The sequence below is a fragment of the Bos indicus x Bos taurus genome, chromosome 21, assembly GCF_003369695.1.
Source record: "Bos indicus x Bos taurus breed Angus x Brahman F1 hybrid chromosome 21, Bos_hybrid_MaternalHap_v2.0, whole genome shotgun sequence".
NCBI classification, from domain to species: domain Eukaryota; kingdom Metazoa; phylum Chordata; class Mammalia; order Artiodactyla; family Bovidae; genus Bos; species Bos indicus x Bos taurus.
In genome coordinates this window covers 25,285,365-25,428,783 of record NC_040096.1, presented here as the reverse complement: position 1 = coordinate 25,428,783, position 143,419 = coordinate 25,285,365, and the positions used below count along the sequence as shown (strand labels likewise).

The 143,419-nt window shown below is 49.3% G+C and overlaps 1 protein-coding gene across 8 annotated transcripts; it reads left to right on the top strand.

The window, feature by feature from the left end:
- Positions 1-38,905: 38,905 nt before the first annotated feature.
- Positions 38,906-139,179, top strand: RASGRF1 (Ras protein specific guanine nucleotide releasing factor 1). Of its 8 annotated transcripts, XR_003507411.1 has the most exons (28): positions 38,908-40,067; positions 63,589-63,695; positions 69,177-69,324; positions 74,105-74,197; positions 76,694-76,947; positions 83,063-83,142; positions 86,233-86,426; positions 86,732-86,841; positions 91,797-91,915; positions 93,598-93,758; positions 96,674-96,737; positions 99,092-99,228; positions 99,981-100,063; positions 103,548-103,796; positions 104,852-105,225; positions 106,578-106,703; positions 108,925-109,095; positions 109,563-109,669; positions 110,088-110,200; positions 112,536-112,596; positions 116,415-116,518; positions 117,993-118,077; positions 122,066-122,263; positions 126,250-126,329; positions 128,028-128,296; positions 132,646-132,763; positions 135,230-135,298; positions 138,662-139,179. XR_003507411.1 is itself a non-coding variant. In XM_027521306.1 (27 exons), exons 1-27 carry the CDS (start codon positions 39,792-39,794, stop codon positions 138,752-138,754), a joined length of 3,963 nt encoding a protein of 1,320 aa, XP_027377107.1. In that variant the 5' UTR covers positions 38,909-39,791; the 3' UTR covers positions 138,755-139,179. The 8 variants fall into 8 exon arrangements, 4 of the variants coding, with proteins under 4 accessions (XP_027377109.1, XP_027377107.1, XP_027377110.1 ...); XR_003507414.1 differs by lacking the exon at positions 126,250-126,329 and having other exon boundaries at positions 38,909-40,067; positions 128,028-128,166; positions 138,662-138,685; XR_003507413.1 differs by lacking the exon at positions 138,662-139,179 and having other exon boundaries at positions 38,909-40,067; positions 128,028-128,166.
- The last annotated feature ends 4,240 nt before the right edge of the window (positions 139,180-143,419 follow it).

Here is a 143,419-nt window from a genome sequence, read left to right as displayed (position 1 = left end):
GCCTGTGCTCCACAGCAAGAGAAGCCACCGCAATGAGAAGCCCGAGCACTGCAACCAGAGAGTAGCCCCTGCTCGCCGCAACTAGAGAAAGCCTGTGCGCAGCAATGAAGACCCAGTACAGCCAAAAAAAATTAATTCATTAAAAAAGAAGAAGCTCAGTCTCTAATCAATAGGGCCAGCCACAACCTCTATAGAGGATTACAAGGGCTCCGATGTCTGGCCATGGGGTGAGTTTCTTGGTCTCTCACTATGGGTGCCCCAAATTTTGCACACTGAGAAAATCTCTCCTGTCTATTATTCTTATGACATCAGGGGCTGGAGAGAGATTTCCCTTCTGAAGAATACATAGCCCTAGAAGCCTACTTCCTGGTGAATGACTAAGGGGTCCTAGGAGTTTCCTTTGGGTTTAAGCCATGATAGATCCACTCCACCAGTGTGGGGGTATTAAATCATACAAATGTCTTTAACATTCTGATCTTCTGCCAGAAAAAAATTGTTTCCTGGAGTCTCCTTTGAGCTGGAATTCCCACAATAGAAATCCTGCCAAGCTGTGGTCTTTTAATCTGAATCCCTCTCTTTTCACATCTGCCACTTAAAAATAATCTTTCCAGAAAATCTGGACCGACACAACTTTTGGTAAGTAGATTTTTGTTGCATTCTCATGTTGAATCTGAATTTCTCCTGAAATTTTTAAAGAACAACTTGATTTAAGTATACTTGGAAATAACACAATGAAAACATTTTCTGAGATATCCAAACCTTAATTCCGTCATAATCACATGGAAGCAGAAAAACCCACCCACTCTCCAGAAGTTCAATGGAGAATAAAGATCTACTTTTTGTACAATATAAGATGACTGAGAGGCACAACCATAATTATACTGTCAGCCATTCCTGCCATAATAATTCAAAGTTAGCTGGCACTCCATTTGAAAACCAAATAAAATGTCATCATATTAAACTTTGGGGTACTCTGTAAAAATGGAGTTCAAACTTCACTCATGAGTATAAGAGACCAATTTCCAGGCTTCACTGGTGGCTCAGTGGTAAAGACTGCCATTGCAGGAGACTCGGGTTCCGTCCCTGATCTGGGAAGATCCCACATGCCCTACAGCAACTGAGCCCGTGCACCACAACTACTGAGCCTGTGTTCTAGAGCCCATGTGCTGCAACTACTGAAGCCTGTGCATCCTAGAGCCCATGCTCTGCAACAAGAGAAGTCACTGCAATGAGAAGTCCGTGCATCGCTGCTATAGAGTGCAACTAGAAAAGAGCCTGCACAGCAACAAAGACCCAGCGCAGCCAAAAAATAAATAAAATCTTAAAAAGAGAGAGACCAATTTCCCCACCCACCCTTAATCACATTTGGGTGTCTGTCCAAAACAAACATGTTCATGAGTACCTAAATTAACCATCTTTCTGTTGGGTGGATCTACTCTCATTTGACAGAGTGGTCTGGCAGTTATCTGGTTGTTTTGATCAGCACAGATAGCCATACTGATCAGAGTTCCTGGCTGCAAGCACAGACTGTGTGTAGCTGATGAAACAGCAAAAAAGTTCATCAAAGTGAACAAAGCATTGCTCTCTGCACTGTGGGGAAAGCTGAGCCCAGAGTCAAAGAATCCTAGACCAGGGATGAAAACCACACCACACAACTGTCCTGTTGATGAAGCCTCCCTCATGGCTGCCACCTCCACTGTCCCAGGTGGGCACTCCACTTTGCAGTCGCCCCAGCTCCAAAAGCCAGACAGCAGCACCTGCACCAAAACGGCTTCCACCCAGAGCCTCCTCCTCACCTTCCTCTCTTTTGAATTAAAGCCTCAAGTAGATGAGCCCGATAGGGCTTCCCAGGTGGCACTAGTGGTAAAGAACCCGCCTGCCAATGCAGAAGACACAGGAGACGCAGGTTCAATCCCTGGATTTGGGAAGATCCCCTGTAAAAGGGCATGGCAACCCACTCTGGTATTCTTGCCTGGAGAATCCCATGGACAGAGGAGCCTGGCAGGCTACAGTGAAGCAACGTAGCATGCACACATGCAGATGAGCCTGATTAATATTTATGAGGTCATGTGTGTGTGTCAGACAGCAAGCAAGCCAGGGAAATGAGTTTTCAATGTTCTCCTTTAGGGAAGAAGATGGGACCTGTAAGCCTGGAAATTCTCTGAATGTAGCAAAATGGCTCAGAAGGTTGGAAGCATCCATAGAATCACAGAATATGGTCAATGCCCACTGCTGCTGCTGCTGCTGCTGCTAAGTCGCTTCAGTCGTGTCTGACTCTGTGCGACCCCATAGACGGCAGCCCACCAGGCTCCCCCGTCCCTGGGATTCACCAGGCAAGAACACTGGAGTGGGTTGCCATTTCCTTCTCCAATGCATGAAAGTGAAAATTGAAAGTGAAGTCGCTCAGTCGTGTCCGACCCTCAGCGACCCCATGGACTGCAGCCTACCAGGCTCCTCCATCCATGGGATTTTCCAGGCACGAGTACTAGAGTGGGGTGCCATTGCCTTCTACAATTATCCAAATGCCTTTTTAGCCAAGATAAACACATCTGGAAATTTAAATGGATAGCTGCCAAAATTCTGTATCTATAGAAAGGACTGATGCTGAAGCTGAAGTTTCAATACTTTGGCCACCTAATGCTAACGGTCATGGAAAAGGCCCTGATGCTGGGAAAGACTCAACGCAAAAGGAGTATATGGAGACAGAGGATGAGATGGTTGGGTGGCATCACTGATTCAATGGACATGAACTTGGGCAAACTCTGGGAGATAGTGAGGGACAAGAGGCCTGGCATGCTGCTGTCCATGGGGTCACAAAGAGTTGCATACAACTTAGCAACTGAACAACAACAAGAGCTATAGAGATCAACTCTAAGAGGCCTATAGGGTATCTCATGGATAAAACAAATTGAGACCAAGAAATCACTCTTCCTTCTTCCCCCAAATCTTATTAAGTTGACTGCAAATAAACCACTATTGAATGGACTCCACAATGAACAGGTTTTGTTTAAAAGACAATGAGACATCTCTTCCAGGCAGAGAATTTGAGACATTCTTGGCATTCAGGCCTCCATTTACATTTGGTACACCAGGTTAGTTATTTTTTAATTAATTAATTTGGCTGCATCAGGTCTTGTTGTGGCACACAGAATCTTCACTGTGGTGCACAGAAGTGAATCTTCTCGAGTTGTGGTGCATGGGCTCAGTAGTTAAGGCACGAGGGCTTAGTTGTTCTGCAGCATGTGGGATCTTGGTTCCACTGCCAGGGACCGAACCCATGTCCCCTGCATTGCAAGGCACATTCTTAAGCACTGGACAACCAGGGAAATCCAGATTGGTTATTCTTAATGTGGTTGGTCACCTGACTTTGGATCGACCTCTTCTGGTTAGACGGGGGTCCCTTAAAGGCTGCTTTCTTTGTGCCTTCCCCCACCCCTTATAAATACCAGGAGCTGCAGCTAAATCTCAATTTTGATTCCAGAACTTCACTTAATGAACTGGCTTTTCTTCAGCATATGGACAGGTCTTTCAATGCATTCACCAGGATGGTGGCAGGTGACAGATCAAGACTTCTCTCCTTGGGAGTCACGGTCACAACAGAAGCCACTGTAAGAAGGAACACTGTCTTTTACCCCATCCCACCCCTGACTGCTGGCACCTCCACAGCCCTCCCCTGAAAGTAGATTGTTAGGTTGATAATAGGGAACATCTGTCAATCCTCCTACAGAGACAGTATTCAATATGAAAAAACGATGTGATTTGGAAAAGAGTGGGTCTTCATTTGCATACCATGAGCCCTAAAGGTTCTTCTGGAGCATTCTGATCCAAATTTGATAAGTAGGTTGAGCAAGAACAGACCAGATTCTAATTTCTACCTTGCCCTACCTCAATATCGCAAACACAAGATGAGGATGAACGAAGTTGTACGCTTGATCATGTAGATCGGGCCTGGGCCACACAAATCTACTTGTTTTTCTTTTGCCCTTAAATTACTTTTATTTTTTAAATTAATTCTTTTTGGAGTACACTTGCTTTATTTACACTGTTAGTTCCTGCTGTGCAGCAAAGTGAATCACTTATACATATACATATGTGGTGGTGGTTTAGTTGCTAAGTTGTGTCCAATTCTTGCGACCACATGGACTGTAGCCTGCCAGGGTCTCTGTCCATGGGATTTCCCAGGCAAGAATACTGGAGTGGGTTGCCATTTTCCTTCTTCAGGGAGTCTTCCCAACCCAGGGTTTAAACCTGGGTCTCCTGCATTGCAGGCAGACTCTTTACCACCTGAGCCACCAGGGAAGCCCACCCTAATTTGAAAACACAGTTAACAAAGACAGCAGTCTCCTGTCTTTCCTCTTTTCATCTCCATATTTTTAGCTGATCTGGTGTTTACCTCCATATTACAACGTAATAGATTTTCACCACTATTTCTTGATTGATCCGTTTATTGCATGGTTCAATCTTTGCTATATTAGATGAGGATGTGGCTGTCTGAAACCTCTCCCTTCCCTTCACCTTCCCCCAACATCCTGAGATAATCATCGCACTAGTTCTGTGCGGTCGCACTCAGTTGTGTCCGACTCTTTGTGACCTCATGAACTGCAACCTGCCAGGCTCCTCTGTCTATGAAATTATCCCAGCAAGTATACTGGAGTGGGTTGCCATTTCCGACTCCAACAGCTCCTCTTTTGATTACTTTTGTAAATGTAAGCAACAAATTAATGCTTATTTCCTATTCCATCAAGTCCTTTTCCCTTTCCAAGAGGAGAGGCACAGTAACCCTTGCTTGCCTTCAGCTATTTCCCCCTCCCTCTATATTTCTATTTTCATTTTAATACTGTTTTCTGGAGCATCCAATTTGGAAACAAAAATTAAGTTGTCTTTGCTTGTCTGTAAGATGCAACTAAATACTGACGTTCAGTAAGCAGTGTTTGTATGCTTGTGATTCTGGGACAATCATTCACTGCTGAGTGAGAATTATTGCTCACTCTTTCACATCTATTTGCTTCTCCTGAAGTTTATGTTTATATTATGCTCTATTCTCTATTACCAGTATTTCCATTCCCCCCCCACAAGCTCCATAATATCACCTATTAAGCCACCCTTTTCCCCAGGAACCTCACTCGCAGAACAGTCTGCACACCCACCCCCTGGCTTTCTCTTCACTGCTTTTCTGGGTCGATTTCCTAAGTTTCCTGAACCCCAGGCTTTTGCTTTCTTTGGTTTACTCCACATTCTCAAACAGCTTTCCCCCCAAAAAAGTGGTGTAGAAGGTAACTGTCACGTGAGTGTATGTTCCTCGGTTCTTTGTCTTTTCACAACAAAGATTTGGAGCAACGGACATTAAAGCCCTCGGTGCATCACAGTTCTCGGGTCTTGGACAAACCGTGCTACAGCTCTTAGGCGAATCAGTGTTACAGCTCCATTTTATTTAGAAGATAGCAGGAGAATCCAAGACTCGAAGAGAAGAGAATGGAGGAGCGCGCGGGGGAGGGGGAGAGAGAGAGAGTGAGCGAGAGAGAGAGAAAAAGCGCACACACACGTGAGAAAGAGAGTCCATGAGAAAGTGCTTTGGCTCTTCCTTTTATATGTTTTTCCTCCACCTGGGCCTGCCCTATGCAAATTGGGCTTAGCTAGGAGTGCTGTTTGTTCTGCCTGAAGTCTTCACTCTGGTCCTCGGACCTTCCTTTGACCTTCCTTGTCTTTTAGCCACCGCCATTTTGGACTCCTTTTCCCTATTCTACCTCCCTCACAGTAACAGTTCAGGGTCCCTGATTGTCTGAAAATATCTTCATCCTATATTCTAATTTCAGTTTGGCTGGCTATACAATTTTAGGTTAATTTTTTTTTCCCTCAGCCAAAACAAGAAATCACAGGCTGAATGCAGAAGCTCACATGAGGCTCCAGCTATCTTCTACCAAACTAGTCCTTATAAAGATTTCCCAAAATGTTATTTTTTATGAAAATGTGATTTCTGTTAACATATAATGGGTTTATTATTTTAAATGGATTAATACATTTTTATTGGTGTGTAATTGCTTTACAATATTGTGTTAGTTTCTGCTGTACAACCCAAAGTGAATCAGCTGTATGTATATCTATATCCCCTCCCTCTTGAGCCCCCCTCCCACTTCAGCCCCTATCCCACCCTCTAGATGAAGACAGAGCAGCGAGCTGAGCTCCCTGTGTTACAGTGCAACTCCCCACTAGCTAGCTATTTTATTCACGGTAGTGTACATATGTCAATGCTATGCTCTCAGTTCATCCCGCCCTCTCCTTCCTCCTGTGTCCACACATCCATTCTCTGTATCTGTGTCTCTGTTCCTGCCCTGCAAATACATTCATCAATACCATCTTTCCAGATTCCACATAAATGCATTAATATATGATATTTGTTTTTCTCTTTCTGACTTACTTCACTCTGTGTGACAAACTCTAGGTCCATTCACATCTCTACAAATGTCCTAGTTTCATTCCTTTTTATGGCTGAGTAATATTCCATTGTATATATATGTACAACATCTTCTTTATCCTTAAATGGATTAATACATTTAAAATTTTTAAAATACATTTAAAATAATTTCCCCTCAAAACTTGGAAGGCAGTGTTCCATTTGTCCAGAATCCAGTGCTACAAATGAGAAAGCCACTGTGAGTCTAACTCTTGCTTTTCTTGAGATAACATGCATTATTTCCAGAGGTTTTAAGCTCTTCTTAGTGGCCTGATGTGTCAAGACAGTGTGGCTAGCTAGTGGCCTTTTTCCCTTGTTCTTACCACTCGCTGTTCCCTCCTAATCAAAATATTTGTGCCCTCAGCTCAGGGAAATAATTCTGCATTACTTTTTATTATTTATGTCTCTCTTCTCTGTTCTAGCTTTCCAGAATTTCAGTATTTCAGATAATGACCCTCCTTCAATCGATTCTCTCATCTTTTTTCTATTTGTCTATTTATTCAACTTCCTAAAGTATTTCTTCATATTTATCTTCCATCTCTTCTTTTGAACTTTATTTTGGCAATATCATTCTTAATTTCTAAGTGCTTTCTTTTTCCCTAACCATTACTTTTTCATGGGATCCTGTTCTTGGTTAATGAATATATCTTCTAGAGTCTCTACAGATTCTAATTCCAAGTGTGTGGGTTTGTTTTTTTTTTTTTTTTTTAGGTTCTCTTTTGCCCACCACCCACCCCCCCCCCCACGCCCACACATTAATCTATTTTTTTCCAGCATAATTTTTTCTGTTTATTTGGTCTGTCTCTTTCATGCTGGATGATTTCTTCAAATGCATGATGGCACCTGTTTTTCCTTCATGTGCAATGATGAAACAGTAAGAAAGCTGAGAGAGAGAGAGTTCTCTGTGCATTCTGGTGGCCTTGTTAGCTTAGGGTAACAAGCAGGGAACCAGCTGGTGATCTACAACTGTGACTCCTACATGCCAGATGGGATGTTCTTGGCTAAGGGCCAGTTTCTTTAGAGAGAGTCCTCCAGTGTATTTTCTTTTTTTATGGTAGAAAGTGAGATTTGTTGAGTACACTGCAAGGGAGCAGTGGAAGAGACCAAGAGGGGTTCTGCTGTCAGGGGAGAGAAACTAGGCTTCTTTAATGGCCCATTCTGGTCATGCTTGGGTTAATGTTCCATCCATATGGTGGTTAGGGCTGGGCGTGTTGCTGTTCAATCTTCCGGGAATGCTGACTACTTCTGACTGCTGGTAATTTTCCATTAGGGAAGGGTGTGATTGTCTTATCTTGAAAGGACCTCCCCAGCCTAAGATGGCTGTTCTATTGTTACATTCCACGTTTCTCCCCTGAGAGATCAGCAAAGTGAAACCATCGACATCTCATGAGGACATCACCTTGGGCTCCCTTCTGCTGAGAAAGGGTGGTGTGGGATCCCAGTTTGCTAATCAACAATAGGACTAAGGGAGTGTGTGTGAATAGAAATTTTAGGAGGCCTGGTCAAGAGTATATTGGTTCCAGAGGTTGGAATCTTTGTCATCATTCATAGCTTGATGGAAGAAAGTCAGTTTTGCGGCAATTCATTTAAAGTAGCTGGAGATGTTGGCAGATCTGGGTGGACTGTCCTCAAGGGAGAATGGAAAGGGAAAAGGGATCTCACGGCACTCCTGGAATTAGCCAGGATACATTGCCGCTGCTGACTGCACCAGGCGTGGAAGCGAGCAGCCCCAAGGTTAGGGCCAAAGGACACAGCCACCTGATCAGTCAGGGATGGTCAGTCAGTGTTCAACCAGGTTTCAGATCTGCCAAAAGTCACCTCTGCCAGGGTGTACAATCCCCATCTCCAGCGACCTCAGACCATCGGCAGTGTTGAAGATGAGGAAAGATCATCTCCACAATGCACGTTAGGGCCAGTGAGTTGAGTCCCATCCCAGAGGCCTTCGGGTCCTGCTGAAGAGTAGCCTCAACCAGGGACCTTTAATTGTCCTGAGTCTGCAGGCCAATTGATACCAAAATCTCAGCTTCTTCATGCATCCGTACAGAATCATATCTCAGAGATAGAAATAGAAAAGAATAGCTTTATTACTCTGCCAGACAAAGGGGGACACAGTGGGCTCCTGCCTCAAAACACTATGTGTCCCAACTTGGAGAAGATAGTGAGAAGTTTTATAGTAATTGTCCAAAGAGGGCAAATATTTTTGGCTTGTGGACATTCTTCCGATGGGTTGGTGGTGAGGTAAAAAGGAGTCAGAATCATCAACCTTCAGGTCTGGGGTCTATATGCTTGTGGGCAGCATACCATCACTAATTGTTAACTTCTCCCACCTGGAGGGGTTTCAGTATCTGCAAAACAGCTCAAAGATATTGTTGTGTGTATCCTTTGATGGGAAACGAGGACCTTGCCCCGAGGCTGCACTACTGTTTCTCTTCTCTGTTTGTTTCTCCCTGGTCTTACATCCCCTCCCTTCCCTGATTAACAGCTGCTTGAATCTGCCCCATGGAACTCAGGGAAGGTCGTGGAGGCTGAATGAGGGCTGTTCCCTGTAATCCAAGAAATGGTAGGGGGAGCAGAGAAGGGCTTTGTGCTCTGTATTGGAAGACAGATCAGAAAGGGAAGAGAGAGGCGAGAGATGTGCCACCAAAAATGCCCTGGAATGTGGCAATGGGACTGGCCATGCAAGTGCTAAAAGAATTTGCCGAGTCAGAAGGAAGGGTAGAAAGCAAATGTATCAGATACACTGCAAAAGAGAAGTGGGTGAGACAAAAGAAGGGGTCGGCCCCTCTGGTGTATTTCTTTTCCCTTGAAGGACAGACTCCTGGGTGTGTGTATACAGTCTGGGGGTGGGAAAAGGAGGATCAGTTCCTGTAAACAAAGATGTTCACCCACTGAAGCCTCATCCTCCCCTCCACACCCCTGCTCCTCCTCTGCTCCCCGTGAGCACGACGTTGACACCTCAGCTCTGAAAAGAGATGATACCAGGAGGTGGCACTCTTAACAGCTGACCGTCTTCATGCAGATTGTCTCTGCTCCGTGAAAAATCGAGTCTCTACTTAAAGTAGCTTCTGTTGACGGTATAATGACTTTTATCAAAAGAGAAAAATAGATTCTATTCTGCCCCCTCTCCATCTCATTTTCTTCTCTTTATCCTGTTCCTCCTCCTCCTCGTCCTCCTCCTCATTCCCTCTTTCTTCTCTGAGCCGTAAGCTGGCCAAGAGCAACCGTTGGCACTTGCTTCATTCCCTCTCGGGCCTTCAGAGATTGTTAAAAATAATAAACTCCCAGCTATGCTGAGTGTGGCACTTGTGTGCTCACAATCCATCAGGTGGCATCATTTAACACGGCAACAGCTTCATCATAATTACCAAAACCAAGGATTTTATTATACATCGAGTGTGCTACTGCCATATGGTTCTGAAAGACAAGACGTTTCTCAGAAGAAAGACTAGCTCAGGAAATGTGACTGTTTAAAATTCCCCCACAGTATTATAGCTCTTTGAAGTTCCTTTGCTTCTTAACATGAGCTTCTGGCAACTTACTTCTCCTACTTCAAGATACATTTGGAATGCAATCCTTTATGTTCAGAACATTTCAACCTGCTCTCTCCAGTCTCTGGGCAGGCCTGTGACTTGGGGTCTGGGCCATGATCTGACATTAGTTCATTGCACAACCCAACTTCTGAAATCTCCTTGCCATTCCTTCTCTGCTTTTTGTCTAAATGCCAACATCTCAGGGAAGCTCCTGGTGGATCTCAGACAATAAAGAATCTGCCTGCCATGCAGGAGACCTGGGTTCAATCCCTGAGTCAGGAAGATCCCCTGGAGAAGGGAATAGCTACCCACTCCAGTGTTCTTGCCTGGAGAATCCCATGGACAGAGGAGCCTGGCAGGCTACAGTTGGGTCGCAGAGTCAGACACCACTAAGCAACTAACACTTTTCCTTTCAGGGCAACTCAGTTCTCAATACCTCCCTTAGAAAAGCCTCATTGGCTTAAGTTCCTGGTCCTATGTCACAGGACACCAAGTTTCCCAAAGCTTCAGAAAAGATGCTCCCACCAGGAGACCTCTGGAAAGCTGGCAACTTGAGAAATCTGAAACCCTGAAACCTGAGATTATGTTAGATTCAATTTTGTTCAAAGATTTAATGTAATTCTATTCAGTACTTATAAAAGTTAGAATGGACCAACAGCTCAAAATGCAAAGACTCTAGCTGAAATATGTGAGGGGCTTGGAGCCTAGGCAGGAAGCTTGAGCTCAGGAATACAGAAGTCTCTTTGAAAACTTTGGGCTTCCCAGGTGGCTCCATGGTAAAGAATCCACCTACCAGTACAGGAGACAAAGGAGACACGGGTTCAATCCCTGGGTCTGGAAGATCCCCTGGAAGAGGAAATGGCAACCCACTCCAGTATTCTCACCTGGAGAATCCCACGGACAGAGGAGCCTGGCGGGCTACAGTTCATGGGGTCGCAGAGCTGGACACGACTGAGTGGCTGAGCATACATGCACACTTTGAAAATATTGAGAAGGTAGTGCTAAATGGTGACCAAGGAGACAAGCAAACACATGCACTGGTCTCCCTTGTGAAGAGTCTACCATGTCCCAAGCACTGCTGGGGGTCCAGGAGCAAACAGGAAGATGAAGGTGCTGCTCTTAAGACCTTGTATTCCAATAGCGAGAGGTTAGGAACAGAAAGGAAGGAAAGAAGAGAAGGGAAATATCAGCTGGTGATAAAAGAAGCAGAATGGATTCTTGGGATGTCTGAAAGCTTTCTGCCTGGGCTTATCCCGGGATCTGTCTCAAGCAGTAGGCTGCTGTAGGTAAACTGAACACAGGTTTTCTGAAGTAACCTCTTTAAGGGACTCAGCCACAATACACAGAGATGCAGGTTGGTGCTGCAGAATGCCGCGGGTGTCACAGGCAACAATGTGAACGGCACTCCCTGGAGTTCTGACAGGTACCAAATGTTCCCTAACTCAAGTAATGTGTTGCAGGAATAGCATCTCAGGTCTAGGTGGAGCCAGAAATACTAGTGGATTCTTTGTTTCCCTAAAAAGGTAAAAGAGGGACTTCCATGATGGCCCAGTGGTGAAAAGTCCACCTTTCAATACAGGGGATGTGGGTTCAAACCCTGGTCAGGGAACTAAGATTTCCACATGCCTCAGGGTAACTAAGTCTGCGCTGCGTGGCAAGTATTGAGCCTGTGTGCTCTAGAGCTCATGCTCCGCACAACTAGAGAAGCCTGTGCACCGCAAAGAAGACCCGGTGCAACCAGAATAAAAGTGTGCATCATTTTTCTAAAAAGGCACAAGAAAAGACCCTCCATTATCATTTGGCCCAGAATGCCAGCTTCTCCTGAGGCTGATGTCGGAGGACCACTTCCAGGGTTGGCTCTAAGCAGACGCCTCGTCCTCCCTGGACAGAGTAAATGAAGGGAAAAAGCTGGATACGGTTTCCTCCTCCTTCTATAATTCCCCAGCACCATCCTCCAGAGCTTTTATCAAAACTTCATAATGATATCCTCCATGAGTGTGGTTTTAAAATGTTTGGTTCTGGTGGGCGTTGGGGAAATACAATTAAAAACAAATCTCCTCCCAACCCAGAAAACCTCTCCACCAAGGTAGCAAAGAAAGGAAACAACTTTATTATTGAATAAGCATGAAACCAGAATGTGATGCGCCTCTCAGGCAATCCACTAGGAGATGGCAAAGGCAGAAAGGCATCTCCTGCTTTTATACAGCAGAAAAGATACAACCAATTACATAGATGATCTCAAGGCAAACCATTACTAACCCACAAGTAAAAAGTCTTGGAAGAACGTTGGTCACACATAATTCATCTTAATTTAAGACACATTCCCTTGGTAGTTGGGATAACCACTCGTGTTAGTTAATTGGCTTCATCCAAAGGAAAAATCAACTTCTCATACCTTTAGGACTGGAGGCAGTTTTGCAGCTTAGAGGCTCCTGTCCTCCCAGAGAAACAGGTAGATAAAGGCTCCATCTTTCTCAAGGCTGATGATTCAAAGAGATGATTCCAGGGTCCTTGAGAAAGACACTCCTGGTCATAAAGCTGGCAAGAGGCTTATTTAGCTTTTAAAAAGATTTGGATACATTTCAAAGAGACAGAGGAACAACTGACAATTACATGCTGACGAAGTCAGTGCCCTAAGAAAAGAGAAGGGGGAAGTCTCCTCTTGTTTTCAACAGAAAGGAGTAAGCCTCTTATTTTTCATTTGTATTTGCCTTTACAAGCACAGAAGGAAGCAGCTGGCAAATCTTTGGTTTAAAATGGTTCTTTTATGTCTCCATATGTGGAATCTTAAAAAAAAAAGGTACAAAGGAATTTATCCACAAAATAGAAATAGAGTTATAGATGTAACAAATAAACTTATGGTTATGGAGGGGGCATTAAGGGAGGGAGGATAAACTGGAAGATTGGGATTGACATATACACAGTACTATATATAAAATAGATAACTAATAAGGACTTACAGTATAGCACAGGGAACGCTACTCATCACTCTCCAATGGGATTTCCCTGGCAGAACAGTGGCTAAAACGTCGTCTTCCAATGCAGGGGGTGTGGGTTCGATCCCTGGTCAGGATGCTGAGATCCCACATGCCTCACAGCCAAAAAAAAAACAACAGCATAAAACAGAAGCAATGTTGTACTACATTCAAAAGAAGACTTTTAAAATATGCTTTAAAAAAAGAAAAAATATTCTGTACTGGCCTATATGGAAAAAGAAGCTAAGCAAAGAATGGATATATGTATGTGTGTAACTGATTGACTTGGTTGAAAACCTGAAACTAACATAACATTATAAATCAATTATACCCTGACAACATTTTTCAAATGATTCTTTTAAAACTAAATTATGAAATGCTTCTAAGGGGGGAAAATCTTAATTTCTTAAAGAAAAATCTCAAGGGGAAAGGAAAGCCACACTCTTGGTGGTGTTAAGTCACTTTATGCAGAACGGTTTGCACATTTTTAAGTAACTTCGAAAGTCAGTGATGGCACAACAGCAGTTGCCATGGCAGCAAAAGTTAGTGTTATTCTCATTTACTTGATGATGAATCGTCTGGAGCTGCTTCTCAGTGCAGGAAGCCATGTTCTGTGTGTGGAGTTGTTAGTTTTTGCACCATCTGATGGGCAGGAATAGGCTGAGCGGACAGTATGGAAGTCAGGGTGGAAACTGGAGCAGACATAACATGAGATCTGAGCAGCCCTGAGTCAGAAATGAAAGAGGCCTTGGAAAGCAGAAGGCCTTGGTTTCCGTCTCTCCAACCAGCCCTTGCTAAGGACTGGACTTGGGTTGGGATGGGGAGACTGATGCCTACACAGAAATGTAGTAATTGTGTTAGGGGTACCACTGACTGAAACTGCCCGCCCCAGCCAGGCACCATAGTAACCACTTGCACAAGTTATCTTACAACAGGAGGTCCTGGTAACAAATGGAAGAATTTGGGAAAGACCAAAAGGAGAAAGGAGACACCAGTCCATATGTCCTCCTAGAATCCTCCTCACTGGGAGCCATTTTGGCTGAGCGATGCATGTGCCACCAGGAAGGACCCTGAGTCAGAGTGACTGGCAAGAGACAACCCAGAAACTCACCCCATTACCATAAAACCCAAGACTTTGAGCCACATGGCAGAGCAGTCCTCCTGGGTTCCCTTACCTGCTGCTCTCCACCCGGGCGCCCCTTCCCAGTAAAGTCTCTTGCTTTGTCAACAAGTGTCAGGAATTCCAAGTCCTTGGACAATTCATTTCTGAATGAAAGGCAAGAGCCCACTCTTGGGCCCTGGAAGGGGTCCCCCTTTCTGCAACAATCATTCCAATCCCTCCAATGACTCAGCATTGTGCCCATTTTCCCTGAGGACATGAGGGTTTATGAAGGCAAAAGAGACAGGTCCAAGGTCACAGAGTTGGTAGCTGAGTGAGGAACAGAATCCAGGCTCTTGCTCTCAAAATGGGAGGAGCTGGCATACTGATGTGAGAGGAACTTCAGAGAAGAAACTTGTTTCCCTGGAGGAGGGAGTGGCTGATCTCAAAGTTAGGAGAAAGAATAGAATCAGTATTGTTGGTGATTTTAGGTTCACGCTATCTAGAGAGAGAAAGAGATAGATGAAAAAAAGGGAGAAAGCCAATGGCATGTGTGGGTGCTTCACGAGGATGGGGACTTTGTTGGTTTCATTTACTACTGGTGTTAGAGGAGGGCTGGGCACACAGAAGATCTTCAATAAAAAGTGGCTGAATGAACACTAAAGGAATTCTTGCAACAACTGAAGGCTGAGGAAGAACACGATAGGAGTTTAACCATATGGATTTAGGGTCTCCGTGAAGACTAAAATCTCGCATAATAAGAGCTGTGAAGGACTGCCCAAGATTTATCCAAATAGATCATCTTCATGCAAGCTTTGGGAGGAATCCAAGCTAAGATACTTAAGATACTAAGATACTTCTGATGCATTTATGAAATTAAGCTTACATTATAAGTCACTTTATGTTCCTTCCTTTTATTCATAAGAATCTGATTGATGAATGGTTACAACACCAAAACTCAGTATCTTGGGACTTGCCACGTGCTCCAGTGGCTAAGACTCTGAGCTCCCACCACAGGGGGCCTGGGTTTGATCCCTGGTCAGGGAACTAGATCCCGTGTGCTGCAACTAAGAATTCGCATGCTGCAACTGAAAGATCCCATGTGCCACTAAAACCTGGCACAGCCAAATAAATAAGTTAATTAATATTTAAAACCTCAATATCTTCCCAAACTCCTCCCCAGCCCTGCGGCAAGGTGCTGCCATCCACTTTGAGGCTTTATCATAGTTTACCCTGACCTGCCTCTGCACAGGGATGTTCTCAGTATCGTTACACAGAGCGATGACCCTGAGGCCAGGGAAATTAGTGCTAGTTTGTTGTTGGCAGATAGTTTTCTATGGGACTTTGACATTTCTGGCTGTCTTACAAGCTAAGACCTCTCTGCTTGTTCCAGACGGTTGTTTTTCAATGATGTCTACAAAGTGAACAGCCTTAGAAGATAGAGACTGTGTTTCTGTCTGGAGCAAAGGGCAGGCATGTTTACTGACCATTAAAAGATGCTCAGTTTCCCTAAAGTTCGGGGTTCCTGTCTGTAAATGCGGGTGTTATTTTCTGTCACCTTGAACTTTTTACATCATCCTGTGGAAGCGAAACAAAAAAAAAAAACCCAAAACCAAAGAAACAAAAGCCCCCACTGTCTCTCTTGGCTATTGCTAATACCATGAGTCCCCAAGTCCTTTCTCTGACCCAGGAGATTTGTGTCTTCTGCCACCATCTGTAGAACTCTGATAGGATATCAAAGTAGCTTGCAAGATTTTATTGTGTTCGTGCTTGCTTTAAATGAATACAACAGATTTGATTTATATATATATATATACACACACATACACATATATATTATTCACAGGATATTACTGATTAGGAAATAATTTGTTTTTAAAGTGATTCTTTGTGGGAATAACCTGGTGGTCCAGTGGTTAGGACTCAGCATTTTTCACTGCCCAGGTGAAGGATCAGTCCTTGGTCATGAAACTAAGATTCCACAAGCCATATGGCATGAGCAAAAAAATTTTTAAATAAATAAATAGATTCTTTGTGCTTTCAAAGTCACAATGTTAATGGCTTTTTGAACATTTCCATTATAAAATAGAGATTTTAAGAAATCTAAATTTAGCTTTATAGATGTGTGTGTTTACTGGATTCTTTTTGTACCTAAATTAAAGGCATGTGAACACATACTTCAACTTGTGAATAAAATGCATGGACATTTGTTTTATCGAGTCTTTAGGGGACATGAACAAAGATGTTTAGTATGTGTGTGCACGCTCTTTGCTCAGTCATGTCTGACTCTTTTTGACCCCCAAGGACTGTAGCCTGCCAGGCTCCTCTGTCATGGAGTTTATCAGACAAGAATGTTGGAGTGGGTTGCCATTTCCTTCTTCAGGGAATCTTCCTAACCTAGGGATCCAACCAGCATCTCCTGCATTAACAGGCAGATTCTTTACCTTCTGAGCCACCAGGGAAACCCCAAATGTCTAATACAGTGTTGTTTCAAGTGATCAGGGGTTGGAGAGCATCAAGGCATCCATCCCTGACAGAATTAAAAGGTGGTAGGGGCAAATGAACATCATGGAATGTTCTACAGCAGTTACAATCAAAAGATCAGTGGTTCATATAACTTCACAAATAGATCTTAGAAACATAGTGCCGAGTGAAAATAAGCAAGAAACAATGGGATTTATAACATAACACCAATAACAACACTTAAAAATACATATCTACTGGGACTTCCTTGGTGGTCCAGTGGTTAAGAATCTGGCTTCCAATGCAGGGGATGCAGGTTCAATCCCTGGTTGGGGAACTAAGACTCCATATTCCATGGAGCAACTAGAGAAGCCCTCAAGAGATCTCTCATATTGCAACTAAGACCCAGTGCAGCCAAATACATAAATATTTTAAAAAGTTGTTCTGTATCTGGTTTAAAAAAGCATATCTACCAAACAGTGCACATTTACAGGAACACATACATATAAACCGATACACACTAAATATATTAGAATGATCTCCTGTGGGGAAGAAGGTAATGAGAGTGGAGAACGGGGATAAAAAGGGGGCAAAAGGAAAAAAAGACTATTTTATAATAATTTTCCCATTTCTTTTTCCTTTATGTGTACTTCACATTTAAATTGTGCTTTTCCCCCTTCTAAATCAGGAAAAAAGCTTCCCACCCACACTATTCTAGGGAGAGAGATGAATATTCACCATCTAACTTTTGAAATTGACATTTATTTTGTGATTCAAGAAGAAAAGGTGGTGGGAATAAATAACTGGGGAATTTAATCCATAAAACTGGGAAAACAGGTTTTATTAATAAAATATGAACTGGGTACATTCATCAGTTAGGGGGATTTATTTAGTTGATGATCTTAATTTGGATGGGGAGAGATTTTCATTAGTAACTTTGCTCACTTTTATGGGAATTAAGTTTTTTTTTCCGTGTACTGCGGGTATGCTTTCACCACTGGATGCAAAATCTGTTGCTCAGACATGATATTTGTGTTTGGTGGTGATTTTTGCATGCCAGTAGCAATGGAACCCGAATTTCCCTGGTGGCTCAGACCATAAAGAATCCACTTACAATGCAGGAGACCCGGGTTCAATCCCCAGATTGGGAAGATCCCCTGGAGAAGGGAATGGCAATCCACTCCAGAATTCTTGCCTGGAGAATTCCATGGACAGAGGAGCCTGGCAAGCTACAGTCCATGGGGTCGCTAAGAGTTGGACGTGACTGAGAGACTAACACTTTCGCTTTCACAGCAATGGGACCCATGGAGCAATCCTACAGAACAATGAGCTCTAATACCGTTTTCTGTTTCTCTTGGTATTGGCCCTGCGATTGCAGCAGCCTCTGTTTCTTTCCTGAGCTGGTTCTAAGACAAGATTGTGAGCAGCACCTGGGTTCAGCTGAGCCTCCTGAAGAGGTGAGGCCTCTAGCTCAGATGGGTTTGGGGAAAGATCTTGAGCTGGCCTATGATGCAGGGCTCCCTGTGGTCTCTCTAGGCCAGGCCCTCAGAATTGGGCATTCCATTCTTGCTCTCTGGTGAGAGGTCAATGGTCCAGAGTGAGGCAGGGAATTCACCATGAGACAGGCTGGGACCTGGGACCCTTCACTGCAATGCTTGTAAACACAAAGAAACTATATTGGACTAAAAATAACTGTGTACATGAGCAATTGGGGCAGACTCTGGACCTAAAGATACAAAGAGACCAAAAGACCCAACTGCCACTTTTGAAGCATGTATAAAGTCACTTCAGTTGTGTCCAACTCTTTGGGACACCATGGAATGTAGCCCGCCAGACTCCTCTGTCCATAGGATTCTCCAGGCAAGAATACTGGAGTGGATTGCCATGCCCTCCTCCAGGGGATCTTCGAAACCCAGCGATTGAAGAGCCTGGAGCAAAAGCAGGGTGGGCAAAGCACCTAAGCCACCGCTTTGGCCCAACCCATGGACCCACCCTTACCCTCACCCCATGTAAGGAACATGCTCACCGGCCCCTCAGGGAGCGAGCAAAGGAACCTACTGTTTGTTCTCGCGCTCCTCTGGTGCAACAGGGACCCCAGTAAAGTCTTCTCTCCTGAATCTTTTGTCTGACCTCTATCAATCTCTATTGATTGGGGAAGGCCAAGAACCCTGGTGGGTAATGACCACAGGGCTTGGTGAGACCTTCTGTGGCATCTCTGGGCAGTGCTGCAAGGCCACACCATCAGACCTGCTGCTAGAAGGCCTGGGGGGCCTTTCAGCAGGAGGACGCCCTTCCAGAGGGGATGCACTTACTTCTCAGACAGGCAGTGGTGGCTGCCCTAATGCCCCACTTCCTCCAGCTAGCAGCTGACTATCTCTAGGTAAGCACCCCCTCGACTTACAGAGTCAGTACATTTCAGGAGCTGCAAAGACACATATGGCAAGTGAGTGTGCAAGGTCTGAAGTGCTAGTTCAGTTACCTACTGAGGTGTGACTCCCCAAAACTTAGTGGCTTCAAATGACAACCATATTCATTTGCTTGAGGATCTGAGGGTCAGGAATTCAGACAGAGCACAAGTCCTTCTGCATAGGGACCATCCTGGCATGGGTGACTGGGCTGAATAGGAAGGTCCAAAAAGGCCTCACTCACCCTCCAGGTGGTTTGTCTCCCTCTCCATGTGTTGGTTTCTTCATCTGATCTCTCTCCAGAGGATGGCGTAGACTTCCGTATGGCACTGCAACTGGGTAAGAAAAAGCGGGAGACAAAAGCATTTACTTATCAAGCCTCTGTTTGCATCATGCTTGCTAGTGTCCCATTGGCTAAAGCAAGTCACAGAACCAAGCTCAGAATCGATGTGGGAAGAGACCACACCAGGATATGAATACAGTAAGTCCCCTACATAGGAACCTTCAAGTTGCAGGCTTTCAAGGATGCAAAGGCACCCAGAGAAAGGACAAAGAGAGACAAGAGGAAGAAGTAGCTGAAAAACCGAAGAGATTCACGACACAGGAAATGGCGGGGGGGGGGGGGGGGGGGTTCTTTACTTGAGGAGGCACTGTTAGCTTTTGAGACACAAGACCCAAATGTGGAACAGTACATGAAGGTTGCAGCAGCTGTTCAGAATGCAATCCAGCACTATCATGTCATCTATGATGAGAAAAAAAAAAGAGCTACCACCCAGACATCACTGAATCATTTTTTCAAGAGGGTAGAGAGAATTGTCTCCAATAAGGAACCAGAACCTGTGCCATCAACATCAGGCATGAGTGACACCTCAACTTGTCCTCTGTCTTCTATTGCTGATGATCCTTCAGCTCTACCAACTCCCACCTCCTCCATCAGTAACTCTTCTTGCCTGTTCACTCGATGCCATCCCCTATGTGCCGGCTGTTATACTATGCTACTTTACTTTTCAAGGTTGTACTATAAGATTAAAAATGTTTTCTTTATTTTCTGTGTTTGATTTTTATGTATTATTTATGTGAAAAATGCAAGATCAAACCAGTCAACCCTAAAGAAAATAATCCCTGAATATTCATTGGAAGGACTGATGCTGAAGCTGAAACTCCAATACTTTGCCCGTCTGGTATGAAGAGCCAACTCACTGGAAAAGACCTTGATGCTAGGAAAGATTGAAGGCAAAAGGAGAAGGGAGCAAGAGAGGATGAGATGGTTGGATGGCATCACCAACTCAATGGACCTGAGTTTGAGCAAACTCCTAGAGATACTAGAGGACAGAGGAGCCTGGCATGCTGTAGTCCATGGGGTTGCAAACAGTCAGACATGACTTAGTGACTGAACAATATGTGAAAAATATTATAAACCTATTACAGTACAGTACTATATAGCCAATTGTGTTAGTTGGGCACCCAGATTAACTTTGTTGGACTTAGGAACAAATTGGACTTGTGAACATGCTCTAGGACTGGAAACTCTTTGATATTTAGGGGACTTACTATACTAACAGGCATAGATCTTTGGCAGTCACCAAAGCACCAGTCTACCACAAGTTCTAATTACAGCTCTTACAGCCAGGCAGGACAGCCTACGGGTACAAGGAGAGAGTACTGTTTGTCGTTTTAGAAAAGTCTAGAGTTCTATCAGCTGCTAAAGAGCTCACCCAGGTTGTGGCATGTGGCTCCAGGGTAACCAGCAGTAAGGCCTCTCTAGCCAATAAGAAGCCTCTAGAACTGGCAGTCAATGAAGTTGTCCTGAACAAGCCCCCAAAGGAACTCAATCGCCAGTTCCAGGAGTCTGGGATGGGATCTAGGCAGGAGAGTAGGAAATGGGAGGATGAATATACGAGCTTACTGGCCCCTTCAGGAGAGCGCCACGTGACCTCCCAGAAGTCCCTGGCAAGACTGAGCTCTGGTTGCCACAATGTCATCTGTTCATTTAATAGTTCCCATCTTGTTTTGCTTCTCCACTTATCTATCAGGGCTTCCACCCAAATAAGCCACTGATGCTCCAGTGGGGCCTCAGGATCTGCTTCTTGGGAATTCCACGTTAAGACATTGAAGGTTGTGGACCACTGTGTGATCTCATTTCCAGCTGGAAAAGCCCGCGATGTGATCAGTGAGGTAGAGGTGTGGACTTGGTATCAGCCAGGCATGGGCGTGAGCCCCCGCACCCCTGCTCACCAATTCTGTATAGAGAGCTTTCCTCCTCTAAGATGGCCACCAACAAGGCTTCTCATCACTGTGTCCCCACACCATTCCTCTCATCAACAGATGAAGTCTGTTTCTCCTCTCCTTGATTCTAGGCTGGCCCTATAACTCGCTTTGACCTGGAGGGGGGAAAAAGTGATATTCCAGGACCTCTGAGCCCAGACCTTAAAAAGCCTGTAGCTTCTACTCTTTTGCCCTTTTGGAAGACAGCTGTCATGTAAAAGCCCTGCCATCCCGCTGGAAAAACTGGCGTGGAGAAAGAGGGTCCCAGCCAGTTCCCAGTTATTTCCAGGGGGTGGGTACTGGGAGCTTCTGAGATGTCCAGTTGAAAATGTCAAAAGGACAGTAAGATATAATTAACACTTCTGTACTTCTCTGAAGAAGAACCAGGGCCTTGCCTGGCACTTTGGCTTAAAAGCTGCGTTGTGCCATTGGAAGAGCTCACAATTGTAAACGGGCAAGGCTGTATGCGTGTACGGGTACGCGCGTGTGTGGTGTGTGGGCTGAGTGTTTGAAACAGGCTGTGCAGTTTCCCGTGCCCTCGCGGCCTCCCTCCTACAGACCAGGCCTCAGCCACACCTGCCCCCGCGATGCCCAGACTGCGAAACCATCAAGCCTCCAGCACCGCCAGGACCTCCCTCTGCCAGCAGCTAATGTAACACTTGGGACCAGCGCGGGAAGCCTTTGGAACCATCCCGGTGCTAGCTTCTCCTCTAATGCGACCGCAGCTCTCCTGGAGGATGCCCTTCCCCGAGCCCCATGGAGGGGTCGCTGCTCAACCTTGCATAAACGTCCCCCCACCTCAAGGTCTGGAGCTTGGGTCACTATGCTCTGTGGCTTAGCGTCCTCTGCTTCATCACACCACCGGGCCCAGTACAGACAACCAGAAGTGGTGAAATCTAAGCCAGTCACAGAGTTCCGGGTTTCTTGCTAGTTATTGGTGTAGGAGTGAGCATGTGACTCAATTCTGGCCAATGAGATATGAGGGCAGGTCTGCTCAGGAGGTTCTGGGAAAGGATGCTTTGCTCCTTCTGGAAAGGAGACTCTGAAAGCTTTGGCTTATCTCTACTAATGACGGCTGGTGGGCCTGGCTGATTTGTGGAGCTTCTTGCTGCCAGCATCTTGGAATTATGAGGGTCAACATTGACTAGAGGAAGCTGAGGCAGAGAGATAGGAGGAACCTTGATAATATGATTGTATTATTGAGTCCTATTAACCCGGAAGTGAAAGACCTTACCTGCCTCCTGAGAAACCGATACTCAGGTCAAGAAGCAACACTTAAAACCAGACATGGAACAATGCTAAGTTGCTTCAGTCATGTCCGACTCTTTGCAACCCTATGGACTCGGAGCCCATCAGGCTCCTCTGTCCATGGGATTCTCCAGGCAAGAATACTGGAGTGGGGTGCCATGCCCTTCTCCCAACCCAGGGATGGAACCTGTCTCTTATGTCTCCTGCATTGGCAGGCGAGTTCTTTACCACTGGCGTCACCAATCAGTTCAGTTCAGTTCTGTCACAAGTTGTGTCTGACTCTTTGCAACGCCATGGACTGCAGCATGCCAGGCTTCCCTGTCCATCACCAACTCCCAAAACTTGCTCAAATTCATGTCCATTGAGTCGGTGATGTCATCCAACCATCTTACACTCTGTTGTCACCTTCTCCCACCTTCAATGTTTCCCAGCATCAGGGTCTTTTCCAGTGAGTCAGTTCTTCTCATCAGGTGACCAAAGTATTGGAGTTTCAGCTCCAGCATCTGTCCTTCCAATGAACATTAAGGACTGATTTCCTTTAGGATGGACTGGCTGGATCTCCTTGCAGTCCAAGGGACTCTCAAGAGTCTTCGCCAACACCACAGTTCAAAAGCATGAATTCTTCTGCACTCAGCTATCTTTATAGTTCAACTCTCACATCCATACATGACTACTGGAAAAACCATAGCTTTGACTAGATGGACTTTTGTTGGCAAAGTAATGTCTCTGCTTTTTAATATGCTGTCTAGGTTGATCATAGCTTTTCTTCCAAGTAGTAATTTCATGGCTGCAGTCACCATCTGCAGTGATTTTAGAGCCCAAAAAAATAGTCTCTCACTGTTTCCATTATTTTCCCATCTATTTGCCACAACGGACTGGTTCAAAATTGGGAAAGAAGTACATCAAGGGTGTATATTGTCACCATGCTTATTTAACTTTTGCCAGGAGAAATATTCGGAGAAGGCAATGGCACCCCACTCCAGTACTTTTCCCTGGAAAATCCCATGGGCAGAGGAGGCTGGTAGGCTGCAGTCCATGGGGTCACTGAGTTGGACACGACTGAGCAACTCCACTTTCACTTTTCACTTTCATGCATTGGAGAAGGAAATGGCAACCCACTCCAGTGTTCTTGCCTGGAGAATCCCAGGGATGGGGGAGCCTGGTGGGCTGCCGTCTATGGGGTTGCAAAGAGTCGGACACGACTGAAGTGACTTAGCAGTTAGCAGGAGAAATATTAACAACCTCAGATATGCAGATGATACCACTCTAAGGGCAGAAAGCAAAGAGGAACTAAAGAGCCTTTGATGAGGGTGAAAGAGGAGAGTGAAAAGGCTGGCTTATAACTCAACATTCAAAAAACTAAGACCATGGCATCTAGTCCCATCATGTCATGGCAAATAGATGGGGAAATAGTGGAAATGGTGACAGATTTTCTTTTGTTAGGCTCTTGAATCACCGCAGATGGTGACTGCAACCATAAAATTAAAAAAACACTTTCTCCTTGGAAGGAAAGCTATGACAAACCTAGGCAGCATATTAAATAGCAAAGCCATCACTTTGTCAACAAAAGTATGTATAGCAAAGCTATGGTTTTTCCAGTAGTCATGTATGGATGTGAGAATTGTACCATAAAGGAAGGCTGAGCACCGAAGAATTGATGCTTTTGAACTGTAGTACTGGAGAAGACTCTTGAGAGTCCCTTGGACAGCAAGGAGATCCAATCAGTCAATCCTGAAGGAAATCAACCCTGAATATTCATTGGAAGGACTGATGCTGAAGCTGAAACTCCAATACCTTGGCCACCTGATGCAAGGAACCAACTCACTGCTAAAGACCCTGATACTGGGAAAGATTGAAGGCAGGAGGAGAAGGGGCGACAGAGGATGAGATGGTTGGATGGCATCACCAGCTCAATGGACATGAGTTTGAGCAAGGTCTGGGAGATGGTGAAGGACAAGGAAGCCTGGCGTGCTGCAGTCCATGGGGTTGCAAAGAGTAAGACACGACTTAGCAACTGAGCAATGAAAAACAACATTAACCTGAAAGCTCTTTTACTTCTGGATGTACAATATGAGGGTGTGTTGTTTGTTACTTCTAGTCACCCTAGTGAGGCAGCCCTAGGCTTCTTTCCCACCTCCGGGGGTGGCCTCCCTGGAGGCCTCCCCTGTGAACTCAGCCACCTGTGTCAATCCAGAGGGTCAGAGTTCCCCCTGGGTGTGCTACTGCCAAAATCTGCCTGCCAGGTTGAATACTCACTGCAGAACAGGTGTGGGTTCCGGTTTTGGTGTCACCCCTTCCTCACTGTACTGCCCTGACTTGTCTATCATCATCCTCTCTGAGCTTCAGTTTGTCTGTCTGCAGAATGGGGGCAACACCTCTCCCACAGGGTTGGCGGGAGAATCAAATGCGAGAGGCTTTTTACACGGTCCAGGGTAGGAGGCTGTGCTCCGTTCCTTCCACGGTTCCTTCACCATGATAGCCGCGGGCTCTCTCTCATCATTACAGTCCCTATCTTCCTGGAAGTCCCAGAGCCTGACTGTTTCATTGCACCATGGACACACTGGTGGGCACCAGTGTTTAGAACATGCACCTCTCAGCGCTATGAGATTCCTGCCTAAGCTTGGCTCTCTTGTCCTCTCTGTTCAATTCTGACCTGGCAGACCAGTGAGAGTTATCTGTTTGATCCTGTCGACAACCAAAATAGAAACTCCAATCCAGCTACCCTGGATACAGCTTGTCACTGTCTTTAGAGGACACACATAGTGATGGGCTTGCTTCAAATTCTCTCTAGTAAAGGAAGGAGTCTCGGAAGCTAGATGTTGAGTCACTTCATCCAGGTGTGTGGTGGCAGAAGGATGCATGATGATAAACTGGGGGATGGGTGGAATGCCCCCCTTTGCCATGCAGAAAGCTGTTTGCTAGTCGTACCTGTACTGCACTCCAGTATATTTTGCTCAGATTAATGGGAGCCATCATTTAAGAAAAATATACTCAGGGACTTTCCTGGTGGTCCAGTGCTTGGGAGTCCACCTTCCAGTGCAGGGGACGTGAGTTCAATCCCTGGTCAGGGAACTAAGATCCCACAAGGGGCAGGGCAACTAGGCCCACTCACTGCAACGACTGAGCCCACACGTTCTAGAAGCACCACAACGAAGACCCTTCGTGCTGCAACTAGGACCTGATGCAGCCAAGGAAATAAATATTTTTTTAAAAGTGCTAGGATGGCACATCCAACACTGCCAGTGCTCGAAGCCACTCTGCGAAGCCAAGATTGTTGTGTCCCTTTTATGCATGAGGAAATGGAAGCTGCAGAGAGGGTTAATAGTTTGTCCAAAGGCACTCAGCTGCAGAGTGCCCGCCTCAAGCTCTGCTCACAACACCATACTGTCTCCACCTCAGTCACGGACAGTTCCCATCCCTGCCTCCTGTCCCTGGCCTCCCTGGGTTCTGACAGGCACAGCTGGTTAAAGTGAAATTCACTCAGTCATGTCCAACTCTTTGCGACCCCATGGACTGTAGCCTACCAGGCTCCTCTGTCTATGGAATTCTCCAGGCAAGAATACTGGAGTGTTCTTTCCACTGCTGTTTCTTTTCCAGGGGATCTTCCCAACCAAAAGATCGAACCGGCATCTTCTGCATTGCAGGCAGATTGTTTACTGTCTGAACCACCAGGAAAGCCCAAGAACACTGGAGTGGGTAGCCTATCCCTTCTCCAGGAGATCTTCCTGACCCAGGAATCAAATCGGGGCTCCTGCGTTACAGGCAGATTCTTTACCAGCTGAGCTACCAGGGAAGCCCTGACCCCTTTGAGACTCATCGTTGTTAAACAGACTCAGGGAACAATGTGCCAAGTGTTCCCAGGGGCCCCTGTGTCTGTGCTGACTGAGTCCCCACTTTGATGCCTACTTCTTAGTCTGACATTTGCCCTGCTAAAAAAAAAATCAGAAAGCATCTGGGACATACAAGCAGAGTCTTCCCCAGGCCACCTGTTGATCTCTATCAGCCAGTCACCATCCCTCAAGCCTTCTAACTGGCCTGTGCTTCCAATCATCCTGCCACAAGGATGGTGTCCAGCACTGGGGCATGGGCTACTCCACTGTTGGGACCCTGGAGCTCAGGCAGTCCTTCTGTCTTGTTTAAAGTCCCAGAATTCTGTTACCAGAAGTTCCCTTGAGAGTATCCTGCCTTTACTGATGTTTCTCTGTCGATATCCAGCCTCCAAATATAAAGGCAGGAAGCATTGCTCTGCAAGAAATGATACTCACCTAGATTACTGATGGAAGAATGGTCTTTACCCATCTTGCCCACTCCTACACTGCAGAGAGGAGACCTAGGCCCAGAAAGGAAAGAAGCACAGGGTCTCCTTGACCCAGAGTAAAATCTAGAACCCAAATCAGGTGGCAGCTATCGATTATCAGGACATCTATTTGTGATTAGCAACTGGAATGGTTTACAGAAGCTAATGCTATAAAAATGTGGGGCTAGAGCACTGTGGCCAGACTGGGACTCACCTAGATAGGTTTTTCACCACCTAAAAAAAGTACCCCTTATTCAGGCAGAACTAGCTCCTCGCAAGGCAAAGGCCCAGCAAGCAGACCAAAGACCAGATTTCAGGTCCTGCTTGCCCTTCCAGCTGAGCATATTTGTGCAGTGAAGCACCTGAACAACTGTACATGGCAGTCCTGCACATGGAGCACTGAAGTTATTTGCTCAAGAGTCTGTTTCTTTTACCAGAATGAGGGCTTAAGAGGGGAGTTCTGTTTCATTAATCTTTGTATTTCCCCCCTCTTGGCAAAAAGCCTGGCACAAAGGGGCTCATGGAAGCTTGCTGAATTAATGAATGCATGAAAAAAAAATGAGTGGATAAATAAACAATTCACTCTCCCAACTTCACTACTTCCCTTTTATATATTCACTTAAGCAACCCTCATCTGTATCTTAGTTAACTTTCTATAAGTTTTAATAACATTCTCCATATCAGGGTACCCATGCAACAGGGAAGCACCAACTTCTGCTTCTGTCCTCCTGACAGGAGTGCTGAGGAGATGGTTGGAAGTAACAACAGTTTTCTTATCTCCTTGGAGAAGGATCCAAGCTATTACTGAGATTTTATAGATGAGATCCCCACTGTTCTCCATCAACTCATGTGTTGGAGCTTCTGTCTCCCTGGTTCTGCATTGCTGACTGGCTGAGGTTATTCTGGGCATTTCTTCAAGTGTCACCAGTAACTTAGAACTCACCAGTGACAAGCTGGCAGATTCACTTACAGAATGCAGCTCTTGAAAACGACTAATGATGCTGCGAAGAGACAGGAGGCAGGAGCCAGCAGTATTTGGTCTTCAGTTTAAGGCATAAATATCTGAAAACAAGAAATTCCTTGGAGCCAGCCTCCCAGATGGAACATTTAGTACTTGGGTTACATAAAGAGCCACAGAAGTCGAGAGGTCAGGGCAGAGATGTAGTGAGGTGTGGGTGGTGTGTGTGTCAGGGGGTGGGTGCTGGGTCCCCAGAGGAGTGAACATCGCAGGGGGTGGGGTGGAAGGGGTCGAGGGCATGACCCAGTTGACTGTGAGTGGTGAGTGCTGAACTTCCTTCCATGCACTGTCCTGTAACCCTTCTGAGGTCAGAGCACAGTGCCAGGCACTGCAGGGAGAAGGGGGGAGGGTGGAGGGAACTTTGAATGTGGCAGGATTTCAAAAATGAGCAAATCAGTGGTACTTCATGATACTGCAGGGCTTCCCTGGTGACTCAGAAGGTAAAGAATCCACCTACAATGCAGGTTCGACACCTGGGTTGGGAAGATTCCCTGGAGAAGGGAATGGCAATCCACCCTAGTATTCTTGCCTGGAGAAACCCATGGACAGAGGACCCTGGCCGACCACAGTCCAAAGGGTCGCAGAGTCAGATACAACTAAAGTGACTGAGCACCCTGATACTGCAGATTCATTTGAAAGAGAAAGCCTCATAAAGCAGTATGAGAGGAATCTCCCCTTTCTCCTCTCCCAAGAGCCAGCAGGGCTGTCTTTGAGATCTGCCCTAGGGCAATGGGGAGAGGCTTTTAATTTTTCAAGACTAGGCTCTGGGCATGTACAGATATGAGAGTTGGAGCATAAAGGAGGTTGAGCACCAAAGAATTGATGCTTTCAAATTGTGATGCTAGAGAAGATTCTTGAGAGTCCCTTGGACAGCAGGGAGATCAAACCAGTCAATCCTAAAGGAGATCAATCCTTAATATTCATTGGAAAGACTGATGGCTGAGGCTGAAGCTCTAATACTTTGGCCACCTTATGTGAAGAGCTGACTCATTGGAAAAGACCCTGATGCTGGGAAAGATTGAAGGCAGGAGGAGAAGGGGACAACAGAGGATTAGATGGTTGGATGGCATCACCGACTCAATGCATATGAGTTTCAGCAGACTCTGGGAGATAGTGAAGGACAGGGAAGCCTGGTGTGCTGTTGTCCATGGGGTTTCAAAGAGTCGGACACGACTGAGAGACTGAACAACAACAACATATTTTGTTAGACTTATACCTAAGTGTATGGGCCTCCCTGATGGCTCAGTGGGTAAAGAATCTGTCAGCAACGCAGGAGATGCAGGTTTGACCCCTAGGCCGGGAAGATTCCCCTGGAGCAGGAAATGGCAACCCAATCCAGGATTCTTGCCTGGAAAATCCCATGACAGAGGAGCTTAGCAGGCTTCAGTCTAAAGTGTTGCAAAGAGTCGGACACAACTGAGCACAGAGGGGTGTGTGTCTCTGTGTGTATATATATGTATGTATATATATATATATATATATATACACACACCTAAGTGTGACCTGTCTACTCAACTGGGCTAAGGGATGCTCAGATGGCCTGGGTGTGTCTGTGATGGTGTTTCTGGAAGAAATTAGCATTTGAATCAGTAGACTGAGCAAAGAGCATAGACTGCCCTCAGAAATGCTGATGGGTATCATCCATCTGTGGAGGTCATGAATAGAACAGAAAGGTAGAGGAAAGATGAATTTTCCCTCTGTCTGAGCTTGGACATCTATCTTCTCTGCTCTTGCATATTGGTTCTTAGGCCTTCAGAATCAGACAGGGTCTTACACTGTTGGCTCCATTGGTTCTCAGGGTTTGAATTCAGACTAAATTCTACCACCAGCTTTCTTGGTTCTCCAGACTAATACACTAAGTCTTTCTCTCTCTCTCTCTCTTTTTTTTTCACACTAGTAAATGACACTATTTTTAATCTTGTTTTTCATGTATTTACTGCAGTTTTATAGAAATGTAATTGATTTTTGTATATTGATCTTGTAACCTGTAACCTTGATGTACTCATTTATTAGTTCTAAGATTTTTTTCTCTTTGTAGATTCCTTGGGATAGTCCATGAGACCATCAAGTAATCTGCAAATAGGTATAGTTTTATTTTTACCTTTCTGACCTATATCCATTCTATTTTCTTTTCTTGCCTTTGAGCTATGTAGGACTTCCAGTAGTATGTTGAATTGTTCAAATAAGAATTACTGCCAGTTCTGCCACTTCCCTGGTGGTCCACTGGTTACAACTTCATCTTCCAATGCAGGGGGTGTGGGTTTGATCCCTGGTTGGGGAGCTAAGATCCCACATGCCTCTTGGCCAATATATAAAAATAATAAAGGGTTTCTTCTAGTGATGCAAGGTAGGTTCAATATTTGAAAGTCAATCAACCATATTAACAACCTATCATATCAATAATCTATCATATTAACATGCTAAGGAGAAAAATCATTAAAAATTCATATTTTAATATCAACCAATACACAAAAAGCACTCATTTTAATGTATATTTGCCTTTATGACTCACCCACCTATTGGAGAATGGTCAATAAAGAAACCCAGAGACTTTGATTTTGAGATGTCAGAATCCTTTGACCCACTTAGGTGACCATGGGTAAGGGTATATGCTCTGCTAAAGACAAGATGGGCAGTGGCAAGATCCTTACATTCTGGACATAAGAACCCAGTGCCATTTTGGACTTGAGTCCCAGTGTCCATAAAGCTTGGAGGAAAGTGTTGGTTCCAAGAAGGAGCAGAAAGCTCCCCTCTGCTCCTCAGTGCTCAGAATTGCTGTAATTCAGTCTCCTGCAAGAGAAAGTCCATGCTTTTATTTAGGAAGCCATGTACCAAAATCCACACCAGGAAACATCAATAGAATTGGAAGGGTTTGGACAGTTTGAAGCAAAAGTCTCTTATATCCCACATGGACCTGCGACCGATGAACTAGCTGGTTGAAGACTGAAAGGTCCCAAGTCGTAGGCAAACATCAACCCACCATGGCTAAGAAAAAACCTCTAGCAGATTCAACCTTCTTCCCTGACAGATGGCAGATAGCAACCAGTGACCCAGAAAAAAATATGAATGGCCCCAAAGCTCAGACTTTGTTATGATATGACTCTGGATTCTGCCCTCAGGTTCATGCACAAAATGGCCTTTTGTGTACCTCTGTCATATCTGCCATCCAGGGCAGACAGAGCATCTCCCTGTGAGCCTCAGAAATCCCATCCCAGGGACCAAGAGTGTTTTTTTTTTCACAATACGTCACACCCACTGGATGTGAGGGAGGGACATAGCAGGGTAGCAATCAGCACCTGCCGCAGAAACTCTGTGGAAACCCTGAAGTTGCTGTGTTTGGATGTGACCTGCCACACACTGGCATGTCATTCCAGGCAGTCAGTTCCCCTTTCTGAGCCCTCATTTCTTTACCTGTCGAGTAAGGTTGGCAGGAAGCGGGATCTCCAAGAAAGCCTGCATCTTAAACAAAGGATGGTTCAGCTTTTTTAATACTTATTTCTGATTTTTAAAATTTATTTATTTGGCTGTGCCATATCTTAGTTGAGGCATGCAGGATCTAGTTCTCTAACCAGGAGTTGAACCCAGGCCCCCTGCATTGGGAGCTCAGAGTCTTAGCTGCTGGACCAGGGAAGTCCCCAGGGATGGCTCCAGTTTGAGCCACACATACCACATACAGAAGGCAAAGCCATTCTGTTCACATCCCTGGTACTGAAACAACTCTGGAAATGGAAGACAAATGTCTACTGTGTTCTAGCCATAATCTTTTAGATTCATTTGTGATAGAGCTCAGTCTATACCAACTTAGACTCTGAAGCCGACCTGGGGATTCATTTTCAGCCTCTGGGCCATGAAAAAAGGCTCCTCCTTCTTGCCCGTGTATTCCAGGAATTGTACAAAGTATAAGGTTTGATATATACACTGCTGCTGCTGCTGCTGCTAAGTCGAGTCAGTCGTGTCCGACTCTGTGTGACCTCAGAGACGACAGCCCACCAGGCTCCCCCGTCCCTGGGATTCTCCAGGCAGGAACACTGGAGTGGGTTGCCATTTCCTTCTCCAATGCATGAAAGTGAAAAGTGAAAGTGAAGTCGCTCAGTCGTGTCCGACTCTTAGCGACCCCATGGACTGCAGCCTCCAGTCACCTCCGTCCATGGGATTTTCCAGGCAAGAGCACTACTATGTATAAAACAGATAACTTGGGACTTCCCTGCTGGTCCAGTGGCTAAGACTCTGTGTTGCTAATGCAACACGTTGGTTCAATCCCTGGGTTCAGTCCCTAGTCAAGGAACTAGATCCCACATGCCACAACTAAAAGATCCTGCATGCTGCAACTAAGACTCAGTGCATTCAAAATAAATAAAATATTTTTTAAAAAACAGATGACTAATAAGAGCCTACTGTAGAGCACAGGGGATGCTCAATGCTCTACCCAGTGCACTGGGGTGACCTAAATGGGAAGGAAGTCCAAAAGACAGGGGGTATATGTATATGTACAGCTGATTCACTTTGCTGTGCAGCATAAACTAATGCAACATTGTGAAGCAACTATACTCCAATAAAAATTAATTTTAAAAATATTTCTTAAAAGTGTAAGATTTGGAAGGGTGGAGACATCCTAAAAAGTTATCAGATGATTATCCAATTTGGTCGCCTCAGCTATAATGAGAAATTCCCTCCTTGGTTTTTCTTTCTTTATTTAAGATACAAAAAAGTCTGATGATACTAGATTGATTTTTAGATCCATCTGAATTCCATGTCTTAATATCCTCTCTTATTTTGGACTCTGCACAAAGAGACCCCCCAAAATCTATATGGAACCTTGGGACAACAATTCTTCATCTAATAACTCAGTATAATCTCTCCTCCAGAACATTCTAGAACTGTGCCACACAAATAGATAAACTCTCTAAGTTGCTGAAGATTTGTCTCCTTTTTTAAGTACCACATGGTTTTGACTGAAGCCATCTCTCAAACTTCTTTGCATGTCCCTGTCTTATTTCTTTAGTAGAGTAACTTTTTTATTACAAAAAGTAGAAAATTCAGATTAAAAAAAAAAGAATACTGAAGGAAAATGGAATCAAAATGAGAAGCAGAGCACATATGCCTCTTCCCCTCCCACTCCCCTAAAATGATTCAAAAGATCAGATTAGCTGGGCCTGATTCCAATGAAGGGGGTGGGAAATCTTTGACTTACTGTTCCTATTCCTCCACTGTCCGTGGAATTCTCCAGGCAAGAATGCTGGTGGGTCCACCATTCCCTTCTCCAGGGTATCTTCCTGACCTGGTAGCTCAGACAGTAAAGAAACTGCATGCAATGCAGGAGACTTGGGTTCGATTTTTGGGCTAGGAATATCCCCTGTGGAATATTAGAAGGGAATGGCTACCCACTCCAGTATTCTTGCCTAGAGAATTTCCTGGATAGAGACACTTGGCTGGATACAGTCCATGGGGTCTCAAAGAGTGGGACACGACTGAGCAAACAGCACTTTCACATTACTTTTTCACACTTTCCTATTCCGATATGGTCATGAGTAAATCCTAGCCCTCTGTATGTCACAAAATTTATCGAGTTGCTAGATATTTGTCAAACTCCATACGCTATGAACAAAGCATGTATCTTCTTTCCCAGAAGCCTCAGAACAATCACTAAATTGACCACATGCAGGGCATGATGATGAGGCCAGATTTCAAAATAGTTGGTAAAGCAGTAAGAAACAGAAATCACTGGGGTAAGAACAGACAGGGGAGGGTGGAATGAATTGAGAGGTACCAATGACGCACATACACTACCATGTGTAAAATAGATGGTTAGTGGGAAGCTGCCGTATAGCACGAGGATCTCAGCTCTGTGCTCTGTGATGACCTAGAGGGGTGGGATAGGAGGCAAGGAAAGGATGTCCAAAAAGGAGGGGACATACATACATACAACTGATTCACTTTGCTGTACAGCAGAAACTAATACTATATTGTAAAGCAACTATATCACAATTTAAAAAAAAAACAACAGACAGAACAATAGGACAAAAAGCAGTGTCTTGAAATAGTCCTAAGTATTGCCAAGAATTTGATCCCTGATAAAGACACTACTCCTCATCAGTGGTAGAATTTGGATTATTCAATCAAGGGTATTGGCACAACTTGCCAGCTCTTTGGGAAAAATTAATAATAAGCAAGACCCCAACCTCACTCTTAATGAATTAAAAGCATAAATAGAAAAAGTAAAATTGAAAAAATGAAGGAGAAAATATGGGCACATATGTTTCAATCTTGAAGGAACTGGCACAAGAGGGCAGGAGATCTAAAATAAGAAACCATAAAGAAAAAGATATATTTATCTGCACCCAAGTTTTAAAATTTCTTACAACCCAAATAAAGACATATAAAATATATAGTTGTGAATGCATGCTCAGTCACTTCAGTTGTGTCTGACTCTTTGTGACCCCATGGACTATAACCCCCAGGCTCCTCTGTCCATAGGATTCTCCAGGCAAGAATACTGGAGTGTGTTGCCATGCTCTCCTCCAGGGGATCTTCCAGACTCAGGGATCAAACCCACATCTCCTGCATTGCAGGCAGATTCTTACCACTGAGCTACTGGGGAAATCCCTACAATATATAGATACATAGCATTAAAGACAAGCAACAAACTGTGGAGATTATTTGCAACACAGATTAAAACTGATGGTGAAGGGGTAGGACAGGACTTTGATGGCTGTGGAGAATAAAGCGTCTGGAAAATGCTTTGGAAAAGAGCAAAACAGTCTACAAAGATTTGAGTTTTATGTGTGTTTAGGAAAGGCCAGACAGGATGTAATTTCACATTCAGATTTAATTCTGTTGCTGATCTGCAGCGTTGGGAACATGCATCCTGGAGCATCCAGTGTCACTGGGAGCTGGCTCTATGCGAGAGTCCTACTAGCTTAGAAGAGATGACCTAGCAAAACAATCTGCTGCGCTTTCCTACCCTGGGTCTCAATGAAAACATCGTAGCAAGTTGCCCGATAAAAGACTGCAAGGTTAAAAAGTACATCAACCTCGGTTTCTGCCTTATATCTACCACTGACTAGCTGTGTGACCTTGAAGAAGAGATCTAACTTCTCTGGTCCTCTGTTTTCTCAACTACAGCATGGTATTGTTATTAATAAAAATAGCTTTTTTCATGAAAAAAAAAATAAAAAATAAAACTGATGGTTAGTATCAATATCCAGGACTGACGAATAGATGGAGAAATGGATACTCTCATCTCTGTGGACAGCCATGTCAAGAATAAAAGCTCTCTTTGGAAATCTATTAATATTTCAAATAGATGTTTCATTAACCTAGAAATTTCAGTTTTTAGCTTAAGGGAAGGAAATGTATATACAAAGATACTAATTACATCATTATTCCAAAAGCTTAGAGAAGGGCATGGCAATCCACTCCAGTATTCTTGCCTGGAGAATCCCAAGGATAGAGGAGCCTGGAGGGTTACAGTCCATGGGGTCGCAAAAGATCTCAGACACAACTGAAGTGACTTGGCACAGAACGGCACGGCACAGCATTCCAAAAGCTTTGACTTGAAGACAACCCAAATGCCAAATCATAAAGAATCTGTTGATTAAAATCTGTAGTAATATTTGATTAAAATTTGCAGTAATATTGAGACAAACCTGGAACCCTTTGCTGCAGTGCTTGCACCTGGACACACCTCTCCTCCAGCAACAAAATACAAAGAAACTGTATGGAACTAAAAATAACCCCATGCATGTGTAGTTGGGGCAAATTCTGGACCAAAAGAGATCAAAACCCCCAATGCCACTTTTGAGGAGCCTGGAGCAAAAGCAGGATACTGCACATGCCCCCTGCACGCAGCACTACCTCAGGGGTGGGCAAACCACCTTAGCCACCCCTCCAGCCCAATCCTGGACACAGCCCTACCCTCACCCCATATAAGGAACAAGCTTGTCCCCCAACCCACGCCAGGGAGCAAGCAAGGGAACCTGTTGTTTGTTCTCACCCTGCTCTCTCCCACTGCAGCAGGGACCTCGATAAAGCCTCGCCTGAATAGCTTGTCTGGCCTCTGATCAATTTCTATTGATTAAGAAGGCCAAGAACCCTAGTCCATAATGATATGAAAATATGTCCTCACATGCTGTTAAGTAAAGAGAGATGATAAAATAGTGTGTGTTTCAGAATCCCATTTTGGTAAATATGTTAGCAACGAGGAAAGTCAAGGACATTAAATAGAAAAGAAAATCAATGGAGGAGTAATCTCTTTATTTTCTATATTGCCTTAATACTTTACAAAATGCCTGCATTACATTTATAGTCCAACGGTATAATAAGGCTATTCTCACTGGTCAGAAAGTAAAGGTATAAATCCCTCACATCTACATGTGGATCCTGGAGCAAAACTAACAACCGAGCCCAAAGTTGGAGGAATGAATCCCCATTGGCAAAGCCTCTGTTTCCAAAACTCCTCTGACTCAACATATTAAATTCTTCATTTTTTTAGGTGATGTGAAAAGTACATTTTTCTTTCGGAGTATGTTGCCAAAAGACCAAGGTTTCTCTAAATGTTACACCTACACCACACACACACCTCTCATGTGTACATCACATCACACTTACACACACACACCCCCCAAAGACTCCCTCTTCCCAGGGCCTAAAGGCAGGTCAGACCCACACAACTCCCAGGTCAACAAATGCCCAAGCTGAGCACTCTTCTGAAGCCCCGCAGAAATCTCCCCATGAAGACTTACTAGGATTTTGGACTAAGCAATGTCCATGTCACTAGCTAGTCATTTCTAAATGCAGATCTCAAACCCACCAAAATACTCCTTAATCCTCCTTATCGTATCCTTATCTGCAGAGACCTCAGCCCAGAGAGCTGGAAGTTGGGAGACCCAGAGAGCAAGTCCTCTGCAATGAGCTGTAGCTGAACAATCAGGATCCCCATCATAGCGTCGCCCTACGAGATTCTCTGCAAATGTTGCTTCTACTCTCCAGCCTCAGTTTCTCCATCTGTGAAACAGGGTTATTAACCCTTGTCCAAAAGCCTTATGGAGAGGATGGAATGAAACAAGGCAAAGCCCAGATGCACTTGTGAGGTCTTGTGGGCATCTTTTCCACCTATGGGGAAGAGTTGGTCTCTGGCCTGGTAGACAGCACACACCATAGCTAGACATGCCCATCTCTGCCTGCTATGGCAGGACATGCCTACCTGCTCCCTGGCACCCCCATCCCAACCCAAACTGCAGCTGATGTCTCCTTAAGCAACTCCCCTGAGTGCCTTCCAATGGTCCTGAACTCTGGCTGGAGACCAGGGGGATGACCAGGGGGCCCCTTCACAGGCTCTGCTCAGGTTTCTGCCAATGGAGATTGGAGAGAAAGCAGTGTGTTTGCAGCTCAGATGGACATAATTAAAGTGCGAGGGCTGCTGTCACCTCCTGTCTCCCACATGAATACTTTGAGCCACATCCAACCTTCCAGTGTGCTGTCCAGGTTTGGAACTCAGGTACCATAGGTCTCTCTGGCCACAGCAGCCTCTAAGCAGACCCAATCTTTTTTGTTTTTTAATCAGAGTATGGTTGCTTTTGAATGTTGTGTTAGTTCAAAGTTTCAACGTTAGTTTCACTTTGTGGCTGTACCATAAAGTGAATCAGTCATAGGTATAGGTATACATATATCCCCTCCTCCTTGAATCTCCTTTCTATCCCCTTCCCATCCCACCCCTTTTGATCATCACAGAGCACCAAGCTGAGTTCCCTGTGCTATACAGCAGCTTTCCTCTAGCTATCTGTTTTACACACAGCAGTGTATATATGTCAATTCCAATCTCCCTGTTAATCCCCCCTCCCCGTCCCCCACTGTCTCCACATGTCAAGCAGACCCAGTCTTGGCTCTGGCCCACATGAGAGAGGACCCCTTTTAGGATAAAGGCCAAACCCTCTGCAACACAGCAACCAGTCATTCAACTCTACATAGCCAGTGGGGAGAGACAGCCAAGTTCAAATCCTGCCCCTGCCACTTTCCAGCTGAGTGACTCTGAACAAATCACTCAACCACCCCAGGCCTCCATTTCCCCATTCTGTACCATGGAGCTGATGAGGGGAGAGGAAAGGGGATGGACACTACTCCTAGAGCTGTATGACAATTAAATGGCTTAGTGAACCTGAAGCACTTAGAACAGTGCCCCTTCCCTGAAGTTTCCTTGGCCTCTGTATCAGGCTTCCTAAGAGAAGAGTTTAGAGGAAGAGGGACTGGATTAAGAAACTCACTTCTGGAAACTCTGCTTTCACAAAGAAGGCAGAAGAGAAGTAAAGGTGGTCGCAGTGCAGGGACCCTCTTGGAAAAATCGAGTTAAATGAAGAGTTTTAGCCATCACCCTTCTTTGCTTTCATTATTCGTGAAGAAAAATCCTTAAGAGTTCCCAAGCCCGAGCGTGGGAACTGAGAGGCAAGAGTAAGGCTAACTCGGTCAGTTCCTCCCTCGGAATGGTCCCCATCTTAAAAAGGCAGGCTTTCGCCATTGTGCCCAGGACCGGGGCTGTTCCAATTTAGGCACGGTCGGATGTCTCTCCGTGGATTTCCCGGGGCCTTCCCAGAGCTTATTCCCAGGCCCTTCCCTCGCTCCAGACCAGGGTGAGAGGGTGAGTGGGTGTGGGGTGTGTGTGTGTGTGTGTGGTATGTGGATGTGTCTGTGTGTTGAGCGTGCGAGGGAGGGGGGTGGGGTGCCAGCAGATTCTGTACTGAAAAATGGTGCCCTTCCTTCCTTCCTCCCGAAGGCTACGCTCCCGCCTGTCCTCGCTACAAACAGGCCAGGCCGGGCTGGGGGGCGCCGCTCCCGGCCTTAGCCCGGCCAGTACCCTCTGCGGCAGACGACGGTGAGCGATTCCAGCTCCAGCGCGCCGGCTGCCCCGCGGCCGGCGCGCCCTCCCGGTGCAGCAGGCGGGCGCTGTGACGTTCCCGGATAAATGCCGTGTAACTGTGTAGGCGAATGCGAGCTAAAAATAAGAACGGAAAATCTATCATTAAGGTATCATTGCGCCAGCGCAGCTATTTGAAGGCTCCCATGGTCCCTGGCGCCTGCGTTTGAAGCCCGCCTTCAGGCTTTGGAGGGTATTTGCAGAAAACTGCCAGCAGCGGCTCGCTAGCCAGACCTCGGGGCGCAGGGGTGGCGCCGGTAATTATGGCAACACTCAAATTAAATGCTCACGTCCCCCCTCCATATCTCCGCCTGTATTGTCCTCAGGTCGCTGGGGAAGCCACCAGAAGTAGGGTTGGATGCTGAAATGATGTGACCTGGTCGGTTACGCAAATATTAGAACTGAAAGCTCTTTCAGATTCATTTCGCCATCCACCTTCCTCCATCAACCTCGGAAAAGAAAAATAAAGTACCAGGAGGAAGCCTCTGGAGGAGAAAATGACAAATGGTACTTAACCCCAGGTCTACAGTGCGCTGCGGCGGGGCGCAAAGACGCCCGCTCCCAGGATGGCGAGCCTCTGGTGTTCCTTGGGTTAAACGAAAATTGATCTGATTTGTTGACACCCAAAGAGGAGAAGAGGAGATCGGGGGAGGGAGGACAGGATTTGTGTTTGTGCGTGTGCGCGTGTGTCCGGGGAGAAGGAGGAGGTGCCAAGGTGCAGCCTGCGCGCGGCTCTGCGCCTCGGCGGGCTGCGTGCGTGTGTCCCTGTCCGCGCTGCTGAAACGGGCTCTTCGAGGGATCAGCGTCACATGACTCCGCCTGCCCCTCGCCAGCGCGCAGCTCGCCAGTTCCTCCGTTTGCCCGGCGCCTGGGGAGGGTCGGGAGGCATCTCCAGGGCCCGGGGGCTCTGCGGAGTTGAGAAAAGGTTCTGGAGGGGAATGGTACATCTGGATTCCAGCAGCCGCGGCTCGGCGCCAGATCCTGGACTGTAGAGATTTGGTGGGGGGAGGGGAGGGGAGAGCGCGAAGGAGCGAGCGCCGGAGAGAGGCAGCGCGCAGCGCTCACGGACCGCGGCTGCCGGGTTCCGCGCGGAGAAGATGTAAGCGCGTGGAGTCGAGCTGGCCTCCGAGCACCATGCAGAAGGGGATCCGGCTGAACGATGGCCACGTCGCGTCCCTGGGGCTGCTGGCGCGCAAGGACGGAACGCGCAAAGGCTACCTGAGCAAGCGGAGTTCGGACAACACAAAATGGCAAACCAAGTGGTTCGCGCTGCTGCAGAACCTGCTCTTCTACTTCGAGAGCGACTCGAGCTCGCGGCCCTCGGGGCTCTACCTGCTGGAGGGCTGCGTCTGCGACCGCGCGCCCTCCCCCAAGCCTACGCTCTCGGCCAAGGAGCCGCTGGAGAAACAGGTGAGGCCAGCGCCGGGGCCGCGGCCCTTGGGGCTCCGGGCCTTTCCCCGGCCGAAGGCGCCCGAACTTTAGTCCCTCTACTTTCGGCGCCCTCGGAGAGATGGGAGGGTTGGCCTAAGCGGGCTGTAACCCGCGGTGGCCAGAGGGGCCCGGGACTGCAGGCAGGGAGCGGGTTTGGGCTGCGGCTGTCCTGCACCCGGCGAGCTCGGCAGGAGGCGGGCACAGAGCGGGCGAGACGCGGAGATGCGGAGGGAGACGCGGTTTGGAGAGAGATGGGGTGCCTCAGGACAGACAGAAACAATGAATGTAGAAGCACATCCAGCCAAAAATGGTGTGCCCACCACCCCGGAGAGCCCCGGACCAGGTAGCTGAATTTCCCCGCGCTTAGGCACGGAAAGGGTGAGACCGAGGCGTCCGAGCGCCGCGGCCCCTACCTCACCGCGGCGGGAGCGAAGACGAGCCAAGTTAGGGACTGCGCGCCGGGGTCGATTCCGCGCCATCGACCGGTGGTGAACTCCCAGCCGTCTCCACGCCCAAGCAACAAACCGAAGGGTTCCAGGGACCCTTCTGACGCGCTGGGGCCGGATCTGGGGCCGGGGCCGCTGCGGAGGCCGCGGGACAAGTGGGCGCATCTCTCACCCCCGCCCCCTGCGCCTCCGCCGCCGCCGCCGCAGTCGCGCCTCTAGCGCTGCCCTGGGGTTTCCGGAGTTGCGAGGCTGAAAGCCCAGGCCTGGATGGACCAGGGATCGGGGAGCCGTGGAGGTGAGCCTTTGGCGTGGGGGGATGGAGTAGGACCTGCGGCCACCAAGTGAGAGCCGCAGACAGCCAGAGAGCGATTTTTATGCTTGCTGCGCTCTCCAAAGGCATCCATCCCGATGCCTCTGGGAAGGTAAAGTCAAAGATAACGGATGCTAAAATGTCACCGCTGCGAGGGACCTGCGATCCAGCGGGACCTAACCAGCTGGTTACTGCCTGGATGAAGACCGGAGGCCAAAAGAGAGAAATTTGCTTGCCCAGTGCCATCTCAGGAGTTAAGGCCACCTTAAGGTTCTGAGAAGAGAACTAAGGGCTTGAAAGCCATTACTGCAAGCAGACTGGCAGTGGTTGAATTGAATTAAATATAAGCATCCTTGAAGTTGCCCTCCTGATGGTCCAAGATAGAGATCTGAGCTCAAACCCTGCAGCATGTCTCTTCCTCTCCTGCCCACAGCCCATAGGTGTTGGGAGATGAATTGGGAGGCTGGGAAAGGTGGACAGGAATATTTGAGGATGGGTCTCTGAGAATGATGTGCCACCTGGTAGGTAGAGGCCCTCAGATGGCAAAGTGATGCAAAGAACGGGCAGCTCCTTAAGCTCAAGGCAAAAATGGGGCCTGGAAGACTCCCCTGGGAGAGGCAAACTCAGCCTGGGCCAGAGATGCTCTCTCAGCCCTTGACAACCTGCTCTTTGCTGGCCTTCCAGAATAGTACCAACACTTGCCGGCCAAAGTCCACCCATGGCCTAGAGCCCCAGCTGGCGCCCATCCTCAACCTCTTATACCAGAGCACAAAGCTGAGCTCCCAGGCAGGCAGCGAGAAAAGGCTGGAGGAAACTGAGCTGCTATTGGGCTCACAGTGTCTGTTCTCAGCCCCCTGGACCAGAAACAGGCCTGAGATGATTCACAGCTCTGCAACTTCCTGTGTGACCTGTTAACACACTAAACTTCTCTGAGCCTCTCTTTTGTAATCTACAAAGTGGAGGTAATAACACTTATCTTTCTGGGGTTTTGAGAACACGTATAATGTGTATGCAAGGATGCTCACGGTCCATTTTAGTTTGATGTTTTAGTTTGAATCTGAATGATACCCACCTGACCAGGGAGTAGAAAGTGAAAGTGAAGTCGCTCAGTCGTGTCCGACTCTCAGCAACCCCATGGACTGCAGCCTACCAGGCTCCTCCATCCATGGGATTTTCCAGGCAAGAGTACTGGAGTGGGGTGCCATTGCCTTCTCCGAAAGTCTGATTAGTTAATCTTAATTAGCTTCCTACCAGGGAGTAGAGGCCTAACATAAAATGTTGAAGCTGAAAAGAACCTCAAAGAGATCCTACGACCCACTCCTCCCATTTTACAGACAGGGAAACCTGGAGAGCAGATTGGGAAGAGAATTACTACCTGATTCAGATTCAGTGGCAGAATTAAGACCTAGAATTCATCCAGTGTCTAAGAATTCCTAAAAATGCCCTCTTACATTGATTCTAAATCATTCACCTTTGGGCTCAGGTGTTGAATCGTGCTAGCAACCCACTCCAGTATTCTTGCCTGGAGAATCCCAGGGACAGAGGAGCCTAGTGGGCTGCCGTCTATGGGGTCGCACAGTCGGACACGACTGAAGCGACTTAGCAGCAGCAGCAGCAGTGGATTATGGGAGGGATAGGAGTGCAAAGCCAATTGCTGGTGTCCTCACGTGGTCCAAGCCATTTTCCCAGAAGAGCAATGGTCAAGAGATCCTCCAGTATGGTAGTGAGAGTAGCCTTCCTGGCACAGTAGAACCAGAAGAGGGTTGAGAATAGTAGGTGGCCATCTGGTACTGTCCAGCTCAGGTGCAGATTTCTGTTAAAGACGTGTGCTTTGTCTTATACATTCTATAGATGGTCCATTTGACTCCAGGCCAAGTTTGGCTGCTCCTTTGCACTGCATGTGTCTATAAAAATTTATAGCTTTTTGTTTTCTAAATCTTTGAGTAAAATTGATCGTGCCAGCAGCAAATCAGTGTTTCTCCTTGAATTGTAGTCCCTGTGACACCTACAGTGCACCAGCATGAGAGGCCCAGCTCCAAGCCATTCTGTGACTAGATTTGCCTTGCAAACCACAGGAAACCTTAATTCAAAACCAGCTGGGGTTGTGGCAGAGAACCCACATGTGAGGGACCACAAAAAGGCCATCAGTTTGACTGGACTGGCCAGTATCTAGTGAAGACTCGATTTTAGCAGAATGTCATTTTTATCCAGGTCTAAGCAGGCAGCAGAGGACATGGCACCCCACTCCAGTACTCTTGCCTGGAAAATCCCATGGATGGAGGGGCCTAGTAGGCTACAGTCCATGGCATCTCGAAGAATAGGACACGACTGAGCGACTTCACTTTCACTTTTCACTTTCATGCACTGGAGCAGGAATTAGCAACCCACTCCAGTATTCTTGCCTGGAGAATCTCAGGGACAGAGGAGCCTGGTGGGCTGCCATCTATGGTGTTGCACAGAGTCAGACACGACTTAGCAGCAACAGCAAGCAGACAGCACGTCCACCTGGGAGAATCAGGGTTAGTTTCTCTAGAAATAAAAACCAAGTCTTGGCTGGAAACTACCCCAGTGGCAGGGATGCGTGAGGAATGAAACACACAGTAGGTGCTCAGAAGGTACTTATGAAGCTGAACTTACTGATGTATCCTTGTTAATTCCACACTCCATGTCTTCGAGACTGACTGTACAGCAGTCAGGCCCTGAGCTGTGCCGTAGGCCCAGGAAGCTTGGGTGTCATAGTCCCCAACCCCCCAGGAAGATGAACACAGATAAAGATGTGTTAGAGCTGTATAGTCTGTGAAGATGCTCCAATAGGATATGCAGGGGCTCTGGGAGTCCAGGCCACCCTAACATGATGCACTGTCCTCTCGCTGCTTCTGTACTGGTCTGACTGCGTCTGGTGCAGCCCTAACATCTTGGAGCCCTGATTTCGGATCCCAAAGCCTCATAAAGTCACAGGGGCTCAGCCATGCTCCCCTGCCAACCGGCAGTTGCAAGCACTCCCTATACACTGGCCTGAGCCCTGTTTGCTCAGTCCTGACCCCCTTGCCTCTGACCCTATGGCCCACACACTGAAGACCAAGAGGCTCTGAACGTAAAATTTGGGTTCAGAAATTGACCCTAAGTGTTCTTTTTTTAAGGTTTTTTTTTTATGTGGACCATTTTTAAAGTCTTCATTGAATTTGTTCCAATACTGCTTCTGTTTTATATTTTGGTCTTATGGCCACAAGGCATGTGGGAATCTTAGTTCCCCAACCAGGGATCGAACCCATATTCTTTGCATTGGAAGGTGAAGTCTTAACCACTGGACCACCAGGGAAGTCCCAACCCTGGGTGTTGTTGCTCTGCTTTGGCATGGAGTCACCCCACATTGGCTTTTTCTACTGTCATTCCCAGCTCTCTGAAACAGAGCTTCCAACCCCAACTTCTCAGGCATGGACTTGACCAAACCAACCCCAGGACTTCCTTATCACCCAACCAGGGAGGGTCAAAATATAGACCCCAGGCCCTTCCTGATCCCTTCATCCAGAACCTCAGCACTGATGTAGGCAGAGGGTCCAGAAGCTGGGGGCCCACAGTACCTGTTGTCCACCCGTGGGTGCCTTTCCCTGGAGACCAGATGAAGGCCCCCTCCTGGTCCTCATTTCTGGGTGGCCTGGTGTCTCCATGTTAAAGACAACCGTAAGTCCATGAGCATTCCCACTTTGCAGATGAGGAAACAATCTCATCCGCACCACTGAGCAAGGTAGTGGCTGAAATGCTCTCTGGCTTTCTCTGCAGCGGCGCTGTCTTCACCACAAAGCCTGCCCTCCAATTGCTGTAGCTCATCCTGCCTCTTGGCCAATCAGAAAAGCAGAAACCTGGATGCAGGGAAATAAGCTTACTCTAAAAGCAACACCCCTCAGACACAGGGATGTTACCCACGCGCGCGCACACACACACACACACGTGGGGCCAGCAGCTCAGCCTGCCATACTTGCACCTCTGGAAGGACCAGCAGGGCTGTCCCCTTCTCCGGTTTCAGACCAGGGCCAGGCCAGGAGATGTGGGGCCCCAGAGTTCACTGTGGAGGGGACTCATGTCCCCACCCTAGCTCCCAAATATTTCTAGCACTGACACGAGGTTGAAGAGCCTCAATAATTACACCTTGTGTGTGTGTGTGTGTGTGTGTGTGTATTCGGTTGTGTCCAAGTCTTTGCAACCCCATGAATTACAGCCCATCAGGCTTTGTCCATGAGATTTACCAGGCAAGAATCTGGAGTGAGTTGCCATTTCCTCCTCCAGGAATCTTCCTGACCCAGGGATCGAAGCTGAGTCTCCTGCACCTCTGGCACTGGCAGGTGGGTTCTTTATGAGTTTAGCCAGTGGGGAAGCCCTAGTGACACTGTAGTTGGGACATTTATTTGTGCAGTACACAATTTGGCTCTCGGTGTCAGGCCGATACCCGGTCCTGTGGATACAGAAAAAAATGGAATTGATTCCCCGTCTTTAAAGCTCACCATGGAGTAGAGCGCTCCGTAAACACGAAGTACCAGAACTCTCCATGCTCAGGAGTCCAGACTCTCTTCCCACCCCTGCCTTGGGTCAGGAGCTCACAGTGTCAGGCTTGATATGTTGGACTCGCTCACATGGTCCCTCCTTGCCCCACACCAGTCCCTGGCCACATGGCAATCCTTGGGACTGAGCTTCTAGAGGATAAACCTGACCATGTTCTAGGTCCCTGAGCATGTCACTGTCTTCCATCGCCTTTGGGAAAAAATGCAGGTTCTCCAGCATCACCCAGAGCACCCAGCAGCCTCCAGCCTCTACCTGTCCTGCCAACCCTGCCCCACCCTCCCCTGCCCCTCCTTCCTCACCTAACCCTGCCTCCTCTTGCCCATCTCAAGGCCTCTGCAGAAGCTGCTCCCTATGCCTGGAATGATCCCCCCCTCTGCCCCCAGGTTTAGTGACCAACTTCTCCTCCTTCAAAGACCTCCTTTTAGGTCTTAGCCTAAAAGTCATCTCCTGAGCCCCCCACCCCCACCCTGTGGGAGCTAGAGGAGCCCCAGGTCCCCCATCGCAGGCTTGCACAGCCCTCTGTCCATCATCCACATGGCTTATCAGGCTAGGCTTACTTGATGTATTTAGCTGGTGGTTTGTGAAGGGTCTTCCTTCTCCCTGTAGAATGTAAAGGCTGGAGGGCACGTCTTACATCCAGTCCCTTCCCCTCATCATCCTGAAAGCCCCATGAGGTTATCCCTGATAACCTTTTTTGAGGTGACAAAACTGAGGCTCAGAGATGGTCAGTAACTTGTCCAAGATTAAAGAGCACATACTTGGCAAAGCTAGCCTGTGAACCCAAGTCTGTGCATGTGTGCAGTTGTGTCCAATTCTTTGTGACCCCATGCACTGTAGCCTGCCAGATTCCTCTGTCCATTGGATTTCTCAGGCAAGAATACTAGAGTGGGTTGCCACACCCTCTTCCAAGTGATCTTGCCGATCAGGAATTGAACCCAAGTCTCCTGCATTGCAGGTGGATTCTTTACAGCTGAGCCACCGGGGAAGCCCGAACGCAGGTCCATGTGACTCTAAAACCTGTGCTTCCCAACCACAAGCACAGCACAGAGACTGGGGCTGAGGGACTGCTTGAGTTTAGTATCCTCTGCCAAGAGAAATAAAGAATGAGAGAGAGAGAGAGAGAATTAACAGCAAGCAAAAGGATGGTGCTGTCTTTCTGGTGACATCTGGGAAGCAGCTTTTGTTTCTGCTTGGGTGGGAGACTTGCACCTCAAGTCCCAGGAGTTGGGGATAAGCCCCCCAAGGCAGGCATCCATACCCCACGGGCTCTCTGGCATCTGTGGGAGCCTGGAGCCAGCGCCTGCATGCACGGAGCCAAGAACAGGACTCAGCCCCCTGGTGTTTATGCAGGAGAGTCGGTGACGCGTGCACTTGAGGGGGGCCCAGAACACTGCCAACGCCTAGACGCCTCCGGGAGGGCACCTGTCGTGCTGGGAGCAGCTGCGAGCCTCGGACACCCCCGCGGCCCATCCCCTCCCCAGCTTGGAGAGGAAGGCGCAGCCCCCAAGCACATGGCTTCAACTCCCGGCTCATTCACTGAGGGGTTTGTCCACCCCCAGCAGTGACGTGGAACTGGGTAAAAGCCACATGGACTGACTTTGGATTCTGGCTCTGCCAGCTCCCAGCTTGGGAAGGTCTGCAAGCTCTCCGAGCCTCAGCGTCCCCATCTGTGAGATGGAGTCTGTAACTCAGCCTGCCCCGCCGCTTGTTCTGAGTGTCATAGTGGGTGCTGTTTGTAAAGCCCTCGCATAGTACAGTTGCTGTTGTTTAGTTGCTCAATCATGTCTGACTCTTTGTGGCCCCATGGACTGTAGCCCACCAGGCTCCTCTGTCTATGGGATTTTTCAGACAAGGATGCTGGAGTGGGTTGCCATTTCCTTCTGCAGGGGATCTTCCTTATCCAAGGATTGAACCCGGGTCTCCTGCATTGCAGATGGATTCCTTACCACTGAGTCACTGAGAAGTTCCCCCCCCCACCCCCCTCAATAGCACAGTAGGTCCAATCAATACATTATAACTATTGTGGCTTCCCTGGTGGCTCAGACCGTAAAGAATCTGCCTGCAACATAGGAGACCCAGGTTCAATCCCTGGGTTGGGAAGATCCCCTTGCAGAAAGAAATGGCAACCCACTCCAGTATTCGTGCCTGGAGAATCCCATGGTCAGAGGAGCCTGGCGGGCTGCAGTCCATGGGGTCACAAAGAGTCAGTCACGACTGAGCATCTAACACTTTTGCTTTAATTGTGGCTTCACCTTTCATGGTTATGACAGGCACTTCCTCCACAAAGCAAGGACCCAGATCCCCTGCGTCTCTGGAAGGTTTGAAGTGAGCCAACACAGACCCTTGACCCTGGATATAAAAATAGGATGGTAAATCTTAACTCAGAGAACCTATGGGTTTCTGAGAAGGTCTGAGTGAGCATGCCCCTGAAAGAGGGAAAGTGGCTGCAGGAGCTTCCTTCATCCATGGTGGCCACGCCATCACCCAGCCCTGTGGATTTCACCTCCTAAATCTCTCGCAGACCATCCTCTCTGGTTGCTCTCTTCCTCCAAGGCTCTAGTCCAGGCCACCATCATCCTGTCTGGACTTAGGTGCAGGCCTCCTAACGAGGATACTAGTCCGCATGGGTGACGTCATGCTGCAGTAACAAACAAGCCCCCAATTTCCAGGAACACAACAGAGGCTTATTTCCTGCTTGGGCTTTGGCAGGAGGGCACTGCTCACTGTGACCGCTCAGGGACACAGCCTGACATAGATTCATCCTGACACCTGCCTCCCCGGTCACCTCCACCAAGGGCGGGTATGTGGCCAATCTCTCCCTGGCTCTTAAAGCTTCCCCCCACACCCAGAAGTGGACCGCTCTGGCCACAGTTCAGGGTGACAAGGCAGGTCACGTGGCTTCAGTTCAGAGGCAGTAGGGACGTGCAGACCTACCATGAAAGCAGGGCTCTAGAGGTGTTGGGAGAACCGTCTCCATACATTCACTGTGTCCCGGCACTTATGTGCCTCTCTGCAGCAGAGCACTTTCCAAAATGCAGATCTAGTCACCACACACACACACATGAGTAGCTGAGAGGAAAGCAGAAGCGCCATCGTGACGGGTGTAATGACAGGAAGCAGAGATTGTGCCCAGCAATGTGTGCTCACACCTACAGGGGCATCTCTTCCCAGCCTGGGGGCACTGGGGAGACTCCACCCAGAAAGGGGCAAGTAGGACGGTGAATGCGGCTTGCGGGGGAGGCAGAGCTGGCCCCTAAAGCCCATGTGCAGGTTACAGAGCACAGTGAGGAGCTGGCACAGGTCTCAATGCCAGAATGGACTGCTGTCAGCTCCAGGCTGGCAAGATCGAGGCAGGGGGAGGAGAAACAGGAGGAAAACCCATCAGGAGGCAGGAGGTCAGGTTGGAGAAGGCTGTCAAATGGAGCGGTCACAAAGGCCTGAATTTGGGGAGTGTGAGAACACTGAAGATTCCACCCTCTCTATTATGCGTCACCCTGCATTGTGCCCCTGAAACCATCCCTGGTTCCCACATGCCCTGGACTGCACAACCTCTGGATCTTCCTACCTCCCAGGCTTGGTAGTGAGCCCGTGAAAGCTCCAGGTGGTCTCCATACCTTCTCCTCCAGCCACCGCTCAGATAGAGCACCTTTGCAGCTGACGGCTTACAAAGTCCTTTCCATGCCTAGCGTTTCATGCAACACCAAGGTAACCCTGCTGTTCCTGCAGTTGTACGTGGGGAAGAGCTCATCCTTGCTCGGATGAAGCTCAGATAGATGGAGCTCATCTCTCCACAAACACCTGAGTGTCTGTGTCATGCAAGACCCCGAGCCCTTGCTGTTAATAAATGTCAGGCCTCCTGGTTCTGGGTTGTTAAGATCAGAGGACATCCAGGCCTCTATTGTTAAATTCAGCAATTTATAGTTAAAGACCACGTCTTACTAAACGAGCAAGGGTAATGCAGTTCCTTTCCCCTGAAAAAGAGAGAGAATTATTTTCAAGAAGATAATTCCCAGTTGAATTTTGATTTATTTTTCAAATTGAAAAATCTAACTGAGACCTTAAAATGAAATTAATTTTAGAAGTGTGAATGAATGAATTTTTAGCCGCTGTAGCTGGCATTCCAAAAACACGTCTGGAAATTCAGACAGACTTGATTGACTTTTCCTCTGTCAGAATATATGAGTGAAATATAACCAGCTTTGTGGAATTGCCTCTTAGACTCTTAGCCAAACTCAAGGAATTAGTGAAATAGCTTGGAAGCACTAGTCAATCATGCAGCACTCTCCGTGTGCCCATTAACCTTACCCCTAGCCTGCTGCTGCGCATCTACACTTTCTTCAACAGTGGGTCTTCCCTGCCCTCCAGGTACACTGGTTGTCGCTTGGACTCCCCTCACCTCTCTGACAGATCCACAGGCTTTGGGGAGCTTGGGGGAAGGACTGGTGTTCTGTATGGAGAGCCCATACAGTGTGGGCACAGGTGAGGAGAGGCAGGCGTGTAATTACATCTGAGAGCTTCCTGGTAGTCTGGGCACAAAGGGAAACCAGCCAATTATGGAACACCCATTGCCTCCCAGAAAGTCACAGTGCAATTCATCCAGTAGGAGCACTTGTGTACCCAGGGGCTTACGTATGGGAGACTACTAGGGAGTGATGAGGACCTCAGGGGCAGAATCACTGCAGAAACAGAGGTTCACCCCCCATCAGTGGCTCCCACTGGCTCTCAGGGCAGGCTGAGCGTGCTCACTGAAGATCACACTCCATGAGGCTACAATGCTCAGGTCCAAAAGATAGTGTCCTGGTGACTGGACAACACAGGGGGCAGCTTGGAGAACCTGGGAAGTGGATGGTCAGTTAGGCACTCTCAAACAGCCACTGACTTTTAAAATTTTAGAATTGGTAATATACTCCCATTGTTTGACATTCAGAAGTTACAAAGACGTAAACAGTGAAAATGCTGCTTCCCACTGCTAACCCTGGCAATCCAGTTCTCCACAGAGGATTTTAATGTTACCAGTTGCTTATGTGTTCTTCCAGAGAGATTATACATGCAAATATATGCAAAGGTATATAGATGTATGGCCATGTATATGCATATCTGTATAATTATGCAAATGGCAACATACTGCAAGCACTATTCTACACATTTTTCTCAGTATATTGTGGAGATAGTTCTCTATATTGATCGTCTTCATCCTTTTTTACAGCTGCATAGAAGGAATTTTTGCTTTGCTGAAAGAAGGAAAAAAACTCCAGTCTGGATAGGTCTGTCTTTCACCTTCTGTCAAAAACCCAGTTAGAAGTGACCTGTGCATAAGGATGTTTACTAATTTCAGGTCTGTTTGTAAGAAAAAAGACTACAAATTACCCAAATGTCCCTCAAGAGGAGATTAGCCAAATAAACTGCAGCACATCCACACGGTGGAATACTATGCAGCTAATAAAAAGGTGAGGACAGTAAATATACTTATAGAGAATTATCTCCACAATATAGTCAGAAAAACACATGTAGAATAGTGTTTGCAATATGTTACCCTTTGTATAATTATACAGACATGCATATATATGGTCATGTATCTATATATCTTTGTATATATAATCTTTCTGGTGTGGTAACCAGGCCCTAGGAGAACCATGACTTGAGAACTCAGAGGCAGAGGTCAGTGAAATGAGGCCACTCAGAGCAGGGTAGGTGGGAGAGCAGGTAGGAAGAAGGTCATGAAGTGGCTTCCAGCCTCCAAGTGGAGTCATGTCAAGTGAGGTGGAGGGTGTGAGTAGGCAGGGTCCTTTCTGGGTTGGTGTGAGAGTACCAGTGGGACTGGTCGAGGCCAGTACTTCTATTGAGTAGGACCATTTGGAACACAGGGTACCCCGGGACACCCCTCTGTATGTCCCAGACACAAGGGTGGTACAGCCAGGGCAGGGAGGAAGCAGCCTGAAGAGCCATTCACTGTGCTACAGACACGGTGAGACAGGGCAGTGTGCAAGCCCTGAGGGGCCTGGCCTGAGTCAGCAGGACCTCTTCTGCAAAAGCCAGAGAGCAGACAGACTTCCCCTGGGATCTCAACAGTGAGTGGTGGAAAGGGACCTCAGATGATGGGGAGCCTGAGTGGGTGGCCCCTTATTGAAGGAGAGATGGACTTCAGGCAGAGCACTGCACACACACACACACACACATATGCTGATGAGGCCCCTTCAGGTCCACTCTAGCACAGTCCTGTTTGCCCTGGGACCTCCGCAGCATCCGGGAGAGAGGGCTGACTGAGGCACAGGGCCAACTGGGACCATGGTCCCAAAGATGGACCAGGAGGGAGGGGCCAGGGCCCGTGGGGGAGAAGCTGATGATGCCTAGCTAGACCACTGGAGTGGACCTACCAAGAGGAAGGGGCGGGGCTGACCAAGAGCGATGGCCTCCATCCTGCCGCTGACCCCAGCCCACCTCCCTCTTGGAGGAGACAGCGAGCAGAGGCCCAGACAGGACAATGGGTCTGGTTTCTGGTCAAGGAGCATGACTCAGAGAGGATAAGACCAGGGGCAGGGAGACCAGAGGGAATGGTTTACCCAGTTGGGAGATGAGGAACCTTGGAAGCAGGCACAGCGGTGAGGATGGGAGAATGCACAGTGCCAGAGATATCCAAAGCAGAGAACTTGGTGACCCACTGAATATCAGAAAGGAAGAAGCAGGAGCTGAAGGTGTTGGAAACAACGCCCCAAATGGCTGATTGAGAGTAATCCTTTGATCTTAGTACAGCTCTGACACGTCAGTTTCTAAGCCTCTCCCATGCCTCTTGTGTGTGTACGTGTGCATATGCCTTGCTTATTTGAGGAGGGTTAGTTTACAACAACAGCAGTGTATTCCCTCATAGCTCCAGAGGCTAGAGGTCTAAGACCAAGATGCCTACGGGGCCATGGTCCCTCTGCAGTCTCAGGAAGAGCCTTTCCTTTCTTCTGCTGGCTCCTGATGGCTGCCAGCAATCCTTGGTGGTCCTTGATGTGTAGATTCGTCTCTCCAGTCTCTGCCTCCCTCTTCACATGACTTCCTTCCCTGTGTGTCTGTCCAGATTTCTCTCTTTTTATTAAAGCCTCTTATTGTTATCCAGTATGACTTCATCTTCCTTTGCTTACATCTGTAAAGATCCTATTGTCAAATAAGGTATTTTAAAAAAAAATTTTATTGGAGTAGAGTTGATTTACAATGTTATGTTTGTTTCAGATGTACAGCAACGTGAATCAGCTGTACATATACATATATCCCCCTTTTTAGATTCTTTTCCCATATAGGCCATTACAGAGTATTGAGCAGAGTTCCCTGTGCTATACAGCAGGTTCTCAATCGTCATCTATTTTAGACAGAGTAGTGAGTATATATCAATCCCAAGCTCCCAATATTTCCCTCCCTCACCTTTCCCTGTTGTAACCATAAGTTTGTTTTCTACATCTGTGACTCTATTTCTGTTTTGTCAATCAGTTCCTTTGTACCATTTTTTTTTTTTACATAACACATATTTGCAAATAAGTTCTTAGTCACAGATTCTGATGGACATGAATGTTAGGAGGGCACAATTTGTACCCAGCATGTATATGCACAAGTGTGTGGTTTTTCTAGTAATTGGCCGCTAACTAGTTGTTTTTATGGGGCTTCCCAGGTGGCTCAGTGGTAAAATTCCTCCTGCCAATGCAGGAAACTCTTCCATAGGTTGGGAAGATCCCCTGGAGGAGAAAATGGCAACCCCCTCCCAGTATTCTTGCCTGAGAAATCCCATGGACAGAGGAGCTTGGCGGGCTACTGTCCATGGGGTCAGAAGAGTCAGACATGACTGAGTGACTGAGGACACAGGTTGTTTAGACCCATCACTTGGACATGGCAAATGATTTGAGTGGTTTAAAAACCATTATCAAGCACTTCTATGAACCAGGAGCTTTCACAGCATCATATGTTTTGCACAACCCTGTGAGATTTGTGATATCCTCCCCTTTTTGTGAAAGAGAAAACAGGTCTACAGAAATGAAGAGATATATTGAAGACACCAAGGCTAAATAATATATAATAAATTTAAACCCAAGTGACTCCAAAGCCTAGCATGTGCCACAGGTCCCGGAGTCCTGGAACACTAGTTTCATGGAATGTTGATAGATCTTCCAAAAAATGAAAAGTGTTCCCTGGTGGGATAAGTTCTGGAAGAAGTTCCTTCAGGGACTTCCCTGGTGCTCCAGTGGCTAAGACGCTGCACTTCCAATGCAGGAGCCTGGATTTCAATCCCTGGTCAGGGAACTCTATCCCGCATGCCACAACTAAGAACTGATGCAGCCAAATAAATATTTTTAAACAACATGCATCGTTAAACGTATTTAAGAGAAGTCCCTTCATTGTACGACACTCAGTGCCTTTATGAAGTGAGCGGGCCTCCTCTCCCTAAAGAGACATAAGTCTCATTAATGGAAAGCCATGGCCCACACCCTTCCAGACAACTCACCTGCCTGAGAAGTAAATACAATGCCACCTGCTTTGTGGCGTTTGCTGTGCATCGATTAATTAATGATCTGGGCTCCCGTGCCACGGTGACACAAATTCAGCCACCCATTCAGCAAACGAAGGCCATTCCAAACCATCCCAAACCCAGGCAGAAGCACGGTGCCAGGCTCTGGGGACATTCTTGGTCAGGAATTATTTGTTTGAAAGGAGCAGGAGCCCATTCAAAGCAGCTTAAGCAAAAAGGACTGCTCTTGGAATGGTTACTGTGGTAATTAACGGAACCCATGGAGCAAACCTGTGTCCTGGTCTCCAAGGCCTGGACCAGAACCGTCTCTCTCTGCCCTGTCCTCCCCCACCCCCAACTTTAGTTCCATGGTCTCTCATCTCCACTTCTCTCTGAGATGTTTCTGCCTCCTCCTTTGTTGTTGGTACTTCGAGTTCAACACACACTGCTCATTAATTTAATCTCTCCCTGTCACTGTTCCAAATAAGTGAAAATTCCTGGATGGATGGCATGCCTGTATGGCTGCTCCAGGACGGGGGGCTCCAGGAGAACGTGGGGGGATGAGTAGGGGAAAGAGGTGCTTCTTCTGCAGACACTGCTCCCTCTTAGGGGTTCGCAGCACTGGGTGAACACTGGGACCAACAGGAGAGCTTTGATAAATATCAGAGCCTGAAACCTATGCCTTCCCTGTTCCCTGCTCCCATATTCTGGTTTAACGTGCCTAAAAACAGGGCTCGAGCATCCGTGTCGGCTTAGGTTCTCAGGTATCTCTATTGGGAGGCCCAGATCGGGACTCTGTGCTGTACAGCAAGTCCCCTACATACCAACCATCAAGTTGTGAACTTTCAAAGATGTAAACGTGTGTTTGCATGTCCAGTCAATGAGTTAGTTCATGTGTCTGGCGTACCTTGTCACGTGCGCGCATCCTCTCCAAACGGTTGTGCTTGTGTGCACTTTACTGTCCAGTACTATGTAGAGTACAATAGCGCAGTGTCTTTTCTGCAAGCCCAGGATGTCCAGAAGCAAGCGTAAAAGCAGTGGTGATGTAGCTGGTACTACTGTGCTTTCCAAGGTACTGCATTGTTAAGACTAAAACTGTTTTCTTTAATTTTTGTGTTTGCTTTTTATGTATTGCTTGTGAGAAAAGTATTCTACACCTATTACAGTACAGTACCATGTAGCCGATCATGTTAGTTGGGTACTTAGAGTAATTTTGTTGGACTCATGAACAAATTGAACTTAGGATCGTGCTCTTGGAACAGGACTAGTTTGTATGTAGGGGATTTACTGTGATAGGAAAGACAATAAAAAGTCATTACAAGAGGATAATGGCTTTGATGGAGAAGCTTAGGGGCGGACACGACTGAAGTGACTTAGCAGCAGCAGCAGCAAGGGCTAGCGCACCTGACAGTCCAGAGGGAGCAGGAAAGAGATCCGTTAAGACCTGAGTGTGAGAAGTGCCCGTGCCTGGCAGAAAGCACTAGGCATCGCGGGCTTCCATGTTTGTCACTGATTACTACCATGAGATGGACAGTGTCTGGGTTTACAGTGTGGACAAAAGATATAGGCTGAATTCACAAATGAGAAATCACTCAGGTAGAGAGTTAAAGGTGGAGAGACCTTGATTTTGCATGATTGAGACCACTCATGCATAGTTGACCAAAGCAGGTGTCAGTGTCATGCCCACTTGCCAGGAAGCTTCCCAGCTGGCTCAGATGGTAAAGAATCCGCCTGCAATGCAGGAGACCCAGGTTCAATCCCTGGGTCAGGAAGATTCCCTGGATAAGGGAACAGCAACCCACTCCAGTATTCTTGCCTGGAGAATCCCATAGGTAAAAGAACCTGGCAGGCCTACGGTCCATGGGGTCACAGAGTTGGACACGACTGAGCAACTAACGCTTTCACTTTCCACTTACCAGGGGGAGAGGCAGAGGCTGCCCAGAGTCCCTGGTTCTGAGCTGCACAGTCAAGCATGGACCCCACTGTTGAGACTTCCACCTGCTCCACCTTTGGTAGGATGACCAGGGGTCCTGGTGTGCTCAGGACTGTCTTGGTTTTAGCTCCAGAGTCCGCTGCTTGCAGAAGCGCCTCAGTTCAGTTCAGTCATTCAGTCATGTCCAACTCTCTGTGACCCCATGGACTGCAGCATGCCAGACTTCCCTGTCCATCAGCAACTCCCAGAGCTTGCTCAAATTCATATCCATTGAGTCGGTGATGCCATCCAACCAACTCATCCTCTGTTGTCCCCTTCTCCTCCTGCTTTCAATCTTTCCCAGCATCAGAGTCTTTTCCAGTGAGTCAGTTCTTCTCATCAGGTGGTCAAAGTATTGGAGTTTTAGCTTTAGCATCAGTCTTTCCAATGAATAGTCAGGACTAATCTCCTTTAGGGTGGACTGGTTTGATCTCCTTACAGTCCAAGGGATTCTCAAGAGTCTTCTCCAACACCACAGTTCAAAAGCATCAATTCTTTGGTGCTCAGCTTTCTTTATAGTCCAACTCTCACATCCATACATGACCACTGGAAAAACCTTAGTTTTGACTAGACGGACCTTTGTTGGCAAAGTAATATCTCTGCTTTTTAATATGCTGTCTAGGTTGGTCATAGCTTTTCTTTCAAAGAGCAAGTGTCTTTTAATTTCATGGCTGCAGTTACCATCTGCAGTGATTTTGGAACCCAAGAAAGTAAAGTCTGTCACTATTTCCACTATTTCCCCCTGTATTTGCTGTGAAGTGATGGGACCGGATGCCATGATCTTAGTTTTTTAATGTTGAGTTTTAAGCCAATTTCTTCACTCTCCACTTTCACCTTCATCAAGAGCCTTTTTAGTTCCTCTTCACTTTCAGCCAGAAGGATGGTGTAATCTGCATATCTGAGGTTATTGCTGTTTCTCCCGGCAATCTTGATTCCAGCTTGTGCTTCTTCCAGCCCAGCGTTTCTCATGATGTACTCTGCATATAAGTTAAATAAGCAGGGTGACAATATACAGCCTTGATGTACTCTTCCCAATTTGGAACCAGTCTGTTGTTCCCTGTCCGGTTCTAACTGTTGCTTCTTGACCTGCATACAGAGTTCTCAGGAGCCTGGTAAGGTGGTCTGGTATTCCCATCTCTTGAAGAATTTTCCACAGTTTGTTGTGATCTATAGTCCCAGGTCAACTGGGATGTTTGGTCATCGCACCTGTCAGTGGTTTCCCCATGTTCTACATCCTGTGGAGGTGCGGAAGCCCTCCCAGCCAGTTGGGATAGGCAGGAGGCGAGAGGGAGGCTAAGCAGAACCAGGGTTGCTGGTCATCCCTAGAAAAGATGGATATTGATAGCGTTTACCCAGAATGCCCAGAGACACCCCATCTGCCTTCTGGACTACAAGCCTGTGAGATCCTCAGGCAGTCACTGGCGGTAGAGCACTCTCTGGTTCTCTATGGTGGTTACAGAGCTCCAGGGAGTTTGGCTGGCCCAAACAAGGCCTAGACCCCAGGATCTGGAACCAAAGCAGGCCAGTGGGTCCCCCATTCCTGCCTAAGCCCAGGCCCCTGTCGCAGATCATAATTCTCTGGCATCAAGAAAGTCTGTCCCCATACACCCAAACCAAGCAGAAAGGAGTTTAGGGAGGGGAGAGTGTGTCAGGGCCTGAGGACATGTGTCTGGGCTTCCCGGGCAGGGTAGAGAAAGAAAGAGGAGCCCCTAACCCTGGAAGCAGCCAGTCACCAGCCTGAGCAAGAGGAGCCTGAGCAACTCAGGGAAGAAAGGGGCCCTATATGTGGGCTGGTTTCTGTGGCTGGTGATGAAGCTGTGGCCAAGTGATCTCACTTGCCATGTGGACAGAGACTGGGAGAAGGGGTGGAGGAACTTGGACAGGTAGGTAGGAGAGAGGCAGCAAGAGAGACACAGGGAGAAAGGGACAGAGAGGTGCGGAGGTTCAAAAGGAGACAAGAGACAGAGAACAATGGAAATAACAAGATTAGGTGACTTCCTTGGTGGTCCAGTGGGTAAGACTTTGCCCTCCAATGTAGAGGGCACGGGTTCCATCCCTGGTTAGGGAATTAAGATCCTACATGTTTCATGATGGTTTAGTTGCTAAGTCATGTCTAACTCTTGTGACCTCATGGACTGTAGCCCCCTAGGCTCCTCTGTCCATGGGATTTCCCAGACAAGAATACTAGAGTGGGTTGCCATTTCCTCCTCTAGGGGATTTTCCCGACCCAGGGATTGAACCAGAATCTCCTGCATCTCTGGCATTGCCAGGCAGGTTCTTTATCGCTGAGCCATAGTGCAGCTGAAAGAAAAAGAGCAAGATCAAAGAACCAGAGAGAAGGGGAGATGGTATTTTTCCTACTCCAAGAACCAAGAGGTAAGCTCCTCAGAGCAGCCAAGCCAGAGGCAGCCCCACTCCCCATTGAGGATGCAGTGATGGGAAACAGCCTCACCCTGGGTCCTGAGGGCCATCATCAGGGCAGAGCTTCAGGCTCAGCTATACCAGGCCAGCCGCTCTCAACCAGGCATCCTGTCTCTCGTGCACACCCGTGGGCAGCCCAGCCCAAGCGTTGACATCCAGGGATGGGGCTGGGGTTGGGTGATGGCAACCAGCAGAGGATGGGAGGTCAGTCCTGAGCATCCTTTGGGGAGGGACCAGCCAGTTTCTTGCTATGCGGCAGTGCATCTACCCACAAGATGGGCAGTTGTTCCTTTGATGTTGCCCTGAGCTGCTGAAGTGGCTCAGGGCTGGACAGTCATCACACTTTTGCTCCCAAGTCCACAGCAACCCATACAGGCCAAGAAGTCACCTATTTTGGGAACTCCCTTGGTGGTCCAATGGTTAAGACTCCACGCTCTCAATGCAAGGGGCCTGAGTTCCATCCCTCATTCAGGGAACTAGATCCCACATGCCACAGCTGGAAAAAAAAAAAAGATACTGTGTGCCATAAGGAAGATTTGGCACAGTCAAATAGATAAATTTTTTAGTATCTGGCCTTCTCTGGTTGCTCAGATGATAAAGAATCTGCCTACAATGGAGGAGACCTAGGTTCGATCACTGGATCGGGAAGATCCCCCTGGAGAAGGGAATGGCAACCCACTTCAGTATTCTTGCCTGGAGAATCCCATGAACAGAGGAGCCTGGTGGGCTACAGTAAACTACAGTCCATGGGCTTACAAAGAGCTGGACACAACAAAGCATCTAAAACATTCTTCTTTCTTAGCATCTTCCTGGAGCCCCTGGCTCACCCATTCTCTCCCTGTGTGGGTTTTGTTCTTTCACAATGAATTGCACTTCCTCTCAGTCTCTGTGTCCCTGTGTGCTTTTCCTTCTGTCTCCCTCTCTGTGCTTCCCTCCAGCTTTCCCTTGTCCTTTGTCTCCATTTCTGTGTGTAGTCCCTCTTCCCTCATCTCCCAAGTCCAAAGTTCAGCAAAGTCTCATTTATTTGGCTGCCTGAAGTCAGGTGGGGTGATGACTCAGAATTGCCAGGTGGAAGTTTTACTTTCCCTTAGTGAACACTTTCTACTAGTCAGTCAGGCAACGTGGTTGTACGGGCCAGCTGTCAGTGGGGAGGTGTACAAGCACAGAGGGAATGCTCCAGTCATCTGAAGCACTTACATTCCAGCCTGGGGCAGCCCCCAGTCCTGGCTCAGCTGAGCTATCTCCTGGCTGGTGACCTTGGGCAAACCACGGTGCTTGCCTCCACTTCCTCAGTTAAGTGGAGGTGATCCATTTCACACCTGGGGTTGAGGTGATAATGTGTGCTGAGAACCTGGCCTGATGCCCAGGGCCTCCGATTTCCCCTTTATCTACGGCCAAGCGCCACCACCACCCCCAGCTGCCAGCACTGCAGGCCCTTTGATTTCTGCCCTGAAGGTACTCTGCAAGTTCTCCAGAGCTCACCATGCCATCCGTAGCCAGATTCCTAGGAGATGCAGTGGGTCTTGGCTGCTGTTATGGCCGTATGCACGTCCCTCCAGCCAGCAGGCCACTTCACCTGTATTTCTAGCCAGTCGGTTATTCAGGGTTTAGGTGCTCTCTCTAAGGAAGAGAGATGCAGGATGCTTGTGGGAGAATGGTCCCAGGACCTGAACTAGAACAGCAGCAATGGGGACAGATGCCAGGCCACACAGTATTGGGACGAACAGAAGGGTGAACTGGCAGCTTGCGGTAGAGGGGGTGCAAGGGGCTGGGGAAGGGGCCTCTGGGAGCCCTGTCTCTGGTCTGAGGGACTGAGAATTGAGTATCAGCAGCTGTCGAAAGCCAGAAGACTCTCCTAGAGACTGTCCTATGGAGTGGAGTAAGTCAGGAAGAGAAAAATAAATATCATATCTTAACGCATATATGCAGAATCTAGAAAAATGGTACTAGTGAAGCTATTTGCAGGGCAGAAATAGAGAGCCAGAGGCAGAGAATGGGCTTATGGACACAGGAGGGGACGGACAGGTTGGGATGAATTGAGAGAGTAGCCCTGACATGTATACACCACATGTGTAAAACAGGCAGCTAGTGGGAAGCCACTGCATTGCACAGGGAGCTCAGCTCTGTGCTCTGTGATGACCTAGAGGGGTGGGATGGGGCGGGGTGAGAGGGAGGTCCAAGAGGGAGGGGGTATATGTGTACATATAGCCGACTCATTTTGTTGTACAACAGAAACTAACACAACATTGTAAAGCAACTATATTCCAATAATAAATAAAATTTTAGATGTTAAAAAAAAAAAAAGGAAAACAAAGCCAGATGTTTCTGAAGGCCAGACTCAAGCTGGGGCTGGGGAGGGAAAGGGAGGCAGCCTTCCCGGCTTCCTTCCTCATGGTCAGCTGTCCAGGGGAGGTGAGGTGGCAGGGGCTTACAGTACACAGGGTGGCAGGTAGCTATCTGCTCATCCATGAAGCAAGACTGCTTAGAAAGAAAGTTCTTTTTAAAATGATTTATTATTATGTGGAGGATAATTGCTTTACAATATTGTGTTGGTTTCTGCCGTACATCAACATGAATCAGCCATAGGTATACACATGTCCCCTCTCTCTTGCACCCCGCCTCCCACCTCCCACCCCATCCCAGCCCTCTAGCTTGTCACAGAGCACCGGTTTTGAGCTTCCTGCGTCATACAACAAATTCCCATCATCTATTCTACGTACGGTGATGCATATGTTTCAGTGCTACTCTCTCAAACTTTCCCACCCTCTCCTTTCCCTCCTCATGTCCACAGTCTGTTCTCCAGGTGTGCGTCTCCACTGCTGACCTGCAGAGGTTCATCAGCACCATCTTTCTAGATCCCATATATATGCATTAACATACGATATTTGTTTTCCACTTTCTGTCTTCACTCTGTATAACAGACTCTAGGTTCATTCACCTCAGTAGAACTGACTCATGTGTGTTCCTTTTTATGGTTGAGTGATATTCCCTTGTGTACATGTACCACAACTAAAGAGAAGCTTCTGCTGGGAGGGAGGGGCCTCAGCCAAGCCCACCACCTGCTGCAGCTCTGAGTAGCCAGACTCAGAAGCCTCCACCAAGCCCAGCTGTCTCCTCCCCAGGGCAAGCAGCTCTGGGCCCCCCCACAACTCCGTGGGGAAGGAAACTATGCCTGCCCTGGGAATTGGCCAGGGCCACGGATGAGTCCAGCCAGTTCCGACCATGCTGAGTTCCCCTGGGGATTCTCTGGGGACCCGGCAGCCCTGCTGAGCCCGTGTGGAGCTGGGAGGGCCTTGTTTCTGAGTTAGGACCCTGAGCCTCCCCTGGCCAAAAGTACCTTCAGGTAGGGACCTTGCCTTTTTCATCCTTCACCCCAGCATCAAGCCCAAGATCTGCGTGGACAGTAGGTACCCGGGGAAGGTGTTATTCTGGCTCCTTTCGTTTCCAGCTATGGGACCTTGGGCAAGTGGCCTGACTTTTCTGCACCTCACATTCATCTGTGGTCAACAGATCACAAAACCTGTTCCACTTGGTGCATTTGGGAATACACAAGATCACAAGGTTCCCAGAGGCCCCTTCCCCAGCCCCTTCCACCCCCTCCATTGGCATTTCATCGTATAGCCAGATCTCTGAACCTGGAGCCTATTATACAGAGTGAAGTTAAGTCAGGCGTGTGTGAGCTCTCCACCCCTGGGGATATGGGCAACGTGCTGGCTTGTCGCCTGCAGCTGCATGTGTCACTGCTCCCTTCTCCAGGGAGTGGGGAGTGCCCACCGGAGCCTTCCCAATTCAGTTATGTGTGGCTGCAGCTGACATTTCATTCTACAGCCAGATCTGTTTCCTAGGAAACAAGTGAGAGACATTGACTGTGCAGCGCACACACACATGCACACACACACACCCCTGGCTGCCACCAAGAATGACAATGAACAGAAAGACAGTAATGTCAGCGGAAGCAAAAAAAATAAGTTTATGCCCTTGTGCTGGTGCTCCCTGCTGCCCGGGCTGCAGGGGAGGGAGGGACGGGCCAGCACTCCTTGACGCAAGACCACATCGTGGCTTGTGGGGCAACTTCTGAACAGGCAGGTTTGGGGGGACCCCTACTGCACCTCGCAGCCTCTCTCCTCCAGGGCCAGACCCAGGTGGCCTCCACAGGTGGGGTCCCGATTCGTTGCTTGTGCACCTTCTCTCTGACCGAGTCTGCTCCCAGCTTTCCTCTCCACCCTGAAGCTGGCACCCTAGACTCCTGTCTGCAGCCAGAAAGACACGGTCCTCCAGGCACACACAGGCTGCATGTCCACTCCCACCCTTGACTCCCTGACACCTGCCCTTTATCCTGCCGATGCCTCCTCCAGTCTCTGGCATCCCACCCTCCTAAGGTGCTCAAGCCAGAGACCTGGGAGTGTCCTTCCGCTCAGTTCCACCATGCAGGCCCCTCCTCCCACCCAGCCTCAGCTCTGGCATACCTTATTCCCACCCCTGGAACATGCCGTGCACTCTAGATGCCGTGCTCCCTTCTGTTCTTCCATCGACTGAAGTAAAGCCTGGACAAACACCTCGTCCTCTGGGAAGGCCTCCTGCTTTTCCTGGGCTGAATCAGCGGGTGACTTTCCCTGGACCCTTTTTTCTTACCTCCATGAAGGTAATGATCATTGCACTGCATTAATGATATCGAACATGTGGGCTTACTAGATTTCCGGTGTTCTAACAGCTTTACAGGTATTCGTTCATAGAATGATATTACACTTGTGTGTCTACTGTTGGCGTCCTTGCTGCCCTGGCAGCTTGGAGAGCAGGCCCCCTGTGTGACCCAACTCTAAGTCAGCCACCAGCTCCCAACATAGAGCTGGCTTCTGGTGAGCTTGCTAGGGTCTGTCTGTTTCTTGCTGTAAGGCCAGGACATAGTAGAATACACAGAATGTTTTTGTGGAGTGAATGAAATGAATGCTGCACTGAGTGGGTACCCAGTTGCCAGAGGGGATGCTCTCTTGGTGTGTTTCCTCTGCCTTTCTCCCAGCATACCTGATGGTTTAAAACTGGCTTTTGTGCAGTCTGTTGGCAAAGAGGGCTTTGTGGGTTTTGCTTCCTTCTTACAATAACCTAAGCATAGGCTCTGTTACATTGTACAAAGCCTGCCTTAATCAGAGTTTGAAACTGCTAAATAGAATGGCATTCAGATGATCATAGATAATGAGTGTGTGCCTAGCAGATGTGGCAGCAGAGTGTTTTGCAAAGCAGCCAGATGGATGACAGGAGATGCTGCTGGTTCCCTGCCCATCACCCTGGTAATCGGGGCTGTCTTCTTTTTCTTTGGGCAGCACTATTTCACGGTTAACTTCAGCCACGAGAACCAGAAAGCCTTGGAGCTGAGGACAGAGGACGCCAAGGACTGCGACGAGTGGGTGGCGGCCATCGCTCATGCCAGGTACGCCTCGGCCACCCCAAGGTCCAGGCAGAAGACTGGGCCCCGTCCTGGGCAAACTCAAACCCTGGGAGGGGAAGACATGGAGAGGGAGCACATGGAGGGGACATGAAGCTGTAAGAAGGGTGTCTTGATGGGTCCACTCTTAGAGACCCGGGGCTCTGATGTGCCTCTCCGGGATGCACAAGGAGCCAAGCCCCCCCGAGGAACAGCAGGGTGCCCTCCTGCCTCCAATCAGATGAGCTTCTTTTATCATCCCAGGAGAACTGAGTCCAATTTGATTGGATTATAGGGTTTTATTACAGGACTTCCCAGGTGGCTCAGATGGTAAAGAAGCCACCCACAGTGCTGGAGACCTGGGTTCGATCCCTGGTTTGGGAAGATCCCCTGGAGAAAGGAATGGCTACCCACTCCAGTATTCTTGCCTGGAGAATTCCATGGACAGAGAAGCCCGGTGGGCTATAGACCATGGGGTCACAGAGAGTCAGACACAACTGAGTGACTAAGCACAAGGTTTTATGGTCACCAAAAGCTAAGACCACCTGAGTTCTAAACTGGATGCTGCAGGGATGTGCTGGTCCTGTCTTTTCTCTGGGCCTTGGTCTTCTCTATAGACTGAAATTCTCTGTGCTTGGATGTGCAGATTCTTAACCGGCTCTTTCCCTCCTTCCCATCCATGTGTGCCCCTCTCTGGAGGGACTCACTGGGCCAGGTGGGTAGAAGAGCAGAAGGAGAGTGTATGCAACAGAGAAAACGGGGGCTTCAAACTGAATGGAGCATTTCTAGGTTTGAGGGAAATGATGGGCTTGGGGGCTAGGGTGTGGCCCCAGAGCTAACAATCCCCAGCAGGGCCGAGTACTCTCAGGGAGGTTGGACACCCAGACTCACCCCTCCAAGCAGCAGACCTTTCTGGCTGAGAGGATAACGGTGTGTTTCTGTGTCTACTTGTCTACAAAATGTAAGCTCTTGGGAGCAGGTACCAAAGGCCTTATATAGACAAGAGTTAAGCAAATGTCGAGTGCAAGAATGCAAGGATGGATGGACAGAAGTTGGATGTTGAGTGTATGTGTGGGTGGTAAATGATGGATAAGTGGATAAATGAATAATAAATGAAAGATGGATAAGTGGTGAAAGTGAAAGTCACTCACTTTTACTTTCAAAAAGTCGTGTCCGACTCTTTGCAACCCCATGGAATTCTCCAGGCCAGAATACTACAGTGGGTAGCTGTTTCCTTCTCCAGGGGATCTTCCCAACCCAGGGAACGAACCCAGGTCTCCCACATTGCAGGCGGATTCTTTACCAGCTGAGCCACCAGGGAAGCCCAGATAAGTATTGGAAGTATACATAAAGGGGACTTCCCTGGTGGTTCGGTGGTTAAGAATCTACCTTGAAATGCAGGGGACATGGGTTCAATCCCCAGTTGGGGAACTTAAGATCTCACACACAGAGGGGCAACTAAGCCTGCGAGCCAAACTAGAGAGTCTGTGCCACAGTGAAAGACCCCGAATGACCCAACAAAGATTCCTCTTGCCACAACTAAGAGCTGACGCAGCCAAAGAAATTTTTAAAAAAAAGACTGACAGTAGCAAATGTTGGAGAGGGGGTGGAATAACTATAAATCACACGATGCTGGTGGGACCATAAAGTGGTTCAACCACTTTGAAAAATCATTAGGCAGTTCCTTTAAAAGTGAAACATTAACCTACTCTGTGACCCGGCAGTTCCACTTCCTAGTATTTATCTCGAGAGAAATAAAAAACATCCACAGAAAGTCTTGCATGCAAATTTCCTTAGCAGCTTTATGCACAATAGCCCCCAAACTAGAAATAGCTGAGGTGTCTATCAACAGGCAGATGTAGGAAAGAACCTTGATACATCCTTGCGATAGAATACCGCTCAACAATAAAAAGGAACCCACTGCAAATATGTGTAACAAAACAGATAGCCAGGATGCGGAGTAAAAGAGCCAGACATAAGACAGTACATGCTGTCTGAATCCTGCTATCTAAAATTCTAATAACACAGGCAGAACTAAACTGTGGTGACAGAAATCCAAAAGTAGCTACTTCTGGGGTGTGGATTGATGAGGAGGGGCACAGGGGAATTCTGGGGTGTTGGGGATTTCTTTATCTCAATCAGGGCATATGCATTTATCCACCTCAATCAAACTGTACATTTACGGTCTGTGCTTCCCATTCCCAAATTCCCCTCAAATTTGTAAAACAAATTATGTCTATTAGCATGTTTTAGTTCTCTACAGCTGCAGAACAAATGATCACAAACTTAGTAGCTCAAAACCAAACCCATTTCTCTCAGTTCTGTGGTCAGAAGTCTGGACTGAGACTTGGCTGTGATCTCTGCACAGAGGTCATGGGCTGAAATCAAGGAGTCAAATTTCTGACCTCGAAGTTCTGGAGATGTCTCTGCTTCCAAGCTCACTCCTATTGTTGGCAAGAGTCAGTTTCTTATAGGAGCGCATCCCTGCTGGCTGGTGGTCAGGGAAGGCTCTCAGCTCCATCCTGTAGCACAGCAGTCTGGCATTCCGTGCCATGTGGTCCCTTCCATCCTTGAGCCAACAGTGATTCACCAAATCGTTCTCCAGCCCCAAATTTCTGACCACTCCTTCTGTGACCAGCCAGAGAAAGCTCTCCATTTTAAGAAGTTCATGTGGGGCCTTCTCCAGTAGTCCAGTGGTTAAGACACTGCCTTCCAATGCAAGGGATGTGGGTTTGATTCCTGGTCGGGGAGCTAAGATCTGACAAGCCTCGGGGCTGCAACTAAGACCCAGTGCAGCCAAATAAAATTGTATAAATTAGATGAATAAGTAAAATAAAGCCTCATGTGATTAGGTAAGGCCCACCTAGAGAATCTCCCTATCTTAAGGTCAGCTATGCCAAAGAGTGGGTGTCCCAGGTGACTCACTGGTAAAGAATCTGGCTGCCAGTACAGGAGGCATGGGTTAGATCCCTGGGTCAGGCAGATCCCCTGGAGAAAGAAATGGCAACCCAGTCCAGTATTCTTGCCTGGAGAATCCCATTGACAGAGGAGCCTGGCAGGCTAGAGTCCATGACGTTGCAAAGGGTCGGACACGACTGAGTGAGTAACACATTCACAGAGGAACATGTCTGATCCTTTTCTGAGGGAAAGTTTTATTTTCAAAGAGAATGGGAAGAGAGGTTGGAAGAAGAAAAAGGAGGGACCAGAAGTCCCAAACCAATTCTTACTCCTCAACTCTTGCCAAGGCCACACTGGACTCGGACACAGGCTTTTTTGCTCTGGGCCAGGACATTTAAGGGGAAGACAAAAACTAGCTGCTGAGGCTACAGTTAGGTTGTCTAAGAGATGTGGTCATTTTGGCCCATGAGATACCTGCAGAGAGACAGTGAGCTGTCCCTGGCTGCTGCCAACCCAGAAGCCATGGCCACCCAGAAGCTCTTCAAGTCAGATGCTATGCAGATGGACAACCATAGCACAGACTGAAGGGCTGAGAGAAGCCAGCAGGGTCCAGTCTGGCTCCGAGCGTGCAGGTCTAGATGCGTTTTCAGAGGCATCTTTAATTTGTGGACCAGGTTGGCTGCCCCTAGGGCTTCCATGGTGGCCTGGCGGGCTACAGTCCGTGAGACCACAAAAAAGTCGGAGACCACTGAGCGCCTAACACTTTCACTTTGACACAACATAGTAGAAACAAGGTATGTACAAAAATAAGCACATGGTATAGGAACAGGTACAGACACAATACACTCTGCCACTGTATGCATAGTAGTCTAGATTATGGGATGCCTCTGGGCTATGTGTCTGTACAGCAATGTATAAAATATAACACCAAGTGTGGCTTGTGGTCTGGAGCTCAGTAAGGAGAACTAGATGGAAACCGGACGGCCACGTGGAGAGCGCAGACCTGACTCTTCAGGAACTGTGGTGCGATTCCAGCTCCAGCTTCGACGCTCAGTGACTGACTGTCATTCAAGGGGGCAAGTCACTTCCCCTCTCTGGGCCTCAGTTTCTTTGTTTATAAAATTAGACAGTTGGCCTTTCGTGATTCCTGAGTTTCCTCCCAGCTCTGAGAATCTGTGAGTCTATAAAGACGGTGCTGCACCGAGGTGCAGATGGACCTAGAGTGTGTCATACAGAGTCAAGCAAGTCAGAAAGAGAAAAACAAATTTCATATAATATCACTTGTATGTGGAATCTGGAAAAATGGTACAGATGAACTTATTTGAAAAGCAGAAATAGAGTCACAGATATAGAGAACAAACTTATGGACACCAAAGGGGCAGGAGCAGGGGGAGGAATTGGGCAATTGGGATAGACAGGTATACACTACTACATATAAAACAGATGACTAACGAGAACCTGCTGGACAGCACAGGGAACTCGACTCAGTGCTCTGCGGTGACCTAAAAGGGAAGGAACTCCAAAAAAGAGGGGATATATGTATACATATCGACGAAGCGCTTTGCTGTACAGCAGAAACTAACACAACACGGTAAAGCAGTTATACTCCAATAAAACGTTTTTTTAAAACCGAAACCTGGGGGAGGAGGAGGCAAGGGAGGCAGGCAGCGAAGACAGGGGAAGGGAAGAAAGGGAGGCACAAACAGACCGAACCGTCCTGCCAATAAGACTCCAGATCCCAGTTTTGAAGCACCGCTAAGAACAAACTGATGAAGGCTCTGAATTTTCACACTGGTGGAGCAAGGAGGAGAGACCAGCGGTGTGAAAACGGAGTCCTTCCTGTTCTCGACTGCATTTCCTTTGCAAGTCAAGATAATTAAGCCTCTTGGGAAGTTGGGAAAACATTAACACCTGATATTCTAGTTTAAATTCATTATAAGAGATGTACCAAAGCCTTATTTTAACCAAAGAGTTCTCTCTTGTAGCTTGTCGTTTACCTCTAGAAGGGGATGGGGGAACAAGCATGGAGCTTTGATTTGAGAATCAGGTGTTTTCCTCCAGGCACGGGCATCAGGTCCTCTGCCCACCCTCTGCCCCTGCCACCGCCCTGAGGAGAGCTGCCAGCTCTTCCCGCCACCCCTCCCCGCCCTTTCAGAGCACCACTGGGCAGAGCCTCCTTCTCTGACACCATCAAGGGACCGGTCTCCACTGCCCACCACCTCTGTCACATAGCCCCTCTCCTAGAGCAAAGCTGTTTCCCCGCCCTCAGCCTCCTGGGATCCTCATCTCCATCCTGGGGGCTTGTAGGGAGGCAATTATTGTCCCATTTTGCCAAGAGGGTCTCCCCCATAAGTTCTTAGGGACTTAAAGAACTTGTGTGAAGTGGCTTCTGAGTTTGAAACAAAAGCCACTGTCTCTAAGCTGTCACACCACTTACCAGTTGCATCCAGGGAACCTGGAAGGTCATGTCAGTAGATTCCAGACTGAACAGTGTCCTCTCAATTTAAGTGGGAGGTCATTGGTGACCCCAGAGAGGCAGCCGGCTCCTGTGGGTGCAGCATCCTACTTGCCCTCTCCCTCTGTCCACAGCTACCGGACCCTGGCCACGGAGCACGAGGCGCTGATGCAAAAATACCTGCACCTGCTGCAGATCGTGGAGACCGAGAAGACGGTGGCCAAGCAGCTGCGGCAGCAGATCGAGGACGGGGAGGTGGAGATCGAGCGACTGAAGGCAGAGGTGACCGCAACCCCGGGAGCAGAGGAGTCTGGCCAGGGATCCCAGCCTCCAACCTCACACCCGGGCTCCCCAGGTTCAGGGAGGCACAGGGTAGGCAGGAGGGACCCTCTCCCAGCCACAGCTATGCCAGCCCCAAACTTAAAATCAGTGATGCTGGCCCAGTGGAAAGGTCGGGTGGTCAGATCTGGGTTCAAAGCCCACCCCTGCCTCTTAACAGCTGCAACCTGAAGCAAGTCCCCCAGTCCCTCTGCACCTCTGTCTATGTTGTTGTTTAGTCGCTAAGTCGTGCTCAACTCTTTGCAACCCCATGGACTGCAGTATACCAGTCTTCCCTGTCCTTCACTATCTCCCAGAGTTTGCTCAAACTCACGTCCTTTGAGTTGATGTTGCCATCCAACCATCTCATCCTCTGTCGTCCACTTCTCCTCCTGCCTTCAATCTTTCCCAGCATCAGGGTCTTTTCTAATGAGTCAGCTCTTTACATCAGGTTGCCAAAGTATTGGAGTTTCAGCTTCAGCATCAGTCCTTCCAATGGATATTCAGGGTTGATTTCCTTTAGGATTGACTGGTTTGATCTCCTTGCTGCCCGAGAGACTCTCAAGAGTCTTCTACAGCACCACAGTTCGAAAGCATCAATTCTTTGGCGCTCAACCTTCTTTCTGAAGAATAGGCTTTTTATCGCTAGCTGACAAGGCTGTGAAGATCAAGTGAGGTCACTGATTGGCAAGCTCCTGGTTAATCTTCTGACAACCACATGGACTAAGGGGCAGGTGTGGGGCCAGAGCATGGCTGGTAAGTCCTCAGAGTGTGGGCTCAGGCTCAGCTCCAAGACGATCCCTTCCTTCTGCCTGCCATGGCCATCTGGAGGCTGATTAAGTCTTCTAAAACTTCTAGAACTAGTCTTCTAGTCTTGCTAGGTTAAGTCTTCTAGACCTTCACTTCTCAAAGTGTGATATGGCCCATCAGAAATGCAGAACCTGGGGTCTCACCCAGATATCCCGAGTCAGAACCTGCACTTTAACAGCATCCCAGAAATTCTCATTTACCTGAGAGATGCTGACTCTCAGCCCACAGATACCCCTCGCCAGCTGTTCACACCTCCACATGATGATCTGATCGCCTCTCACGGCCTCATCTCACCAGGAGGTCACAATGTGTGTTAATTGCTCAGTCTTGTCTGACTGTTTGTGACCCCCATGGACTGTAGCCCACCAGGCTCCTCTGTCCATGGGATTCTCTGGGCAAGAATACTGGAGTGGGTTGCCATTCCCTTCTCCAGGGTAGCCTCCTGACCCAGGGATAGAACCCCGGTCTCCCACGTTGTAGGCAGATTCATTACCATCTGAGCCATCAGGGGATTCCCCCAAAATGCAGGGGCATCAATTCTGCAGCACTCAGCCTTTTTTATTGTCCAGCTCTCACATCCATACATGACTACTGGAAAAAATCATAGCTTTGACTGTACGGACCTTTGTAGGCTACAGTCCATAGGGTCCCATAGAGTTGGACAAGACTGAGTGACTAGGCACACACGCACAGGGAACTGTATCCCACATGTCGCTAGACAAGATCAAAAAACTTAAGGGAAAAAAAAGGGAGGAAGAACTGAGCTGTGTGGCAGCTATCTGAAAAACAAGAATTACAAAGGTCTTAGTAAAACCTTGGCAGTTAACAAAGAGGAAAACACCTGGGTTAATTCCACCGTGAATGACTGCTCTGACCAAATGCATTCTGGACTAAAGACACTGCCTCTTGAGAGGGAGCAGGGTGGGGCAGAAACCGATGCACCCTGTCTCAAAATTGGGGTGGCAAGCGGGGTTTTCCTCTGATGGATCAAGGAAGCCAGACCACTGGTGGCGAGTGGACAGGGTCCAGCAGAGACACCTGGCTTTGAGCCTGGTCAGGCAGCCGAAGCTAGACTCTAGCCAGTGACTTGGGCGTGAGCCAAAGTCCCCACCCTGCGTGGCCTTCATTGACAAGGGTCAACTGAGCAGACCCTGGACATCTAGCAAGCAAACCGAGGTCCAAAGCAGAGCCATCTCCAGAAGAGACCGGCCAGGGTCGGAGAAAGGCTGCCTCCGTGGGCTCACCTGACCCTTGCTCCAGGCAGAGATGGGCCATAGCCCAGGACTTGTGTGGGGTCCCAGGCTTGCAACTCCCTCACTAGAGCTTTGTCCCCCACCCCAGACCTGATGATCCTTGAACAGAGGCTCCAAGGCTGCCAGTGCTACTGTGCATGCAGCATAGTGCCTGACCTAATTGCATCTATTTTTTGCCCTGGTCCCTGCTGAGTGGATGTCCTGGAATGCCTCTTTCTGAGACAAGTGCCAGGTTTAAATACAGGACGGACACACACACACAGCACATGCACACACACAACCCACCATGCTAAAGAAAAAAAAAAAAGTGGTTCCACGTGCAAAGCTCAAAAGTAGCAAAGAAAGCAGAAGGTGATAATAATCAGGTCAAATGCGGGCATTGACTGGGCATTCCTGCATCTCTCAGCTCTCTAAGAGCCTGCCTGTGCGTGTGTGTGTTCGCATGTATTCCTCAGCCCTTTAAAATACAGATCAAAGAACCAGCCTTTATTTCACTGTGCAGATGTTCCCAGAGAATCGAAATAAAAGGTGGGGGGTGGGGGAGAAAGAAGAAAAGCCTGTGTCGGCGCTGAATATGTCTCAGTTAGATATTTTCAGCCGCTCTTCAAGCATAGGCTGGGGTAATTTTAGCAACCCGAGAGTGGAGAGCGGGTAACTGTTCCATTTTGCTTTCAGAGTGCTCAATTCGCTCAATTGTGAGAGCCCATTCATTCTGCAGTTCAGCAAGTGGCCTTGAGGGGACAGAGCCACGTGCGCTGAAGAGGAGCGGAGGCTTTGTGGTGGTGTTTGTGGAGTCCCCTGGGCTGTGTGGGGCTCAGTGACTGTGGCGTTTTCCTGTGGTTGAGGTTTTTGTCACTGCTGTGGTTCTAACCCTTCTCTAATTAACTTATTTCTGTAGCCAATGAATATCTGTCAGGCACCAGCCCCACACTAGGCACCCGGAACCCATGAATGAATGAAACGGTATGGTCCTTCCCCCATAGATACCATAGTCGTGATGGAATACACAGGCAGTATCAGCATTTTCGGGCTTCCCAGGTGGCACTAGTGGTAAAGAATCCACTTGCCACTGCAGGAGACCAAGAGGCACGTGTTCAATCCCTGGGTCGGGAAGATTCCCTGGAGAGGGAAATGGCAACCCACTCCAGTATTCTTGCCTGGAGAATCCCATTGACAGAGGAGCTTGGCAGGCTACAGTCCATAGAGTTGCAAAGAGTCAGACACGACTGAAGTGACTTAGTATGCATGCATGTCAGCATTTTCACGAGAAAGTTCGAAGCCCTGGGAGCCCTGGTGAGGGATCCCCAGCAGAAACTTGCGGACTCTGGGGTGGCGTGATGGAGCCCCACCAGGGAGGCTGTACCACTGGCCTGTCCACCTGAGATTGCCTGAGGTCCCCGGCCACAGTGTGGCTTAAGGCGCCTCTTCTGGGTGATCCTGTGTTGGCTTTATTCTTGCAGCTGGGCAGACCTGTCTGATCCCAAATCTGGCAAATATAGATTCTTAGATCAGCTCCAACGCTCATTTAAAGGGCTGTTCCATTTTTCTAGGCCAGCAGTTCCCAGGCTGTGTTCCAAAGAGAGCTCCAAGTCAGAGAAGTCCTTCAGGGTTGTCCCGGGAGGGGACAGCCAAGCCAGCAGCACTTCCAGCTGAAGTCCTGCTGGGGTTCCAGGACAGTTTTGTTTGAAAAAACAAAGGGACTACCCAAGTGTCCATTGATGGGTGAATGGATCGCAAAATAGGGTTTGTATATACAATGGATGTCTTCCCTGGTGGCTCAGCAGTAAAGAATCCGCCTGCCAGTGCTTGAGAACAGTTTGATCCCTGGGTCAGAAAGATCCCCTGGAGAAGGAAATGGCAACCCACTCCAGTATTCTTCCCCAGAAAATCCCATGGACAGAGGAGCCTGGCAGACTACAGTCCATGGAGTTGCTAAGAGTTAGACCCTACTGACCAACAAAACAACAATACAGTGGATATTACTCAACCTTACAAAGGAAGGGAAGTCTGACACCTGGTATGACACAGGTGAAACTTATGCTGGTGAAATAAGGCAGACACAGGTAGACAAATACTGTCCGATTCCACTTAGGCAAGGTACCTAGAGACCAGATTCACAGAAAGTAGAATGGTGGGTGCCAGGGGCTGGGGAGTTAGTGTTTAAATGGGGACAGAGTTGGGGAGGATGAGAAAGTTCTGGAGACAGATGGTGCAGATGGTTGCACAGCAGTGCGAATGAACTTGATGCTACTGAGCTGTGCACTTAAAACTGGTTAAAACAGTAAATTTTATGTTATGTCTATTTTACCACAATAGAAATTCGAAGATAAAGAGACTGAAGGTTTAGGAAGTAAGGAAGATGATCACAGATTTGGACCAAAGCTCCCAGATTACAAAGGGATTGCCTGCAGCCCTGAGGGTGCCCCGCCCAGGGTCACTCAGAGTCAGATCCCAGCTGCCCTGGACCCGGGTGGACGGGCACCAGGTCCAGTGCTCACTCACAGATGTCCGGCTTGTGACCTCGGGCGGACAGGAGCTGCAGTACCCCTGGCCTCACAGAGTGCGTGGGAGGGCACTTGCCCACCACGCTGCGCCTGGTGGTGCCTGGAGGGGTGGGACTTCCGCCCGCTGCCGCAGCGCCCCCCCCCACCCCCAGCAGCTGACCCATGTCTCTGTTGCAGATCGCATCTCTGCTCAAGGACAATGAGCGCATCCAGTCCACCCAGACTGTCACCCCCAACGACGAAGACAGTGACATCAAAAAAATCAAGAAGGTCTGTACCGTCCCTCAGGGCTGGCGAAGCTGCCCCGGTCCTCTTTAGAGAGCCCCACCCCCGCACAGCCCCGTGTCCACAGCGTCCACCTGCTGCCCCCCTGCTCCCAGTGTGGCCTTCCACTTCCACTCTAAAGGCAGAACCAGTAGCCCTCATCTCCTACCGGCACCTTCTCGAGCCATTTCTTCCGGCTGTTTCTGTGAGGTGGGGTGGTTCAGCCCATTTGATAGATAGGAAAACCCAGGCCCCAAAAGGTGAAAGAGTGGATTGAGCCAGGGCAGGAACCCAGGCTGTGAGACTCGTAGCTGAGAGCTTTCCTCACGACCCTGGGCAGATTCAGCAAGACCCCAGGCCACTCTTCCATCCTCCAAACCTTGCGTGCCTGACTGCCCTGCCTCACCCCAGCCGCTGTCCTGCAAACACTGCCTCTCCCAACTGTACCCTTCGGTCCCCAGCAGAGGTTAGCATGGGAACCGACCTCTGTGACGCACCAGGGTTGGTCCAGCTGGTTTTACGCTTTTGGAGTCCAGAAGGGGTGGACATCTCAGGAGGTACCAGAAAGCTGCCCAGTGGCGGGGATACTGACCAGCATCATGGGCCACCCTGTGCAGGGGAAGAACATGGTCTGTGTTTGCAGCTGGCCAGACTTGAAGCAGGGGAGCCTGACTCACCCTAAGAAAAACAAGTGAAACCAGAAAACCCTCCTTGTCAAGAGCATAAAAGGACCCCAGCACCATACAGACCAGAAGCTGCAAACTGGCTTCCCACAGGCCAAGTTCAGCCTCCCAGCGTGTTTGGGGTTTTTAGCCCATACGGTGTTTTTTTCCCCCTTTTTAATGTGTTGCCGGTGCTATAAACGCTAAACATTTCACATTAAAAAAAAAAAAAGCCTGTATTTCTGGTTACTCAGAAATAGAAAGAGCTAACATCCCTTACGCACTTTCTATGTGCCAGACACTATTCTAGGAGATGTATGCAGATTAATCTCTTCCGAACTGAGAGCCCTCTGGAGTTTGATTATTGTCTGCATTTCACAGATGAGGGTACAGAAGCCCATAAGGGCAAAGTGACTTGCTTAGGTCACACAGCCAGGTATTGGCAAAGCGACATTTCAACCCTGGCCGCTGAGCTCCAGAGCCCACATCTTCGGTCACTGGGACACACCATCTCTTGGAAAAGCAGGAGGTCTCGCAGCCCCGGGCCTGCCTCCTGCCCACAGTGTCTGCTGGCCCTAGGCCAGCTGCCTGCCCACCTATGATCCATAGGACCCCCTGGTACCCCATGGACATTGGGACTTGCCACTAGTGCCACCAGGGGTCTGAACCAAGCCCTACCCACACAGGGATGTGCTGGTCTGCCTTGTCTTCCATGGCCCCACTGGACTTCCCGGCCCATTTTGATAGCCATTCTGGTGGGAACATTTTGTTAAATCCAGCTGAAATGCACTGTCCTCCTTTTATTGTCACCCTTCTGGGGCCTCTGAGCAAGCCCCTCACCCTTTATCCAGAGAGGCTTCTTATCTTCAGAGAGATCTGTTGTGACGAAGTCAAGCCGCTCCTCCCCAGGGCAGACGGCCGTGGCCACAGGTCTGCACTCGGAAGGCCAAATGGCCAGTGCCCTTTTCAGCTGATAGTATTTTGATGAGCACCTCAACAGGCAGCCCCTGGATCCCCAGAATCCCCGCCCCGACCCAGCACCACGCAGCACCTTTGTTCCTGGGGCCCTGGGCCCTCCCCGTGCAGCCCCTGAGCTTGCCCACAACTCAGCAGCAGGAATGGTGAGGAGCCTTGATTGGAAGCATGCAGATCTTCACACAGTCCTCTGAGTCTGGGAATCAAGGCCCTTCCCAAGTTCTCGCCAAAACGTGGCCAAGCCAAGTAGCCCGACTCAAGTCACCGTGTTCATTTCTCCCCGTGGAGGCAGAGGAGAGCCTCTGGCGCCTGCTGATGAGGTCCAAGCAAAAGATGAACTCATCTGCCATATTCAGTTCAATGTGATAATTGCCCTCTGTCCAGACAAGCTTAAATTGAAACTTCAGGGCTCTCAGGCCAGTCATTAGATGAGAAGTGTGAGCTCCACCTGGCACAGCCTGGCAGCTCTCTCTTCTCGAGTCCCCTCCCATGGTGGGGACTTGGAGCCACATTTTCCCTCCGTCTGGTGATGCTACCAGAGAAACCTGGGGGACCTGGTTTGAACACAAAGGTCTGGGATGGGGCCTGGGGTTGGCATTTCTAACAGAATCTCAGGAGATGCTGAAGCTGCCTGTCCGGGAACCACACACTTTGAGTCTGGCCATCATCTCCTTAGCCTCAGGGCACAGATGGAGAGTGGACTCGGAGGGCCTCGAAGTCGCGCCCAGCACCACGCAGGCAGGGGCACCAGGCCTACCTTTGCCTGAGCTCTTTCCCTAAGCACAGGGGACAACAGAGCCTTGGTCCTGGAAGGACCCGGGCAGCAGAGGCTGATGGGCGGCTCTCCCCCGGTCTCGGCGCCCAGGTGCAGAGCTTCCTGCGGGGCTGGCTATGCCGGCGCAAGTGGAAGACCATCATCCAGGACTACATCCGGTCACCGCACGCAGACAGCATGCGCAAGAGGAACCAGGTGGTGTTCAGCATGCTGGAGGCCGAGGCCGAGTACGTGCAGCAGCTGCACATCCTGGTGAACAACTTCCTGCGCCCACTGCGGATGGCCGCCAGCTCCAAGAAGCCCCCCATCACGCACGACGACGTCAGCAGCATCTTCCTGAACAGGTGAGCACCTGAACCTCGGTCCCTGCCTGCACCCCACCACCACCACCACCACCACCACTTCCTCGAAGTGCTTGGCCAAGGCGGGAGGAAGGAGCCTGGCCAGCACTGAACTTGAGCGCAAGCCCTCCTCTAGTTCCCACCAAGTGCTGAGGAGGAAACTGAGCCCAGAGAGGAAGGAGCCCTCCTGAGGCCCCGGGCCTAGAAGCCAGTGTTCTGACCCTTATGGGCAGGATACGGATAGAGGCCCACAGAGTAGATGTCTAAACTCAGGGGTTCAGCTGGGGCAATGTCGGGAGACATTTTTGATTGTCAGAACTTGGTGTGGGGGTTCGGGGGAGAGTTTGCAAGTAGCATCTAGTGGGTAGAGGTCAGAGATGATGCTCAACATCCTACAGTGCACAGAGCAGTCCCCCCCGCCCCCCGCTGCCCCAGCAAAGAATTATTCCACCAGAAATAATCGTGCCAATACCCTGGTGGTCCAGTGGTTAAGACACTGAGCTCCCACTGCAAGGGGTGCAGATTTGATCCCCGGTCAGGGAGCTAAGATCCTATGCACCAGAAAAAAATCAATCAATAAAAATAATCAAGCCAAGGTTGAGAAACCCTGGATTAAATGTTTCCTGTATTGAGAGGCAGGTTCATTACCACTGGCACCACGTGGGACAGGAGTTGAACTAAATGTTTACAAGTTACAAATCAAGCTACAAAAAACCAAGCATGTTCCTTTCCTCTACCTTAATAGCACCGTCATAATGATCAAGAAACAGGTCTAAATTTTTAGAAATCTCAGTCTCGTTAGAGTTCAGCTCTGTACCGCGTTACGCACATGCCATATGAAAGTGGTCACTTTTCCCAAATGGTGACCCTGGGTGTTTGTGTGGGATTGGAAGTGCCTCAAAAGGCTGAGCTGACGGTTGCCCTTCTGCTGTCCACCTCTTTTGAAAAGGGCAGTCTTAGGAAGTGGTTTAAAGGAGCTTTGTGGTAGCCAATAAAATGGAGTAAACTAGGTAAAAGCAACAGACATAAAAACATCAACAGAGCGCTATTTACAAACGATTCTCACCTAGGAATGAACGTAAATCATATGTGCTCCAGGTTATTCGTTCAGCTGCACTTCCTTTAGCATAGTCATCGTTCAGTCACTTCACTAGTTCCAGCTGCCTCATCCAGGTATTATGCAGAGATGTTTGGGACCCAGGGTCACCTCCCCTGGGCCCTGCTCTGCCCCTTTACCTGCCAGGGTGCTGTAGCAAGTTTAAGGACTTATGTATCACCTGGGAGGAGATGGGGGAGCCAGGGGACGCAGGTCTGATTTTGAGAGGTTGAGCTGAGATGCTGAAGGTGGCTGGGAGAAGGACCAGGCTGACCTCATGGATGTGGAGGAGATGTCAGGGTACAGGGACACGGTAGAGGTGGGAGCAGAAGGAGGGGAGCGGCTTCTAGCCTCAGAAAACCTTATAGAAACTGAATCACTGGGCCTTACAAAATTGCTTTATTTTAATGTATTTAATTGGCTGTGCCAGGTCTTAGTTGCAGTATGTGGGATCTTCCTTGTGACATTCAGGCTCCTAGCTGCAGCATGTGGGCTCTAGTTCCCCGACCAGGGATAGAACCCAGGCCCCTGATTTGGGAGCGCAGAGTCTTAACCACTGGACCAGTTGGGAAGTCCTGAACATGACTGCCTTCTTATCGTTCATACCTCAGCACATGACCCACTGTGTGCATAGGACAGTATAAATGTCACTGTCTTAACCACTTTGCTTTTTGTGAGCAGAGACCAGCTTAATTGATTTTTTCATTAAAAAATAGCAGCACTGCACAGCTTCTGTGCATGACTGAATGTTCTGGACTGCCCTCACCACGTTAAACTTTGCAGGGCCGGCTTCATGCCAGGCTCTCTGAGCACTTGGCCCGAGTGATTTCCGATCCTGGGAGATGCCCCATCAGGCTGGCATCAGAGCTCAGAGAGGTGATGGATGGGACATTCTCAGGGTTCCAGTGGGCTGTGACTTTAATTCAGTTCCATTTTACATCAAGGCCTCTGCTTGCCCCTGCTGCCCTATTAAATGATGGGCTGGATCTTCACTTACCCCATCCTCCTTTTCCCCAACGCGTGCTCATCACAACCCAGGTCTTGGCACGCACTGCCCCCACCCACTTCTGCGCTATTGAGAACTTTCTGTTGCGTGTGAACCCAGCCTCCCCTCTTGCTGGGTAAGTGCCTCCCCTCTTGCTGGGTAAGTGCTGTGAATCTCTGGGGTCTCCCTGCCTTGGACCACAGCACAGAGGTCCGTGTGTGCCACAGGCCAAGGGCAGAGGCTGCCAGCCCACTCACTAGAAGGCATTTCTACACGTGACTTCCCCCTGGGTTTGCTTTTAGGCCAAAATGAATTCAATGATTCAGCCACACTAGAAACCTGATGCTACTTTGGTGATTTCATTTGCTGGAGCTCCTTAAAAGAAGTCCTTGAGAAGAAAGAGGGCTCTCTCCAGGCTGGCAGATTCCTGGAGGGTGCTACAGAGCTGGGGAGGGGGTTAATTGTGTGTTTCTACAATAGTGGAGGGTGGAGGGTAGGGGAGGAGTGATCTTTGAAATAAACACCTGCAGCAGATTTTGTTTACCCAAGACAATGAGTGCAGAGACTTGGACTGTTTCCCTTTAATAAAAACATTGCCCGGCAACATGTGCTGGGAACCACAGGCATGGCCCCGTGATGAGAACATCCCACCTGGGTGACAGATGGTTGGTACCTTGATGCCACTCTGATTGATCGGCGGTGGCTGGGAGTCCCGGGCTGAGAAGGATGGTGAGGCTCCGTGGGGGAGTATGCTGCCATCCATTCGTCATGTCTGCATGGGCTGAGGAGTGAGGAGGGATGGGTAGAGAGCAGGGCAAGAGTGAAGAGGCCTGGTTCTGCCCTCCTCTTCCAGCCCAGCCCTGTGGATCTGAGAATGGCTTGGGTGAGTCACACTCCTTTCTGGGCTCAAGAAGGGAACCAGGAAAAATGAATGCTTCCCAAGTAGACAGGTCGCTTCCTCTCCCTCTAATTCTCCCCACCCTACTGTCCTCCCTGTTTTCCTTACAACAGCTCTCTCCTACTCTTCCTTCATGTTTTTCTTGGATGTCTCCGACCACCCCACTCCCCTTGTCGCCGTTGGCTTCTTTTCCCTGGTTGTGTGCTTCCAGGGCCCTCTTTTGTAGCATTCATCACACTTAAATAACGATTTCTTTTGTATTAGATTCCCTGGTGCACTCTAAGTAAGCTGTGGGGAGGGATAGGGCCGTAGAATACAGTTGCCCTCGCTGTGCACTGCACAATTCAGGGACAGCATTCACATAAACTAGGTCTCAGCAGAGTTCTTCTGTCAAAGGCCAGATGGTAAATATTTTAGATCTTGAGGGCCAGAGGGTCTCTGTCAGAAGCAGGTGGACTTAGGCAATCCTAATGATTGGTTGAATGGGTGCAGCTATGTTACAGTAAACCTTTATTTATGGATGCTAAAATGGTAATTCTATATAATTTTTACTTACCATAAAATGCATTTTAGATTTTTTTCAACCATTTAAAATTATAAAAGTCCTTCTAAACTTGCAGGCTGTACAAAAACAGAAAGTGGGCCAGCATTCTGGATGGCAAGATTCCATGTCATAAATATGTCATTTCACCCAAAACATGCTATAAAGTTAATATAATTGCAATTGAAGTTCAGCCTAGCAGAGTGATTTTAAAGTCCATCTGAAGGAATAAATACATGTAAATTGATAATCATGTTCTGAAAAAAGAACAATGAAAGTAACATTTCCTACATTAATTCAAATATATTATAGGCTTATAAACATATTAAAAGTAACAAAAACAGCCCGACACTATTTCCAGAACAGGCCAATAGACCATCAAAGTAAAATAGAAAGTTCAGAAACAGACTTACACATGTTTGAGAATTTAGTAACAATAAAGTCAGCTTTGGAAAGCAGGGGAAACAGCTGGAGTATTGGATAAATAAAATGGGGCAGTTGGCTAACCAAACTGAGAGAAAGATTACATTTATATATTTTATTCACAAGCTACACCAAAGTAAACTGGAGTTAAGTATTTTTACAATTACTTATTTATTTTGGCTGCACCAGGTCTTCGTTGCTGCATGGGCTTTCTCTAGGTGCAACAGGCGTACTCTCTAGTTGTGGTGCTCAGGCTTCTCTCGTGGTGGCTTCTCTTGTTGAGGCCCCTGGGCTCTAGAGCACAGGCTCAGTAGTTGTGGCACATGGGCTTAGTCTCTCTGAAGCATGTGGAATCTTCCAGACCAAGGATCTAACCTGTGTCCCCTGCATGGCAGGCAGATTCTTAACCACTGGACCACAAAGGAAGTCCCCTAGTTAAGTATTTATATGTAAAAAATAAAATACAGATGAGTGTGTATGCAATCTAGGAGTGGGAAAAGACATGCTCAAAACAGGAAGAAAAAAAAGAAGAAAATGGTACACCTCACGGCAAAGTAGAAAAACTTTAAAAGACAGTAAACACAAAATCAGTGGAAAATAGCTGAGAAAAAAAAAGTCTGCAATGTAGATGTTCCATTATACACTTAACATGAAGAGTTAGTTTAAATTAATAAAACTGAAAATAGTAAATAGGACTTGGCAGTTCTCAAAAGAAGATGTTCAAATGGCCAATACAAAGGGAAAAGGGAGCCTTCATCAACTGTATTTTTGTAGTCCCAGCTTATCATGTTCCTACTGTGCTACTCTACCAGTCCATGCCCTGTTGGAATCTAAGAGGGTGGATTTCCTCCCTGGTGTTTCCTGCAGCCGTAGGAAACCGTTTCCTGGGAGTGGGGCCCTGAGTCTTGCTGTCAGTGCTTGGGGTCATTCATCACCTCCTGGCTCCTCAGGAACCCCCAATAGTCTTTCTACCTCCACCCTCCCCCACTTCAGGGCCCACATTCACCCCTCTGTGCACTGCCATGCACCCCGGATCCGTCTCATTTGAATTTTCCAAAGGCTCTTCCCATGTGGACAACTAAAGCTCTTCAGATTGGCACGGTGCCTGTTTATCTGTTCAATGACTAGTTCAAGGTCCATGAACAGGCAGAATCAGCCTGGTCACAGGTACATCTGTTGCAGACTCTCTGCCTGAAAACTGAAGATGACTTCAGCCATCAAATGGGGCCCCCAGTCCAGAAATCACTGTGTCACCACCCCTGGGGGCCTGTTCTCTTGGGACTTCAGGGAAATGATAGTTAATTCACGGTAATGACTGGACCACACTCAGGAATGAGAACTTGGAATGTTTCCACTACTTTGTTGTTCAGTAGCTCGGTTGTGTCCGACTCTTTGCGACCCCCTTGTACTGCAGCACGCCAGGCTTCCCTACCCTCTACTATCTCCAGGAACTTGCTCAAACTCATGTCCACTGAGTCAGTGATACCATCCAACCATCTCATCCTCTATCATCCACTTCTACTTTTGCCTTCAGTCTTCCCCAGCATTAGGATCTTTTCCAATGATACCTGTTAAAGGTCCCCCTGGCCCCAGCCTTCCCTTCTGAACGTCCTGGGGGTGTGACCAGTACAGACTTTGCTCTGCAGAGCCCAGGCGCTGTGTTCTGTTCTCTTACCACCACCCCCACCTCTCAGCTCCCTCACCCCTTTTTCTCTTCAGTCTTTCCTTCTTTTCTTTCTCTGTTCACACAGTGTGTTTTCTCTGCAGAGTGGGGGTGCTCAGGGAATTCCAAACCCATCCAGGGTCCAGGAGCCCCGTGCCTCTCAGGACTTCCGTGCACATGAGGTCCAGGCCCCTTACTGGCCTCCTGTGCCTCGCAGCCCAGGGGCGCCCACCCAGCGCCTTCCATCCTCTGCTCTTGTCCTAAGAGCATTAGTGTCCCTTGCATTGCACTGGACCGCCAGGGAAACCCCATCCTGAAATTTTTAACCATTTTGTTAACAAGGGGCTCGCTTGTTTGTTTTACATCAGGCCCCACAAATTACATAGTCCATCCCACTGAACTGGTTTTCAGGTTAAGTGTCACCTGAGAGGATTTCCTTAACTTGTGGTAGGGGATGCTTGGAGGGACAGGATGTCCTGGCCTGAGCTTAACCCTGTTGTTTTCTCTTGCAGCGAGACCATCATGTTTTTGCACCAGATCTTTTACCAAGGCCTGAAGGCCCGCATCTCCAGCTGGCCCACGCTGGTCCTGGGTGAGTAGCAGCCCTGGCAGGGGTCCTCTGCCCCTCCATCCCCACCCTGACCTGGGAAGTCCCTCTACAGTGGCCACCCCCTCCCCCCCAAACCCCAGCTGGCAACACTTTTGTCCTTGCAGAATGTACCACAGGGGCCCTTTAAAAACTCCCAGGAACACTCAGAGGGCTCAGAAGAGGAAAAACAAATTGGCAAAAGCTACATTTCTGGGAGGAAGTGATATATTTTTAGTTTATCTGTTTTTCCTTTTTAAAAATAAAATATATGTACCCATTTGAGAAAATTCGAGAATCCAGAAAAGAAGGAAATGGTTAAAAATATCAGCCATAGTTCTGCTTCCCAAAGATAACTACTGTAAACACTTGGGTTTGTTTCCTTCCAATTCTTTTTTCTATGCATAGATCTTGGTGATTTTTTTTCCCATTTTACATAATTGCAAACATACTGAATATAGAATTTGAATCTTACTGTGGGTTTTTTTTTTTTACTTAACATTATTGCATAAGCATTTTCTCAAGCTGAAGCATGCTTTTTGATGACTGTGTAGTGCTCCAGGGCCCTGTGAATCTGCCACTGTCTACACAGACATCTCCCCCTTCTTGGCTCTTAAAGATGCTCTGCCTTTTTGCTGTTACTAGAAACAATAGTGTCTATGTGTGAGGTGGTCTCCATAGTAGAGAGCAGTTCCCTGAGATAGGTGTCCAGAGGCTGAATGGCTGAAACAAGGGCGGTGGACTCCCCGCTCTGTACCCACCGTCACATTTCTCTCCAAGTCCTCACTCCTGAGAGTGATGTATAGGAGTGCCTCTCACATCTTGTCTCTCCAACCCTGGGTAGCATCTTCCTTCCACCTAATTCAACAGGAAAAGGTGAGTGTTGTGTCAGTTCTGCTGTGGAGTCAAGGGAAAAGGCTCAGGAAGGTGAAGGGACTGCTGAGAGAGGAGAGGCTCCCCTGCCCACAGGCCAGGAGACTTCCACAGGGAGCGAGTGCTATTTCTATTTCTCTCAGGTCAAAGAGACCCATTTTCTCCAAGGTCAAAAGAAGAAGCAGGTGACTCAGTGGTAAAGAACAGGCCTGCCAATGCAGGAGACACAAGAGCCATGGTTTTATCCTTGGGTCAGAAAGATCCCCTGGAAGAGGAAATGGCAACCTGCTCCTATATTCTTGCCTGAAAAACTCCATGGACAGAGGAGCCTGGCAGGCTACAGCCCATAGGGTCACAAAGAGTTGGACACGACTTAACGACTGAGCAAACACACACATATACACTAGAAAAAAGAAAAAGGCTGTACTTTCTGTCCTCGTAGGATTGATGAGGTGATCCCCTGGATAGGTGGATGCCTTGCATGAGAGCTCCCACTTAGAGTTTGTTACAAGGAAATTTTTTCCTTTTATTGAAATGTAGTTGACTTACAATGTTGTCTTCATTTCAGCTGTACAGCAAAGTGATTCACTTATACCTATGTATATGTTCCTTTTATAATATTCTTTTCCATTATGGTTATTATGGGTTATTGAATATAATTCCTCGTGCTATACACTGGATGTATGGGTGCTCAGACTCTTTGCAACCCCATGGACTGTAGCCCTCCAGGCTCCTGTGTCCATAGGATTTTCCCGAGAAGAATACTGGAGTGGGTAACCATTTCCTCCTCCAGGGGATCTTCCCTACTCAGGGATCAAACCTGAGTCTCCTATGTCTCCTGCCTTGGCGGGCAGCTTGTTTACCACTGAGCCACCAGGGAAGCCCTGTGCTATACAGTAGGACCTTCTCGTTTATCCGTTCTATATGTAAAAAGTTACAAATGCTAAACCCAAGCTCCCACTCCATCCATCCCCCATCCCCCTCCCCCTTGGCAGCCACAAATCTGTTCCCTAAGTCTGTGAGTCTGTTTCTGTTTTGTATATAAGTTCGTGTCATATTTAGATTCCACATATGAGTGATATCATATGGAGTTTGTCTTTCTCTGTCTGACTTACTTCACTAAGTATAATCATCACTAGCTGCATGGTCTTTCTCTTTAATGGGGTTAGTAAGCTGATGTTTTAGAGCAATGGTCCCCAACCTTTTGGGTACCAGGGACTGATTTCATAGAAGACAGTTTTTCCACGGACCAGGACTGGGGGGATGACTTCAAGATGTTTCGAGCACAGTATGTTTATTGTGCATTTTATTTCTAATCTAACACTGATGCTGATCTGACAGGAGGTGCTGTCCGGGAGGTTGGGGGACCTCTGTTTTAAAGGCTCCATCCCATCCCACCAAGTGTTGAAGGGCAGGCTTGGGCTTTCAAGAGCTGGAAGGACAGGAGGTTGAGACTGATGGGCCAGCAGGGGCTGCAGAGCTGGGAGGGCAGGGACAGGGGACCCACAGGTGAGGGCATAGAGATTCAGGAAAGCATGTCACGAGGTGGAAAGCCCTGGAACAAGGGAGTCGGGAAACCTGGTTCCAAGCCAGCTGCTGACTCACCCTGTGGCCTCTGACAGGTCCCAGTCACAGATGGGACACTCTGGGAGGGAGGCCCCCTGGAGGGAGGAGGGCACTGGGGGGATGTAATTACAACAGAGGCCAAGGGCAACCCCCACAGGCACTCTGGGACCCAGGTGGCCCCTCAGAGAGGTCCCCAGTCGAGGCAGGGGCCGGCCTTCACAGCCCCCTCCCTTACAGTCACGGGCCCAGCTTGTGCAGGGCAGCTTCCTTCGGCAGAGAGCAGTTCCCACGCAGGGAGGACCCAGCTGACAGCCACTGGGACTGGTGACAGCCAGGGAAGAAGCACCTGTGTCCTAAAAGGTGCCCAGGGGGCAGGCACCCCACAGCACCCTCCACACCTGCTTTCTCTGGCCCTCTAGGTGTCAGACTAGATAGGGCTCCAAACCTTGTGGTTCTGATGTGATTGATCCCAGTGCCTGGGGCCTTCCTGTCTCTCCTAGGAGAGGGCGGTGGGGCCAGGGTCAGCTCCAAAGGCAGGGGGTTTCTCTGGGACCTCCCCAGCGGGTCTGGGGAGGCCGAGGGCCTGGGGGAGGGCGTCAGCCCCTCACCGCACATGGAGGGCGCCCCCGCTGCCCACTGAGCCCCGCCTCCTTGCAGCCGACCTGTTCGACATCCTGCTGCCCATGCTCAACATCTACCAGGAGTTCGTGCGCAACCACCAGTACAGCCTGCAGATCCTGGCGCACTGCAAGCAGAACCGCGACTTTGACAAGCTGCTCAAGCACTACGAGGCCAAGCCCGACTGCGAGGAGAGGACGCTGGAGACCTTCCTCACCTACCCCATGTTCCAGGTGCGCCGCCCCGCCTGCCGCCCTGGTAGGGCGCATGCGCACATGGGTGGCTGGGCGGTGGGGTCAGGAGGGGTGCGAACGGCGGAGAGACTGGCCTGCGGGACAGCCCAGGGGTGGGGGTCGTCCCACCCAAGACCCTGGCTCCAAGTCTGAGATCGGAAGAGTCTGAGATTGGAAGTGCAGTGGAGGTCCTTGGTGCTGAGAACCCCTGTCTCTGCGCCCCCATCCCTCTCCGGGGATCTGTCTCTCCCCTGTCTCTCATTTCATCGCCACCTCTCTCCTGCCTCACCTCCCCGCCCCCACAGATCCCCAGGTACATCCTGACGCTGCACGAGCTCCTGGCACACACCCCTCATGAGCACGTGGAGCGCAACAGCCTGGACTATGCCAAGTCCAAACTGGAGGAGCTGTCCAGGTAAACCTGCAGCGGGTCCCCACACCAGGGAACCCACATCACGGGGCAGACCCAGGCTTGAGGGTGCCCCCACCGGGAGTTCGCTGAGCCCAAATGGCCAAAACTCATGTTTCTACTTAAGATTTCGAGGGGTGGGGACCCATAGCCTGTCCCACCTGGAGGCAGAATCCCCAGGAGCAGTCTGAGGGGTTTACGGCTCCAGTCCAGGTGGGCACCGGCCAGATGGGATGGGTGGCTTGCTGTCCCTGGCACAGGTGGGGCCCAGCAAGGGCCTGGGCAGTCAGTGGACCCATCTCCGGGACTCGCAGACACTCTCTGCCCATTTCCTTGGTTCTCCAGTGTCGATGTGTCAATGCTTGTGGCTGTAGGAGCTCCATGGGGTCCCGAGTGTTGGGCCTTCGTGTATCCCAGGCTCTGTTCAGCAGCAGGCAGTGTCTGTGGGTGGACAGGCGATGGTTGGGCCATTGTCAGAAGCCGAAGCCCCATAGTCAGGGCCTCCCCTGCTTTCCGTCAGTCCCTGGGGCGCAGTCTCTGCCCAGGCAGGAGCAGAGGGACCAGGGAGGAGGGATGCCACAGCCAGGCGGTGGGGGAGGGATTCCCCATCTGTGGGGGCGGGGCGGTGTGGAGGGAAGGAGCTTCAGACTCTAGTGTTTTCTGAAGGGGGAACCCACTAGAGTTTCTGATGGATGAGATAAGAGGACAGAGAGAGAACCTGGGAGTCGAAAGGGAGTCTGAGCCTGAGCAGCCTCAAGGATGGCACTGCCACGATGCAAGGTGTAGAAGCTGCTGGAGAGGCAGGTTTAAGGGGTCTGCTTTGCTTCATGGGAGCTTTATTGGGGGTGTGTTGGGCCTGAGATGGACGACAGCAGTGGAGATGACAAGGAGAGAGAGTCTGTGTTTGAGTCTGGAGTTTAGGGAGGCGAGATGGAACAGGTCATCAGCTCAGACATGGTATTTAAAGTCACCAGCTGGGACTTCCCTGGCAGTCCAGAGATTAAGACTCTGCACTTGCACTGTGGGAGGTGTGGGTTCGATCCCTAGGCAGGGAACTAAGATCCTGCATACCACGTAGTGCAGCCAAAATTTTTTTTTAAAAGTCACAAGATTGATGAGATCACCAAGGGAGTGAGTTTAAGCAGGAATGAGGTATGAACCAAAGGCTGAGCCCTGGGGCATTCACCAGTGGAGGCCAAGAGGTGAGGAAGGGCCTTATGGTCAGAGACTGGATGGGTCTGCAGCGGGTGGGGCTCAGCCACCAGCCCCTCTGGAGCCCCACCCACCACCCAGAGCCCTAAACAGCTTCCCGAGTTCAACAAGTGGAACTTGTTGGGCAGCTGGGCAGAGGGAGGACCAATCTGGACTGGGGTAGGGCACAGACCCCACAGTGAAGAATTCGGGAGAAGGTGTAAGCAGGACGTGACTGCAGACTAACAGAACCATTGTGGGGTGTGGACCCCAGTTCTCTCGGGCCCCAGGGAGTCAGTACAGTGTACTCTTCCCCAGGGAGAAGATGTGGACCCCCACTGTGAGTTCCTGGACCCTGTGGGATGCCCTGTCCCAGTGCAGGCAGGGGTACAGGAGGCACGTGGGTACCAGGGAACTTGGCCCAAGACCCCAGTCCCCTCTCCCCCCTGGTGCTGGGTGTACTGACTGCTCTTCCTTTGTCCCCCCACCCATCACCTGCACCTGGTCCTGAGCCCAGCCTGAGAAGCACAGAAGAGGGTTTTCCCATGTGATAGCAGCCCTTTCATCCTCCTCCTACCTTCCCTGGGGCCTGAGGAAAGCTGCAGCCTGACTAGAAGCCAGAAGATAACCAGCCCCTCCCTCGCCAGCCTCAGAGCCCTGCACCCCTCACCTCTGGGGGCCTTTGTCCCACTTCCTCTCCTGAACTCCTCACTCCTAGGCTCCAGGGTAACCCAGGTCATCACTTCCAGTTCCCCCAGGAGCCTCAGGCCCTGGAAACCCCAGGCCGCCTTCCCAGAGTCGCCCCCAGCTTCCCTAACCTAGGCTCCCCCATCACAGACTGCAACCTGGGTCTGCCGTTTACCCTGAGCTGCTGCAGTTTATACACGTCCAACAGCCATCCCTAGGTGGCTCAGGGGTAAAGAGCCCGCCTGCCAGGGGCAGAGATGTAGGAGACCCAAGTTCGATCCCTGGGTCCAGAAGACCCCTTGGAGGAGAAAATGGCAACCCACTGCAGTATTCTTGCCTGGAGAATCTCACGGACACAGGAGGCTGGCTGGCTATAGTTTACAGGGTCCCAAAGAGTCAGACATGACTTGGCGACTAAATAACAAAGATTTTTTTTTTTTTTTAATGTGGAGCATTTTTTAAAGTCTTTATTGAATTTGTTACACTATTGCTTCTGTTTTATGTTTGGGTTTTTTATGCTGAGTTTGACGGCACCTGACCAGGGATCAAACCTGCATTTCCTGAATTGGGTTGTGAAGTTTCAGCCACAGGACCGCCAGGGAGTCCACCCCCTCATTTTGAGCACCTCTAGCCTCTTCAGCCAGTCCCCCACTCTGTGCAAGAGAGAGGGTTATGATTGCCTTGGGCTGCTTCCAAAAGTGAAGTACTTTTGGAGGCTGGAGAAAGGATGGCTACTTCCATCCACAGAACTACCTGAAAGGTCCCTCCCTGGCCCGTGCCCATGTGTTTTCCTGAAGAAGGCTAAGGCCTGGAAAGAGAAGAGCGTTGCTGGGAAGGTGGGGGTGGGATGGGTAGAAAACCAAAGCTTCTAAGGCAGAGACCTCATCTCGATGCCCCAGTCTGATAGCCAGCAAAAATGACAAGTTATCATGTATCACCTTTTTTTTACAATAACATTTTGCAGTGATAAGGGCAGTGGTCACCACCTTTTATTCAAGCACCTGTCACTGCATGAGGTCAGCCCATGCAATACATTATTTTCCATCCTCACCCCAACAGTTACAAATGGGAAGCTAAATATTTGAGGGGTTGAGTAATGTGTTTAGCATCAATCACACTGATTCCCCTGTTCACAGGTCCAGCTCCACCCATGTCATCTCTCATTGTTACTGGGTTTGAATTGCATCATGTCTACGAGAGAACTCTGTTAACCACTGAATACTCGTCAGCTCTCTGAGTGGTATCTTACTTGTGGAATTTCAGGCATCAACAAACAAAGAGGAGGCTTTGTGCTTTCCTTAGAATAGGTGGGCTACTTTTTCCAGACCTCCTTCCAAAAATATATATATATATTCACTACTTTCCTAAGACTCCTGGGAACACATGGAGGGTCTTAGCAAAGTTGTTAACTCACTCCTACCTTTTCCCACCAATGCTATTTTTAAAAAGCAGTTAAGTACTGCCACCTTGTGGAGAGGAGCAGTGTTGCAGCAGTCAGAACCAGAACAGAAAGTTGCAAGTGTTCTCAGATGAAGGGGCAAACTGTGTCTTGCTTAAACCTCCTAGTCGTGCTGGAGCCTATAGAAACAAACTGCAGTCAGTCTTTCCTTGAGCCAACTGGATTGCCAAGTTGGCAATCCAAAAATAAGGCATTCTGGAACCCAAACATTAAGGAAACCACTATATAAAGAGTGTGCAAGGGGGGAGAAGGAGGTGTGACAAATTGAGATAGTAGCATTGACATATACACACTAGCACATGTAAAATAGCTAGTGGGAAGCTGCTGCATAGCACAGGAGCTTAGCTCAGTGCTCTGTGATAATCTGGAGGGTGGGTTGGGGCAGTGGGAGGGAGGATCTAGAGGGAAGGGACATATATGTACGTGTATAGCTGATTCATCCGAATATTACTACTGGAAAAACCATAGCTTTGCCTATACAGACCTTTGTCAGCAAAGTGATGTCTTTGCTTTTTCATACGCTGTTTAGGTTGGCCATAGCTTTCCTTACAAGGAGCAAGAGTCTTTTAATTTCATGGCTGCAGTCACTGTCTGCAATGATTTTGGAGCCCAAGAAAATAGTCTGTCACTGTTTCCACATTTTCCCCCTTCTATTTGGCATGACTCATTGGAAAAGATCCTGATGCTGAAAAGATTGAGGGCAGGAGAAGAAGGAAGCAACAGAGGATGAGACAGTTGGATGGCATCATCGACTTGATGAACATGAGTTTAAGCAAACTCTGGGAGGTAGAGGAGGACAGGGAAGCCTGGTGTTCTGCAGTCCATGGGGTCACAAAGAGTTGCATACAACTGAGTGACTGAACAACAACAACAAATAGCTGATTCAGATTATTATATCGCTAAAGCGACTGTCGGAGAAGGCAATGGCAACCCACTCCAGTACTCTTGGCTGGAAAATCCCACGGGCAGAGGAGCCTGGTAGGCTGCAGTCCATGGGGTCACGAAGAGTTGGACACGACTGATCGACTTCACTTTCACTTTTCACTTTCATGCATTGGAGAAGGAAATGGCAATCCACTCCAGTGTTCTTGCCTGGAGAATCCCAGGGATGGGGGAGCCTGGTGGGCTGCCGTCTATGGGGTCGCACAGAGTCGGACACGACTGAAGTGACTTAGCAGCAGCAAAGCAACCATACTCCAATTTCAAATTTTAATTAATCTTTTTAAAAGAACGTGCAGAGGGGAGAAACAAGCACATTTCCCCGAGGCAGGAAAGAGCTTGGTTTGTTCTCTGGATGGAAATGAGACCAGTGGTGGGGTAAGAGGCAAGCAATGAAGAAAGGATGTCTGCTATAAGCCCATCTTCCTCCCAGCTCTGCTGTCTCTCTTCCATGTGGGTCAGACCGTCTTTCTCAGCCTCCCAGAGCTGTTGGAAAATTAGAGGAGCCCGCCCTGTAAAGTGCACACACACAGCGGGCTCTCCGTGTAAGTAGGCTCTCTCACCTTTGGTGATCACAGATTCTACCTGAGAATCCAGGCTGTCTTCCCAGGTCTAGCCAGAGACCCAGCATTGCATCCTCCCTGGGAGGTGGGGGCCGCTGGTCTCTGACTGTTCATCCTCACAGGATAATGCACGATGAAGTCAGTGAGACCGAGAACATCCGGAAAAACCTGGCCATTGAACGCATGATCATTGAAGGCTGTGAGATCCTCCTGGACACCAGCCAGACCTTTGTGAGACAAGGTATGGCCTCTGTACCCTGCATCCCCCATCCATCCCCGGCCAGGTGGGCTCCGGCAGCGGGAGGCAGGCCACATTCAGGAACACCATCAGTTGGCTCAGCTGCCACGTGCTAAAGCCTGCCGGCATGACTGCGGCATGTTCCGGGCCTGCCGGGGGAAATGTGACAGCTATATGTAGACGGCGGTGTCTATACATATAGATGCTGATATTGTCAGTTTTCACAGTTTCCTTGTCTCCAGATGTAAACACAATTCTTCCCAGATGGCCTTGGTTTGTCTACTGTATACCATCGTAAACACTGACATGTCCTTTGAGGGAGAGAATACGGGGTGGAGCATGAGGCCAGGCTCTGACTGGCCCCGTGAGTCACAAGTAGTTGCAGTGTCAAGGTGGCGTTGGCGAGGGTCAGTCCCTCTGTCCTGTGCTTGGCCTCTTGGGGAGGCCGTGATCACAGTGGTTCTGGGTGCGGTCCCCTTACTCTTAGGCTTCAGCTAACCTTGGGGACACTGTTGAGAGGCCCGGCCCTATTGAAAAGGGTGGGTGAAGCTCTCTGGGGCCCAAGGAACTGACTTCCAACTTGGGGATGTTAGAGCAACAATGCCTTTAAGGTCAGCTGGTTCGGATTCGACGGCCTGTGGGAAATTCAGTGTCTGCTGTTGTGCCCCAGAGGTGATGCCTCAGGATGGACCTCAGCCTTCCTTCCTTCCTTCCTTCCTCCCTTCCTTCCATCTTGTCCTGGAGGTTTCTGACTACATGAAAGGCTGGCCTGAGCAGCTGTCACTGGTCCCCGCTGCTCTTGGCCTGAACCCCCTCTACTGGGAGCTTGTTCTGAGCCCCTGTGTCCTTCCCCTGGGTCCACCCTGGGACCTGCTGACCCCAGAGCCAGCCTAGCCTGTGACCCACTCCCTTGAGCTGTGCTGTGCGCAAACTGAGGGGATGGGCTGGACCTGGAGATCAGACAGGGAGCCCAACAAGCCCTTTCTCATTTATTCTGTCTCACAACGCCCATGGATGCCTGCCCTATTCATGCCAGTCCAGCTCAGGTCTCCAGGGATGCCCAGAGAACCTGCCCCTCCCTCCAGAGCTGAATGTGCAAGGGAAAGGGGCTCAGGATACAGGAAAGAGGGTCCGTGCAGTGATAAATGTGGGCAGGAGGCAGAGTGGTGGCCCAGAGTGGGACTAGGGGGAATCAGGGAGGGCTTCCTGGGGAAGTGGCATTGGACTCTGCAGCAGAACACGCTGTGATCAATTGGTCATGTCTACAGTGGCTGCATGTGGCAGCAGGGACTTAGTGTGTCTTATCAATCTCTCTAGGCCACAGCCAGCTCCCCACTTCTTCAGTCTCCTGCCACCCCCAGGCCCCAGCCTAGTCCTGCATTCTCACCCTAGGGGCCATGTCCTTCAGGGTTCCTTTGCTTTCTAAGGCCCTGGCCCTGGCTGGGTGGGTCAAAGTTCTGGTATGGAGCTTCTCTCGTTATCACCCGCCCCCCCTGAACCCCACCATGTGGCCCCAAGGAGGGGCTGGAGGGGGTGTCTGAGTCACCTGTCTGCTACCAGGAGCCAGGGTCACCTTGTCCCACTGCCATGGCCACTGGCATCGCCACCCACATGCAGCTTCAAAGCTGGCTCAGAGGCACAGGTTGTCCTGGGAGATGGACTCAGGGTCTCTCCTCCGTCTGCAGGGTCCCTCATCCAGGTGCCCATGTCCGAGAAGGGCAAGATCACCAGGGGGCGCCTGGGGTCCCTTTCCCTGAAGAAGGAGGGCGAGAGGCAGTGCTTCCTGTTTTCTAAGCACCTGATCATCTGCACCAGAGGCTCTGGTGGAAAGCTTCACCTGACTAAGGTAAGGATGGCCGGGGCTGGGGAGCTGCTGGGGCTGGAGATTGGACACTACACTGACCTGGGAGTCCTGACCGACCCCAACCAGGGCCCAGACAGTGGGCAGGGACGTCAGAGACGCTCGAGTGTACACACACACACACACGCTGACTGGTCCAACTGGAAGCTTGGAATGAGCGAACCATTCATGGGTTTTCTACTGTAGAAGTCATGGGAAATGGGAAAGTGAGTTCGAAGATGCCCAAAGGCACCCCCACAGCTGGGAGCTGGGACAGAGGAGCCAGGGGGTTCAGAGAAGCTCTTTCTTAAATTTTTATTTATTTATTTTTAATTTCTTTATTTTTGACTGTGCTGGGTCTTTGTTGTTGAGAATGGGCTTTTCTTAGTTTTGGCAAGTGGGGGCTGCTCTCTGGTTGCAGTGCCTGGGCTTTTCATTGCAGTGGCTTCTCTTGCTGCAGAGCACAGACTCCAGGGCCCACAGGCTTAAGTAATTGCAGCATATGGGCTCAGCAGTTGTGAGTCCTGGGGTCTAGAGCACAGGCTTAGTAACTATGGTGCACGGGCTTTGTTGCTCCGAAGCATGTACGATCTTCCTGGACCGGGGATTGGACCCGTGTCTCCTTCATTGGAAGGCAGGATTCTTACCACTGGACTACCAGAAAAGTCCCCAGATAAGCCCTTAAAAGTCCCGTAGGTGTATGTGAGGGGCCAGTGGAGGATGGTCACATCTGGCTGAGGCAGAGCAGCACCCAGAGCCTTTTTCTCATTTCCAACCAAAAAGGAGTTCAGACAGCACCCGTTCCTAAAGCCTTTGGGCACTCACCCCCCGCCAGCACCCCAGGCAGAAGCTACCACTCCCCAACATGGCACATGGCTTATCCCACTGCTGAGAGCTCAGGATTTGATCCCACTTCTGTCTCTTACACTGTGTGAGCCGGGACACTTCCCATACTGGTCTGCACCTCACTTTCTTATCTGCTTTGAAATAAAGGTGGCTGTCCTCACCAGAGGCGTGCACAGATGCAGGGAGTGCCCATAGACCTGCTCTGGGAGCTGTGATTTCCCTGCCTCTGTAGCGACAGCCTCCCCAAACTGTGTTCATCCCCATGAAGGCTCGCTTCAGCAGATTTCACGTCTGAACATGCTGTGGCCTGGAGAGGGCCAGAAGGAGCCCTTAATTAAAGTAGAACATCAGGGAAACCATTCTTCCAGACCCTGGACGCCTAGCCCATAGCCTCCTGCAGCGCTAATAAATCAAGCAATGGCTTCGGGGAACCTACTGCTTATGTTAACATGTCGACAAATTAGTTGGTCGGCTGCACGGGGGGAAATTAATTTACAAACATGGAATACTCCAGTTTCAACCAAATTGTGGGTCAAGGAAAGCATTCATTATTTATTAGCTCTGGAGTTTCTTTTAGGAAGATCTCTGTCCAGACTGGAGGAATGGTTCCTCCAGCAGGTGGGAGTCAGTAGGGGTGGTTTGGACCGGAGACTTGAAGGCAGCTTTTCAATATGAAAGCACATGTCGTTGTGTTTGTTCATTTTATCTTATTTTGGTTTGAGAGGTTGTTTATTTGTTTGAGCTTTAAAAGTCTCTTAGCATACTGGTAAAGGTGGAATCTGAGCACTACTCAAATTCTAGCCCTGCTACTTACCCGTGAGTGACCTTAAGCCCCAGTTTGCATGTATACTCAGTCACTAATGTCTAATTCTTTGCAACCCCATGGACTGCAGCATACCAGGCTTCCCTGTCCTTCACTATCTCCTAGAGTTTGCTCAAACTCCTGTCCATTGAGTTGGTGATGCCATCCAACCATCTCATCCTCTGTTGCCCACTTGGCCTCCTGCCCTCAGTCTTTCCCAACATCGGGGTCTTTTCCAAGAGTTGGCTCTTCACATCAGGTGGCCAAAATATTGAAACTTCAGCTTCAGCATATGTCCTTCCAACGAATAGTCAGAGTTGATTTCCTTTAGGATTAACTTGTTTGATCTCCTTGCTGTCCAAGGGACTCTCAAGAGTCTTCTCCAGCACCACAGTTTGAAAGCATCAGTTCTTTGGCTCTCAGCCTTCTTCATGTCCAACTCTCACATCCCTGCATGACTACTGGAAAAACCATAGTTTTGACAAGATGGACCTTTGTTAGCCTAGGATGAGGGATTTCAAACTTCTCCAGACTTGGGGCTACAAGGTCATACCTCGGAGCTGCTGTGAGACAAGAAGCAAACATGCAAGCTCTCCATCCCCAGCCCAACCTTTAGCCTTCTTCAGGGACGGCATCTCTGAGCCAGTCCCAACTGAGCTACTTCATTGGGCTTCTTTTTAATATTTAATTTTCTTTTAAGATTTTTTTTATGTGGACCATTTTTTAAAATCTTTACTGAATTTGTTACAGTATTGCTTCTGTTGTGTGCTAAGTCACTTCAGTTATGTCCGACTGTTTATGACCCCATGAACTGTAGCCTGCCAGGTTCCCCTGTTCTCGGGGATTCTCCAGGCAAGAATACTGGAGTGGGTTGCCACTTCCTTCTCCAAGGGATCTTCCCAACCCAGGGTTTGAACCCGTGTCTCTTACGTCTCCTGCGTTGGCAGGCGGGTTCTTTACCACTAGCGCCACCTGTGTTTTGGTTTTTTGGCCAAGAGACATGTGGGATCTTAGCTCTCCGACCAGGGATTGAACCCATACCCCCTGCATTGGAAGGTGAAGTCTTAACCACTGGACCACCAGAGAAGTCCCTGGGCTCCTTATATGAAGATAAAATTCTTCAACTTAAAAACCAGAATACCCACTTGGCTATGATGTGCACATACACGTGCGTGGCTGTCACTTTTAGAGTCCCTCCTCGCACTGACATTCTGGAACTCCGAACCTAGAGCATCTCCCCCCGGCAGTTCAAGGTAGCCCCACTCTTTTTCAGAACGGAGTCATATCCCTCATTGACTGCACCTTGCTGGAGGAACCGGAGAGCACGGAGGAAGAAGGTGAGTGTGAGGCCGCCTGCAGGCCAGTGTGCCCTCACACAAATCACATGCTCTCACTCCGAGACCTGGAGCCCAGGCTTTGGGAGGAGAGGAGTTCGGAGGTCATTGTCCTGGATCTGGAGGGGCCGGTCTGGGTCTTTGGAGAAGGAGCTCCCTGGCCCAGTGGGTGACCACCTCCACCCTCTTCCTGGTTCCTTCCAAGCTCCTTGGGTCCCTGGACTCAGTGCCCTTGGGTTTGGGGGTCCTGCAGGTCAGAGAGCACCCCTCATTAATGCATCCATATGCTGCATGCACTGTTACTCATTGGACAGCCAGGAAGATGCCAGGGAGGTGCCAGGCCCAGCTCTGTCCTCCAGTGCAAACAGGTTGGGTATTCAGGGACACACGTGCTCCCACCAGAGGGAGCGTAGGGGACCATCCCCTGCAGTGAGGCTGGACAGACCAGGACCCAGGACAGGAAACAAGACTCAGGGAGAAGGGAGCATGTGAGGGGGACCTCAGGACACCAGAAGGGCCAGGTACGGGGGGCCCAAGTGCCTGGAAAGCCTTGGCATGGGGCTGTCTGTGGATTTCTGTCTCCTGGAGAATCAGAATTGGGGGATGGGCCTGTTATTTGGGGTTAAGGGGTGGGGTCACTGCTTTCTCTCAATTGGACCCAAGTTGCTCCTCGTCTCCCTGCTTCATGACTCCCCAACGAGGCTCCGGATCCCTGCCCTGGGAGTACACCAGCTGGATGGGCCATTTCTGCCCTTCTCTAGATCAGGGCTCCATGGTGGGGGCTGTGTCTGAGGACCTCAGATTCTAGTCCCCGCTTGGTCTCGGCTCAGGGTTTGCTGAGAGCTGGGAGCCTCATCCACACACATACACACGCATGCCCTGGTCAGCCCCATGGAGCTGAGCTCTGCACCCTTCATGACCCTCCACCCAGGGGAGCCAAGCAGCCCCACAAGGCAAGAATAAACCTGTAGCAGTTCACCCTATGCTCTTACCAGCATGATCGTCTTCAGTCTTGGCCATAGCCGGTCCAGACCCCTGTGGAAACTTCAGTCCCCAAGTCCAGGAAAGGTAGAGACACAGCCCCAAGCACCCCCACTCAACATGCAGACATCCCACTTGCGAGCAGCTGAAACCATCACATCCCCGGGTCACCACACGAATGGCAAGTAGAGCCCAGAGCTGTAGCAGGCCCTCCGCAACACTCAGACCAGTGAATGCGGAGGCATTGGAAGGAGTCCCTGAACTATGATCTTAGTCTTTCCAAATAAAGAGAGCTCAAGGGCCCTACAGGTTAAGAGCAGAAATAAAAATACCCAGGATTTACTTTGGCTTTGGGGACCTCTCAGCTGAGATAAATGTCCAGGCCAGTCCCTAACAACTCAAGATCTAAGGTTCTCCACCTGGCCCCTGGATCACCTTGGCAGAGCAGAAAGTGAAGTGAAGTGAAAATCACTCAGTCGTGTCCAACTCTTTGCGACCCCATGGACTATACAGTCCATGGAATTCTCCAGGCCAGAATACTGGAGTGGGTAGCCTTTCCCTTCTCCAGGGGATCTTCCTAACCCAGGGATGGAACCCAGGTCTCCCGCTTTGCAGACAGATTCTTTACCAGCTGAGCCACAAGGGAAGCCCAGGATGCAGAGCAGAAGGGCCTGGCTTAATCCCTGCCCAGCATGGGGGTGGGAGTGTCTTACGAAAATCCTCCCTAGGGACCTCAGCCCCTCACTGGGGTTAGGAGAGCAGGGTCAACTGGGGAATCCTAAAAGCTATTCTGATACGGAATCAGAGCTGTCCCTATTGGCTGGAAGCTACTCTGTACTCTAGGCCTCAGTCTTACCATCTTTGAAATGGGGATTCCTCACCTTAAAAAAGAACAAAAAGTTCTGACTTAGAATATGAACTTACGGTTTCTGGGAGGAATAGGATTGTTATGGACTTTGGGAAGGTCTTGTACACACTGTTATATTTAAAATGAATAACCAACAAGGACTTCCTGTATAGCACAGGGAACTCTGCTCAATGTTAGTGGCAGCCTGGATGGGAGGGGAGTTTGAGGGAGAATGGATATGTGTATATGGATGGCTGAGTCCCTTTGCTATTCACCTGAAACTACCACAATATTGTTCATCGTCTATACTCCAATACAAAATAAAAAGCTTGAAGTTTGGGAAAAAATTAAAATACACCAAGGCATGAATCCAGAAAAGACAAAAATATAGTTCTGAAGCTGGCAAGAGGCCCGATGCCCTAGCGATGCCATGCCTTCACCACCAGGTGAGGCAGGCATCATGCAGTTGTTTTCCAACTCAAAAAAGGCCCGCACTCATCCTGCTAACTCCGTGTTTTGCAACTGGAAGCCAAAGGGTCCGGCCAAGATGTAGACCACTTGGATTTCAAGATCGGGGTGGAGCCAAAGGATTCACCACCCTTCACGGTCATCCTCGTGGCCTCGTCCAGACAGGAGAAGGCGGCATGGACTAGTGACATCAGCCAGGTGAGCGGTATCACCTCTCCCTGAGGGCAGGTGGTCCCCTTCTTTCATGCCTGCTGGAGGAAGGGGCAGCTTCAGGGTCCTAATGGGAAAGACACAGGTATCAACAGGAACAGCCCCATCCAAGGCTGAGCCCCGCTAGCTGTCTACTCCCCCGAGGCCCCTAGGCCTCCTGTCGGTCAGGGGGCCCCTTGCATCCAGAACATCCATAGGGCTGGTGTGAGACCCCAGGTTCCTGGGCTCCCTGTGGTCCCCTGAATTTATTACATTCACATCTCTGGTACGAGGCCTGGAACCTACACATTAGCCCTGCAGTGGACAGAGGACAGAGGAGGCTGGAGGCCCCACTGAGCTGGCCTTCAGGGAGAGAGAACCCAGATCACTGTGATCTGATCCTATCCTTGAAGTTGGACCTCAGAGGTCACCCCGAGAATGGCCAGAGTGAGACACTTTCACTTTCATAAACACCCCAGGCCAGGGGAGTGGGTGTAGGAATCATTATACCCATTTTGTAGATAGGGAGACTAAGGCCCAAGTAGGTCAAGTAAAGTCCCAAAAGGTCACTGAGCTGGGGACTTGACTTCTGGCCAGAATCCACAGGATGTTCTGTGTTGACCTTGCCCTTGCCTGGATGGTGCCCTCCGACCCTGTGTCAGGTGGGGGCATGTGAACCCTCGCTGAGCAGAGCCCCTGCCAGGCCTGGGTCTCAGCACGGAGACTGAGGCTCTGACCGGGAGTCCTCTCTCTGACTCCAGTGTGTGGATAACATCCGGTGCAACGGGCTGATGATGAACGCCTTTGAGGAGAACTCCAAGGTCACGGTGCCACAGATGATCAAGTAAGTGCCCAAGCCCCACGTGGTCTGGGCCGAGCTCCAGAGACCAAAGGTCACACGGTGACCTCAGGGGGCTCTAGGCATGTATTTGTTCTGAGTTTACATCTATTTGGTTGATGGCTTTGGTCTAGTTTTTGTAGTTGTTTTTGTCTTGAAAATGTGTATTTTTGTATTGTTCAGTCATCCGACTCTTTGCAACCCTTATGGACCGCAGCACACCAGGCTTCCCTGTCCTGCACCATCTCCCCAAGTTTGCTCAAACTCATGTTAGCAATGCCATCCAACTATCTGATCCTCTGTCAACCCTCTTCTCCTCCTGCCTTCAATCCTTCCCAGCATCAGGGTCTTTTCTAATGAGTCGGTTCTTCATATCACTTGGCCAAAGTATTGCAGCTTCAGCATCAGTCCTTCCAATGAATATTTAGGGTTGATTTCCTTTCTGATTGACTGGTTTGATCTCCTTGCAGTCCAAGGGACTCTCAAGAGTCTTCTCTAGCACCACAGTTCAAAAATATGAATTCTTTCATACTCAGCCTTCTTTATAGTCCAACTCTCACATTCAATTAGGCTGTTTGAAATAGAATATCAGGAATTACACTTTATGCATTCTTTTTTTGTTTTTTTTAGGAGATGGCTTTTTTCTGTAATTATTTTTTGTTTATTTGGCTGCACCGGGTCTTACTTCTGGCATGTGGAATCTAGTTCCCTGATTAGGGATTGAACCCAGGCCCCCTGCATTGGAAGTGAAGAGTCTTAGCCACAGGACCACCAAGGAAGTCATTATTTTTTTGTCATTTTAATTTTTCCCCAAACTTCTTTATTTTTTAATTGAAGGAAAATTGCTTCACAATATTGTGTTGGCTTCTGCCATACATCAAGTTCCCTATTTTTTAAATGGCTATTTTTTCTTTGGTTTGAGCACCCCAGGGAGGAGGGACGAGGGGGTGTCCTCCTGCTGAACTCAGCTTCCTGAGCCCGGTGGGCAGTGCAGCCCTGACGTGCACCAGGCCTGCTTATCCTCCAGCGTCTGCTCACCTGACCCCCGCATGGCTCGCCCCACCACGGGTGGCCTGCTGGCCCTCTCACCTCCATCTGAACCTCTGAATCCCCAGCCTGCTCTGTCCCCCTTACAGACACCAGGAGCCAGCTGACCCACCCCGGGGACATTGTCCTGTCCAAAGCAAACATCGGGGACCCACTGCCTCTTTGCCTGTTGAAGTACACACTCTGGGGAACTGCAGACCACTGTGGAGCAAGTGTGTGAAAGGGCCCCCCACATACCCAGTTTCCACGGCAGGCCTGATGAAGCGAGCGCGCCAGCAGCTGGGGGCTAGCCGAGGCAGTGTGGTGTACACCAGGTGTTCTAAGCATCTGGGTGACTTTATGAGGAGTTCTCCCCACCCCAGTGGGTTTCAGTGTATTCACAGTGTCACGCTACCGTCACCGCTAATTCCAGAATATTCCCATCACCCCCAAAAGAAACCCCATGTGTATTAGTAGTCATTCCAGTTTCCCCCTGTTTCTATCCCCTGGCAACCACTAACCTACTTTCTGTGTCTGTAGATTTGGCCGTTCTGGAAAGTTCATAGAAATGAAATCTTGCAACACGTGGACTTTTGTGACAGGGTTCTTTCACCTGCCATGTTTTCAGAAGTCATCCGTGTTGCAGTGTATATCAGCATTTCATTCCTTTTTATGGCTGAATAATATTCCATTGTATGGACAAACCACATTCTGTGTATCCTTTCATCAGTTGATGGACATTTGGGTTGTTTCCACTTTTCCACAATTATGAATAATGTTGCTCTGAATATCCGGTTCCAAATATGCTTTGTGAACAGATTTTCTTCATAACTTGTGAACTCGGCAGCATATTATTCATTAATTTATTTATTTATATTTAGTTTTGGCTACACTGGGCCTTCCAAGGAGTAAGCGTCTTTTAATTTCATGGCTGCAATCTCCATCTGCAGTGATTTTGGAGCCCAGAAAAATAAAGTCAGCCACTGTTTCCACTGTTTCCCCATCTATTTGCCATGAAGTGATGGGACCAGATGCCATGATCTTGGTTTTCTGAATGTTGAGCTTTAAGCCAACTTTTTCACTCTCCTCTTTCACTTTCATCAAGAGGCTCTGTAGTTCTTCTTCACTTTCTGCCATAAGCGTGGTGTCATCTGCATATCTGAGGTTATTGATATTTCTCCCGGCAATCTCAATTCCAGCTTGTACTTCTTCCAGCCCAGCGTTTCTCATGATGTACTCTGCATAGAAGTTAAATAAGCAGGGTGACAATATACAGCCTTGACATACTCCTTTTCCTATTTGGAACCAGTCTATTGTTCCAGGTCCAGTTCTAACTGTTGCTTCCTGACCTGCATACAGGTTTCTCAAGAGGCAGATCAGGTGGTCCTATGACCAACCTAGACAGCGTATTAAAAAGCAGAGACATTATTTTGTCAACAAAGGTCCATCTAATCAAGGCTATGGTTTTTCCAGTGGTCATGTATGGATGTGAGAGTTGGACTATAAAGAAAGCTGAGCACCAAAGAATTGATGCTTTTGAACTGTGGTGTTGGAGAAGACTCGAGAGTCCCTTGGACTGCAAGGAGATCCAACCAGTCCATCCTAAAGGAGATCAGTCCTGGGTATTCATTGGTAGGACTGATGTTGAAGCTGAAACTCCAATACTGTGGCCACCTGATGCAAAGAGCTGACTCATTTGAAAAGACCCTGATGCTGGAAAAGATTGAGGGCAGGAGGAGAAGGGGACGACAGAGGATGAGATGGTTGTATTTCATCACTGACTCAATGGACATGGGTTTGGGTGGACTCCGGGAGTTGGTGATGGACAGGGAGGCCTGACGTGCTGCAGTTCATGGGGTTGCGAAGAGTCGGACACGACTGAGTGACTAAACTGAACTGAACACTGGGCCTTCACTACTGCACTCCAGCTTTTTCTAGTTGCAGCGAGCAGGGGCTACTCTCTAGTTGTGGTGTGCAGGCATCTCATTGCGATGGCTTCTCTTGTTGCAAAGCACAGATTCTAGGTACTCGTGGGGTCAGCAGTTGTGGTACACAGGCTTAGTTGCCCCGTGGCATGGGGGATCTTCCTGGACCAGGGATCAAACCCGTGTCCCCTGCATTGGCACGCAGATCCTTAACCACTGGACCACCAGGGAAGTGCAAACAGTATATTATTTTTAAGTTTGTTATATTTTATCTAGTGCTTCTAGGAGTTTTATAATGTCAGGTCATCAGGCATGATTGGGAAAAAGAAGTTGTAGCCCATTCTTTCACAACTTCAGTCTTCCAAAGCTTTCCTTGTTCCCATCATAAGCCACTGCATCCTTGATTATTGGTGTGTTGGGGAGACAGTGATGGGTGGGCCATGGTCCAGCCCTCAGGGAGTGTGCGGCCTGGCTGGGGAGATAGCCATGGACTCAGGCACCTTCAGACCCAAATCCCTCCTCCATCCCTCCCTCCTCAGGTCTGACGCTTCCTTGTATTGCGACGACGTGGACATTCGCTTCAGCAAAACCATGAACTCCTGCAAAGTGCTGCAGATCCGGTATGCCAGCGTGGAGCGGCTACTGGAGCGACTGACCGATCTGCGCTTCCTGAGCATTGACTTCCTCAACACCTTCCTGCACTCTTACCGCGTCTTCACCACCGCCGTTGTGGTCCTGGACAAGCTCATCACCATCTACAGGAAGCCCATCAGTGCCATCCCTGCCAGGTGGGCAGGCTCCTCCGCACCCCTCACCTGACCCGCCCCCACCTCAGGCTGATCCATAGACCTCCTGGGCCCTGGAGGGAAACTGAGCTCAGCCTCAGGCTGGAACCTGAGGGGCGGATGTGAGCACTGTCACAGGAATGAGCCTGCCCTCTGCAAAGACATGGGAGAGGGCTGGCCTGCCTGACACTGCTGCTCGGCCCCAGCTTTCTCCTCCTGCCTCTGAGCTCCAGGGGTGGGGTAGAGTTTGGGGATCACCATGTTGAATCCTCCCTAACCTCACCCCTTGGCCACCTCCTTAAACCCTAGGGCCCACCCTTCTCCCCGCCTTCCCCACTGAAGAAAGGAAAAAAAAAAACAAAGTGTGGACTCAAGGAAAGAAGGCGGGAGGGTGGGAGGAAAGTCCGAGAGAGGCAGAATCTTATCCCTTTTCTGCTTAGACCTACAGCATCTTGCTGTAAAGAGAGGCCGTAGCCCCTTTTTGCACACTTGGGGTGGTTCCACCTTTAGAGGGCAAGCACCCAAGTGGATGGAAAGGACACTGGGTTTAGAGTCAGGAGACATCAGAGGAGTCATTTCCTGTCTCTGAGCCCCAGCTTCCTTGTCCATAAACTGTGTGGACCTGGGTGAGGTCAAAGCGTGTAGGTGACACCAGGCCCGTGCGGGGGACAAAGGGAGCTTTCTTAGAAGCCTACAGGTCAGGGGGATAGACAGGATGTCAGATCAGCCGCTGCTACTGACCAGAGGGAGATGAAGAGGGAGCTTCAGGCAGACCCGCTGCCCCACCAAAGCCCATGCCCCACCCCCAGAGCAGGACACTTGGGCCCACGGAAACCTGGCCACTGGCCATTGAACCACATGGCCCCTCTGGCGTGGCCTCCTGTCAGACCTTCCTGCTCAGAGGACCCACCCAGGATCAAGGATCATGAAGATGAAGGAGCCACCACTGCCCTGTTGAGCCCCACCAGAGACAGCGGACTCCCACGGCCTGGGCAGGCAGTCAGGCTCCACTGAGCTGACCGTCTGTTTTCATTCCCCACCCCACCCCACCCCCGCAGGTCACTGGAGCTCTTGTTTGCCAGTGGCCAGAACAACAAGCTCCTGTACGGGGACCCACCCAAGTCCCCACGTGCCACCCGCAAGTTCTCCTCGCCGCCACCCCTGTCCATCACCAAGACGTCATCACCCAGCCGCCGGCGGAAGCTCTCCCTGAACATCCCCATCATCACAGGCGGCAAGGCCCTGGACCTGGCCGCGCTCAGCTGCAGCTCCAACGGCTACACCAGCATGTACTCGGCCATGTCGCCCTTTGGCAAAGCCACACTGGACACCAGCAAGCTCTACGTGTCCAGCAGCTTTGCCAACAAGATCCCAGACGAGGGTGACACTGCCACTGAGAAATCCGAAGAGCCCTCTGCCCTCAGCAAGCAGAGTGAGTGGATGCCCAGCCAAGGCAGTGCTGGCCAGCCCCACCAGGCTCCCTAGGGGCAGGAGGGGTAGGCTGAAGGGGTCCAGCCAGATTACGGTGACCATGCAGAGGCTGGGTGGGGGAGAGGCAGGCAGAGACACCCAGGAAGGTGGCTGACTGTTCCCCCCATCGTCAGGTGTCCCATTGCCCTGGTAACCGCTTCCTCCTGCATCCTTGTATCTGTCCACCTCTGCAGCAGACATGCCCTGGGCCGGGCCTCGGTCAGGGCCTGTGAGAGAAGAGGGCAGCAGACCTAGCTCCTGCCCCCAGGATTCACAGTGTGGCTGAGAAGCAGGGCTAGACACGGAAACAGGACTCCTGATATGTGTTGTGTTGGAGGGATGCTCAAGAGACCCTGGGGAGAGTCAGAGAAGGCTTCCTGGAGGGCCTGTCAGATCTAGATGTGTCACATATAGAGGAAGGGAGAACATTCTAGACCAGCGGAATGGAGTGGGCGAGACTAAGGGGCGAGGAAGGGTGTCATGTGTTCAGGGAACAGCGTGAAGCACAGCACACCTGCAACGCTGGGTGTGGAGACGACGGCTACAGGTGATGGCGGCCAGGCTGGGCCCTCCCTGCTCTCAGAAACCCGACCATTCCAGGACGGTGTCCCTTGGAGGGTTGTCTGGCTCTGTCTGGGGTTAGGTCAGCCCAAATCCTGCGTGACACCAGCCTTGCAGTGGTTAGCATACATATGCATGCACACGCACACACGCAGACATACTCAACCCTGGGCTGGGCAGAAGCCCCAGCCTTCAAGGAGCAAGCCTTGGGAAAAAACTTAAGATGGTTGGAATTTCTCTCCTCTGAGTTGAGAAGGGGGAAGACAGGGGAACCTCCAACAAAGGGCATGGCTGGGAAGGGGTGAAGCCCCCAGGACCTCCATACCAGGTGACATTTACTGTGGCACGTGCAGTAAACGGGATGCACATAGCTGAAAGTCAATTACCAAAGTGACAGCCTACCAGAGAGCCCCAGAGGCCATCCTGCAGGAGCAAAGGGCAGAATCCTAGCCAGGAAACGGCAAGTAAATGTCATTTCATTTCCGAGGTGGAATCCTAGAATACAAAGAGCACATTGGGTAGAAACTAAAGAAATCTGAATAAAGCATGGACTTTAGCTGAAAATAAAATGACTAGGGGTAGAGGTCCGGGGGTTAAGACTCTGTGCTTCCAATGCAGAGGACCTGGTTTTGATCCCTGGTTGGGAAACAAGGACCTCGAGTGCCACATGGTGAGGCCAAAAATATTAAAATCTTTTTGAAAAAGCCAGTGATTATTTGAGAAATATCAAATTGCTTCCTTCTTTCCTTCTAGGCTCAGAAGTCTCCATGAGGGAAGAGTCAGACAATGATCAAAACCAGAGTGACGATGGTGACACTGAGACATCCCCCACCAAATCTCCAACGACACCAAAATCGGTCAAAAGCAAAAACTCTTCAGGTACAGCTCACCAACCCAGAACTGCAAATAGATTCCAGACGTTGTGTGAGATACAGGTTGGGGAGGGCGGCAGGTGAGGCTGAGGGAGACCAGTGGGTGTCACGCCTTGTGTTTTATGAGTGACTCCAGTGCAGGAACCTGGCTGAGCGACTCTGGGGGCTGCAGCGCTGGCTGGGAAATCGCTCTTCCTCTCGGCAGTCCCTCCACCGACCTCAGACAAGGCTGTGTAACCCACCCCACCCAGGTGGGCAGGAAGGCCTGTCTTTTGGCTTCATTTATGGAAGATCCTGGTTTCTCTGGTGACTCAAGATGGTAAAGAATCCTCCTGCAATGCAAGAGACCTGGGTTCAATCCCTGGGTCAGGAAGATCCCCTGGAGAAGGGAATGGCTACCCCCTCCAGTATTCTCGCCTAGAGAGAATTCCATGGACAGAGGAGCCTGACAGGTTGCAGTCCACGGGGTCTTAAAGAGTCAGACACGACTGAGCAACTCTCACTCACTCCCTCATTGAATATGTTGCAATGTATCTTCTATGTTTTGGTTTTTTTGGCCCTGAGGCATGTGGGATCTTAGCTCTCTGACCAAGGATCAAAACAGCACCCCCTGGACTGGACGGTGAAGTCCTAACCAACTGGACCACCAGGGAAGACCCAGAAGGTGTTTCTTGAGCTGCTGCTACATGTCAGGCTCTGTGTTGGCTCTTTAATCATGTGACACCTGGCAACGGGGCCAGGTCCTTCCTGTTTTTCATCTAAGGGAAGAGTCTCTGGGAGGTTGTGATGATGCCGGGCCCAAGTCTCAGACTCAAGATCCAGGAGGGCTCTCAGGGGGCCGTCTGGGTCTCTGGTTCCCTTAAAGCACCTCCCCACACATGAGGGGTGGGGGAGGGGAGGTGCTCTGAGGAACCCAGAGGTGAGGCATGAGCTCAAAGAAGCCCCTTGTGTCTCCAGCTGTCTCCTCGAGCCCCTGCTCGCACATGTAAAGCACAGCCTGAACCCCAAACTCCCCAATTTTTCAGGAGACCCAGTATGTCACAGGGTCACCCACCAGCAGAGAGAGACTGCCAGGACATCACACAGAAGCAGAACTCACAGATAGCCAAGTTCAGAAATAAGCCTTGAGTTTTAAAATCAATCATTTGCTCCTCAGTGCATAAGGACTAGTACTTTGTCCTAAGAATGGATTGCTCGCCAGAGATTTCTCCAAGAAGAAGCTAAAGGTTTCTGGAGTGAGATTCTACTAATATTACTGCTAAAAAAAATAATGATTGTTAATTACATTGATATTCCATGGCATATATGTGTTGTTGTTCAGTCACTAAGTCTTGCCCGACTCTTTGCGACCCATGGACTGTAGCCCACTGGGCTCCTCTGTCCCTGGGATTTCCCAGCCAATTTCCTCCTCCATGACATCTTCCTGACCCAGGGATCAAACTTGCGTCTCCTGCATTGGCAGGCAGATTTTTTACCACTGAGCCACCAGGGAAGTCCCTGGGCATATATATATTTTTTCACATATTTATATATCTTTTCACTTATATAAATATCTTTTCATATATATATATATCTTTTCACACAATACTAAATACTTTCATCTGTGTTAACTCCTTTAATCTTATCCACCTTTTGAAGCAGGTATTATCCCAAGATTACAGAGACTTAGAAAGGTTGGGTAATTTGCCCAAGGCCACACAGCTAGTAAGTGGGGTGAGGATTTGGACTGCGGTGCTCTTTCCACCCCCACCATGATGCCAGGGAGCCTGTCAGTGTGAGTTATCCACGTCAGACTCTGCACAGGTTATGTGTTCATTCCAAATAGATGGAAAGGATGAGAAAATACATGAGGCTGTCCCTGAGTAGTGCTGGGCCCAGCTGGGCCTACAAGGTAAAAGGTTTGGGGCTGCAAAGAGATGCAAAGGGTGGCTGGACTTTCTCCAAAAGCAGGAGGGCTTCTGGGACCTTCTCAGCAGGAGAAGCAGAAGGAGGCAGACAGGGGCTTTCTCTGCCCTGAGGCAGCCTTGGGGTGACACAGGGTGGCATGGGTGTGTCCCTCCCTGGGGACTGCAGCAGGAGACCAGACCCCATGCCTGCCGCCTGCCCAGCCCTGGTCGCAGTGAACACAGCCTGCCTGTCCAGAGACCCTTTCTAGCCTTGAGACCCATGGTTTCCTGAGCTGAGGCTGGACCAGCGAAGTCTCAGGCTTGATCCCCTGCTCCCCACAGAGTTCCCCCTCTTCTCCTACAATAATGGAGTGGTCATGACCTCCTGTCGCGAGCTGGATAGTAACCGCAGCGCCCTATCAGCAGCCTCTGCCTTCGCGATAGCAACTGCGGGTGCCAACGAGGGAACCCCAAACAAGGAGAAGTACCGGAGGATGTCCTTGGCCAGTGCAGGTACAGAGTTGGCTCACCACCTTGATGACAGCACCACCCCAGGGGCTTGTCCCCCTTCTGATATGGAGTGCCTGCTGCCCCAGGCCCTGACAGGGCTGAGCCTCCTGCCTGGGGGCCCCTTTATCCCCACTCACCGCTCTGCAACTTGGCAAACCTCTGCTTGGAGTCAAGCCCACTGCCTGACGGATGCTCGGCCACCTGCTCTGCCTCCCACTTTCATGGTGGAGTAGAGGCCACCAGAATCCTCCAGCGGCCCCTGAAAGCTGCAGAGGTCCGGGAGAAGCGGGCCTGTGAGGACTGTGTCCACAGGAAGTTGAGCCATCCGGACTCCTTGGTCAGAACCTGGGCTGGTTGTCAGATATTTTCTCATCCCCCACCCAGAGCACCCCCGTCCTTCCCCCGGCTCCCCCAGATCTGGGGTTTTTTATCCTCACTACCCTCTCCCCTCTCTGTCACCTGCGTGGCAGGCTTTCCCCCCGACCAGAGGAACGGAGACAAGGAATTTGTGATTCGCAGAGCAGCCACCAACCGCGTCCTGAACGTGCTCCGACACTGGGTGTCCAAGCATTCTCAGGTAGGTGGGACCCCCAGGGACGCCCCACAATCCAGGTGAGCTGCTGGGGACCCAAGATCACTGACCCAGGAAACAGCTGCCCTGATATTCTCAGGAGGGCCTGCTCAGATCCCCTGCAAGGGGACCTAGGACATTCCAGGGGACAAGGGGCCTCTGCTCTCCATCTCTGTCTACATCAAGGCTACCTCCCAGGGCCTGGCCTAGGGCTGCAGCAATCAAGGGATGCTCCTTGACCTTGCAGCACCTTTTACCTCCAGGTCAGTCGGCTCCACTGGTGCCTGGCAGGCAGCTGGGGAAGAGGGAGATGAGGCAGGAAGCCTGAGCGGGCAGAGCCTGCATCTTCCTGCCCTGGCCAGGCAGGGACCACCTCAGGGCAGCTGGAACAATAGCCAGAGCCGCCCTCCTGTCTTCCCTGCAGGACTTTGAGACCAATGACGAGCTCAAATGCAAGGTCATCAGCTTCCTGGAGGAGGTCATGCATGACCCAGAGCTCCTGACCCAGGAGCGGAAGGCTGCGGCCAACATCATCAGGTGGGGGCTGGGGAAGGCCTGCTGGACAGGGGCCCTGCCCTCTGCCTGCGGACGGCCAGCCAGAGGCAGGGGACAAGGGGGAGGAGGGCCCTCCCCAGACCAGAGGACCGCCTCAGGCGGTTGCTCTGGGAGGATCTCGGAGCCCTGGGCAGCCTGGGGGCTGGTCAGCAGCCCTGCAACCAGGATCTGGAGTGGCTTGCTCATGTGTGTCCTTCCCTCCACCTGCCTGCTTCCCCATCCACACCCACTGCTGATACCCATTTACTCCACGCCAACCTGTGTGATAGCCACTAGTGACGTATGGGTGTTAAATCTAAATTAATTAAATAGGGACTTCCATGGTGGTCCAGTGGCTAAGACTGGGGGCTTGGCCAATGCAGGGGGCCCAAGTTCGATCCCTCGTTGGGGAACAAGATCCCACATGCCAAAACTAAAGATCCCACGTGCCTCAACTAAGACCTGGCACAGCCAAATAAATAAAAATAAGTATTTAAAATTAAATACAATTTAAACTCTAGTTCCTGAGTCACACGAGCCACAGGGAGCTGATGCCTCCACAGGGGGCAGCTTAAAGAACATTCTGGATTCCACTAAATGGGAAGTAAATCCAAAAAAAAGGGGGATATATGTATGCATATAGCAGATTCACTTTGCTGTACAGTAGAAAGTAACACAACTGTATCCGATAAAAATTTTAAAATAAAAAATAATCTAAAATACAAATTTTTTTAAAAAGATCATTACTGTCATGGAAGAGGGCTTTGTCCAATTGCACTGGCGAGCCTGTTTCCAGGTGCTCCAGGGAATATGGTCGAATTGAATTAAATTGTCCCCAAATCTAACCTTTTTCCTCCTGTGCCAGACTGGGCCTCTCCTGGCAGAGGCCAGAGGTCAGGCGGCACATATCCAAGCGCCCTGCTGGCTGAGTAATGCGCTGTGTGACCTCAGGCAAGTCCTGTCTGTGAACTTTGTTTTTCCTCCTCTGTAAAATGGGTGAACAACACCTACTTCCAGGGCTGTGGTGAGGCTGCGGTGAGATCACCTCTGCAGGTCTCAGGGGTGTCAGATGCAGGCCCTGGTCTACCCACTGCTCACCCCTGCTGACTCAGGCTGCCCTCTGGCCCTGCCCAGGTGCCTGGACTCAGGGTCAGTCCTCCCAACCTCACTTCCTGTCCGGCTTCAGCTTTCCCTCCCTGCCCCGTGGTCACAGACTCTGACCCAGACTTGCATCCACTTTCTGGCCGACAACCCAGTCTCCAGGCTTCCTCCAGCCAGATCATCCAATTTGCTTTCCTGAGGCCTGGGCTACAGGCCCATAATTCCTGCAGGCTCCACATCCTAGCATCGCTTCCAGACCACCCTCCCTGCCGTACCCACTGCCTAGACACACGTGCGCGCACACAGTCAGCTCCCAGGTCCTCCATGCCCTTCCTCCTCGTCCCAGGAGACGTGCAGGACTGTGCCAGGACCTTAGGCCTATGGGTCAAGTCAGGTCAAGTGACTCTTGGACAGGGAGCTTGTTCGGACTGCTGCTGGATGCAGGGAATCAAGCGGGCCCTGGTGTGGATGGTGGACCGAGAGAGCCCTAGTTGTGGGTCTGCTTCCTTGGAGGAAGAGTGTGGGTGGCTCAGGCGGGCCCTATGGCCTCCAGACTGTCCCCCAGCCCTGGCCTGGCTTTTTGGCCCCATCCCCAGGACTCACAATCGCTGTCAGAATGAGGGCTCAGCATTTTGGCCTGACGCAGGAGCTCTGCCCTCATCCCCACCACTGCTCAGGACCCACTACTCAGTTGCTGTGAACGGCCTCCCACCCCTGGGCCTTTGACCACCACCTTGCTGCTTTCCTCTGTTCCCCCTGCCCCATCTGGAAGGCTCCCCAGCACTTCTGGCCTCTCTGATGCTCCAGCCTGAAGCTCCTTCCACTCATTTGTCCTATCACCCTACCGGCCGGTGCACTGGCCACATGCCAAGCCCAGCCCCAGGTACCTGAGCTACAGGGACAACAGGGACATCAGCCTGCTTTCAGAGGCTCCTGGCGGATCTGGAGGAGAGGACCAGGCACAGACATGGCTGTTCCCAGCTGGGGGGCCTGGGGCTGAGACTACAGGAAGCCTAGGGGCTGAGGGAGCCCCAGAAGGGGGCCTTACCCAGCCAGGAGGGTCAGGGAGCTGAATCATTGAAGACATCAATGACATGAAAGGGGAAAAGGGGCTCTTGGCCCTGGAAATGGCAGAGCAGAGACAGAAAACAAGGCAGGTTTGGTGGGGGAGGGGACTGCCCGAAGGCAAGGGGTGTCACCAGCTGCTCAGGGCTCATCATTCCCTCTCACCCACCAGGACTCTGACCCAGGATGACCCAGGCGACAACCAGATCACACTCGAGGAGATCACACAGATGGTGAGCCGGACTTGCCCTCTCTCTCACTCGCTGGCCAAGTCTGTCTTTCCCTGGCCACCTGGCTCCCAGGATCTATCCCCAAGACTTCCCAGAGGAACTCAGTCATCCCCTGTATTGATTCCTGGAGCTCCCCCAACAAAGAGCCCCAGAATGGGGCACTTAAAACAGCAGAATTTTAATCTTGCATAGTTCTGGAGGCCGGAAGTCTGGAATTGAAGTGTTGCTGGGCGCATGCTCCGTCCAGAGGTTCCAGGGGAGGGTCTTCCTGGGCCTCTTCCATGTCTGGTGGCCCTGGGCATTCCCTGGCTCGTAACAGAGGATCTCCAGTCTCTGCCTCGGTTGTCACATGGCCATCTCCTCCCCGGCTGTCTCCGTGTCCTCTTCCTTCTGTGTGTGTTGGCCCTATGTCCAAATTTCCCCTTCTTAGAAAGACACTGAGATGGTTAGATAGCATCACCAACGCAATGGACATGAACTTGAGCAAACTCAGGGAGATAGTGGCGGACTGGGAAGCCTGGTGTGCTACAGTTCATGGGATCTTAAAGAGTCAGACATGACTGAGCAACTGAATGACAGCAATAACAACATACTGGATGAGGGCCCACTCTAGTGACCCCATCTTACTTGAGTACATCTTATATCCAATAAGTTCACAGTCACAGGTCCCAAGGTTGAGGACTTCAGCATATAGTATGTCCCCTACATACAAACGAGTTCTGTGAGCTTGCTCATAAGTCCAACTTGTTCGTGAATCCAACGAAGTCAGCCTAGGTACCCAACTAACACAGTCAGCTATATAGTACTGTACTGTCGTAGCTTTATAATACTTTTCACACAAATGATATGTAAGAAACAAATACAAAATTAAAGAAAACCATTTTAATCTTACAGTACAGTACCTTGAAGAGTACAGTGGTACCAGCTTCCTCACCTCTGCTTTTTCGGTTGCTTCTGGACATCCTGGACTTGAAATAAAGACGCTGCACTGCTATCCTCTGTATAGGACTGTACAGTAAATACACACAGCACAACCTCTGTGGAGGATGCACGCACGTGACTTGTACGCCAGACACGGGAACTGACTCACACGACTGGACATGCGAACACATGTTCACCTCTTTGAAAGTTCACAGCTTGAAGGTTCATATGTAGGGGACTTACCATATCTTTTGGGGAGAGAGATTCAACTGATAACACCAAGTCTTGTGTTTTCTTCATCTTCTGCTTTCATCTCTCCCCTAACCAGCCCCCACTGTCTCTGCTCACACTGTCCCTGGAAGGAGGAGGGTAAGAAGTCAGGCCTGGTGTGGACAGGCTCCCCACTGCGTGCTAGAGTCTTAAGGACTCTTCTCAACAGTGCTGTGGATCTGTATCTTTATCCCCATCTTCCAGATGAGGCAACTGAGGCAGAGGGAGGTGGGGTGACCTAAGCTGGGTCATGGTAGGTGGCCACCTGCCTGGCAGTGAGGCAGAGCTCAAGGCAGGGTTCCTTGCAGTGGAAGGGATGATGGTCTGTGTGCTTCTGGGGTCTGGCTGGGCCCTCTCTGGGCCTCTTTTGCCCATCACTGCGACCAAGGAAGCTCAAGGCCACCTTTGACCTCCCCAGAGGTGAAGGCCCACTCGTCAGACTGAGTGATATCCAGCCTGTTCAGAGTAGCCAATGGGAAGACTCAGGCCTCTGAGTCCTGCACTCACTGCTTCCCTCCCGTCCCCGCTCCTGACTCTTAGAGCGGGTTCTCCTGGCCCTGGGGGTGGGGGCAGCCATCCGTGGGGCAGCTGGCGCCCTGCCTGCACCCCAACCCCAAGAGCAGTGCTGCAGGGTTGTGCCCCAGGCACCCGCCCAGGGACGTCCACGTACTGGCCAGGCCACTCAGAGCAGCAGCCACACTGCTCGTGTTTCCCAACAGGGGCCTGACCGGAACGTTCACCCATCAAGAGCCTGAAGGCCCTTGTTCCAACTTCATGTGTAGCCAAGTCTCTTCTAGAACAAAGGGCCGCCCGCCCACCCAGCTGCACCCCCAGCTCCCCGCCCAACCCTGACGTGGTTCCCAGAATCTGAGGGCCTGCGTGGGGCACGTCCAGTCTGGAGGAAGCCCCTGGGCCCTACAGAGAGCAGAGGGGCTTCTTGTGACGACGCTCACAGGCCTCTGCTCCAGGCCCTGCCACTCCCCGGGGCCGGCCAGCTCCTCCTAGGCAGTGCACCTCCGGGCCAGGCCCCTTCCTCAGGTGTCCATGCCCTGGGCACCCACCCCAGCTCACGGCCTCACCCCAGGATAGGCCTGGGCCTTCAGGGTGGGCTGTGCTGGTTGCCTGTCGCCCCTGCTTCAGAGGCTGGGGCTGCTCCTCGTGAGGGTCCTGAGCACCCAGGTGGCCCGTGCCACCTTCATCCCCACGTCTCCACTGCCTTCCTGAGAACTGTCATTCCTGGTAGCATCGTGTCCCCACACTCAAGCTCCTGAATCTGGACTTCTGCACAGACCGTGCCTGGCCCAGGGCGACTCTACTGGGGGGAGTACATGGATGCCCACCACCCACACACACACCACACACACATATGTACACATACACAGCACACACATGTACACAGCACTCACAGCACACGCATACACACACATACACATCACACACGTGTACACACCACACCATGTACATTCTGCACACACCATGCACACACGCATACACACCACACACACACCATGCGTACCTCACACACATGTACACACCACACACATATACACACAACATCACACACACCACACACAGGCTGCAGCAGGAGCTCTTTCCTCCGCTTGCCCAAACTCTGTCCCTGCTCTGAGTCTGTGCCTGGAGCTCCTGAAGCCAGGACTGTGTCTTCTGATCTTTTCATCTCACAAGGATCTGCCTGGGCGGTTCTCAATGACCGTTTGCTGAGAAGTAGGCAGGAAGACTCCGTCCAGGATGGAGGCTTGTTCCCCTGACACGGGGTCACCCCCACTTTCCTTGTCATTAGTGAACTGGCTGGGCCCTCTGGGCGGGGTAGCTAGCTGTCTCCTCCTATACAGCCCAGTCAGCACCCAGGAGGGGAGCAGGGGCATCCGTGTTCCTGACTCTCCTCCCGTGAGTGCCCAGTTACCCTTTCCGGATCCACCAGGCTTTCCCAGAGGCCTCTGGGCTGCAGGCCTCCTCTTGTCTGATCCCAGCCATGGGGACATCGCTTCCCTAGAGTGCTTCCTGAAGATTTCCCTGGTCGAGGGCTTGGGGAGTGGTCACCTTTAGACATGGTGTCCCTGGTAGCCCTTGGGGCAGGGACTTGTACCCAGGACGAAGGCAAACAACTGTGTTGTGGACACGGTTCAGAGGTACGGGAGGTCATTGCACCTGTGAGTCCTCCCCTAAAGAAATTTAAAAGGAAGTTCTATAACGCAGGTGTGGACAGACAGGACCCGAAGGAAAAAACAGGTTCCAGCCTGAATCAGACGGCCCAGGCTTTGTCCCCATCAACCTGGCTGAGCGCCTTGGGCTAGTCATTAACCTCCAGACACCTCTGTGGTCTCACCTGTGTGTTGGCGTAAGGATGATCTCATGAGTGACTGAAGTGCAGCACAGGCCTGCAGACAGACAGACACACACACACAAACACACACACACACGGGGCACAGCAGATGATGGTTCCCAGCTCCCACCGTCCCCTGCTGGCCAGTTTTCTGGGGTGGGGGGGCCTCCCCAGTCACGCCTCACCCTCCCACTTACCAGAATCAAGATGGATGTTCCCTCTAGGAAGGGGCCCCAAAGCCAGAAGGGGCCCCTCGCGGGCCTGACTTGGACCTTGCTCCTCTCAGGCTGAAGGCGTGAAGGCCGAGCCCTTTGAAAACCACTCAGCCCTGGAGATTGCGGAGCAACTGACCCTACTGGATCACCTCGTCTTCAAGAAGATCCCTTATGAGTGAGTGGGCATGGGTTCCAGCCCCCGCCTTCCTCCTCAGGCACGATCACAGCTGAGTCCCCCTCCTGAAGCATGTGCACCAGGTTTCCAGAGCTGCATGGTTGATGCTCCACAGAGAGAAACATAAATGCATGTGCCGGCAGGGATGATGAAGGATTCCTGTCCCTTCCTGTCCCCAGGCTCCCTCCTTCCCCACCAGCTGCACTTGTGCATGCACACACACATGCACACACGCACACACATACACACATGGATACATGCACACACAGTTTTCCAGAAGCATCTAGCTCCGTGCTCCTTTTCTGGAGGTCTAGAAAGAGTATGTGTTCACATATGTGCACGTGTGTACATGTGAGCAAATGTGTGCACATGCATGTGTATGTGTCTCTGTGTATGCATGTGCAGGAATGGACTCTGGGGACAGCTCTGGCCTTTGAAGAAGCCCCAAGGCCTGATCAATACCTCCTCTGGCCTATAGTCAGTCACCCCCAGGTAGTTGTAACTGTACCACCTACATAATTTGTGTCACCTTTTCTTCATCTGACCCTATGCCAAAATGGTATCTGTGAACACCATTTTTAATAACTACACTGTATTCCCTGGCAGTGCACCAAGCCATGAGGCTGTTTTCAGATTTCACTTTTATACTTACAGGTGGGGGTCAAAAAGCCTCCTCATAACTAAATATATCTCTGGGTTTCTGACACGTGTCCTAGAATAGTTTCCTGAAATTGGAGTCACCGATTCTGAGGTCATAAATCATCACAGGACTCCGGATCTCTGCCTTCTAGAAAGATAGCCCCACCGGACACACACAGAGACCCCCACTGCCACGGGTGCTGCCCCCGCTGGTTGTGGAGTGTCAGCCTTTATACATCTGCCGCATCTCCCAGGCGTAGAGACAGTGGTTATTCTGGGCAGTAGTTACTGCTCACTCTTGGCCATGGAACTCTGTCACAGTCACTGTCAAATAAGGAGCTTGTCCTGGAGGCCTGGACAGCCTGTGGTCCTGTGAGGTCTCCATTCCCAGAACACGCTGTGGCATGGCTTGCAGACACCTTTTTCCATCTGTCTGGCCCTTTCTGTGGCCTTCTGTCCTTCCTGTTCTGCAGACCAACTTCTGCAATGTGACTTTAAAATGGAGGGTTCTCCCTGTCAGAAGCAAGATCCAAAACCAGACCTGATGTGCTCTCAGCACCAAATCTCAGTCCGGCCTCTCCATGACCCTGTAAGAAGAGTATTGTCATTATTCCCATTTCACAGGTGAGGAAACTGAGGCCCCAAGGCTTACCCAAAGCCACACAGCTGGTACGGGACACAGCTAGACCTGACCCCAGGGTCCCCTCCTCTCAAAGCCTCTGCAGAAAGTTACTCCCCAGTAATGACCACTTCAAAAAGCAGAGAACTCAGAATAGAAATCAGTAAGAACAAACCTAACCCCACCCACTCTGGGTTTCTCCCTTACTTCCTACAGGGAGTTCTTCGGACAAGGGTGGATGAAACTGGAAAAGAATGAGAGGACCCCTTATATCATGAAAACCACTAAGCATTTCAATGATGTGAGTAGGGGTGGGGGGTGCAGTGCCTTTTTCTGCAGGTTTCTCTTTGGTGGGACCCTCAGAACAGGCTGTACACCTGCTAGATCCATAGCACCTGGGTCCTCTCTGGGCCTGTGAATTATATGCAAAATAATTTCTTTCAAAGTTCACTCATCCTAAAAGATGGGGCTGTCATCGTACTTTAGATATGAAGACACCAAAACTCTGAAGGGCAAATGCCTGAGGTCTCTGACCCGTGTCTGGTAGCTCATGGCCTTTCTCCACTGCAAAGCCCCAGTCCTGGGGAAAATATCCCTTCCTGATTTCCCCACATCCGCACTAGTTCCAGCGCTTGCAACCACAGGGACCCGTCCACTCCTGGCCTCGTGACAACCTCAAGGGCGTTTGCACTTAGCGTCTTAATTCCTTTGCATTTAATCATCAACACAAGAGCCTTTGATGGCTGTAAGTGGGAGCACATGATCCCACTTGTCCTGACGGCCTGGTCAAAGCCACATGACGCCAACCACAGCCTGGGGCGGACCCTCATCCCAGGAGGAAACACAAACAATCCAGGCTTTGGAGCTCAGAGAAGGAACCCTGTCGCGAATACGGCTGCAGAGTGGAGAGCAGTATGTGCAGCAGGAGAGAGGACGTGATGAAGTGGGCAGGGCCCTCAGGAAACACACACGAGGCCTGAGTCTGACCACACCTGACCCACAACTCCAACCACAGCAGGAGGCAGCAAAAAAGTCCCTCTTCCCCCCGGCCACCCTCCCCCACTGTGTGCCCAGGACTCAAGTAAGTAAAGGACGAGACTATGGAGTGAGGATTCATTACATGTTGACCATGTGCCAGGCACTGTGCTCAGGGTTTCATCAGCCTCATCTTCTTATTCTCTGTCATGGATGAAGAAACTAAGGCTTGAGGAGGTTAAATTTCATCCCCAGTCATCAGCAGGAGAGCCCACTTCGAACCCACACAATCCACCTCCGGAGGACTGCCCTCATCACTACCTGGCGTGTGGCCATCTCTGTTAAAAATTCACCTTTGTTTCATGCACAGAATGGGCGCCCTTTGATGGTGATAATCATAGCCTGAAACTGTTTCTTAATCTCTCCCTGACACAGGGTTTGGTTTGGTTTTGTCTTTGCTGGGTTCCAGCCCTATTGGCTTTAATTCTTTGTCTTACCTTTTAAAACAAATTTTCTTTTAAAATTTTAAAATTTTAATTGATTTATTTATTTTGGCCTCATTGGGTCTTGGTTGCTGCACCCTGGCTTTCTCTAGTCGCAGTGAGAATGAGGGCTACCCTTTGTAGCTGTGCACAGGCTTCTCTTGTTGCAGAGTACCGGCTCTAGAGCTTGGACTCAGTAGTTGTGGCGCATGGCCTTCTTTGCCCGGTGGCATGTGGGCTCTTTCCAGACCAGAGATCGAACCTGTGTCCCCTGCATTGGCAGGCAGATTCTCAACCACTGGACCACCAGGGAAGTCGTCTTGGTCTTATTGAATTGTACTGGCTGGGATCTCCAGGATCAGGGCTGAAACTGGTGTGAAGTGCTCAGGGACAAATTTAAGGAACTTCTCGCCTTCAGGTGCATGCACTTGCACTCTGGGTGCCTCTAGACCTGGCCCCCAGACCACAGTGTTCAACAGAAATGGTGATAGTGAATCTTGTTCTTGGTTTTAATCTCTATCAGTGTTAGTCATTCAGTCGTGTCCAACTCTTTGGCACCCCATGGACTGTAGCCCGCCAGGCTCCTCTGTCCATGGAATTCTCCAGGCAAGAATACTGGAGTCTGCAGCCATTCCCTTCTCCAGGGGATCTTCCTGACCCAGGGATTGAACCCGGGTCTGCCACATCGAAGACAGATTCTTTACCGTCTGAACTGCCTTAAAGAGTGCTTCTAATATTTCTCCACTTAGGATAGAATTTGTTTGTTTATCAAGTTAAGGAAATTCTTTTTCTTATTCCTTGTTTGCCAATAATGGTTTTTTACCATAAATAAGTATTGCATTTTATCAACTGTCTTCTGCATCTATTGAGATGGACATATGGCTTTTCTCCTTTCAATCTATCGATGTGATGAATGACAGTTATAGATTTTTCTCTAATAGTCAACATCCTTGCATTCCATGGACAAATCTAACATATTCATGTTATATTAAACAAAAGGATGTGTACTTTTTCCTTCTTCTAAGGTTATCTGTATCTGGTGTTGGTATCAAGATTATACTAGCTTCATAGAATAAACTAGCAAGTATTCCTTCATTCTCTCCTCTCTGGAAAATTTGACTAACCTATTCCTTTTTTAAAAAAATTATATAACGTGTAAAACTGTTTTGAATTCAGTATTTTCTTTATGGAAAAAAAATTTCCATTTAATTAAGGCTTATAATATGTGTGCTATTTTGTGCTATCATTCCTTCCTGATTCACTTCAGTGGTTTTCCATTCTTACATCATTTTAAACTCATTCTTCTTTATGTGCATCCTCTAGAAACTTTTCTAAAGAAGACCATGCTGGGTGGTAAAGCCCTATAATTTATACTCATCTGTAAGTGTCCTCTTATCTTTATTTTTTAATAACAAGTCGTGTTTTTCGTACTTTTTATTTTGAAACGATTGTAGACTCAAAGAAAATGCAAAGAAATGTACAGGCAAGGCCAATATTTCTTGCTGCCCCAGTTCCTTGCAGTTCTAGTTCTCTGATGTTTGAGCTCCAGCTTCCACCACCTCCCCAACCCCTGGCTGCTCCAAGTCCAGCCCGCATGTAGTTTGTGTGTGTATATGTGATTATTTGCTTTGTAGGCAGGGTAGAGGAGTCCTTGGATATGTGAACGAGACAAGGGTTGCTGCAAAGTGTGTGTCTTCTCCAAGCTTCAGTTGTATGGTGGGAGATTCCCTCAAACCTTCACTCTTCTTAACTGTTCTTCCAGATAAACTTTAGAATCACTTTGTCAGACTTTCAGATAACTCCCATTGCATGTTTTATTGGATTGCATTGAACGTGCTTGTTAGTTTTGAAAAAAGACATTTACATTCCCATTTTGAATTCTAATCCTTTTCTTCCTTAATCAGTCCTCTTATTACCTTTGGCAACTTTATTTTTCATGGAGCGTCCTACATAGTTCTCATTAAAGTTTCCAGGTAATTTACAGATTCCCACTGGTATTTTGAAGGTGATATCTTTTTCATTGTATTTTCTAATTGGTGCTGTTGTTCAGTCACTCAATGGTGTTCGACTCTTTGCGACTCCAAGGACTGCTGCACGTCAGGCTTCCCTGACCTGCACTCTCCCAGAGTTTGCTCAAACTCATGTCCATTGAGTCAGTGATACCATCCAAACATCTCATCCTCTGCTGGCCCCTTGTCCTTCTGCTATCAATCTTTTCCCCACATCAGGGTCTTTTCCAGTAAGTCAGTTCTTTACATAAGGTGGCCAAAGTACTGGAATTTCAGCTTCAGCATCAGTCCTTCCAATGTCAGGGTTGATTTTCTTTGGGATTGACTGGTTTGATCTCCTTGCTGTCCAAGGAACTCTCAAGAGTCTTCTCCAGCACAATTTGAAATCATCAGTTCTTCAGCACTCAGCCTTCTTTATGGTCCAGTTCTCATATATGTACATGACTACTGGAAAAACCGTAGCTTTGACTATACAGACCTTAGTCCACAAAGTGATATCTCTACTTTTTAATGTGCTGTCTAGATTTGTCATAGCTTTATTTACAAGGAGCAAGCATCTGTTAATCTCATGACTGCAGTCACCATCTGCAGTGATTTTGGAGCCCAATTTGGTATTGCTACTATATTTTTAAAAGTTCTTTTTGTATACTGAATCTTTAACCAGCTACCCTGATGAGCTCTGTTGGTTATTCCAGCAGTTTTCCAATTCATTCTTCTGGGAATTTTCAAACAATCATTTCGTCTGCAAATAATGGTGATTTATCATCTTTACAGTACTTATTCCCTTTACTTTTTTTTCTTGTCCTATTGCATGGACTTAAAGATCAGTAACTTGATCGCTTCAGAAATCGTCCGCAACGAGGACATCAACGCGAGGGTGAGCACCATCGAGAAGTGGGTGGCCGTGGCCGACATATGCCGATGCTTACACAACTACAATGCTGTTTTGGAGATCACCTCGTCCATGAACCGGAGCGCGATCTTCCGGCTGAAAAAGACGTGGCTCAAAGTCTCTAAGCAGGTACCAGCAGGAAGCTGGGCTGGGCTGGGGCTGGGGCAGGGAGACCAGAGGGCCACCATCCATAGGTGGATGAAGGACAGGGTGAGGGCCAACACTTCAGGTAAACTAGAGAACCTCTTCTCCTGTTTCTCCTGAGACCAGATATCAGGCCCACAGTGTGGCACTAGCACGCTGTGGGACTTTAATTCCCACTTGAATAGTCAGTACCTCAGAGTGGGACATATGACAGTAATTGTTGCTCCCAACACTCTTCTCCCTGAGTTGGGACAAAGGAGTGGTGACTTTTGGGGGATCTCAGTCCAAACCTGCAGGTTACCAAGATGGTGATCAGATGATCCTGCAAGTCCTCTCCTCAGACTTTGATTTCACAACCCTTCTGGCCCCCAGAGAGTTAACTTGTCCCTGTTACCCATTAGACAGTTGCTGATCTTATATATGAACTTAATGGTTATTCACTCAGAACCTGATTCTGAAAAACCATAAGACAGAGTCTTCCTCAGGAATAAAGCTCTATGCCCTGGGGTCATCAGGAGACAGCTCTCCTGAGAGGAGGCATTTGGGCCAGCTCCTGGGTGTACTACTGGATGTCCCTGAAAGCTGGACAGGGACCGCCAGGGGTCAGGGGATGCCTCCAAAGGCATCAGTAATATACTGTCTGGTCTTACAGCCAGGTGAGCTGTGTGGGGCCCAGGGTCTCCAAGGAGCCTGCTTCATCTGGGCCATTCTGAACTGGCATACTGTGTCCCCTCATGGTTCTGTTCATCACCTGCTCCTCACTACTCTTCTCATGCCAATGACAGCTCATGATTCCATGCCCCAGGGAGGCTGCAGGTCCATAAATCCCTCCTCTTTGGATAAACAGCCAGACTCAGGGCATCCTGGGACATCTCTGCTGCCCTTCCACTGCCAACCAGTCACTCCAGCTCCAGATGACAGCAGGACTGCAGAGCACCCCTACCATCCGCACTGCACCCAGTGAGGCTGGGCCACTTGCTTCTTAGCACACAGGGATGCCGGGCTCAGGACAAAAGCTGGAAGATGCCTCTCTTGCGAGTGGAAGAACAGGGGCTGGCAGTGCAGGAGCTCAGGGCAGCACGCCACATCTGCCCACATGTGGCACACGACCTCATGAGCTCTTGGAGTCTGAGGTTGAGCGAGGCTGCTGTAGAACCTCCAGGTCACCTAGGCTGTTCAGTCTGTCAAGGTTCAAACATGGCTATGGGCAGAGTCCGAGTGACCCATTTCAGGTCAGCATCTTTCTTCTTCTTCCCTGTTCCATCAGAATGATATCATCTTTTCCAGAGGCCCTCTGACCAGGCTTTGTTTTCCCATCCCACTGAGGGTTTGGGATTTTTTTGGCTTCATTCTCTACATCACCCTTGTCATAGAGTTGGGAGGGAATTGCCTACACCATCCTGAAGTCTTCCATTCCCTTAGGACGGTGCAACTTGAGGTTAGTTAGAGGGCAAAGTGTGTGATCTGGCCTGCCTCGAGAATGTCATTCAAGACCCAGGGCCAGCCAGTGTGTGTATGTGCTCAATTGTGTCCGACTCTTTGAGACCCATGGACTGTAGCCCACCAGGCTCCTATGTCCATGAAATTCTGGAGCGTGTTGCCATGCCCTTCTCCAAGGGATCTTCCCAACCCAGGGATCAAACCTGCATCTCTTACATCCCCTGCATTGGCAGGTGCATTCTTTACCACTAGCACCAAAAAAAAAGGCTGAGCACCATAAAATTGATGCTTTCAAATTGTGGTGCTGGAGAAGACTCTTGAGAGTCCCTTGGACAGCAAAGAGATCAAACCAGTCAATCCTAAAGGAAATCAACCCTGAATATTCATTGGAAGGACTGATGCTGAAGCTGAAGTTCCAATACTTTGGCCACCTGATGTGAAGAGCTCACTTATTGGAGAAGCCTCAGATGCTGGGAGAGATTGAGGGTGGGAGAAGGGGACAGCAGAGGATGAGATGGTTAGGTAGCATCAATGACCCAATGGACATGAGAAACTCCAGGAGATAGTGGAGGACACAGGAGCCTGGCATGCTGCAGTCCATGGGGTTGCAAAGAGCCAGACACAACTTAACAACTGAAAAAGAATGAAAACGAGCATGATGATGCCTCACCTGGAGCTATGTGAGAGTGTAACTGCTGTGTCACCCACAATTCTGGACTATCTGAATGAGCATTGCCCTTAAGGAACATCTAGACCCACCCTTCCATTTTCTGGATGTGCGTTGAGTGTGAACTTGCCTATAGATGTATAGAGTATGGAGGCAACAGAGCCCACCAAGGGCTCTGACCCTCAGTCCCCACATCTGGCCTCAGCTGCAGCATCTCATTTCTCTGCAGGTGGAGGGGAAAGAAGAGGAAGCGAGGGCACAGCTCTGGAAAGAGGCCAAGTGCAGGAGGGTGGCTGGGAGCCTGGGGTGGAGGTTGGCCTGGGCATCTGAGAGCAGCCATCTCGAAAGTAGAATCATCTACCCTTGGCCTGGTGGGGCTTCTTCCTATGCTAGGAAGCATGTGTCTCTTTCATCAGACCCAGAATACATTTTTCCTTTGAGCAGGGTTGGTCCAAACCAGGCGACCACATTTCTAATTGACATGGAGGGACCAGCATGGAGGGGCTGTGTTTTGCCATTCTCTCTCCTTGAAGAGCACACACTGATCTCTTCTTCCATCCGAATGAAGACTTGGCTTGTTTTCTGTGGGTAGGTTTCTCATATAAAAATTAATCTATGGTGCACGGCAGGTCTCTGGCCCGATTTCTCAACCATGTTCTGAATCTTGAGGCTTGGTGCTAGAAAGGAAATCACTACTCATCTCATCATTTTATAAATGAGGGCGCTGAGGAGCTCCGAAGTGAGGGACTTTCCCCAGGTCGTGCGGGGGAAGAAGCACAAACCCAGGCTCAACCCAGGACACGCTCCGCAGCACCCACCTGGACCCTTAAGACAAACACCAGCCGCCTGAGTGGCTCCACCTAATGTGTGGGTGGGGCCTGCCTTGGTCGTTTGGCAAAGAGGACCCTCTGCTGCAGACTTTACTCTTTTCCATCAAGGTATTCTCTTCTTTGATGATAAGTTTATTCACCATCTTTTTTTTTCTTGATTCTTAAATTCACGTGCTAAGTCGTTTCACTCGTCTGACTCTTGGCAACCCTATAGACTTATAGCCCACCAGGCTCCTCTGTCCATAGGATTCTCCAGGCAAGAATACTGGAGTGGGTTGCCATGCCCTTCTCCAGAGGATCTTCCCTACCTGGGGATCAAACCCAAGTTTCTTATGTCTCCTGCATTGGCAGGCAGATTCTTTACCACTAGTGCCACCTGGGAAGCCCATTAAATTTGGGTGGTGCCCCTGTGGCTCAGATGGTAAAGTGTCTGCCTGCAATGCGGGAGACCCGGGTTTGATCCCTGGGTCGGGAAGATCCCCTGGAGAAGGAAATGGCAATCCACTCCAGCACTCTTGCTTGGAAAATCCCATGGATGGAGGAGCCTGATAGGCTACAGTCCATGGGGTCGCAAAGAGTTGGACACAACTGAGCGACTTCACTTCACTTCACTGCCTGATATATAAAAGTGAAGGTGTAAAAAAAAAAAAAAAAGTGAAGGTGTGAGGAGATGGTCGCATCCTTTGGGTACAGTGATGAGGAAGGTCATGATGGTGAAACACCAGTGATGCCCTGTTCTGGCTCCGGCTCTCTGGAGTTACCCATCACGTTACTCCCAACAGCCCAGGTCTCAGGACCCCAGCACTTGGACCCTCCTGGCCCCACGCACAGTTTCTGAAAGATGTATGAGCATGGGCACACAAAGCAAAGATCCTTGTCCACCTCCTCATGGGTTCAGGGTCAAGTTGCTAGACCCAGGAAGTCCCCGAACCCACCTGCCCCATCTCAAGGTGGGACAGGGCCCTGGAGTGTGGGCCAGAGCCGCGGGCTTTGACCTGTGCTGTGTGCTAGTAAATGCTTCTAATTCCTTCCAGACTAAAGCTTTGATTGACAAGCTCCAAAAGCTTGTGTCATCAGAGGGCAGATTTAAGAATCTGAGAGAAGCTCTGAAAAAGTAAGTTGTGTGTCATTTTGTCACCATTCTTTTTTAAATCATAGAACTGCATTGCAGAGGCATTCATGTGCCTCACCTGGCCGGAGCAGGAGGCCTGTCTGTCTGTCTGTCCATCTGTCTTCCCACAAGACCAATCCCTACACATCCCCAGACCCCAGGGCAGGTCAGCTTTGTCCTCCATCATCTCCCAAAGAAAATTCATGGTGTTGGGGCATTTCCAGAGAGAGACACAGGAATAGTCTTGAGAAGTGTGGTAGGTGTGATAGCAATTATAGATGTGCCAGATTCCTTGATTCCAAAATGCACATTTTATTTTATATTTTACTATTTCTGATGTCAGGCTACATCTCATAGTCAATGCGTTTATTTCATATGATTGCATTTCCTTTTTGTACTTGATAATTAGTCATCAAAACAAGAGTGCGTTTTATAGACAAACGGCATCTTGGAATCAAACAAATACGATTTTACCAGTAATTGACACTTCACAGTTTGCAAAGTTTGTGACTTCCCTGGCCCTGTTAACACTGTCCAGGAGGTGAACTTTCTCAACCTCGGTCCTCTTGTCCTTTTGTTTTTAAGTCGCTCAGGCATGTCTGACTCTTTTTGACCCCTTGGACTGTAGCCCACTAGTCTCCTCTGTTCATGAGATTTCCCAGGCAATACTGGGTTTCCATTTCCTTCTCCAGGGGATCTTCCTGACCCAGGTACTAAACCCGCATCTCCTGCATTGGATCTTTTACTTTTTTTTCCCCAATCTTGGGGCATATGGAATATTAGTTCCCTGACCAGGGATCAAACCCACGCCACCTGCAGTGGAAGCGTGGAGTCTTAACCACTCGACCACCAAGGAAGTCCCTAGACCAGGATAGTTTTTGTGGTGAGGGCTGTCCTGTGCATGAAAGAATGCAAACATCCCTGGCCTCTATGCATGGGACCAGTGCCCCCGTCCACCCCGCCCCCGCTGAGTTATGAGGACCAGGAAGGTCTCCAGACATGGCCAGATACCCTCAGGGAGGCACAATTGCCCCCACTGAGAACCACATTGTAAGACAAGATCTCCCATGATGTTTCTCCAAAGGAGGACACTGAGGGGCTAGTGGCTGGCCAAAGGATTCGGGGAAATGGTGATGGAGCCAGGCCTTGACCCAAGCCAGTGCCCTGTGGTTTGCCTGAGAGGCCAGGCCAGCTCTCCTTGGACAGCAGTGACTCAGCCCCTTGTCACGTGCCGAGGCTGCACACTCACCTGAAACATGGGTTTGCTGTCACTCTCATTAGATGCTCCCTTGGGGTTCCTCCACTAGTCTCTGCCTCCGTGTTCCTCTCGGGCACTTGAGCACGTGGCCTATTGGGCTGGCCCTCATCCTTGCTCTCCGTTCCTAGGTGGCCACTTGCTGGACCTCCCAGTCCCTGGGAGACCCCAGGGCCCTGGCTCCAATGGAGCCCGGGAGTGCCTCTCCTCCTTTCCAAGAGGGACCCCATGACCACTGCCCACAGCAGGCCCGCTAAAGCCCCCAGCACCTGGGGATGGAACCCTTCACACCTCCAGCCCCTCCAGTGACTTCAACACCCCACACCCCCTTCCCGCCAGCCCCGTCCACCTTTCTCATTTCTCTCCCGTCATCCCTGGTGTGTTCCTCGTGCTGGCTCTGCGTCCCATCGCCTTGACCATCATCTCCACTTTGTTTGTGTCCTCAGACAGATGTTCCACCCATCTGTGCTGTCCGGCCGTGTTTCCTCCGCCTGGGCTCCGCGAGCCCCCGTGGACTGTGCTTGTGGGGAGCTGCCCCCACATTCACCAACCTGTCCGTCCATCCGTCCGTCCGTCCGCCCCCAGGTGCTGCTCCATCTGCCTCCTTCACATGGCTTCCTCGCCCAGCACCGCCACGGCCTCACCGCCTCCGTGGTCCCCATTCTGTCTGCGTCCCCATCCTGTCTCCCCTCTTTCAGGTTCCCTGTGGGCTTGTGTAAGTGCCTCTCCTAGACGCGTCTTCACCCAGCCATGCAGGGCACAGGTGGCCTTCAGGTGTTCTGGCCACTGAGACCTTTATGCAAACCAGGTTCCTGCCTTACAGAGATGCAGGCCAGGCCAGGCAGGGGAAGGACAGATTGGGACATGTGTTTATCCCCCTTTACTCCAGAAGCACCAAGATTTACACATAAAGCAGCAGTATGTGAAGACTTGGGGGTCATCTCACCAGGCGAGGGGCAGAGATCAGAGGGCATGAGGTGGTGGGTGGGCACAGTTGGTGAGTCGCCCAGACAAGGAGCTCATGATGGGCATCACTGTGTGGGTCCCTGGGTCCTCAGACCTGTTCTGATGTCCCGGGTGTCCTTTTTTGTCCGTCATCATAATATGCAGCCTTGTGCAGCACCCAGGCTAGCACGTGGCCTTTTAGCTTTACCAGCCAAGACTGTACCCCCAAATCCTACCTCCTGTCTCCAGCTACTCTCTTAAATATCTCCTGGGCCACCTACAAGGCTTGCTGTGTGCACCCTGTCAGTCCGCTGCCCTGATGCCCCCACATGGACGTGATCTCCCCCTTCTCCTTCCTCAAACCACACCCTGGTGAAACCCATAAGACTGTCCCTCCTATCATCCACTGAGTGACCAGAAGCTGCCCACAGCTCCACTCGACAACATTTTGCTGTAAAATTTGGTCACAAGCTCTTGAGGGGCCAGTTCCAGCTTTGCCCATCTGTGTAATCTTAACCCAGCAGATGCTTGCTCATTGGCACGTCTATCTTTAGTTTGAATAGGATGCCCATGGAGGGCACACAGGAGCCAGGCTCTCGCTGCTCCTGTCACAGCCCTTCCCCTCTATTCCCCTAAGTGGAGGATGGGGACAGCTGTAGGGGAGCAAGTCTGCTGGCCAAGCAGCAGGCCACCCCATACGACCTCCTGATGGTGTGGACATCCGTCTATGTATGTGGATGTGATGGATCCACAGTCCTGGAGTTTCAGGGGCTCCAACAGGAGCAAGTATCTGTTTGCATCTTTATTTTCAGCCTGTGGCCACAGAACGAAGCCTGGTCTCTTGCTCATGAAACTGCAGAGCAGATAGAATCCAGGTGGCAAAAAGGATTCTGAGCCCCACCCCACTCCCAATGCATTACCAAAAAGAAATTTCCGCAAAATCTGAGGACCTGATTTCCCTGCACCACATACCCTCACTGTTGGTCCTGACCCCAGGGATTCTAGTCCAGCCCCTGGTAGCCCTCATCCCCTCCCTGAGAAAGAGAGGAGATCCCAGACCAGAAGCTTGTAAGAGAGGGCAGTCCAGCTTACAGCCAGGGGTGGGGGTTGGGAGGAGGAGCAGAGGGTGACCCCTGCTTGTCACCTCCCCTTTCCTGGGGTTCGGTGGAGAACCCCATCAGGCAGCTGCATCTTGCTTTCAGTCACTGATGCCAGCTCATTTCTTTCATCCCCTTTGACATCATCAGGAATTTCTTGGCAGAAACATCAGGCTTGGGGGCCCCAAATGATCATAGATAAGATCCAGGTGCCAGGAGTCACCAGGTGTTGGCAAGCATGTCTAGGTGGTGCCTGGGAAACCAGAAGCAGCTTTTAGACTGGGGGGGGTGGGCACTTTCTTTCTGCTCCCTAGAACGTCAGGTACAGGCATGTGAGGGCTCTGCCTCCGTCCGTAACAGCCTTGTTGGCCAGGCCCTGATGCAAGGCAAGGCTGGACCCCACCCAACAGGTCAGATGGCCACGTGAGAGTTCAGAGCTAGCCGCACATTGGGTATTTTGCCCACACAAAGCCCCCACTGTGCTTCCCTGTACACTCAGATGCTCAGCATGGTCTGTGTCCACACAGTACTGCCCTTTGGGGGCCCTCCTCCAGCCTTCTCTGCCCCCACTGTCCCTTACTCTAGCCACTCTGACAACACCATATATTTCCCACATGGCTCTGGACTCTGGGGTGTGTGTGTGTGTGTGTACATAACTGAATGAAGTGTGCTGTTCCCTAAAGCCCCTCACTATGTAGGTGATGAACAAGAATAGAGTCCGGGACTGGTGGTGCCACATGCAAGTGACTAAATTGCCCACCCATCATCTTTCCACACCTGGGTCATAACCCCCAGTAAATCATTCAGGGAAGTCACCGAGTGGCCTGAGGACCTCAGCTATTCTTTCACTGGTCTGGGTGGTCAGGACCCCGTGAGGCATTCAAAAACATCCTGCTTCCTTCAGTCATTCACAGTCAGCAAGCAGTCACTCAGCCTTCCCTCTGCCTCTGTCCAAGATAAGAGGTCCTCCAAGCTCTCCAGACTGCCTGGTGCCCACCAAGGGCAGGAGGAGTGGGGCACCCCCAGAAGCCACCAACCAGCCCTCCAGCCCCAGAGTGGCTTCTAAGACCTTTGAACTCTTTTCTCCATCAGATCCACCAGCCTGTGCTTCAGATTTGGAGTTTGATGGAAAACCAGGCATGTATTGGGTTGGCCAAAAAGATGATTCTGGTTTTTCCATAAGATGTTAAAAACCAGAACGAACTTTTTGGCCCACTCGATAACAATCATGAACTATTAATGGCCGGAAGGACTCAGAGAGGTCTGCCAGTGACAGCATGATTCTTCTTTTTTTTTTTTTCCACAACCTGCAGTAAAGAAAAAAATAATATTTGACAGTGTTACCCTGTATACAAACACATATATACCTAAAAGGGACAAAAATGTCTCAAAGCAATTTTAGACCATGCAATGAACTCAGATATTTCCCTATTCTCTCTTTTTTAAAACTTTTTTAAAAATCTGATCAACATTCACCAAATTGATTTTATCACCCATGAAGAAGTCAAGACTGACAGTTCAAATATTTCTCCTCTCCACTATTTCTCAAACTCCAAAAATCCACCTCCTTTAAGACTTTGTCATACCCACGTGTCAGCTGTATTAGCATGTACTTAATAGTCTCCTTTAAATTAACTATTTCCAAGAAATAAATATTTAAATTTATTTTCTTTATTTAAAGAAGAAAAACCAACATGATAGCAAATGGGAAACCAGCATATTTGCCATAAATATATATGGTTACCATAAAAAATAAATACAGTGAAAACAAAACAATGTTATTAAATTCTTACCAGATCCTGATGTATGCCAAGGCTCTGATCCTTAGTGAGTCCTGTTACTGTTTGTTCAAAAAAGAAAAAAAAGAGTGAAGGAAATGGCAAGTGTTAGGAAGTGTCAAAACCATGATGCTGACACTCATGATGCTGGGTGGTGGGGGTGAAAATCAAATGTTTATCATCATATGAATCGATTTATTTAAACAGTGTCTGAGCATCACCTAAAATCAACTCTCAAATCACCTAGAATTGTCTCAGCTAACATGAGTGCTGTTGTACAAGGGGAGCCTGAGGACCAGAGGGAAAGATATGGCCCAGGGTCGCAGAGCAAGCAGACAGAGGACTGAGACAGGTTTCTATCCTTGCTCTACCGTCCTCCCTGTCTTGACTCCCTCTGGAGAGGCAGAGTTGCCACCAGGAGACAGGTGGCAGAAAGCAGGATTGCTGTGGCTGTGTGCTGAGCTGAGAGGAGTCTGTAGAGCACTGTGTGGGGAGTCCCTCGAGGGAGCTGTCAGGAGCTCTGCCGGGGCAGAGTGACCACCAGAGCCATCACAGCATCACCCCCTTACCCAGCACCCCATAAGAGGCACCAGACGGGGCGTGAAGGACCAGTGACTGGAACCCCTGCTTCAGAGCCACAGATCAGAGGGGCCTGGCCCATCCCCCACAAAGGCCATCAACCCCCGCCCAGACCACATCCAGGACAGTGGTCTCAGAGAGCAGGGCTTTCTGTGCTGGTAGCTCAGTGCCTGGGTGGGCAGAGGTCCCAGAGGGGTGAGAAACAAAGGCAGAGACATCTCAGGGAGAGAGTGTCTGGGGGTGACTGGCGGGAATGGGGGTGGCACTACAAGGCACCCCCAGGACGTGATTCTGGGATGAGGTTGCGATGGAAAGTTTCAGGGGAGAGATGGAAAGGAAAGGAGAGCCCGGCGGGAGCTGGCGGCCAAGCCCCAGGACTCTATCTGGGAAGGCGAGCAGACAGGTAGAGGGGGACCTTCCAGCTTGGGGTGGGAGGGGATGGTCCACTGAGAAGCCCCAGCTGGCACCATGTCAACCCCCACCATCCAGAGGACTGACCCTCTTGCCCAGCAGGCAATTCAGCCCCAAGCGCTACTGTTAACTCTTGGCAAATAGAAACCCCTTTCCATTCAGCAAAGCGAGTGACCCACAGGGGTGTGTCTCTTCTTGGGAGAGGCACCAGCGTTTTAAGTGAAAAACCTCTGTCAATGCCGTTTGCTTCAAAGTTGCGACCCGCCCTGTGTCCCTTACCTGGGGATGTACCTCACTGACCTGGCCTTCATCGAAGAGGGTACGCCCAACTACACGGAGGACGGCCTGGTCAACTTCTCCAAGATGAGAATGGTGAGTTCCCTGCAGCAGAGCGGGGAGGGGGAGGGGTCATCAAAACCCGAGCCCGGGCCCACCGGAGCTCTGCCTCCAGGCCTGGCCGACTTGGGAACCTGAGCCCTGCTCCTCCTGTAAGAACAGTAACCCCCTTAAGTGGTGATTAGCATTGGCCTGCCCTGAGCCAGTTGTACCTCCATTCCCTCCTCTAACACCTACAGGCTGAGGAGTGGGTGTTGTCCACCTTACAGGGGAGCAAGCTAAGGCTGGGAGAGATCCAGGACCAGCCCAAGATCACCCCTAAGTAAACGGCAGAGCCGGGTCTGGGGCTCTGTCTGACCTCAAAGGTGTATCTTTATTCCAAGCCCATCCAGTGTTGTTCAGATAAGCACTTGCTTTTTTTTTTTTTTAACTTTATTTTCTTTATTTTTGACTGTGTTGGGTCTTCATTGCTACACATGGGTACTCTCTAGTTGCAGTGTCATCGCAGTGGCTTCTCTTGTTGCAGAGCACAGGTTCTCAGGCACACGGGCTTCAGTAGTTGCAACTCACAGGTTCTAAGCACAGGCTCAGTAGTTGTGGTACATGGGCATATTTGCCCCGAGGCATGTGGGATCTTTCCAGACCAGGGATCAAACCTGTGTCCCCTGCATTGACAGGCAGATTCTTAACCACTGAGACCATGAGGGAAGTCCTAGAAAAGCCCTTGCTTTATGTGGCCACAGCCGAATCATTTCTAAGCAAGTAGGTTTCCAATTTCCCCAGAGAAATATAGGACCTGGGAGGGGAGATGAAGACCCCCTTCCAGCAGAGAGCCTTGTTTATACCCATGCTTCTCCCCTGTTGTCTCCAGCCAGGGAGCCTCTATTTGTATTGGTTCTGTATCATGGGCTTCCTCCTAAGGTTTTGTTTAATTGGTAAGATTTCTCTGTCAAGGGCAAGTTGGCAGCACTGCCCTAGTGGCAGGACAGGGAGACTTTGTGTGGTCTTGCACACCGTGGGCACATGGAAAGTGGCCTTTAGCTGTTGCTGGAGTTGAGGGGAGCTGTTTTAGGATATTGGATAAGCTGGCACCACTGATCAAGTGATGTGTTTCTCTCTCAATCACATACTGTAATTTTGTTGTTTTTCAGTCCTTAAGTCATGTCTGACTCTTTCTGATCCCATGGACTGCAGCACACCAGGCTTCCCTGTCCTTCACCATCTCCCGGAGTTCACTCAAACTCAAGTCCATTAGTCAGTGGTGCTATCTAACCATCTCATCCTCTGCCACCCCCTTGTCTTTCTGCCCTTAATCTTTCCGAGCATCAGGGTCATCAGGATTTTTTTTTAGCAACAAAATCACTCATTTATTTTCACTATTCAAAGAAAATTATTGGTAATTTTCTCTTACTATATTATCTGTGAGTCTTTAAAATAATTTTCATCATCTTTAGTGTAATCTGACTGAATATATGTTTTACATTTCAGAATATGCATCTTTTTATTGAAGTATAGTTGATTTACAATTCTGTGACAGTTTCAGGTATATGATATAATGATTCAGTGTTTTTTATAGATTATATGAATGGATAAAGAAGATGTGGTGGTGGTGGTGGTTTAATCGCTAAGTTGTTTCTGCCTCTTGCAACCCCATGGACTGTAGCCCACCAGGCTCCTCTGTCCATTGAATTTTCAAGAATTCTGGAGTGGGCTGCCATTTCCTTTTCCAAGAGAAGATGTGGTGTGTGTGTGTATATATATATATATATATATACACACACACACACACGTGCACACACACACACTGAAATATTATTCAGCCCTAAAAATCAATGAAGTTCTAAGAGGTACAAAATGTTATGTATAAAATAAGCTATAAGGATATATTGTACAACACAGGGAATGTAACCAGTATTTTATAATAGCTACAAATGGAGTATAACCTTTAAAAATTGTAAATCACTGTATTGTCCACCTGTAACATATAATAATGTGCATCACCTATACTTCAATAAATAAATAAATTGAGTGAGGTTCTGCCATTTGCAGCAACGTGGATGGACCTCAAGGATATTGTGCTTGGTGAAATAAGTCAGAGAAGGACAGATAGTCTGTGTTACCCCTTATAACCTATAGATTTATAGATTCTTACCAAGGATCAGCCTTTGAGGCAGGTTGCTGGTAGAAGGAAAATCATGATGCTTCAGTAGGATCTCCCAGGAGGTAAATTAAGAGGCTGAGTTGATGGCTATTGATGTCCCTTCTGTTCTGCAGGGGGAGGGCGTCCAGGGGTGATACTAAGAGCAAATTGTTTCTAAAACTCACCTTCCTGGAACTTCTCTCATGGCCCAGTGGCTAAGATTTCATGCTCCCAATGCAAGAGACACAGGTTTGAAACTTGGTCAGGGAACTAGATCCCACATGTGGCAACAAAGACATGTCACAGCCAAATAATAAATATAAGTTAAAATAAATATTTAAAACTCTCCTTCCTTCCCGCAGATATCCCACATCATCCGAGAGATCCGCCAGTTTCAACAAACTGCCTACAAGATCGAGCACCAAGCAAAGGTAAGCTGGCAGCATTTGCAGTCACTTCTGATTTCTCACGAGTGCTGTGGCGGCACCCCGCTTCTTCCTGCCTCTTCCCCTCCCCCTCCAAACCCAAGCATTTTCTGCCTTGAATTCCCTGGGCCCCACTCTTCCAGGAAGCCCTCCTCCCTGTGTCCTGTCCCCTGACCTGCCACAAGTTCCCTCTCCTTCAGACAGAGCTTGTGGTCATCCCATAGCTCCCATCTGATCTTTACCTGCCACAGGATGGCTTAGAATCATGCCTGGTCTCCTCGGAGGCAAGAGAGGCTGTGTTTATCACATCTTTTTGAAATGCTCACCAGTTTCAAAATTCACAGCTAGAAAGGGCACCCAGCAGAAAGTCCCCCAGCCTCCAAGTAAGTTCCCCTCCCAAGGCCAATTGCATCACTCATTCTTTGTGTGTGTTTGCAAGCACAGCAAAACTTTTTTTTTTTTATTCTGTTAGCAGACCATACACACGCACATATTTCTTTGGGGCTTCCCACGCGGCTCAGTGGTAAAGAATCTGCTGGCCAATGCAGGAGACGTAAGAGATTTGGGTTCAGTCCCTGGGTTGGGAAGATCCCCTGGAGGAGGAAATGGCAACCCAGTCCAGTTTTCTTGCCTGGGAAATCCCATGGACAGAGGAGTCTGGTGGGCTACAGTCCATGAGGTCACAAAGAGTCGGACACGACTGAACACGCATGCACTCCTTTGTGATAGACTTGCCCTGTCTCCTGCCAGGTTCCATGAACTCACTCTGTCTTTAATTGATAGCCATAGGGGGAAGAGAAGCCTTAATCAAGTATGCCGCTTTTTCCTTGTCATTCACTCATTCTTTCATTTGGCAAGTGCTTATTGAACATACACCAGGTACCAGGCTGTATTAGGCCTATGCCCCCTTCTTAAACTTGCCCTTAAGCTCCAAGGTACAATACAAATAAATGTTACTGCCCTTTAGACTTGGAGAAGGAAATGATAGCCCACTCCAGTATTCTTGCCTGAGAAATCCCATGGACAGAAGAGCCTGACGGGCTACAATCTATGGGTCACAAAATCTTAAGCATGCCCTTCAGGCTCCTTCTGTTAACAGCTTTGCAGTGGTGGTGTTTGCTGCCAGTCTCAAAAGAAGCAACACTCTTAGGGAAACAAATACTCATGATGGAGAAAACTGACCAGTCTGATGATTTCCAGAGTGTTTGGAGGGTTGAGATTTTGTGCTCTACAAAGAATTGTTCGTATGAAGCTACTAGCTAGATATAAAAGTCTGGTCCTGGGACTTCCCTGGTGGTCCAGTGGTTAAGACTGGACCCTTCTACTTCAGGAGGCATGGGTTCGATCCCTGCTTGGGCTACTAAGATCCCACATGCTACATGGCATGGCCAAGAAATAAAAATAAGTAATTTTTTAAAAGACAGAAAAAAATAAGTCTGGTCTGTTTCCCATAGCTGTTTAAGATTGCCATGTTTTTATCAGAGTTCGTCTAGACGTGAAATCTGAGGTCATCTTCCTGGAGGTGCTGGTTGAGAGCCATTAGTCAGACACAGTAACCTTTTCATTGGTGACTAATGGTCAGCATCCTAGACAGCCGGGTCTGTCCCTCACAGTAGCAGAGGGTCAACTAGCAAAGAAGCTCACAAGGACTTGATTTTTCTCCAGCAGCTATCAGAAGGTTCCTGATTACATGCTAAGAAATGTAATTGTTTTCTTCCTCCTGATTTAAGTGTCTGTGGAAAAACATGAACCTTCAGCTCCAAACAACTGACAAGTCACTGAACCTTGGAAACGTGAAAGTGTTTAGTTGCTCAGTCCTGTCTGACTCTTTGTGACCCCATGGATTGTAGCCTGCCAGGCTACTCTGTCCATGGAATTCTCCAGGCAAGAATACTGGAGTGAATTGCCATTCTCTTCTCCAGGGGATCTTTCTGACCCAGGGATGGAACCAAGATCTCCCATGTTGCAGACAGATTCTTTACCATCTGAGCCTTGGAGAGATTCTTTATGAAGGGTGGGGGTCTGACTGTGAGATTGGGCTCTGATCTCTCATCGTACATTTAACACACAGGAGTCCAGCAAAGCACTCGGGAGCTGGGTGAAGTGGGACACGTGGAGGAAGGAGAATAGTTTAATCCATGTGGTGACTCTTCCTGATTTTCCACTCTGAGATTTTGCCCTGGAGTGAGCCTCGTGAGGGGAAGAACAGGGAGCCTCCTTTCTTACACAGCCTCAGCTTCCACGGTTGGCTCCTGGGGGATTCTGTCATGCTACATAATCCCGATGTTTAAGAACATTTTTCCAACATATGGAAACACTGAAAGAACTGTCTCTGGAGTAGGAAATGGTAACCCACTCCAGTATTCTTGCCTACAGAATCCCATGGACAGAGGAGCCTGGCGGACTACAGTCCATAGGGTCACAAAGAGTCAGACACAACTGAAGCAACTGAGCACACACGCATGAAAGAACTGTTAACACCCATACATCCACAGCCCAGATGCTACAGTTGACATTTTAGATATAGAGATATAGATGTGAATGTGAAAGTTGCTCATTTGTGTCCAACTCTTTGAGAGCCCATACAGTCCATGGAATTCTCCAGGCCAGAATACTGGAGTGGGTAGCCTCTCCCTTCTCCAGGGGATCTTCCCAGGTCTTCCACATTGCAGGCGGATTCTTTACCAGCTGAACCACCAGGGAAGCCCATAGATAGAGATGATTATATTTTGAAATATCTATCTATTTGGCTGCACCGGGTCTTTGTTGCACCACGAAGGGTCTTTAGCAGCAGCACTTGGACTCTTAGTTGCAGCATGTAGGGATCTAGTTCCCCAACCGGGATGGAACCCCGGCCCCTTGCACTGGGGGTGTGAAGTCTTAGCCACTGGACCACTAGGCAAGTCCCATAGATATAGACGACTTTTTGATATGAGCCTAAAATATGTCTTCTAACACATAGGAATGGTGGTCAAGAGTAATTTTGACCATATGTGATTTTCTATTACTATGAAGACAAAAACTTAAGGCAATACTAAAAAATAGTATTAAGACACAACAGGGACCTCAATGGTGGTCCAGTGGTTAAGAGTCCGCCTTCCAATGCAGGGGACACAGGTTCAATCCTGGTTGACGAATTAAGATCCCCCATGCCTTGCAGTGTGGCCAAAAAATAATAATAATAAAGAAGCAAAATCATAAACAGTTTAAAAAAGACACATTGTTTTTAATGCATCTTTGCCTCATGTGCAAGCCTGATGCCCCTCTCCCCATGATGCTGCCTGATTCCTGGGAGACACTCAGTGACCACCTAGTATATTGTGGAGATTGCATCACCTCACATTCCTCCTTCTCTTTTCCTTTTCTCAGGTAACCCAGTATTTACTGGACCAATCTTTTGTAATGGATGAAGAAAGCCTCTACGAGTCTTCTCTCCGAATAGAACCAAAACTCCCCACCTGAAGCCGGTACCCAGCCCAGATCCAGCCGCTCACATGGACACGTGCTCTATGATACTGTACATAGTCGTTTGGTTTCTCTGGGTTTTCTTCTTTAGTATGTGCTTCTCCAAGAATACAAATCCGTTCTTGTTCTTAGATTCCCATAGAACCAGAATATGAATTTCTGCACCGTTTAAGACTTGGTCTGCCCACCCCACCCCTCGTCTCCTGCAGTGCCTGGTTCTTTTCATCAACCGTCCTCTCAGTCTGTCCTTCCCGGCCCCTTACTCTTCTCCGAAGGGAAAACAGACCCCGCGCATACCCGACCCTTAGGCACCCGTCCTGCTTCTGTCTGTCCCCAGCCCAGGCCCCTGGGCCGAGTCAGCCAGGCAACATCCTCCGGCATGTTCCATGTAGTTGTGATAACTGGGTGGGGGGTGGGGGGAGGCGGGAGGGGGAACCATACCCCAGAGTCTGGTCATCGACAAACCTTCCTGCTGATGGTGACGCCGATTTCCAGAGCAGCTTTTCCAGCCCAAATCGCAGGTCTCCAAACTCCGCACCTCCCAGTGACCCAGAGGGAAGAGGGTCCTGTCCGCTGAAAACCACGCCCCATGACAGCCCTGGAGGCCGCCACCTCGGTGCCATGCTGCCCCCGGCTCTGGAAATAGCACCAGGGGGCATGACCATAGGTCTCCGTAGCCCTGGACAAGGCCCCAGAACTTCCCGAGGAAAACAGAATCACAACACCAAGTCGTGTCGACTTTGCCAAAGGCGGCCAGCATCCACTGCAAGTCGAGAACACGTGAAAAATGTCACTTTTCCTCTTTGAGCCGCCTAATGGTCACTACAAAGCTTACGTTGAGATGCTCCCAGTCTGTATGCCTTGTGAAAAATAGTACCACACTGTAGATTTAGGAACTCAATAACCAAGTGTTTTTATTGCATATACTGTAGTCCTGTCTAAATGCCTTCTAGCAGGAATATAGTACTGTAGTGCTTATTCTGTGAATACTACCATCTATTTTTTACATTGTACAGTATAGAAAACACAGGTCAACTCTGAAGTGGCAGGCATGCTCCACTCCGACAGACAGACAACTTTTGCTGTAAGCGATACCTAGTGGTATGGGAATTCTATTTCAAGTCCTATAATATTTCAACTTACAGCTTGTTTGGAAAACAATTTCCAGTTTTGTAAAAATATATGTTTCCTGATTACCTCTTGCTAATAAATCTATTCTATCTCAGGGTGAACGGTGGAATTTTGATTGGTTTCATTTATTCATTCAAGGAGTGTTTTGATGAACACTTGGTCCTTCTCGGGCTCTGGACTCAGACCAGAGGTCTAGAGTGGTCAGGGCACCCACTCCTTCTTTCTGGGGGAACTCATAGTCTGACGTCAAAGAGCATAAATTCGAGCACACTCTGGGGGATAGTGGAAGACAAGAGGAGCCTGGTGTGCTACAATCCATGGGGTTGCAAAGAGTCAAACACAACTAAGCTACTGAACAACAACAACAACATAGTCTGATGAGGAAGACTGTTGCAGTTTTCTATTGTAGCAGGAACAAATAGCTCCAAAACTTAATGGCTGAAAACAGTTTTGCACAATTCTATGGGTTGTCTGGGTCCAGCTGGTGGTCCTTGCTTGGGGTCCCTTGTGAGGTGAGGATCGTAGTTCCCTGACCAGGGATGGAACCTGCACCCACTGCATCGGCTGCTGGAGAAGGAGTGTCTGGAGAGGTGGGTTGTAGTTGTCTCGGGAGTATGGCCATACCACCCAGACGCACCCACCACCCCCCAAGAATTTATATCTAGCCTCTGGGCATGCATACCTCGGTCAGGATCATGAGCTCTAGGAGGTCAGGATCAGATACCTATAAGCCAGCCCTGATCCTGACCTCCTAGAGCTCATGGCCTGGCTGAAGAGAAGAAACACAAAGCAAATTACCCTCACGTTCCTAACTGCAGCTCACATCTCCTCCAGGCTCCTCAAAACAAAACACCTAGAGGGCTTCCCAGGTGGCTCAGTGGTGAAGATTTTGCCTGCCAATGCAGGAGACGCGGGTTCGATCCCTGATCTGGGAAAACCCCACATGCCATGGGGCAAGTAAGCCGGTGCGCCACGACTACCTGTGCTGTAAAGACTGGTAGCTGCAACTCCTGAAGCCCGCGCTCCCTAGAGCCTGTGCTCTGCAACAAGAGAAGCCACTGCAATGAGAAGCCCATGCATCACAGCTGGAGAATAGCCACCGCTCGCAGCAACAAAGACTCCATGCAGCCAAATAAACAAATAAACAAACTACATAGAAACTGCCACCACCTGGTGCCCTACGGCCCCCTCACTCTACTGGACCAACCTGACCTCATCAGCTCCCCCACCGCCCCTGGGTCTCCTTAACACCCCTCCCTGTGGTACGAGCTAGAAACCCAGAGGTCGCCCTGACTCTCCCTTTAAAGGGTCACCTGATCCAGGCACTGTTAACCCCTAACTACCTCTCCACACTGACCACAGCTCTTCGTCACCTCTGCCACTACCTTGGATGAGCAGTTCCCAGTTTTTTTTAAATAAGGGACCCCTCTATACTCGCAAAAACTATCAAGGACCCCTCCCAGAAAAAGACCATATAAGTGGGTTACATCAGTGGGTATAATTGTATTACTGGTTATTTTATTTGAAAAACTTCAGGAACGTTTTTAAATAATTATTTATTAATTCATTTAAAAATAGCAGTAACACCAGCAATCCCACTTGTGGGTATTTGCCCAAAAGAACTGAAAACAAGGTCTCAAAGACATAATTGTACACTCATTTTCATAGTAACTTATTCACAATAACCAAAAGGTATAATCAATCCAAGTGTATAAACAGATCAATAAACAACCAGTGGTAAACAAACAACAGAATGGGATTCAACCTTTACAAAGAAAGAAATTCTAGGACTTCCCTGGTGGTCCAGTGGTTAAGACTCTGAGCTTGCAATGCAGGGGGCTCAGTTAGTTCAATCCCTGGTTGGGGAACTAAGATCCCACATGCCGCACCATGTGCCCTTCCAAAAATAAAATTAAAAATGAATAAAAGGGCACAAACTACTGTTGTAGAATCTGGACTCAAAAACACACCTCAGAGGACACTCAAGACAATGGAGAACAGTTTATTACACCAGTGGGTCCAAGGGGAATCGGTTCCCAACAAGGCCTATGATGATTTCGGGGGACTCGGTTTTATATCCTCCGCTACATGACTGGTTACACATTAGTAATTAGTTTTACAACATGCAGGCATGGAAGAATTAACAATTACAACACGCAGGTGGAGACGCTATCATTAATCTGAGACAACCTGACCCTTACTTCCAATCGTTGTTTGCCACCTGTGAGAAGGGGGTTTCCTGGTTTTTCTTTAACAATGGTTAACAGGGTTCACGGAGAAGGCAATGGCAACCCACTCCAGTATTCTTGCCTGGAAAATCCCATGGACGGAGGAGCCTGGTAGGCTGGACCCCAACACTACCACTTGGATAAAGCTTGAAGACATTCAAGCTTTGTGAATGTCATAAAGCTTGTCACATTATGTCACATTCAAGACATAATGAAGACAATATGCTAAGTGAAATAAACCAATCACAGAAAGGTAAACATTGTACAATTCCACTTGTATTATGTCCCTGCTGCTGCTGCTGCTGCTGCTAAGTTGCTTCAGTCGAATCTGACTCTGTGCAACCCCATAGATGGCCTCCTACCAGGCTCCTCTGTCCCTGGGATTCTCCAGGCAAGAACACTTGAGTGGGTTGCCATTTCCTTCTCCAATGCATGCAAGTGAAAAATGAAAATGAAGTCGCTCAGTCGTGTCCGACTCCTAGTGACCCCATAGACTGTAGCCCACCAGGCTCCTCCATCCATGGGATTTCCCAGGCAAGAATACTGGAGTGGGGTGCCATTGCCTTGTCCCTAGAGCAGTCAAATTCATAGAAACAGAAAATAGAATGGTGCTTACTAGAATTTTGTTGTTGTTGAAATTTTTAATCTTTAAAACAGACAGCTCTCTTCCAGTATTTTTTAACCATTCAGATGTATTTCGTTGGAATATTTATTCACATAATTTTCCTTAACACATTTCTTTCTACACAAGACTGAAAGTAAGTCTCTGTAACATTTTCAATTATAGCAATACACTTTAATAAATTATAAATTAACAGAATCTTCATGTTTGCTTAAAAAAAATCATTCATCAAATGTTAAATTGCACAAAGGTAAAACCATGGCTCATTCATCCACTTCTGCTCAGCACCAAGCCTGGGATGTCATGACATTCTGCACAGAATGTTTGTTGAATGAATGAACCACATCTTCACTCTTCAGATTGTGAACCCTGAACCAGCAACACTAGCATTGCCTGGGAATCTGGTAGAAAAGCAGGATCGCCCCACCTCAGACTTCTTGAACCTGAATCTGAACAAGCTCTCCAAGTGATATGTGAGCACATGACCATTTTACAATCACTGTATTTGAACAAGCACACATCATTTCAGCCCCTGGATATGTCCATACACTACCTCTCCAATTGCACCACCCTCTATGCCAGTTAGACCAAACTACTGACTGCTCTCAAGTTTTTATTTTTATGTCAGTCACTTCCACTTTTCTTTAAATGTCCTTCTCAGAAGCCTTTACCGATTTTCTC

Excerpts from the sequence above, each read along its gene's own strand:
- RASGRF1 (XM_027521306.1), top strand. The coding sequence starts at position 39,792 with ATGCAGAAGGGGATCCGGCTGAACGATGGCCACGTCGCGTCCCTGGGG. Across the intron at positions 86,842-91,796 it reads AAACTGGAGGAGCTGTCCAG|GATAATGCACGATGAAGTCA; the intron begins GTAAACCTGCAG and ends TCATCCTCACAG. Across the intron at positions 128,297-132,645 it reads CAGGTTCCCTGTGGGCTTGT|TTGCGACCCGCCCTGTGTCC; the intron begins GTAAGTGCCTCT and ends TTTGCTTCAAAG.